Raw genomic sequence first — 144179 nt, 5'->3', positions numbered from 1 at the left:
CCAATCCTAGAGCTACCGTATGTTAGAAAAAGTCAACATTTAGTATCCATCATATACAGTGGCTCCAAAAATAGACATTCGATTTAGTGGTGATAATATAGTGTAAGCTGAAAGATGTTAAAGGACTACTTAGTACAGTAATATCATCAAGTCTTTGTAAAAGCCAGATCTGCTTTAACAGTGATTGATTATCATACGCTGCCTGCTTCCCATCCCATAATTCCCTGAGGCTCCAAAGACCGGGGAGATGGCAGAAACTGAACCACTTATCTTTGTCTTTTAAGTCAAGTCACATTGAACACAGTATTATTTCATTCAAATGACTAGAACAGAAACATCTATGTCTATGATTCATTTTAATTGGATTATTTGATAATAAAAATAAGGATTCTTTCAAATTAAATTAAAACTTGTATTACAGTCTTTAAAAAACACATCGACACTGTAACATATGTAGAAAATAATCATACATTTAGTAAATATATATATTGAAGACAGGACATACTTACACATATTTCATTTTGTCAATTTAATTTCCTTTTGGAATGGCCAAATGACATAATGTAATCCAGTCTTTTTGTCTATGCCAAATTAAAACATTAATAAATATTCTATTGTTGTATCACTTTACACTTGTATTGTGCCATCTGGCTAATGTCAAAAATAATATTTAGACAGAATGATAAAAGTATGTCTTCTCCCACATATATTGTCTCTTAATGCAGTTCTGTGAGAACAATAGAAAACTATGAAGAGAAACATAAATCTTTTAAAACCCGTAATTACAGAAACATGACGAATTTTTAAAACCTGTAGGAACCAATGTACCACAGGAGTGCTGATTAAATTCTAATTTTATATTATTTCTCATCTGCTGGATATGAATCAAAATATTCTTGCATTTTCACATATTTAACCCCATAACTCTCAGAGTTTTTTCATTTTTGTGTTTTCATTTTTTGCTCCCCTTCTTCCCAGAGCCATAACTTTATTTTTTCTGTCTATATAGCCATGTGAAGGCTTGTTTTTTGAGGGACGAGTTGTTCTTTTGAACAACACCATTGATTTTACCATGTTGTGTCGTGTACTAGACAATGGGTAAAAAATTCCAAGTGCGGTGAAATTGCAAAAAAAGCGCAATCCCACTTGTTTTTTGTTTGGCTTTTTTTGCTAGGTTCACTAAATGCTAAAACTGACTTGCCATTATAATTCTCCAGGTCATTATGAGTTCATAGACACCAAACATTTCTAGGTTCTTTTTTATCTAACTGGTGAAAAAAATTCCAAACTTTGCTTAAAATTTTTTTAAAAATTGCTCCATTTTCCGATACCCATAACGTCTCCATTTTTCGTGATCTCGGGTTGGGCGAGGGTTTATTTTTTGAATGCTGGCCTGCCATTTTTACTGTTACCATGTTGGAGCAGATGTGATCTTTTGATCGCCTGTTATTGCATTTTAATGCCATGGCGACCAAAAAAACTTAATTCTGGCACAAAAATTTAAGCAGTTCTTTATGGTTTGATGGCTTGTGACAATCCATCATCCTCTTCATTACATTCCAGAGGTTTTCAATGGGGTTCAGGTCTGGAGAATGGGCTGCCCATGACAGGGTTTTGATATGGTGGTCTCTTAGTTTTTGCCAGAGCTGTATATACAGTTGTGCTCAAAAGTTTACATACCCCAGCAGAATTTTTGCTTTCTTAGCCTTTTTTCTCAGAGAATATGAAGAACTCAAAAACTTTTTCTCCACTTTTATTGTCAAACTACTGTGTTTTCTCTTTTTAAATCATAATTCAAACCCAAATATCAAAATGACCCTGATCAAAAGTTCACACACCCTGGTGATTTTGACTTGATAACATGCACAGAAGTTCACACAAAAGGGTTTGAATGGCTACTAAAGGTAACATCCTCACCTGTGACCTGATTGCTTGTAATTAGTGTGTGTGCATAAAAGCTGACTGAGTTTCTGGGATCCAGACAAACTCTTGCATCTTTCATCCAGCCACTGATGTTTCTAGATTGTGAGTCATGGGGAAAGCAAAAGAATTGTCAAAGGATATATGGCAAAAGGTAGTTAAACTGTATAAAATAGGAAAGGGATACAATAAGATATCTAAGGAATTGATAATGCCAGTCAGCAGCGTTCAAACTGTGATTAACAAATGGAAAATCAGGGGCTCCGAAAAAACAAAAGCATGGTCAGGTAGACCAACAAAAATTTCATGCACAACTTCCGGGAAAATTGTTCGGGATATAAGAAAAACTCATAAATAGCATCAGCTGAAATACTGGACTCTATGAAAACTAGTGATGTGGCTGTTTCAAGATGCACAATAAGGAGGCACTTGAAGAAAAATGGGATGCATGGTTGAGTCGCCAGAAGAAAGTCATTTCTGCACAAATGCCACAAAGTATCTTGTCTACAATACGCAAAACTGCACAGAGACAAGCCTCAAAACTTCTGGAACAAGGTAATCTGGAGTGATGAGAACAAAATTGAACTTTTTGGCCACAACCATGAATGTTACATTTGGATAGAGGTCAACAAGGCCTATGATGAAAGGAATACCATTCCTACTGTAAAGCATGGAGGTGGATCGCTGATGTTTTGGGGATGTGTGAACTACAAAGAAACAGGAACCATGGTCAAAGTTGAGGGAAAGATGAATGCAGCACGTTATCAGCAAATACTGGAGGCAAATTTGCATTCATCAGCCCAGAAGCTGCGCATGGGACGTGCTTGGACATTCCAACATGACAATGATCCAAAACACAAGGCCAAGTCGACCTGTCATTGGCTACAGCATAACAAAGTGAAGGTTCTGGAGTGGTAATCTCAGTCTCTTGACCTCAATATCATTGTTCCACTCTGGGGAGATCTCAAGCGCACAGTTCATGCTAGGCAGCCCAGGAATTTACAGGAGCTGGAGGCTTTTTGCCAAGAAGAGTGGATGTTTTGGGTTGTTATTATGATTTAAAAACAGATAACACAGTAGTTTAAAGATAAATGGCTTCACCCAACCACTAACCATGAGTGGAGAAAAAGATTTGGTGTTATCATTCATATTCTCTGAAAAAAGGCCAAGAAAGCAAAAATTCTGTTGGGGTATGTAAACTTTTTCAGCACAACTGTATATATATATATGTTTGTATATGTGTAACAACCCTGCTGGCATCGCTGCATGGCCTCCCATCCCTCACACACCAACTTACTCACTGCTCCAGGCCATGCTGTGATTTCTGTCTGCTGCCACCTCCATGCTCTGTGCCGCTTGTCTCCTATCTGCTCTGTGCATGTTTCCTGGCTGTGTGCATAGGGGGGTGGTGTCAGAACTCTCTGGTTCTTATGGAGTCAGGGTGCAACTGTCTAATGCATCCCTGACCAATTACCAAGAGCCCTCTAGTATTTTGGGCAGCTCCACCCAGTGGAAACTTGCCTGTGCAATGTGTTTACTCAGTTAGTGTCTTGCTACTGAGCTGCCAGGTTTTGCTCTATGCTCCTCCTTCTCTGGAGGATTTACTCCTTGTTTTGCTTGGTACTTGTCTATCTGCCCTCCAGGAGGCAGAATATCCTGGTCTCTGTGTCTGTTCTTGCCTTGCTTTGTACCTGTGTATACTCTGGTCCCTGTGTCCTTGGCCCTGTCTGAACTTTGTCCTACCTTTGTCTGTCTCCTTGTCTTTGGCTTCCTTCCCTGCTGTGTCTTTCCTTGTGTCCTCCCTGTTTGCTTGTGCTCTGTACTCTTGCAGTTCTGCTGCTGCAGAACCTCTTGCTGCTCTGCTACTCTTCTCAGTCTTGCGGCTCTGCTCGTGCTCCTCTCTCTTGTGACTCTGCCTGCTCTGTACTCTTCAGGCTCTGCCTGTGCTCCGTACTCTTGCAGTTCTGCTGCTGCAGAACCTCTTGCTGCTCTGCTATTTTTCTCCGCAGCCTTGAGGTTCTCCTCCTGTGTGAACAGGTCCAAATCTGTTCCTTCATACTCCACTCCTTCCTGCCTGTATCCATACCTGCACCTCCTGTGTGAACAGGTCCAAACCTGTTCCTTCATATTCCACTCCTTCCTGCCTGTATACGTACCTGCATCTCCTGTGTGAACAGGTCCAATCCTGTTCCTTCATACTCCACTCCTTCCTGCCTGTATCCGATCCTGCACCTCCTGCGTGAACAGGTCCAAACCTTTTCCGTCATACTCCACTCCTTCCTGTCAGTACCCGTACCTGCACCTCCTGTGTGAACAGGTCCAAACCTGTTCCTTCCTGCCTGTACCAGTACCTGCACCTGCTGTGTGAACAGGTCTCTACCTGTTCCTTCATATACAACTCCTGCCTGCCCTGTGTCTCAGCCATGTTAGCCTTCCCTATGTCTCAGCCATGCCAGCCTGCTGTGTCTCAGCCATGCCGGCCTGCCCTGTGTCTCAGTCACGCCAGCCTGCCCTGTGTCTCAGCCGTGCCAGCCTGCCCTGTGTCTTGGCTGTGCCAGCTTTCCCTGTGTCTCAGCTGTGCCAGCCTGCCCTGTGTCTCGGCCATGCCAGCCTGCCCTGTGTCTCAGCCGTGCCTGCCTGCCCGGGTACCAGCCATGCCTGCAGTGCCCACCTGTCAGTCGCACGTGACCAAGTGTCCTGTTCCCCAGTGGGATCAGCAACCACAGCCAGACACCACCCTGGAGTGGCATCCGGCAGCTGCCTGCCGCACAAGCCTGACCTCACCATCAGAGGCTCCAGTGAAAACCAAGGCAGCTGTCATAGTCACGCCCCTTCCAGGGTAGTCTGGTTTGTGGCACAGTGGGGCCACAACCCCCTGGCTCACGCCCACCAGTCAGGGCTTGAGCGTGACAATATGTTTCCATATTTTAGCTGCTTACCAAAACATTCAACATACAGTGATATAATTGTCTGGGGTTATCTTTTAAAGTGAGATCTAAATGATTGCCTCTTCCTGACCTAAATATGAGCCAGGTGCATGCTTAGAAGATGCACATTGGATACAAAATGCATGGTCTTCTCCCAGTGAAGTTGGCACAGAACTGAACTTTATTCTTAAAACAAAGAATCTTGTAACAGACAGGAAAAGGGCGTCACACAATCTTCTGAACAGCCAGTGTCAGTCTATGATAGGTCGATGCCAACGCCACACCATATATGGTCTTCACTTTCACATTCCAAAGATTCCTTCCAGGGTGTTGCTCCAGGATGCAGATGCCATTTTGCCACACCACCTTTGAACTGATTATATAAGGTTTAATAAATGATTTCATTAGCCATTCTTTCCTTCACAGTCCCCGCTAAATCAATTATTAACTTGATGTCACAATGTGTTATGACCCAACAGGCGGTCGGTTAGCGCACGGGATTTAAAATGGGGAAAGGAAGGCCTTACTGATAGGGAAATGGGGGATGGTCACCACCTGAACTTAACCTGATGGGACTTTAGTAATCTTGGGAGAACCTGTTTTCCTATTTATCGGGATGGAATAACAGTGGCTAACGTGGATGAGTGAATGAGTGAACCCCTGGAACACGTGTGCCAACAATGAAGAGGATGATATGGAAGTTTATGAGAACAATGGAACTATCCTTTTACCCCATTGGCGATGGATGTCACAACCCGCCGTGGAGTCTTTTTTCTTTTATATTGGGTTTACTGAACTTTTTGGTTCTTTCCACCCATTATTTGTCTTTTTTTTACACTTCATGACGTTATTTGGGACAATATAAATATTTCTAAATTTTTTTTTATAATATTCCCTCATTACAGAGTTTCACTATGTTCACTTGATTTATGTAGCCTGGCCTATGGGATAGGGCTAATTGTGATTCCAGGATCATCCTTCTCTATTTGGTGATGTTTTGTATTTACTAAGATTCCACTATACCCTTCATGTGGCATTTATCAATCCAATAGTGATTGGTTTAACATAGGGCTCTCCCTTAAGGTTCCCCAGTGTGACGTCAGGTCCTTACCTTCCCCCCTTTTCACTTACCCCTCCTTTTTTTTGTCAGTGAGGTTGGTAGGTCTATTATCGGTTTATCTGCCCTCCTTTTCCCCCATTATCAGATATCTATAATGTTATGATGTTTAAATGTGTTTATCCTATTGCACACGGTTACTACATTGTTCACTTCTTCAGTAGTGGATCTGACCATTGTGGTCAGCATAGCTCACTTTGATAGTACTTCGTTTTTTTTGCATCTTTGCACTTGTTTCTGAAGCAGTATTTCTGTTAGGCGTCAGCTTCCTGCAGCTGCACAGCAGGAATCCAGAGCCATGCAGCCAGCGGTCTCCCATTCCCCTCCGACCTCTCAGGGACCTGCACAGCAATCTCGGCAATCCAGACACCCTGCTCAGACCAGTTCTCTGGGTCTGGTTGTTGTTGCCACCTCTGGACCAGCAATAGTAGCGCAGCCTGCTCTGCAGCAAGCCACTCCAGAGGCTAAGTCCTCTCGCCGTGCTACTGGGCATGCTCACGAGACGATCTCCCAGTGGAGATCGGGAGTCACATGCTCAGGTCCTTCTCCTGATCTAATTGGTCCATCTCAGAGATCTGGAAGGTCCCGGAAGCGCACGGCTATAAAACGCCAGCATGGCCACTCGGCCATGCGCTAGTATAGACACTAGATGCTGTGTGTATGATGATGGATGTATGGACTTGAGAATGACTCCTTATGATTCCCCTCCCTCTGATATTACGCATGTGGACAGGGAACTAGTGTTAGAGTCAGCGCCAGTCAGTGGCACATTACAAGCCATAGTCTCCATCTTCACAGCGCTAGCGTCCGATGGTGCGCCTGTCCGGGCATTGTCGTATTGCGGCTAGTTTAGTCGCCGCGCTGCAGTCAGCAGCAGTTGGGGCGTTTGCGGTAGCGACGCCGCACGCACGGTAGGTCAAGACGGACTTTGACCCAGAGTCTAGGGCCTAGTCCTGTGACTGATTACCGTGTGTGCACACCGCCGAGTCCTGTGAGGTCAACAGGCTCAGTATTCACGTTTATGTTCCAAGCGTCTCTGTGGAGATAACAGTGTACCCTCTGTGGACACCGGGTGACGTTCAACCCGTGTGCGATATACCACCATATTGTGCGTCTGCCATTATCTAGCAGCGGTGTAACACCTACTGCACGGTGGACCCCGGGCGGCGAACGCACTTATTATTATTTATTTATTAGTGCATTCCGCCGTCCCTAACAATTACACTTTATTAAAGACTAGTCTGCACCATATTGTTGCACTTTTATTATTCTTTTCTGGGTTTCAATAATTCTCTATGTGTATGTTTCTTATAAATCATGGTTATAAGCCATGGTTAATATTACTGTGCCACATACCTTCTTTCACATTCAGTAATTAAATATGTGGGGTCTCAATATAGGAGGGGATTCCCCATACACTCTGCGTACATTTTTCACTCTTATTAGCAGGGTTCTCTTATCTGCACATCATGCACTTTGCACAATCACGTTCTCTAGTCAGTCTCCAAGGCTGCATGTTCACGGTGCTGGCTGATACCTCCTCCCCGTCCTGACACGTCGGATGGAGGCGCGGCTAAGCGGCACATGACATTGCCCTGCGTTGACCCAGGTTGCCATGGAAATGCATCTAAGTGTTCTGCTGATGCCGCTTCTCTTCCCTGACGTACCAGGTGGAGGCATGGCTATGCGGCACGTGACATTCTCTGCGGTGACGTCACATGCCGGGTCTCGCTATGTGTGTGCCATGACTCACCACTGCTACCAATAATATTTGGGGCTATATAAGGTTGAAAGGTTGACACAGCCAGATTAAACAAACCCCCTTGGAAGAAGCTCATGCAAAACGTGCATCGGTGATCTGCGCTGCCCTAATCAGGTCATATGCTACTTTTCTACTTATTTCATTGCGTAGTTATGGTCATTTCCTTTTTGTCTATGAATGGTACTTCAGTGCTCACTCTATAGGGACTGGCATTATTTCATTACTGTTATATGCACATTTTGCATTTTACCTACCAAATCTACTTGTGGTCAGTACTGCTGCACGAAACTAGGCACCCATCAGGCTTCTACTTGTTTCTGTATCCTTGGTTTGTCTGTGAGGAGCATGATTTTATGCACTATTGCACTTTATATTATTGCTCACTTTTGCACTTTGTATTACTGCATACTGTTGAACTCTGTAATACTGTCTGTTTCATATACTTATGGGCACATGCTTATAAGCAATTGCTCCTTAAAAGCAGGTGGAGTAAGGTTATGAACCTTTCAACTAGGACTGTGTCCAGATACTAGTAGATGGTTTATCTTTCCTGATGTTACTTTTCAAAGAATAGTAGGCACTGTTTCTACTCCATAAGTTTCTACATTTTTGTTTCATTTGGCATATGGGCTGGTAAGGCAGCTTTTGGATATGTATCTCCTTTTAATGACTTTTTAAATCACATTTGTGTTATAATAAAGTTAATCTGTTTTATGGCATATAGCTTCTGGTGTCTCTTTTGATGTTAGTTCTACATTCAGCAGAAATTGTGACAAATTTTTGTGCCATTTTTACCCATTTTCCACTGTGAAAATGTAAAATCTAGGGCTAAAACTAAATTTTGATGGTAAAACTAAATTTTGATGGTAAAAATGTAATTAGTTTTTTTTTCAATTCCCAATATTATAAAATTCTGTTACCCACCTGTGGTGTCAATATGATCACTTCACCCTTAGATGAATTCAAGTGTAGTTTGTAAAATGGTTACTTATGGGGGTTTCTGCTCTCATGACACCTCAGGGGCTGAGCCAATGTGACATGGCACCCTCAAATCAGTCCAGCAAAATCTGAACACCAATATGGCGCTTCATCCCTTCTGAGCTTTGCACTGTGCCTCAAAAGTAGTTTTCGACCACATATGGGGTATTGGCGTACTCACTAGAAATTGCACAACAAAATTTTGGGTTCCATTTTTTTCCTTTTACCCTTGTGAAAATAAAATATTTGGGACTAAAAGCATTTTTTTGTGGGAAAAATGTGATTTTTTTTTGTTTCCACAGCTCTACATTATAAACTTCTGTGAAGCACCTACGGTTTCAAGGTGTTCAGCACCCATCTAGATACATTTCCGGAGGGGTCTAGTTTCCAAAATAGTGTCACTTTTGGGAGGTTTCTACTATTTAGGCATATTGAGCTCTTCAAATGCGTCCGCTAATTATTCCAGCAAATTTTGCTTTCAAAAAGTCAAATGGCGCTCCTTCCTTTCCAAGCCCTGGTGTGTGCCCAAACAATAGTTTTCCTCCACATATTGAGTATCGGTGTAATCAGGAGAAATTGCACAACAAATTGTAAGGTGCAATTTCTCTTGTCACCCTTGTGAAAATGCAAAATTTGGGGCTAAAAAACATTTTTGTGGGGAAAATTTGATCTATTTAATTTTCACGGCTCAATGTTTTAAACTTCTATGAATCAGAAGAAATTCCACAACACATTTTTGGTTCCTTTTTTTCTGTTACGCTTGTGAGAATAAAAATAATTGTATAATTGTATAATTGTCTCCAAAACTCTTAATAGGCTGCATGGAATTTTCCCTGTTTAATTTATCATGAATTAAGCAGGTAAAAGTCCAAAGCTGATTCTAGATGTGGCATTTGCATTTAGAAGCTGGTGTTGTGAGACCACAACATGTGGTCAAAGGAGCTCTCAATGGAAGTGAAACAGTTCATCAAAAGGCTGAAAAAAAGAATAAATGGTACGTTCTGAAAAAAAAACAAACAAAAAAACCCAGTGCATTGGTGAGCTTGGGAACGCAAAAAGTCCTGGGAGATAACAGTAGCGGATGGTCACAGAATCTTTTCATGGTGAAGAAAAACCCTTCACAACATCCATCCAAGTGAGGAGCACTCTCAAGGTAGTAGGTGTTATAATATCTAAGTTTGCCATAATGAGGAAACCCAGCATATAATAATAATAATAATAATAATAATAATAATAATAATCTTTATGGATTTGGAAATGGGTAATTTGGAGAGATGAGATGAAAGTCAGTAGCCTAGGCTCTGATGGGTGAAAATGGATCTGGAAGAAACAAATGAAAAAAGGGCTAACAGATCAAGAAATTGAAGGAACTGTCAAGTTTGGTGGAGGAAGCCTGATGATATGGTTGTTTCACAGCCAAAGGCGTTACATACTTGACCAGGATTGATAGTGGTCACAATGCTGAGCTACATGTGTGTATCCTACAAGATGATTTACTTTGTACACTTGAGTATTATGGATATGAAATGGATGACATAGTGTTCCAGCAGGACATTGACCCAAAGTATACTTTGAGATTAGAAAAAAAAATGGTTCAATAACAATAAAGTAGAGGTGCTGGATTGGCCCCCACAGTCCGCAGACCTCCACCCAATCGAAAACATGTGGGTAGAGTTGAACAAAAAGTTGTATATATACCCAAGTGAGTCGACCAGTGTGCACCATCTTTGGGAACGTGTAGAAGAGACCTGAGATCAGGTTTTGGTCTAGACTTGCTTGAATCTTATCGAGAGCATGCCCAGAAGGATTCAGGCAATGTTGAAAGTCAAAGGTGGATTTACAAAATACTAACAAAATAATAAAATATAAATGTAGATTTTTAGGAGCAAAACAGCAACAATGCAGTGACAATGACAAGAATCTGCATAACTAATGGTATGCAAAATAGCTGCAAGTCACAAAATAGAAATCCTAATGGCCTCCTCTATCTCTACTACAAGAGAAAGGTGACCAAGAAAAGCACAAGATTCCTCACAAATATCAATAAAAATCAATATTTTATTACATATCTATAATAATAAATGCCCTAACCAGCTTCCGGTTGTAACAACTTCCGTCCAGTTGTAACCGGTGACGTCACCACACACACACACACGCACGTTAACCCTCAACACACCACACCGCCTCAACACACACTCCTCTCACCTTTCACCTCCACTCATGTCCACTCACTCTTTCACTCCACATACGTTCCTTTCTCTCACTCCGTTTCTCATACTCACACCGTCATCGTCGCTGCCCCGACATCTTCCTCCGCCGCCGCGATCCAGGATCCAGACGTTCTCCAGGCCGCCGACATGTTCTTGCGGGACGCCATCTTGGATGTCGTGAAATCCCGCGAGATTCAAGATGGCGTCGCCGCAACAATATGTCGCTGGCGTGGACGACATCGGGATTCAAAAAGATGGCGTCGGCGAAATCTCGCGAGATTACGCCGACGCCATTTTGGATCCCGATGTCGCCCATGTCAGCGACATGTTGTTGCGGCGACGCCATCTTGAATATCGCGGGACTTCACGACATCCAAGATGGCGTCCCGCAAGAATATGTCGCTGGCGTGGGCGACATCGGGATCCAAAATGGCGTCGGCGTAATCTCGCGAGATTTCGCCGACGCCATCTTTTTGGATCCCGATGTCGTCCACGCCAGCGACATGTTGTTGCGGCGACGCTATCTTGAATATCGCGGGATTTCACGAAATCCAAGATGGCGTCCCGCAAGAACATATCGGCGGCCTGGAGAACGTCTGGATCCTGGATCGCGGCGGCGGAGGAAGATGTCGGGGCAGTGACGATGACGGTGTGAGTATGAGAAACGGAGTGAGAGAAAGGAACGTATGTGGAGTGAAAGAGTGAGTGGACATGAGTGGAGGTGAAAGGTGAGAGGAGTGTGTGTTGAGGCGGTGTGGTGTGTTGAGGGTTAACATGGCAAGAGGTGTTAACGACGTCCGCCGACGCCATCTTGCATTCGTGAAATTGCGTCATTTACCTCACGCCGACTTGCTGTGCGGACGCTTGGCATTGCCTGTACCACCATAACTACTGCTGCCTTGGTCCTATGCCTGTTTACTGCCAGTGTCTAATTACAGGGCCAATTTGCCTCTACCGCCATAACTACTGCTGCCTTGCTCCTCTGCCGGTGTCTAATTACAGGGCCAATTTGCCTCTACCGCCATAACTACTGCTGCCTTTGTCCTCTGCCAGTGTCTAATTACAGGGCCAATTTGCCTCTACCACCATAACTACTGCTGCCTTGCTCCTCTGCCGGTGTCTAATTACAGGGCTAATTTGCCTCTACTTCCATAACTACTGCTGCCTTGCTCCTCTGCCGGTGTCTAATTACAGGGCTAATTTGCCTCTACCGCCATAACTACTGCTGCCTTGCTCCTCTGCCGGTGTCTAATTTCAGGGCTAATTTGCCTCTTCCACCATAACTACTGCTGCATTGCTCCTCTGCCGGTGTCTAATTACAGGGCCAATTTGCCTATACTGCCATAACTACTGCTGCCTTGCTCCTCTGCCGGTGTCTAATTACAGGATCAATTTGCCTCTACCGCCATAACTACTGCTGCATTGCTCCTCTGCCGGTGTCTAATTACAGGATCAATTTGCCTCTACCGCCATAACTACTGCTGCATTGCTCCTCTGCTGGTGTCTAATTACAGGGCCAATTTGCCAATACCGCCATAACTACTGCTGCCTTGCTCCTCTGCCGGTGTCTAATTACAGGGCCAATTTGCCTCTACCGCCATAAGTACTGCTGCCTCGCTCCTCTGACTGTTCACTGCCTGTGTCTAATTACAGGCCCAATTTGCCTCTACCGCCATAACTACTGCTGCCTTGCTCCTCTGCCGGTGTCTAATTACAGGGCCAATTTGCCTCTACCGCCATAACTACTGCTGCCTTGCTCCTCTGCCGGTGTCTAACTACAGGGCCAATTTGCCACTACCACTTCATAACTACTGCTGGGCAATTACAGGGTCAATTAGTATCTGTTTACTCTACAATACTCCAGGACGCCTTCTTCACTGCCAGATAACTGCCAAATAGACTCCTTTACCTGTGCCAACATGAGTCATAACAAAAAGTATGCCAATGCCAGTGAAAGGAAAGCAGCTTTAGCACTACGACAAAAACAACGCCGTGCTAATGAGACTCCTGAGGAAAAACACCATCGCCTTGAGAAGATTAAGGCTTATAAACGCCGTCGCCTCACACACGAATCCCCTAACTCTAAATCCATAAGATTGGCTGAAGAAGCCTCTGCACGCCGTCACCGCCGACAACAGACGGCCTCTTCCTCATCATTATTATTAGTCTCACAACAGGATGCTTCCACATCAGCATGTGGAACAATTTACTGCTACACTTCATCCCATATGCCGTTCACTGACATAACTAATCAGCAATCTGTTTCTGCCCTATCAATACCACCATTCAATACCGATGCACAGTATGCCAATGCCAGTGAAAGGAAAGCAGCTTTAGCACTACGACAAAAACAACGCCGTGCTAATGAGACTCCTGAGGAAAAACAGCATCGACTTGACAAGATTAAGGCTTATAAACGCTGTCGTCTCACACACGAATCCCCTAACTCTAAATCTATTACATTGGCTGAAGAAGCCTCTACACGCCATCACCGCCAACAACAGACAGCTTCTTCCTCATCATCTATAATAATAAATGCCCTAACCAGCTTCCGGTTGTAACAACTTCCATCCAGTTGTAACCGGTGACGTCACCACACACACACACGCACGTTAACCCTCAACACACCACACCGCCTCAACACACACTCCTCTCACCTTTCACCTCCACTCACGTCCACTCACTCTTTCACTCCACATACGTTCCTTTCTCTCACTCAGTTTCTCATACTCACACCGTCATCGTCGCTGCCCCGACATCTTCCTCCGCCGCCGCGATCCTGGATCCAGACGTTCTCCAGGCCGCCGACATGTTCTTGCGGCGACGCCATCTTGGATTTCGTGAAATCCCGCGAGATTCAAGATGGCGTCGCCGCAAGAACATGTCGCCGGCGAGGACGACGTCGGGATCCAAAATGGCGTCGGCGAAAACTCGCGAGATTTCGCCGACGCCATTTTGGATCCCGACGTCGTCCACGCCGGCGACTTGTTCTTCCGGCGACGCTATCTTGACTATCGCGGGATTTCACGATACTCAAGATGGCGTCGCCGCAAGAACATGTCGCCGGCGTGGACAACGTCTGGATCCAGGATGGCGCCGGCGGAAGAAGATGTCGGGGATCGTGGAGCAGCGGCGATGACGGCGTGAGTATGAGAGACGGAGTGAGAGAAGGGGTCGTATGTGGAGTGAAAGAGTGAGTGGAGATGGTGAAAGGTGAGAGGAGTGTGTGTTGAGGAGTGTGTGTGTTGAGGGTTAACATGGCAAGAGGTGTGATGCTATCGCATCCTCCCGATGCGATAGCATCGGGCCATAATCTAGTACAATATAATCAAACAATAATTTAAAAAAAAGAGTGCCTCTAATGTGAGGAATTTCTATGCCTAAGGACATCATTAAACACAATTATATATTTCAGGATAGCAAAACTATAATTAACAACTGAAAGTCAAAAGTTCACAACATTGTGACCCTTTTACTTGTCACTGTTTAAAAAGAAAAGCCCTTAAGAAATGTATAAACATTTGGGAGCAATGGATAATTACCCTGGGCGTTGCTTAAGAAACTTGTCTTATTATACCTGTAATGCTTTCAATAATAATAAAAAAACATTGAAAAGAAAAGAAATACTGTTCTAGACTGCTTTTTTGTTGCTGTGTAATAAATAATAAATATATAAAGAATATGGCAAAATGTAAACCATATACTTGAATAGCTAGCAAATGACTACACTACCAACATGCATGTGGACACCCTCGAGAAATAAACAATCATTGCTTTAATACAAAGAACAAACAGGAAAGGTATTATGATTTTTTTAATACTTAATAACTTTATTCTTTCATAAGCTTTTTACAAGTTTCTCTTTGTTTACAGCCATTGACATGTCACAGAGGTTAACACATGAGGAGCGGATAGAAATTGTTGATATCTGGTGAACGCAGTACCCGGGTCATTGCAGCAGATTTCAATGCAAGACACCCTATGCAAGAAAACTGTCACCATTCCCATTTTATTTAGATGTATCCATATAAATGGCCCACCCAAAAAAAGTTTGCCTCATCACTGAACATAATGTTCTGTGTAAACTGAGGGTCCTGTTCCAATTTTTGTTTTGCCCATTCTACAAATTCAGCTGACTGAGGTGCAATCTTTCTAGCTGCGATACTCTTCCCTGTTAGGCCATTTTTGTGCAGTGCAATGATGACTGCATGTGTTTCTTTAGAGATAACCATGGTTAACAGAAGAGAAACAATGATGTCAAGCACCAGCCTCCTTTTAAAGTGTCCAGTAGTGTCATTCTTACTTAATCATGACAGATTGATCTCCAGCCCTGTCCTCATCAACACCCACACCTGTGTTAACGGAGCAATCACTGAAACGATGTTAGCTGGTCCTTTTAAGGCAGGGCTGCAATGATGTTGAAATGCGTTTTGGGGGATAAAGTTCATTTTCTAGGCAAATATTGACTTTGCAAGTAATTGCTGTTAAGCTGATCACTCTTTATAACATTCTGGAGTATATGCAAATTGCCATTAGAAAAAATGAAGCAGTAGACTTTGTAAAAATTAATATTTGTGTCATTCTCAAAACTTTTGGCCATGACTGTATATGGTTACACCTAAATAAAATGGGAATGGTTGGTGACCCAGATCAGCGAACAATCTATCGCATCATCAAGAACTTCAAGGAGAGAGGTTCCCTTGTTGCCAAAAAAGCTCCAGGGCGCCCAAGAAAGACCAGCAAGCGCCAGGACCGTCTCTTAAAAGTGTTTCAGCTGCGGGATTGGGCTACTAGCAGTGCAGAGCTTGCTCAGGAATGGCAGCAGGCAGGTGTGAGTGCATCTGCACGCACTGTGAGGCGGAGACTCTTGGAGCAAGGCCTGGTCTCAAGGAGGGCAGCAAAGAAGCCACTTCTCTCCAGGAAAAACATCATGGACAGACTGATATTCTGCAAGAGGTACAGGGAGTGGACTGCTGAGGACTGGGGTAAAGTCATTTTCTCTGATGAATCCCCTTTTTGATTGTTTGGGACATCTGGAAAACGGCTTATTCGGAGAAGACCAGGTGAGCGCTACCACCAGTCTTGTCTCATGCCAACTGTCAAGCATCCTGAAACAATTCATGTGAGGGGTTGCTTCTCATCCAAGGGAATGGGCTCTCTCTCAGTCTTGCCTAAAAACACAGCCAAGAATAAAGAATGGTACCAGAATGTCCTCCAAGAGCAACTTCTCCCAACCGTCCAAGAGCAGTTTGGCGATCAACAATGCATTTTTCAACATGATGGAGCACCTTGCCATAAAGCAAAGGTGATAACTAAATGGCTCAGGGAACAAAACAGAGATTTTGGGACCATGGCCTGGAAACTCCCCAGATCTTAATCCCATTGAGAACTTGTGGTCAATCATCAAGAGACGGGTGGACAAACAAAAACCTTCAAATTCAGACAAAATAAAAGCATTGATTTTGCAAGAGTGGACTGCTATCAGTCAGGATTTGATCCAGAAGTTGATTAAGAGCATGCCAGGGAGAATTGCTGAGGTCCTGAAGAAGAAGGGTCAACACTGCAAATATTGACTTGCTGCATTAACTCATTCTAACTGTCAATATAACCTTTTGCTACTCATAATATGATTGCAATTATATTTCTGGACGTGATAAAAACATCTGACAAACACACATAAAAACCAGAGGCCAGCAGATCATGTGAAAATATAATATTTGTGTCATTCTCAAAACTTTTGGCCATGACTGTATATGGCCCACCCTCTACAAATATACATACACAGACAAAATTGTTGGTACCCGTCTGTTACAGTAAGAAAAACCCACAATGGTCACTGAAATAACTTGAAGCTGACAAAAGTAATTTTCAATTTAAATTTATGGAATATCGTCTCATGAAGTTTAGACATTGCTTTTGAATTGTGGCTCAACAGAAACATTAAAAAAAGAAAACTAATGAAAATGGCCTGGACAAAAATAATAATACCTTAACTTAATATTTTGCTGCACAACTTTTCGAGGCAATTACCGTATTCAGTGGATTATAAGACGCACCCCAAATTTTGGCTGTCGAAAGTAGGAAAAAAACATTTTTAAATAAATTTGGGGGTATGCCTTATAATCCATTTTAATGATATCTTACCTGGAGGGCGGTGACAGTGGAGTGGTGTCACATGGAGAGGAGATATCTGTGCATGTGCTGCCTCCGGCTGGATTTTTCCTGAAGCCTACCACAAGGATACGTATGGGAGAGGAAACCTCTGCTCACAGCACTGACATCTTTTGAGAGGATGGGGCTCGCAGTGTCGCCCCACTCCTCCTGCCACTGCCAACCTCCAGAATCAGCGACCCTCGCTCCTTTGATTCTGTTCCACTGCCACCACCCCCCTAAATGAGATAACTTCGATAAGAGGCCCCCACTTTTTCCTCCAAAATTTTGGGGATGGAAGTGCATCTTATAATTCAAAAAATACGGTACTGCGAATAAACAATTTACGTAACTCTCAATGAGACTTGCGCACATGTCCACAGGTATTTAAGCCCCACTCCTTGTGAGCAAACTATTCTAATTTCTCAGATTTGTAGGGAGCCTTCTCCAGGCTTCTTGTTTCAGCTCATTCCACAGATGTTCAATTGGATTTAGATCAACGCGGCTGTGACGTCCGCCTGCGGGTCTGGGCTGCAGCCAGGCAACACCCCGAGAAACACTGATACCCTTTACCCCTATACAGGGATCTGGATTTATAGCAGAGCCCAGGAGGCGCTGTCTGAATAGGAGCAGTGACCAGAGCAGGACGGTCGCCAGAAAGGTGTTCCAATACAGGACACAAACGTGGAGATATGCGAGTCTAAACCAGTCGGGCAGCAATGGTACAGAAACGGTAGACAGAAGCAGAGTCAGATTCAGGCCGAGAGTCATAAACCAGGAGAGTAGCAGAGGTACAGAATCGTTAGGCAGAAGCAGAGTCAGATTCAGGCCGAAAGTCATTAACCTGGAGAGTAGCAGAGGTACAGAATCGTTAGGCAGAAGGAGAGTCAGAAGTCCAGGCCAAAGTCAGTCAGTCAGAAAGTAATTCACACATTAACACACAGGGGAACCAAGAATATATCCGGCGGCTTGCAAGAGCAGTCCCAAGGTATTTCAGGGATCAGGTCACCCCTCATAGGTTCCTGGACTGATGATGTCATCAGTACCGCCCCCAGGACCAGGCCAGATGGAGATGCAGTAACCTCTTGATGACTGACAGAGGGGAGGAGCCTGCATCCACCAGATGCCTGCGCAGGTGCCCTTACTCTGTCAGCACCATAACTCCCGGGTGAGCCATGGCGCCTCCTAGTGACCGCGACAGGAGCTGCAGACCCAGAATTTAACGGCGACATGACAGACCGGCGCCTCCTAGAGACTAAAGCCGGGACAGTAGGCTCTGAGCCTGACGTGACAGAACCACGGCCCTGTCCAGTGGCCGAGGCAGGAACAGCCGTCCCTGAGTCTGACGATAAAGTGGCGGTCCGGCGCCTCCTAGTGGCCGCGACCGGAACAGCAGGCCCTAAGTCTGGCGGAAACGTGACAGCGGCTCATAGGAGACCACTTCAGAACAGTCAAATGCTTTTGTCAATTTGCTTTTATTTGTATGCTTCATTTTTATGTCTGTGAATATAGAGCTGATGTGACTTGCCAAAAAAGCTCCAGATTTGTCTTATCTGTCCACAAGCCATTCTCCCAGAAGCTTTGAGGTTTTGGCAAATTCCAGTCTTTCTTTTTCATGACTTGCTTTCAACAGTAGTTTCCTCCTAGGTCATATTGGTTTCCTCCTCGGCTGTCTTCCATGAAGGCTATTTTGGCCAAAAAAGTGACAGATGTTATCATCTGAAACCAATGTACTTTGACCTTGCAGATCACCTTGAATCTCCTTGGTACTTTTTCTGGACTTTTAGGTTACTATTGGCATTATCTACTGTATCTCTTCAATTTGTCAGCAAATTTCCTATTTGGTCATGTCCAGGGAAGTTGTCTACAGTCATAGACCTTAAATTTCTGAATAATATGTGCAACTGTAGTAACAACATCATGCTGCTTGGCTATGGTATTAAAGCCTTTACCTTAATCATGTTTGTCTATAATTTTCTTTTTAATCTGATGAGACAACTCCTTAGCTTTGTTTTGTTCATGTTCAGTGTGCTACACAAAGTGATACCAAACAGCACAGTCACTACTTTTAACCTTTAAAAAGGCAGACTGACTGATTAGACATTTGTAAACACCTGCGATGCTAACAGGACAACAGCTTAATATCAAATGTCCCTCTGGTCAAATTATTTTCAACTTTCAAGGGGAGCCATCATTTGGGTCCAGGCTGTTTTCAATATTCTCTTGCCATTTCATTTTACCATTAAACCACAGTTTAAAAGCAATGTCTGATCTTCAGTAAGTTTAAATTGAAAATTACTTTTGTTAGTTTCAAGTTTTTTTTGTAATCCACAATGGTCACTAAAATAACTTATATATATTAGCCTATGTATATTAGCATTCAGGATGCAGGTTGATTTAGAAGTTTTGACCATTGCAGATTTTAGCTTTCAGCATAATCTTAAGCACTTGGACATTGTGGGAGAATGAAAGGTTTTCTTTTTGACATATAGCCTCCATTATCTTTATAATCAAAACATGGAGGAGACGGAAATGAATTGAAACCTGAGCGGTCGTGCAATACCATATTAACAAACTCCAACAATTAACCCAACTTTAGTCTGCTCAAGACATTCAAACTACAGTACAAAACTCCAAATTCTCCAACATTACTACTACATTACTTGTCACAGAGACAAGATATCAGAACAATTCCAAACATTTAATTCAATAATTGCCATGAACTTTTAAATTAGTGGTAAAACAAAGTGTTTCTTAAGAATTTGTATAGAAAACCTCTGTTGAGAATAGCAATGTGTTCTTCTGTTATATTCTAAAATGCATATAATTGGAGGGCTATCTAGCTACGTATAGGGCTCCGGCAATTTCCTGCACTTACTGTGCATCTGTCAGTCTAGCTTTCTAAACTCTACTTTCAGGGTTATGTGATAATTTGAGAATAATACTATGATCCATTTGTGAAAAATATTTTAAAGCCAGATCTATAGATGAAATATACAATAATTGTAGTTGAGAAAGGATTGAGATAAAAAAAGAATGTACCTTATTTTTCAGATTATAAGGTGCATTCCCCCCCCCCAAATTTAGGGGGAAAATGGGGGGTGCGTCTTATAATTCGAATATATCTTACCGGCCGTGGTGGAGCAGGGTCCCAGGGTCGTTGCTGGAGGAGATGTTTGGGGGTGCGACACTGTGGGTGTTCAGTGGTGCAGGGGCTCTGCCAACATTTTATGAAAGTCCAGGACTCCTGTACTTCCATGGGTTACATTGCGGTGGGCTCCAGGAAAATGTCTGCAGGGACAGCGCATGTACAGATAGAGATCTTGGCACCAAGATCATGGGAGATGAGATCTCAGCGCCAAGATCTCCATCTGCGCATGCGCCGCTCTGGGCGGCCATTTTCCACCACAAAGTAAACCATGGAAGTACGGGGGCTCTGGGGTTTCACAAAATGTTGGCGGAGCCCCTGCACCACTGAACATCCGCAGCATCGCACATTCATACACTCTTTTCTCCCAGTCTGGGATCCGCAGCATCACCCCAATCCTGCCTCCTCCAGCAGTGATCCTGGGACCCAGCTTCACCACAGCCACCACCTCCGGTAAGCAATAAGATGCATGGATTGAAAGAAGTACCATCATTTTATTAAAAAAAGTTTTTTCCTATTTTTAATAGCGGGCACATGTGATCGCCCAGGCGATGCAGGAAGTCAGTGGCTGTGGCTAACTGGGTGCCTGCTACTAAAGAAGATGAGTATTCACTGCTCCACACCCACATTATCCCTTTTACCTTCCAATGTTGGCTTCAAGCGGGAGGGACTATGGTGTGGGGAGCAGTGAATATTCATTTTATTTTAACAGGGTGTACAGGTCCAAGCCACAGGTTCCTAATTCCTGTGACCCACACATCAGCCACAGGCACATACATCCGGACTATAAGATGCACCCCCTATTTTCCTCAAAAATTTGAGAGGAAAAAAGTGCGTCTTATAGTCTGAAACATACAGTAATTATAATTAATATGCTAATATTAAAGAGAATTAATTTCAGCCTATTGGTTCGGTCCTCCACAACAGTCACGGTCTCTAATGAGACTAGAAAAATTAATTGCCCACCCCTGCCTTAAAAGTAGCAATGGCCAAACGCGCATCCGGCTTGGAGGTGTCTGATCTCTGGCTTGGTATCATCAATTATTTACATCCTGCTGTTATGAAAAAGTAATATATCTACTTCATATTGGAAATTAAATCTATGCTTCTTGAATATGAAACTATACCTCTCTATCAGCACTCTGTATTTTATACTAATTTGTATATGAGCTACACATCATGGTTGAAGGATATCATCTTTATTCTCTATTACTATTAGCACATACGTTACCATAATTTCTTGCGGATGCCCGTGCTCTGGGGTGGAACTATAGGCAGAGTTTTATCTTGGTGGTCTTAGCCAGGGACACAAAGGAAAGACCTGCCCACAGGCCCGCTCTGAAGCACAAACATTTTCCTCATCATAGAGACAAACTGTGCTTTGGAGTGGACCTGTGGGCTAGTCTTTCCTTGGTTTCTCTGGCTTAGAGCAAGATGATAAGACTCTGCCTACAGTGCTGCCCCAAAGTATGAGAATCTCATTAACTGAAAACTAACATTGATTACACAAGAACCGCAAGATGGATTTTTTTACCCCAGGTATCATTTTAATCAGTATAACAGCGGCAACATGACAATTTCTGTAGTTTCCTGATCAAAATCCTTTTGTCAGGTTCAGTTTAATTAACGTTTATAATCATGATCATCTCAACATCTTGTTAGATACTGTAGATTTACCACTTTTTATCATGATTTTAATTTTAATTCTTTGGTTATATGAATTATTCTTGATTAATAAAGATTCTTAATATTACTTTTGTGGTTTGTGGTTATCATTATAGGATACCGGAGAGATCACACAGAATCCCACTGCTGCCATTACATGTGACAAACCTGCACTCTCCTCTCCTGCCCCTTGGGCTGGACCTAAATCCCTTCTCCTTGCCTCTAGCAGCTAATAACTCCTTAATCCTAGGGAGGCTGTTTTGACACCATCAAATCCAGCTGGGTCCCTGCTATGCATTGAGATCAAAAGTAGCTTTGCTACATGGCTCTTACTACTAGTCATTCTATGTTTCTCCTCACCCTGGGGTGCTAGAACGGATTGAAACCTTGGAAGTCGTTTGGCTTATTCCAGAGATCTTGAAAATATAACCGATGTGTGGCTAGTATGTACAAGTCCATATTCTTCTTATGATAGCTTAGCAGTCTGAACAAAGCAGTTACACAACATGGCCTCCATATTGCAAACAATAATTCTTGTCCTGAGCTTAGCTAGCTCAAGGTGTGAGATCTGTCACTCACAGCCTTTTGAGGCTTGACCACTTGCTGAGCTAGGTGCCAGCTTTCACCTTGCACAAAGGAAGGGGGCTTTATAATCCCATGCCAAATAGGATACAAATGATTGACATGAAATTATATCTCTAATATTCTTCACAGGTCCATGACCTTGGTTTGTCTATAAATAGGACTTATATATGCGATGTAGCGCCCGCATCTCTGCCTGCAGTCCTTCTTTCCCTGCAAAGACATCAGCATACTCACCACCAAGGCTCCCGTCCTATCACTTCCGGGTCTGCTGTTGCCCGGGATGCACGCACTCCTAGCAGGTATCTAGGCTCTGTGCTTACAGCGTGCACATGCACCCTTCCTCTTTCTTAAAGTGTCCCCAGTCAATTGCTGGAGGTATCTTTCTCTTTAAACCGCCTCCTCCAATATGGAAGTGCCTGTGCAATGTTGTGAGTTTGTTACTAACATGCTTGTCAGTTCTCAGGTCCCTGTACTTGTATCTGAGTCTGCTGCACCTGCCAGTGCTCACCTAAGTGGCAGCAGAGCCAGCTGCACCCACCAGTGCTAACCTCAACGGCAGCAGAGCCAGCTGCACCCACCAGTGCTCATGCCAACGGCAGCAGAGCCAGCTGCACCCGTCATTGCTCATCTCAATGGCAGCAGAGCCAGCTGCATCCGTCAATGCTCATCTCAATGGCAGCAGAGCCAGTTGCACCCGCCAGTGCTCACATCAATGGCAGCATAGCCAGTTGCACCCGCCATTGCTCACCTCAATGGCAACATCGCCAGCTGCACCTGTCAGTGCTCAGCTCAACAGCAGCAGACCCAGCTGCACCCACCAGTGCTCATCTCAATGGCAGCAGAGCCAGTTGCACCCACCAGTGCTCACATCAATGGCAGCATAGCCAGTTGCACCCGCCATTGCTCACCTCAATGGCAACAGCGCCAGCTGCACCTGTCAGTGCTCAGCTCAACGGCAGCAGACCCAGCTGTACCCGCCAGTGCTCACTCCAAAGGCAGCAGAGCCATCTGCACCTGGCAGTCCTCTTGCAGTCCTCTCAATGGCAGCAGAGCCAGCTGCACCTGCCAGTGCTCATCTCTCTGTCAGACTGTCCTGTTTGCACCAGCTGCATCCGTCAGTGCTCATCTCAATGGCAGCAGAGCCAGTTGCACCCGCCAGTGCTCACATCAATGGCAGCATAGCCAGTTGCACCCGCCATTGCTCACCTCAATGGCAGCAGCGCCAGCTGCACCTGTCAGTGCTCAGCTCAATGGCAGCAGACCCAGCTGCACCCGCCAGTGCTCACCTCAATGGCAGCAGAGCCAGCTGTACCTGCCATTGCTCACCTCAATGGCAGCAGAGCCAGCATCACCCGCCAGTGCTCACTCCAAAGGCAGCAGAGCCAGCTGCACCTGGCAGTCCTCTCCTCAATGGCAGCAGAGCCAGCTGTACCTGCCAGTGCTCTTCTCTGTCAGACTGTCCTGTTTGCACCTGCGGTTCCTGTCATCTTCTCTATCTGCCTGCATCTGTTGGACATTGCCCCGGTCCATTCCAGGTATCCGTTCCTAGGGGTTAGCTGCCATCTACCCAATGTCAGTCCTGGAGTAGCACCTGTTCACCTCCCTTGTCTCTCCACAGACTGTGGTGTTAGCTGCTGCGTGTCCGTGGTTGGATTATGTGAGGCTCCTAGTCACACCCCTCCAGGCCTTCCTTGGGCTTTTGCACAGAGGTTCCACCACCCAGCCTTTTACATGCATTAATTAAGATATTTATAGTCAAGACCCTCTCAACATATTCTTAGATACTGTAGATGAAATTTACCACTTTTTATCATGATTTTAATTTTAATTCTTTGATTATTTGAATTATTATTGTTTAATAAAAATTCTTGATATTACTTTTGCAATTTGTGGTCATCATTATAGGTTTATGTATTTTATATTTATGACTGCAATTCAAAAAAAACAACCTTTATAGTGTGGTTTAATTGGTTGTTGCAAAAATGTTTTTAGGGTTATATGGGTATAATATATTAGGGATCTCTTAATCGGAGTGTCCAAGAGGTAGGACACCCACCTATCCTGTGAGTAGTTGATGACTCGTTTTCACGAGCAACCAATTAAATAATTGTATAAAGTGTAAGGTAAAATCAAAGAAAATGACAATGTTTCTTTAACATTAGCCCTGTAAAATTATACAAAGACACTTTTGGCCTTTTTTTTTTATCAAAATGGATAAAAGAAAAATTGTTTTTCATGCCCATAGACACCACTTGGAATACAGCTTTCATTTCTTAAACTGTGCTGTTAAAATTAAAGCTTAACTGAGATTGGTTTCTACAGACAACAAAAACAGTTTTTCTTTTAGTTGTGATAAATCTGACCAAATATAATTTGATTTTATTTGGAGTCACTAGTGTCTTCCTCTATCTGAGTTCTCTTGGTACAAGATGGCTCAAGCAGCTCTAGCCTAAGGCTGAGTTCACACGTGGCGTTTTTTTCGCGTTTCCGCGGCGGTTTTAACCGCGCGATTTTGCCGCGAAAACGCGAAAAATAAGCATCCCATGCATTCCTATGGGATTCCGCAATGCTGTGCTAATGCTGCGGTTTTTACCGTGGCGGAATCGCTTCACGGTAAAATACGCAGCATGCTCATTATTTTGCGGAATCGCGGTGATCCCGCACCCATAGGAATGCATTGTTCCGCTTACTTCCCGCATGTGGCTGTGCACAACATGCGGAAAGTAAGCAGAACATTTGCGGATGGTACCCACGGTCCGGAGGAGAGGAGACTGTCCTCCGGGCTTTGGGTACCATATCCCTGTAAAAAATAGAATTAAAAATAAAAAATATTGTTATTCTCACCTTCCGACATCCCGCGCAGCCTTCCCGCCTCTCTCCACGCTCCCGGTCCCAGTAAGCCTTTGCGAAAATGCCCGCGATGGCGTCCGATCTCGCGGGATCGCGAAGTCTCGCGGTCATTCGCGCGACGTCATCGCGAATGACCGCGAGACGTCGCGATCCCGCGAGAACTGACGTCATCGCGGGCATTTTCGCAAAGGATTACTGGGAACGGATGCGCGGGACGTCGGAGGGTAAGAATAACAGTATTTTTTTTTTTTTTTTACATTCTATCTTTTACTACTGATGCTGCATAGGCGGCCTCAGTAGTAAAAAGTTGGTCACACTGGTCAAACACTATGTTTGACGAGTGTGACCAACCTGTCAATCAGTTCTCCAAGCGATGCTACAGATCGCTTGGAAAACGCTAGCATTCTGCAAGCTAAATACGCTTGCAAAATGCTAGTTTTTCCGCGGGAAAATCGCGGGAATTTAAAATGCGATTTTCCCGCGGACTGGAATTCCGGAATTCTCGCGGTAATTTCCGCGAGAGTTCCGGTACGTGTGCACTTAGCCTGAAGGCCCCATTACATTTGGCGATGCACCAGCGATCCCGACCACGATAGGATCGCTGGTGCATCACTAAATGGTCGCTAGTGAGCTGCCAAAAAGGCAGATCTCACTAGTGATGCAGCAGTGGTCGGCGGTCGTACTCACCTGTCAGACGCGGTGAGGGTGACGTCTTCTGCCTGCGTCCATGGCTCGCTCGTCGGCGCCAGCAGGAAGCCGACGACGAGAAATGGACCAGGCCGATCTCGCGCGATTAGCGATAGCCAGCGGGGGAGCCGGGCAGAGGTGAGTATCACATGTAGCGATATCGCTAGTGATATCGCTGCTGCGTCACAAAATCGGTGACGCTTTAGCAATATCGCTATGTGTAAAGGGCCCTTAAGGATATGACATACCACACTCCGTAGCCAGGCTCAAGAAGAAGAAGGCAGATTAGGACTGACTACATTAAAGCCTCCATATTCATGATTGTTTGGAGAAATGGTTTAAAGGGATTGGTTTAAAGAGAATTTTTAATGATGACAGACTTCTTCTATACCCTAGATGCTGTTCAAGTGAATTCTATATGTGATTCCATTGGTTGATTGTCATAGTAAACCTTTTTATAATGGTCCCTTGTTGCTTTGGGAGGACAGAGCTATTCTTATGATGTTATCTGTATACCCACCATACATAGATTCTGATTCAACTTCAACTTTCTTTAAATCCAACTGACCCACTCCCTCCCACACCCTTATTTATATTGTCTTTTTGCTCTCTGAAAAGCAATATCACCCATGCGATCAATGTTGTTAATCATATGCAAATGAGGCTGAAGTTCAGTTCTGTTCTCAGCCTAGGACCACCTTCTTTTTCTTAACTAATTACTGGCACCCTTTTGTCTAGACCTCACACTATTACGTGCCCCTTTTTTTACTAAAATAAGAGTAAAGGGCCTGTCACACTAAGCGAGATCGCTATCGATATTGCTAAAGCATCACCGATTTTGTGGCGCAGCAGCGATATTGCTAGCGATATCGCTATGTGTGATACTTACCTCCGACCGGCTCCCCCACTGGTTATCGCTGATCGTGCGAGAACGTCCTGGGCCATTTCTCGTCGGCCGCTTCCTGCTGGGCTTCCTGCTGGCGCCAACGAGTGACGCGTGGACACGGGCGGAGGACGTCATCATCGCAGCGTCTGACAGGTAAGTAACGACCGCCAACCGCTGCTATGTCGCTGGTGAGATCTGCCTGTTTGGCAGCTCACTAGCGACCATTTAGCGATGCAACAGCGATCCTGACCAGGTCGTATCATTGTCGGGATCGCTGGTGCATCGCTAAATGTGACGGTACCTTAATGGTAACCAAAGCCAAATCACATTACCCTGTTATCTGCTACTGCATCAAACACCGCAGATAACACATTGATACTAGAGATGAGCAGATAGTTTCAAGTGGAAATGAATTCTCCTTGAATTTTACAAAAATCCACATTGGTCAAAATGTATATTATGTGTCATTTACTTCTGCACTGACCTTCAAAAGTTTAACAAAGCATATTATATATTTTTACATAAAAAATTGTTATAACGTCAACGTTCAACTGTTCGACCCCTCTGCTACTCACCGTCACCTGTCTGGATCAATCTGGTTCTCACCACATCTTCTGATTACCCCCCGACGTGTGCAATGATATTTCGGCCTCCTGAACTGTGCTGGACTTGCGGGTAACATGGCACCCAGGAGGGTTCAGCACATGCATGTGAAAGATCATGGCAAGCAAAGTGACATCATGACACACACGTAAAAAAGTGGTAGAAGGGGACATTCACGTGCAGGTGCAATAAAGTCACAAAATAAGCTGCAAACTTGCTGATTCATTGTTGTTGTTTCCCCAATTTTTGGGAGTAATTTTCTCTTTATTAGTTGCTATATTTTTATGCCTTATTCTCTGTAAATTTTGCACCAATTTTTTAATTAATTTTTCTTTTTAAGTCTTTTTTTTTATATTACCACAACACCTCTGCTTATCCAGATTCATGAAAAAATGCAACTACTTCCAAATGCAGCACTTTCTGGCTCATCTCCCTGTATAAAGTTTGTGGTAGAGTTTATATTTTGAAACAGTTGAAGATTTAAGGCCCCTTTACATTTAGCGATGCACCAGCGATCCCGACCACGATACGACCCGGTCAGGATCGCTGGTGCATGGCTAAATGGTCGCTAGTGAGCTGTCACACAGGCAGATCTCACAGCGATGTAGCGACGCAGCAGCGGTCATTACTTACCTTTCAGACGCGGCGATCCTGACGTCCTCCTGCCCGCGTCCTCGGGAAGCCCAGCAGGAAGCGCCCGATGAGAAATGGAACTGGACGATCTCGCGCGATCAGCGACAGACAGCGGGGGAGCCGGTCGGAGGTAAGTATCACACATAGCGATATCGCTAGCAATATCGCTGCTACGTCACAAAATCGGTGACACTTTAGCGATATCGCTATGTGTAAAGGCCCCTTTAGATGCGGTATTTTAAAGAATTGCAACTTTTTTGCGCTAAAAAGTTGTAAAAAAAAGCATTTCTGACTTTGCTGTAAATTTATGAATCACGTACCCAATTATGATGAATTTGGATAAAAAAAACAACAGCAAATACAAAAAAGAAAAGTTGCTTAAAAAAAAAAATCGCAAATGTGTAATTGGGCCCAAAATCTTATTTTCTGCATTTATTGTATCTTTTTTGCACGTGTTTATTCACCTACCTGTTTGCTGGTGAATATTCACATACCTCGCAATTTACAGTCTATGGATAGGACGTGTTATTGCCGTTATTTCTACTATATAAAATAATTTGTAATTTTGTCACATTTTTTTTACCCTTTTTATTTATTTCCTTTAACAGCATGATTTTGATGCATTATTTCAGGAGCTTTGAAAATAAAAACCTTTATGATACTTTTTGTAAAACCACTTCATAAAACAGGTCAAAAGCTTTGAAATTACTGTAGCATCACTTCAGCTGCACTGAGATCTGGACACTGGAACACAATTATTTGATGGAAGTGGCCTCAGATTTGTACTAGATATAATAAGCTGGTATATTATCCCTTAGTATCACAAATGTGGCTTTGTATTGTTTGAAAGCAAGGTTTTGTAGAAAACAGTGATACCTTAGCAAATTATATTAATAGTCAACAGGTTTAGAGTCTGCAATTCTCTCGAAAGTTGAAGGCTAGGTGACAGTCATATTATTCCGGTACGAGTCCTAGATAGCTTTTGAAAAATTAGCTAATTTCATAGTAATTTCAAGTACATGTCCATGTAGAAATGGGATATTATCAAGACAATACTCTGTGTACTGACATGAAATGATACATTTGTTTTATTACCTTGGATGTAGCAGAAGCATGGCCTTGTCCTTCATGTTCGTGTGGATGAACAGAGTGGGAGTAACAGAGACTGAGATAGGAAGAAATGTGAAAGTTTTATTGATTACTATGTGTGTATATTTAGTTGTCAAAGAGTTATTTCCAAAAACATAATATGGTCTCACTTTTTGGTTCATACAGAATTAATATTGTGTGCCAATGCATCTTATTTATAAATCTGCACTATTTTTCATCTATCATTTCTCGCCAACACCTGAATGACGCACCTTCCAGGTCTCTCTTCACCCTTGTTGCTAATCGATTCATCCTCCAATAGTTATAAAGCTGTCGGTAGAGCAAACACTAATGCTCCTAAAGATCCTGTGTATCAAACTACTCCATGGCATCCTCAGTAGGCATGTACACATGTGTGGTCAAACACTCTTATGTGCGCCAAAAAAAATGAACAAAGTTGGGACATGTATCCCGTATTATGTTCTGAGGTCTCTCTAAAATAAGTTAAGATGAAGAAAAACAATAATGCTCACCTCATTACTGACATCATTGGACGACCCTGCTGCTTGATGTCTCGTGTTAGGTCATTGGCTCCTCTTCTTACTGCTGCTAGGCGCTGACACCGAGATCGTCTTCACGTTCGACTGGGAGACTAACAACTCATCGTTCACCTTTCCAGTTATCCTTGCTGCTCGCTGTCCCCGTCCATTCCTTGGTGCCTCTTTTTTCTAGCCCTGGGTGCTGAAACCTTGTGTCCCTTCACACTAGGCTGGGACTTCTGTAGTACTATAGTTTGTGTAATTGTGGTTTTTAATGACACTATTCACTTTATCATATAATATAGTGAAAATGGAAAAAATTACAAGTCAGGTGAAATGGTGAAAGAACTGCAATTCCGCCATTGTTTTTTTTTTTTGCCTCATTCAATGTGTGGTAAAATTGATCTTTCAACATGAATCTCCTAATCAGTATAATTATATCAATACTAAACGTGCCTAGTTATTTTTATTATATTAGTGGCTTTAAAAAGTACTAAACTTTATAAAAATTGGTTCTATCACAATTTTCCAATACCCATAGCTTTTATCCCTTTAATGGAACTGTGTGAGTGTTTGCTTTCTGTGTGCCAAGCCGTGATTTTTATTGGTACCACCTTGCATTTTTGGAGGAAGGAGCGATGACCGAAAATTGATTGCTTATATTTATCCTCAGTTGAATAATTTTAGATATTGACAGATTAGTATTTTATAGCTGTGGCGATACAGAATATGCTATTGTTGTATAACAAAGTTTAACCCCTTCCTGACATTTGACGTAGTATACCGTCCATGAGCCCTGAGCCTTAATGCCCATGGATGGTATAGTACCTAATAGAGATCAGCTGCGCTCACGGGGGGAGTGCAGCTGATCGTGGCCGGGTGTTAGCTGATTATCATTGCTGACACTGGGCACTATGTGCTAGGAGTGGTCAGGGACCGCTCCCGGAACATTAACCCCCGGCAAACTGTGATCAAACATGACTGCAGTGTTCGGGTGGCATAGGGAAGCACCTCGTGGGGAGAGGGCTCCCTGCGTGCTTCTCTGAGACCCTCAGAACAACGAGATGTGATTGTATTGTTCCGAGGGCCTCCTTCCTGCAGGCCCCCGGATCCAAGATAGCCACAGGGTCTTTCCGGGTCCTGCAAGGAGGAGGTTTCTCGGCACTGAGAAACCTCCTACACTGCCCGTCAGATCGTTGATCTGACACAGTACAGTGCAAAGTGTCAGATCAGCGATCTGACTTTTTATAGTAATGTCCCACCCTGGAACAAAGTAATAATGTTAAAAAAAAATTCCTAAATAAAGAAAAAAAATCCCCAATAAATTCATTTCTTTATGTAAATAAAAAAAACCAAAACAATAAAAGTACACATATTTACTATCGCCGCGTCCATAATGACCCACTCTATAAAACTGCTGTCCCACTAATTAACCCCTTTAGTGAACCCCTTAAAAAAACAAACAATGCAAAAAACAATGCTATATCATCATACCGCTGAACAGAAAGTGCAATAACACGCGATCAAAAAGATGGATATAAATAATCATGGTACCGCTGAAAACGTCATCTTGTCACACAAACAAATGAACAAAAACCAGCATTTCATGAATTTCTTTTGGGGGGGGCATTTACACCTTTCCACGTGTGGTAAAACTGATAAAGCGGTTTTATTCTTCTGGTCAGTACGATTACAGCGATACCTCATTTATATAATTTTTTATGTTTTGGCGCTTTATTACAATAAAAACAATTTTATATAAAAAATAATTATTTTTGCATCGCTTTATTCTGTGAGCTATAACTTTTTTATTCTTTTGCTGATGACACTGTATGGCAGCTCGTTTTTTGCGGGACAAGATGATGTTTTCAGCGGTACCATGTTTATTTACATACGTCTTTTTGATCACGTGTTATTGCACTGTTTGTTTGGCGGTATGACGACAAAGCATTGTTTTTTGCCTTGTTTTTTTTTAAGGGGTTAACTAAAGGGGTTAACTAGTGGGACAGTTTGATAGGCGGGTCGTTACGGATGAGGGGATACTAAATATGTGTATTTTCATTGTTTTTTTTATTTTATTTACAAAAAAGAATTTATTAGGGAATTGTTTTTCATTTATTTAGGATTTTTTATAAATTATTTTTACACATAATTTTTTTCTATTTTTTCACTTTGCAGTGCACTGTGTCAGATCGGTGATCTGACAGGCACTGCACAGCCTTTCTCAGTGCCTGCTCTCAGCAGGCACTGACAAAGCCGCCTCCCTGCAGGACCCCGAAGGCTCCCGTGGCCATATTGGATCTGGGGGCCTGCAGGGAGGAGACCGTCGGAGCAGAGCGAGCTGCTACAAAGGTCCAGGGAAGCACGCAGGTAGCCCCCTCCCTGCGCGATTCTTCCCTTCCTTTTGGAAGTGCATTTAGCAGCAGGGTGGTGTGCTGGTAAAAGGAAAAAAAAAATCTTTTAAATCTTCTGCGTGAGCGAGTGTGAACGATCTGAGTGTGACCTGAGCGTAAGTGCGAACTGTGGTAAGTGTGTGACTTGTGATTCAGTGACTTTGGATTCAGGGAGTTTCCAAGGGAGGTATTACAGAATTGCAGCTATATTTTATTAATACTTTTTATTTATTTTTGCTTATCTTTTTGTCTGGTGCAATCCCCATTAGGATGTGCTCCACTATTGCCAATGCCATCCAGTGCACGTCTTGTCGCATGTATGAAATCCTTGAACAGCCGGTCGAGGGTGCATACTGCTGTGCGAGATGTGAGCACGTTATGCATTTGGAAGCCCAGATACTGGATCTAAATGTGCAGCTGGCAACATTGAGATCCATAAACAATATGGAAAGGAGTCTTCTGCTCACTGAGCAGACGCTCAATGAGATAGATGAGGGGGGGATGCTAGGTTGGAGCTGCAGGACAATGAAGCAGCTAGCTGGGTGACAGTTAGAAGGCGGAGTAGAGGGAAGAGCACCAGGGAGGCTAGTCCTGATCTGGCACACCCCAATAAGTTTGCTAAGTTGGCAGATGATGGGAGTGTTAGTGCAGGAGTAGTACTGCTGCAGCAAGGCATGTCCTCTGAAAGCCAGAGGAGTGTCTGCTCCAGTAAGGGGGGAAATAGGAGAGCAGGGCAGGCCAGACAGGTTCTGGTAGTGGGAGACTCAATTATTAGGGGAACATATAGGGCAATCTGTCACAAAGACAGGGATCGTCGAATGGTGTGCTGCCTACCTGGCGCTCTAGTCCGACACATTGCTGATCGGGTTGACAGATTACTGGGAGGGGCTGGTGAGGATCCAGCGATCATGGTGCACATTGGCACAAATAACAAAGTTAGAGATAGGTGGAAGGTCCTTAAAGATGATTTCAGGGAATTAGGCTGTAAGTGAAAAGCAAGGACCTCCAAGGTGGTGTTTTCGGAAATACTTCCTGTACTACGTGCCATGCTAGAGAGGCAACGGGAGATTAGGGAGGTTAATAAGTGGCTCCGGAATTGGTGTAGGAAGGAGGGGTTTGGGTTCCTGCAGAACTGGGCCGACTTCTCAGTTGGCTACAGGTTCTACGCTAGGGATGGGCTGCACCTCAATGGGGAGGGTGCAGCTGTGCTGGGGGAGAAAATGGCTAGAAGGTTGGAGGAGTGTTTAAACTAGGGTTGGGGGGGAGGGTATTCCTTTTATAGGAGGGGAAGACAGTGCAGATAGAGACCTGGGCACAAATAATGAAATTGGGGGTTGGGGTGGCATGGGGGGGTGGGGTTAGAACAGTTAACAATTTAAGAAAGAATAGAGGTACAGAGAGATACATAAAGTGCATGTATACTAATGCCAGAAGCCTCGACAACAAAATGGAGGAATTGGAGTTAATGTTGTTGGAGCATAATTATGACATGGTGGGGATATCTGAGACATGGCTGGACGAGAGCCATGACTGGGCGGTTAATTTACAGGGCTATAGTCTGTTCAGAAATGACCGAACAAATAAGCGAGGGGGAGGCGTGTGTTTATATGTAAAATCATCCTTAAAACCCATCCTTCGTGATAATATATATGAATCTAATGAAAATGTAGAGTCCCTGTGGGTAGAGATAAGGGGAGGGGGGGAAAATAATAAATTACTGATAGGGGTTTGTTATAAGTCTCCAAAAATAATGGAAGCAACAGAGAATATCCTCATAAAGCAAATAGATGAAGTTGCGACTCAAGGAGAAGTCATTATTATGGGGGACTTCAACTACCCTGAAATTCATTGGGGAACTGAAACCTGCAGTTCCAGCAAAGGTAATAGGTTTTTGACAACTATGAGAGACAATTACCTTTCACAACTGGTTCAGGACCCAACAAGAGGGGGGGCACTGCTAGACCTAATATTAACCAACAGGCCAGACCGCATATCAAATGTAAGGGTTGAGGGTCACTTGGGTAATAGTGATCACAAATTAATAAGTTTTCATGTATCCTTTAATAAGATGTGTAGTAGAGGACACTAAACTTCAGGAAGGCGAATTTCCAATGGATGAGAGATGATCTTGGTGCAATTAACTGGGACAATATCCTGAGACATAAAAATACACAAAGAAAATGGAAGATGTCTATTAGCATCCTGAGTACGACCTGTGCACAATATATACTGTATGGGAATAAACATGCTAGAAATAGGAGGAGACCACTATGGTTAAATAGAGCTGTAAGGTGAGCAACAAGTGAAAAAATAAAGCATTTAGAGAATTAAAGCAAGTAGGTAGTAGTGAGGCATTAAATAAATACAGAAAATTACATAAATTCTGTAAAAAGCAAATCAAGACAGCAAAGATTGAGACAGAGACTCATTGCCAGAGAAAGTAAAAATAATTCCAAAATATTCTGTAACTACATAAATAGTAAGAAGCTAAAAAATGATAGTGTTGGCCCCCTTAAAAATAGTCTGGGTGAAATGGTTGATGAGGATGAGGAAAAAGCCAATATGCTAAATGACTTTTTTTCAACAGTATTTACACAAGAAAATCCCATGACTGATAGCATGATCAGGGATAAAAATTCTCCATTAAATGTCACCTGCTTAACCCAGCAGGAAGTGCAGCGGCGTCTAAAAATCACTAAAATTGACAAATCCCCGGGCCCGGATGGGATACACCCCCGAGTACTGCAGAAATTAAGCACAGTTATAGATAGACCATTATTTTTAATCTTTAAAGATTCCATAATAACAGGGTCTGTACCACAGGACTGGCAAATGTAGTGCCAATATTCAAAAAGGGGACAAAAACTGAATTTGGAAATTATAGGCCAGTAAGTTTAGCCTCAACTGTGGGTAAAATCCTGGAGGGTTTTCTAAGAGATACTATACTGGAGTATCTGGAGAAGAATAACCTCATGACCCAATATCAACATGGGTTTACAAGGGACCGTTCCTGTCAGACTAATCTGATAAGCTTTTATGAAGAGGTAAGTTCAGGACTGGACCAAGGGAATGCAGTGGACGTGGTGTACATGGACTTTTCAAAAGCTTTTGATACGGTGCCACACAAAAGGTTGATACATAAAATGAGAACAATGGGGACAGGGGAAAATATGTGTAGGTGGGTTAAGAGCTGGCTCAGGGATAGGAAACAAAGGGTGGTTATTAATGGAGCACACTCGGACTGGGTCACGGTTAGCAGTGGGGTACCACAGGGGTCAGTTTTGGTCCCGCTTCTTTTTAACATATTTATTAATGACCTTGTAAGGGGCATAGAGAGTAGAATTTCAATATTTGCAGATGACACTAAACTCTGCAGGGTAATCAATACAGAGGAGGACAATTTTATATTACAGGAGGATTTATGTAAACTAGAAGCTTGGGCTGATAAATGGCAAATGAGCCTTAATGGGGATAACTATAAGGTCATGCACTTGGGTAGAACGAACAAGATGTATAATTATGTGCTTAATTGTAAAACACTGGGCAAAACTGTCACTGAAAAAGACCTGGGTGTATGGGTGGACGACAAACTCACATTTAGTGGCCAGTGTCAGGCAGATGCTATAAAGGCAAATAAAATAATAGGATGCATTAAAAGAGGCATATATGCTTATGAGAACATAATTGTACCTCTATATAAGTCACTAGTGCGAATACACTTAGAATACTGTGTAGTGTACAGTTCTGGTCTCCGGTGTATAAGAAAGACATAGCTGAACTGGAGCGGGTGCAGAGAAGAGCGACCAAGGTTATTAGGGAACTAGGGTCTGCAATACCAAGACAGGTTATTACACTTGGGGTTTAGTTTGGAAAATTGAAGGCTTAGGGGTGATCTTATTACAATGTATAAATATATGCGGGGACAATACAAAGACCTTTCTAATGATCTTTTTACTCTTAGACCTGTGACGGGGACAAGGAGGCATTCTCTACGTCTGGAGGAAAGAAGGTTTAAGCATACTCACAGACGCGGATTCTTTACTGTAAGAGCAGTGAGACTATGGAACTCTCTGCCATATGATGTTGTAATGAGTGATTCCCTACTAAAATTTAAGAAGGGACTGGATGAATTTCTTGAAAAGTATAATATTACAGGGTATATACACTAGTTTCCTTAATATTGCGTTGATCCAGGGAGCTAGTCTGATTGCCGTATGTGGAGTCGGGAAGGAGTTTTTTTCCCCAATGTGAAGCTTACTGTTTGCCACATGGGTTTTTTTTTGCCTTCCTCTGGATCAACATGTTAGGGCAAGTTAGGATAGGATATGGGTTGAACTAGATGGACTTAAAGTCTTCCTTCAACCTTAATAACTATGTTACTATGTTACAATGCCCCTGGTATACTGCGATAATGTTTGATCACAGTGTGCCAGGGGTTAATGTGCCGGGGGCGATCTGTGACTGCCCCACTGCCCCTGGCACATAGTGCCAGGTATCAGCTGTTATAATCAGCTGACACCCGGCAGCGATCACCACTGATCGCGTATGATGTACTATAAGGGTATGTGCACACACTGCGGATTCTGCTGCGGATCCGCAGCGGATTTGGCCCTGCGGATCCGCAGCAGTTTCTGCTGCGTTGTACAGTAACATTAAAATGAATGAAAAAAAAAAACGCTGTGCACATGCTGCGGATTTTTCCGCGCGGATTTGCTGCGGGTTACAATCTGCAGCATGTCAATTCTTTGTGCGGAATCCGCAGCAGTTTCACACCTTCAACATTGTAGAGGTGTGAAACCGCAGGCTAATCCGCACATAAACCGCAGGTCTTTCGACCTGCGGATTTACCTGCGGATTTTGCAAAATCCACACGGAAAAATCCGCAGATCAATCCGCAGCGTGTGCACATAGCCTTACGTCCATGGGACTTAAGACCCAGGTCACATGGACGGAATAGTACGTCCAATGTAATTAAGGGGTTAAACATTCAAAAAATTCCTGTGAAGCACCCGAAGGGTTTATAAACTTCTTGAATGTGGTTTTGAGCAACTTGAGCGGTGAAGTTTTTAGAATGGTGCCACTTTTGGGTATTTTCTATCATATAGACCCCTCAAAGTGACTTCAAATGTGATGTGGTCCCTATAAAAAAAAATGGTGTTGTAAAAATGAGAAATCGCTGGTCAACTTTTAACCCTTATGACTTCCTAACAAAAAGAAATTTGGTTCCAAAATTGTGCTGATGTAAAGTAAATATGTGTAAGATGTTACTTTTTAAGTATTTTGTGTGCCATATCTCTGTGATTTAAGGGCATGAAAATTCAAAGTTGGAAAATTGCAAAATTTTCAAAATTTTCGCCAAATTTCCATTTTTTTCACAAATAAACGAAGGTTATATCAAAGAAATTTTACCACTAACATGAAGTACAATATGTCATGAGAAAACATTGTCAAAATCACCGGGATCCATGGAAGTGTTTCAGAGTTATTACCTCATAAAGGGACAGTGGTCAGAATTGTAAAAATTGGTTCAGTCATTAACGTGCTAACCACCCTTGGGGGTTAAGGTGCTAAGGTGTGAATTTTTATTCTTTTATTTATCTTTTTACACTTCATTTTTTAGTGCACCAAGAACTTGTCCGGTTGTACTATATGTTCCAATACTTCAGTGCTGCACAATACTTCTTCAGCCCTTCACACAAGAATCAAGGCTACCATAGCTCCCACGACAATGCATCATCATACTGAGATGGTTGAGGGGCAATGCATACAGAAATGGAAGCCCCAGAAATTGACAGAGGCATCTAAATGATCGCTGCTGTTAGAAATGAGTGCTGGTCAGATGCATAGCTAGGGTTTCAGCTTGGGGGGGAGCAGAAATCTCAGTGGACCCCTAATCAGGTAATCCTGACTACCCCTACGGTGACGCACCCTAAGGCCGGGGTCACACTAACCGACGCAAAATACGGTCCGTATTTTACATGCGTAATACGGATGAATGACCCCTAAATAGTGCTCCGTATGTTATCCGTAAGCAAGGTGTGGTCACGTATTTTGAGCATGTCAGTATCCGTATGTAATCCGTATGTAATCCGTATGGCATCCGTATGGTGAGATTTTCTCGCAGGCTTGCAAAATGGACATTTAACGGTTTTGAGGCCTGCAAACTATTTAAATCATTAGCCTGCACCCTATTTATTTGCTCAGGAACAGGTGGCTGCCTCCATTCTGTCCATTTGAGACCTTGCCTTGACTAGGTGTGTTGGTGTTGTATGTGCAACATGGCAGACAGTCTGAGTTTCAACACAACTGAGCAGGTTCTCTTCAACTGGCTTTTGTCACGCCGCTTTGGTCAACCATACCCAGTGATAGTGGATCCGCGGAGGAGGAGACGCATGTGGGTCCATCCACTTTTGAGGCAACGACTCCAAGAGGTCATTTTCACCGCCTCTATTGTTCTCTGCGGGAGCATCCAGAAAAATTTTACCAATACTGTCACATAAGCCTTGCAACATTTGATCTACTCTTGGAGACAGTGCACCCTTGGATAACCTTTTAGGACACAAGGATGCGCAAAGCTATATCTGCAGAGGAGCGACTTCTACTCACATTACGGTATGTACTACACAACCACATTCTCTATGTTCATGATGTGTTGCCCAAAGTATGTATTTTTTTGCTTTTTGGACTAAGTTTAATGCCCTCATCTTATTCGAGATATATTTAAACTTACAGACCAGAATGTTATGTGTAATATGTACTAAATATCACGTAGTCATTGTGCGACCAAATATATATGTGTTAGTAGATCTGAATCACTAACAAGTTTGGTATGTATGTACCTGGTCTTTTGTTAATTTGTGCATTCTAAAATGTTCCATTTCTGTTGTTCTTCAGCTTCCTGTCCACTGGCCTGTCTTATGCCACCCTCCACCATGAGTTTCTCATTGGAAGATCTACCATTTCTGGCATAGTCAGGTCGACATGTAGTGAAATATGGTCAAGACTACATCAACTCGTCATGCCCGAGCCCAGGATGGAAAACTGGTTGAGGATATCAAGGGACTTTGAGGAGGAATGCCAGTTTCCTAATTGTATTGGGGCCCTTGATGGCAAACATATCCGGGTGCGTAAGCCGCCGAACTTTGGCTCCCAATTCTTCAATTATAAACAATACTTTTCTGTTGTATTGTTGGCTCTGGCCGACCCTCAATACAAGTTTATAATTGTTGACATTGGGACCTATGGAAGGACGGGAGACTCTAGAGTCTTCAATACTTCCATTATGGGTCGGCGGCTACGCACCAACCTGTTGGATCTACCACCACGCCAGCTACCAGGCTCCACTCAAGAATCAGTCCCATATGTCCTTGTGGCAGATGAGGCGTTTCAGTTAGCGCGCAATGTCATGAGGCCATATCCCCGGCGCAACCTGGACCACGGGCGCAGAATTTTTAACTTGCGCCTATCAGGTGCTCGGTGACTGGTGGAGTGTTCCTTTGGCATTCTTTGTGCCAAATGGCGGGAACTCCAGTCTGCCAATCAGCTGAGTGAACAAAATGTTAATGAAGTTGTTAAAGCCTGTGTGGTTCTTCATAACTTCACCAGGATACATGATTGTTCCTTCTCTGTTTAAATCACCTGAGGGGGAAACTTCTTGGCAAGAGCATGTTGTGTCTATGTTATAATTTTTTGGCTTAAGTCTGTCTAAATATATATATTGAAACCCCTTATGATTCTATGATTCTATGACTGTTTAATTGCATTGGTAAGCGTATGTTAGTATGCTGACACCTTTTTTTTTATAATTGAGACAGAGACGTAAAATGTAGTAGACAAATGTTTACTTTTGCCTTTTTTTTTTTTTTAGAAAAACATATTATTGCCGTATGATAAATGTGGCAATGGGCCAAATTGGCCTTTGTGCAGATGTGAAAATTGGGTACAAATAACATTTTATGACAAACAAAACAACCACAAAACCATTAGGCAATACCAAAATGGCAACATTATAAATTTTGGTAGGTTGGGGGAGGAGAAGGCGGAAGACCAGCCTGTGTTTGCTGCTGGCTACTTTGCCCAACTTGGCAATCGCCCTGTGTGGGGGCATACTGTTGCCCATGATGTGGGTAGTGTACTGCCTCCTGTGATTGTGGCTGGTACTGGCCAGAGTGATACTGGAGAGGGGCCTCTTGTTGGGGCTAGTAGGCCCGTGTCTCATACCCACCAAAATAGCCATGTCGTCCCCAACCAGGTTGGGACCAGCCTCCAACACTGGGTGGGAACAAGTGACCATATTGGTGAGGTTGGCTAGAGCCAGACATATGTGGCTGCTGTTGGAAAGGTTGGGTAGGGGGAGGAAGGGGGATATGTGTAGGCCCACGTATTTGAGGATCCTCAGAGCCTGCTTGAGCAATCGTGTGTGTGGGGTGTCTAAGGCGCATCAGATTCCTGGGTGAAAGCTGCCACCTCTCCAGATATTCAAATAACTCATATGGGGTATTGGGGTGTGTGCTTGCATCAAGCAGGATCTGAAAACATCCTCGAATACCTAGCCTCACCTCACGGGAAAGGGCACGAAGATAAAGGGCCAGGCTGCGTGAGTATGCCTCCTCGCCGTCATCATTATTGAATCTAGCCAGATAGTTCAGTACCCCTGTGTCAACATTGGTACGGGTATCTGGGGCAGGGATATGGCGCCTTTTTCTTCCTCGCCGGGATGGTCCAGCAGGCTGTGGGGAGCCCCGGATCTGGGCAGTTGGGCTGCTGCTGGTGTTGCCCTGCTCCTCCTGTATGGCTGATGGTACAGCAGCAGACGGTCCTGCTTGTGGATGTGGTCCTGGTGATGGGGTTTGTGGTGCAGGCACTGGGTTTTCCTGAGAGGAATCTTCACTCATGCTTCTTGGAGGGGGAGAAGATGGGCCAGCCACCTCTTCCCCTACAGACCCAGGATCTATGATGGGCTCGGTATCTGAGCCAGTTTCTCTCTCCGTAAGGTTGGACTGAGTTCTGTTATGAAATAGAACAGAGCCAAAAATAAATACATTTTTTTGGCCCTGTAAAGTATCTGGTAATGTGGTGCGAGGTATCTACTTACAGTCTCAGATCCAGAATAGAAGCGAGTAAGGAGAGGCAATCACAATAAATATATTTTCGCTTTGTGTGGCCCGCATCACCACTCATGGCCCGCTGCTGACGTTCTTGCCTGTATTGGTCGCGGATGCTGAGTCAGCGTCTCATCACATCTTCCACTGCAATATGACAGGAAATATTCTCAATTTCACATACTTGCTAGGTCAAATTTGCTACCAGTAGCCTAGGGTGTGCTTTCTACCCAGGGTGGCATATATAATTGGGGCATCCAGGCCAGATACACAGGGTCACAAAAGTTCAGGTATCAAGTAACTACACTTAATAACTTGGTTGGCTAGGAGGATGAGGAGCTTGTGGCCTGGGCCAAACTATGTCAGTGTAAAACCATGGGTCACATAAAAATCTACCCGCCGCATGAGGCAAAAAGTGCAAGCACAGAAAGGGGGGGGGGCCTGATTCTAAATGCCTTTTTTGATGTAAGGTAATTTTAAACACTTTTTGGGTTGTACTTACTCATTTGCTGCTGCTCCTCACGTGGCTGATCACCAAAATCGTGGAACATCTGGCAACATATGCGCCTCCATGACGCTTCCTTTCTTGCACAGTTGGCATAATGGGCATGACGTTGGTCCCAGATTTCCGGTCGCTCCTGCACTAGTACAATCAGCATCTCCACATTGAGGAAATATGGCGCCATAATGCTGCAGGACTCCGTGGAGGCGTACTTCCTGGATGTGTGGAGCAATTTTTGAGCTAATTAGCACGCCTAAGCTTCCTGATGATGGATTGGCCCATTTCCTGTCACCTGCCAAAAGACCTGCATATTTCTCGCAAGTCACACGTGTGGTCCGTGTGTAATCCGTATTTTTTGCGCACCCATAGACTTTCATTGGCGTACTACGGGCGTAGTACGCTGACAATCGCAGCATGCTGCGATTGGCACGGACGGTACAATACGGACGAGAAATATACGGCTGTTGGGAGCTACCGCATTGAGAATCATTTGTCCATGTGTAATGCGTGCTTTTAAAGCCTCTCACTCGTCCGTATTCCTCTGTAGTGTGACCCCGGCCTAATAGTAAGTGTAGGGGAACATTAGCAGATGACTGTGCTCTGATTGAAAGTAAATCAATATACAAAAATGAACACCGATATTACTATATGGCGACCATATAGAGGTAGATACAAGTCCTGCAGACCATGTAAAAGATCACAATGCAGTTATAGATAGTGAGTGACTTACAGCTGACATTCCTTCTTATGGAACCGTTCACTTTTCCCATCTTTTCCATCTGGCCCAGAATGACATGACAACTTCTTCAGCCAGGACTCTGTCTGCAGAGATTACAACAACACATCTGACTTTGCATATTTCCTGCACCGTCCAGGCCTATGTCAACCTGTGCAAACTACTCATCCTGCTGATACCGCAATACACAGCTGCTGCCATATGTGTCCTACTGTGTGGCACAATGACGGCTCCTCTTATCTCCCCATATTACTGCATTACTGAGCCCCTTACATAGTAATAATGCCACCACTGAGCCCCTTACATAGTAATAATGCCTCCTTTGTGCTCTCTAAATAGTAAAATTCCCCCCTAAAAATATTAATGCCCTGTGCTAGTGCCCTCCACATTTTGTCCCTAAAAAGTAATAATACCCCATATGCAACTTTTACGCTCACAATACTCTGAGTGCCCCTATAACAATAATGCTTAAGTCCCCACTTAACATTTAATAATGTCCCCGGAGCCTCCCCAATACAATAACAACGTAAGTGTATGAAAAACAGAGGTGAGAACGAGGCTAGAGTGAGGATCTCATAGACTTACATTGATTAGAGACCTCTGCGCTGCTCCATGAAACACTGGAGCAGCGGACAGGGCACAAACTTCAGGAGATGGAGCTGAGCGGAGGTGAAAACAGATGAAAACGCCGGAAGGTGAGTATCAGACAGTCAGTAGAGGTCTTGGATTTTAAGGCGCCACTCCAGCCGTAAAATAAAAAAAAATGCTGGAGTGGTGCTTTAAAGGAAATCTGTCACCTTCCGGGACGTATATGACCTATTAATGTGATAGAAATGTTACACTAGTCCTATCTGTCTGCCTTATATTAATGGCCTTGTTGCTAATAAATCTTACATTCTTTACGTTAATGATTTCTCCCAGGCTCCAGGGCGTGCAGTGCTGTAAGAAATCCCTGCCTCCTGTCTTCATTATAATACTACCTCCCTCCCATGTATGTCAGTTATGGCCCCAGAATCCTGCGCCTGCGCCCTGCGAGTCACCATGATCTGAACCTCTTCCTCTCTTCTATGGGCACTGCATCGTAGGATTTTCTGCACAGGCGAGTCACTGTGACCTCCAGTGTGCGTGCTGACAATGTGCTCTCCCCACTTCCTCCCTGCACAGTCATCCTCCCACTTCTTCCCTGCACAGTCATCATTAGGAACCATGTGTACATGTTGATGACTATGCAGGGAGGAAGTGGGGAGAGCAGCTTATCGGCGCCCACCCTGGAGGTTACTGGAGCGGAAGTCACCAGCGCTTGTGCAGAAGATCCCTGAAAGTAGTGCCCATATTAATAGGTCATATATGTCCCGGGGGGTGGAGGCTGGGGGTTAGGAGAGATTCCCTTTAAATGTGATGCAGCTCATGGTTACTGAATGGGGGCTTGTTATACTAATACTTGTATAAGACCCAGCTGGTAAATATCAAAAGCCCCCTAACTCCCCATCTTCAACCCACCAGACAGCAACTATTACATGTAATGGAGTGCATATAATCTACTGGAGTGCATATAATCTACTAACAAATCAGCATAATAATCAGCCCCCCAGGGCTCTGTTGCTTCTCACCCTGATCCACCTCAGCCCTCACAATACCCCCATCCTCTCACATTCACTCCCCAGTGCCCTGTCGCCCCTCACCCATCTCAGCCCTCAGAATACCCCCATCTTCACACATTCAGCCCCCAGTGCCCTGTCCCTCCTCCTCCACTTCAGCCTGCACAATACCCCCATACTCTCACATTCACCCCCCAGCGACCATGACATGCCTACATTTAATCAATCTACATTTACATTCCATCCCCACTTACCAGGTTACTTTGCAGGCAGTGAGGCAGGACCAGGAAGTGTCTGGGTGAACTGCAGGGTGGGCACTAGCTCCCAGTGTGCCTCAGCCAATCCCAGCATGCACCAAACTGCAACCGGAAGATGCTCCTCAGGTCAGTAAAGTAAAGCCAGCACTTTTCACTGCAGGGGTCAGGAGGGAAACTCTGCAACTGGCCACTGTGCTAGGTGGTGTGCAGAATCTCCATTAGCCAGGGGAGCAGGCATTTTCCTGCTCTCCTCCTGTGCAGTGTTCTGTATTATCAAAAAAGTGACAGTCACTCTCGGTGGGCCCCTTCATGTGATGATCCCAGGGTGATGGCCCCCTCTGCCCCCCAGGAGCTAAGCTACTGGTGCTGGTAGTTGCCTGTCTGGAGTGGATTCATCTCCTGTTCCCTTTCTATAAGTCCACACCTACTCCATGCCAGAAATAGATGTCATGTAGCTGGAAGGGACTAAACTATTTATCTGTTATTGCCACCGAATGAACTTTATATTAAGCTATAATAGCCTTTAGCCCACAGAGCTGCTACGACCATGGGCCAAATTATGTGAAAAACATTGTTATTATTTTAATTGATTCTTAATGACAACCTCAATTTATATTAATGAGTAGAGAACATTGAAAGCATACTTACAGCTGAAATGATATTAAAAGAAATGCTTGAAATATATTACAATACACTCGGTGGAATATATTTAGATTACTTATCGTGGAGCACAGCTTTACTTATTCGACTTTACACAAGTGTTTGGAGAATTAATCATCCTGTTTATCCTATTTGTTCATGTGCAGTGAATTCACAATCCCAGTATAGTTATATTTATTAGAGAAATAAACGCTTACACTCTTATTATAGGTGATTATAGGTTTTCTGAAAACCTCGTCCAGACATCCCTGACCATTGCGTGATTCAACAAACGTTTTGGCTATGAATTTGAAGTATAATGGTTAATAAGTAAGATAACTTGCTATCTAGAATACATATGCAAAAACTATGTATAGATATAAATAGAAAAAGAAGAAAAGAAAATCCTCACCGTGCAATGAGTCATGCGGCTGCTCTCATTAGGTATGCGTGGATACAAAAACCGTTGACCACCAGTAAAAGATGCATAAAGAGAAAATGATGCTTTTTATCTTATACAAAAACTGTGAGGCTCAGCTGTATAAGTAAGGAAGGTTTTTAGGCTATGTTGATATGATGTGTTTTTGTTGCTTCTTTTCTGCAGACAAAACGCAGGTTTTGCTGCATTTTTTGCTGTGTTTTTGCTGTATTACAGGGCAGTATTCTGTATATTAATCAATAATGTCAATCTTGACTATCAATAACCAATATCCAGCTAATACCTCACCTGTTTTGTACTCTGATGCCTTTGCTATGTACTATACGAATGCCGACTAACTGAGAAGAAACCATGTATCAATAAAGGATATTTATTAGGCCGGAGTCGCACTATAGATAAATACGGACGAGTGCTATGTGAGAAAAAAATCGCATAGAACTCGGACCAATGTTAATCTATGGGGCAGCTCCCATCATCCTCTTTTTTCTTGCTCGTATTATACGTACAAGAGAAATTGCAGCATGCTGCGATTTGCACCGTATTACGCCTGAGACTCGCCAATGCAAGTCTATGGGTGCGAGAAAAAAACGGATTACACACGGACCATGCGTGTGACTTGCGAGAAATACGCACTGGTGTCCTTTAGAAAAGCCGGAAATTCAGTGCGCTATACTGTAAAATCACACTGACAGGTTACAATAGAATAGATAGAATACATATATACACATAGTATAGGTATATATATATATATATATATATGTCATTGACACACATATATATATCTATTTATATTTCATAGAGATATAGATAACAGAATAGGTGATAATTCAATTGTCGGCATCTGTAAAATCATTACAGAACCCAACAGAATATGAGACATGGTTTACATACAGTACAGTAAACCATTGCATATCTGTTACATTAATATATGTCCCTCACTAATAATGTTAGTAGTGTGTGTGTAAAATTTTGGAGCTGCACGTGTTAAATTAAAGGATTAATTCACAGGAAAAACTGACGTGGGCTCCCGCGCAATTTTCTCCACCAGACAGGGAAAGCCAGTGACTGAGGGCAGATATTATTAGCCTAGAGAGGGAGTTAAAAGGGTTAAAAGTTGACCAATGATTTCTCATTATTCCAACAAATTCTACAAAACCATTTTTAGGGACCACATCATATTTGAAGTGATTTAGGGGGCCTATATGACAGAAAGTACTCAAAAGTGACACCATTCTAAAATATGCACCCCTCAAAGTATTCAAAACCATATTCATTAAGTTTATTAACCCTTCAATTGCTTTATGAGAACTGAAGCAGTGTGGAAAGAAAAACTGAACATTTAACTTTTTTCACAAAAACTTTACTTTAGACCCAAACATTTTTATTTTCACAAGGGTGACAAGAGAAAATGGCCCCCCAAATTTGTTGTGCAATTTCTTCTGAGTATACCATATATGGGAGAAATCTACCTTTTGACTTTTTGAGCACAAAATTGGCTGGAATTGAGAGCAGACACCATGTAAAGTTTAGTGGGTTGCACTCAACACTAGCCGTCATGTCATGATTTTTCTTTATTTTTGAAAAAGCCCAATTCTAACTCTAACCCTAACACCAACCTTAACCCCAATCCCAGCCCTAACTGCATAAAATGGAAATAATTAATATTTTTGTTAATTGATCAGTGTATAACAGCGATCACGTGACAGGGGACCATAAAAACCAGCCATGATCATTCTCTCCAGGGTCTCAGCTATCCCTGGAGATTTTCCAACACTGGGGGCGCTATACCCTTATTTCTCAGCTCTGTTAAATGTGGCGCTGAGGAATAAGTACCCTTTACTGCCACAGTTAAAATCGGTATCTGTTGTCGTTAAGGGGTTAAATTAATGATATGTGCTAAAGTAAACAAAGCATGACCAATTCAATATTCTACCAATGGGAGAAAGTAAAAATTGCCTGACCAATGTGTGAAATTGAACAATACATGACCAACTCAATGGACAACAAATGTGTGAAACCTACAAAATGCTCTGCCAATATCTTAGGTAAACTGTTTCCAACCAATTCAACCCCCCCACTATTTTCACATTTGAAATAGTGTATTTTTTCATGAACTCATGAACTTTTTTGTTCAGAGTAGTCACTATTTTTTCAGACATCAAATTTTTTTTGCAGTAAATAATTTGATCAAATTGACCTTTTTTTTCAAAAAATGTTTTATGTTTTCACATATGTGTTGCAATGGTGGCCTAACACCTTGCATTGTTCATGCTTGTATTGTTGAAGCAAAGCTGAACTTTGGGGTCCTGAAAAACACAGCAAAAAAGCAGCAAACAAACCAGGAAAACCTGCTTTTTGTTCGCAGCTTTTTTACTACCAAGAGATCAGGCTTTGACTGCAGAAAACAAGCAGCAAAAAAGATGAACATAGCCTTAAACGTAAAACTATGCAAACTGCGCTAGCTCCCCCTTATTTAGGATTTGTCACCAGAATTCACAATGCAAATTGTCAAATAGATAAATTAGGCGTGATTCAACCAGAATTGATGAGGCTGGTTTATTTATGTATGTAATGTATGCCAAAATGGTTTTACTATCTGTCACGGAGTCAAAGACCAGTGTGACACGACCCAACGGTTGGTCAGTCACCAAACGGCACAACATCACAACGCCGATTGAATAGGGGAGAGGAAGGCTCTGACCATAGGGAATCAGGGACGATCACCTCCTGAGCACCACCCTGAGCCTGTCCCTGTTCTCACCTAACACCCTATGCAGGTCCTTCCCTCTGCCGACGTCAGGATATCTTGTCCCTATTTGGCACCTAGATCTACCCTGGCTAGTGCACTGGCCGGCAAGGAGCTCTAACCTCATCTCTGCAGATAAAACACACAGGGGGAGTGACAGACACCAAAGGGACAAGGTAACAAAAACACAACACTTAGCTTACATGCATCGCTGCAAAGCTCCACATCGCAGATATCAACAGCAACAGGACTCTTAACACCAAGCGTGGCAGGCACCAGAGAGCTGCTTCTGCTAGGCTGATCTCCAGAAAGGACCTGTATCACCAACAGTCAGCTGGTGCATCAGGTGACCTTTTAAAGGATGTTGGAGTGGTCACCAGCAACATCAGCTGACCCAGTAGCACTGTAGTAACACCAGCTCACCAGCGGTGAAAAACTGCATTTAACCTCCGCTGGACTAAAAAGAAAAAAGTTTTAATGTGAGAAGCCAGATCTGCCACAGATCCAAAATGAATCGTGACAGTACCCCACTTTCAATGAGGGGCCTCTGGACCCTCAACACTAAACTTCACCAGAAAACAACCTACGGTGAGGACACCTCGATCCACCAGAGTTCACCTCTGCAGTCACCTGACCCTCTGGTTTATGGCAAACGCGGACTGATAGAAGTGACAACGTTTTCGCCGGAGGCGCCACAAATCTCCAGAGTGCAGACCTGGGGAATGAGTTGTGCACCTGCATTGCTGGGGGTAAATCCAGCTGGAAAGTCCCTGGTCCAAGAATTGTCGACACCAGATACAGCCCGATCACCCGAGAACTCTAGGCCACAGTAGTACTCTTCTACTGGATGTGTGGATATTCATCCACACACAGGTCTGGCTGGACCTGAACGTTTATTGCCATGCATACATTTGCTACTAGATGGTGTACTCTTTGAGGAACCAACAACAGAGGTATCCTCCTGTGTCACCACACTTACACCCCCACTATGCACAGAGGGAACCACCACCCTCCCTGGACCCCTCCTCTTAAGAGGACTCTGACACTCAGGGTTAGCATGTGGTGAGGGTTGAGTCTTGCCCCTACTCCCTGGCAGCACCTCTGCTGCCTCCACCAGAGAAGAAGGGGTAGGTTGTAGAAAAATGGCAGAGAGGAGCCCCAGGCAGCAGTGCTCACATGACTGATCCCAGCTGACTACTTCCCTGGACCACCAATCTATGACCAGATTATGTCTTTTCTACCAAGGGAGGCCTAAAACGTTGGGTGTTGGCATTCCCTCCAAGATATAGCACAATAGGGACTCTTTATGATGAGTCCCTATATGCAGGTGTATATCATCTACGACTCTGGTCGCGCCCCCTGGCTGAGTTGGATATAGTCAATGACCTGGACACTTAGGGGTTTTGCTAGCATGCTACACCTCAGGCCTAAACAAAGTGAGCATCCACCAGATTAACATCTGCTCCACTGTCCACAAGCAGCGGTATACTCTCAGTTACCCCACCAACCACCACTTCAGCAGACAAGGTACACTGAGGGGAAAAAATGGAGGAAATATACACTCCCTGGTCTCCTCCCTCCACACGACCAGGGGAAAGCGACTTCTTAGATGGTACTACTTTGGAGCGAGCTGGGCAGACCCTGATAAAATGACCAGTCTACCTACAGAAAAAACATGCCCCCACACCATGGCAAACCGCAGGCAACCCTGTTTGGAAACTACTCCTCCCACCTGCATGGTTTCGTCTGCCTGCTCAGGTGTGTCCTCCTCCCTAGCAAGGACTACAGGGGGCACATTTGGTGTATGCCTCTCCCTCAAGCATCTATCCAACCGGATGGCAAGGGACATGGAGGCCTCCAATGACCTGGGGGTGGCGTACTGCACAAGAGTATCCTGCAACCTTGGGGACAGACCCTAAATAAAATGGCTCCTAAGGGCAGAGTCATTCCACTGGGTGTCAGTGGCCCACCTCCTGAACTCTGAGCAGTACTCCTCAGCCGACCAGCCCCCCTGCTTGATTTTATGGAGTCGGGATTCCGCCATAGAGACGCCATCAGGATCTAAATACACCAGTGCCAGAGCCATGAAAAACTCATCCACCGACAGTAGAGATGGTGAATCGGTCTGCAGGGAGAAGGCCCAGGATTGGGGATCACCCTTAAGAATGGATACAATGATTCCCACCTGTTGTTCCTCACTCCCTGATGAACGAGGGCGGAGCCTGAAGTATAACTTGCAGGCTTCCTGAAAAAAAAAAAAATTTCTCTCCCTCCAGAAAACCTATCAGGGAGAGATATCTTGGGTTCTAGTTGAGCCTGCCTCTGAGCCGAGGCCCAGAACCCCATCATCTGCTGCAAATGCTGCACTACCTCACTACGCAGCACCTTGAGCTCATTGGTGAGAGTCTGGAGCAGTTGGGCAAAGGCCTGCATCTGAGCCAAGGCTCACCAGAAGAAAAAAAAAGTGCAGTTGGTGATAATGTCATGGAGTGACAGACCAGTGTGACATGACCAAACGGTTGGTCGGTCACCAAATGGCACAGCAACACAACGCTGATAGAATAGAGGAGAGGAAGACCCTGACAATAGGGAATCAGGGACGGTCACCTCCTGAGCTTCACCCTGAGCCTGTCCCTGTTCTCACCTAACACCCTATGCAGGTCCTTCCCCCTGCCGACGTCAGGATACCTTGTCCCTATTTGTCACCTAGATCTGCCCTGGCTAGTGCACTGGCCGGCAAGGAGCTCTAGCATCACCTCTGCAGATAAAACACAAAGGGGGAAGTGATAGACACGAAAGGGACAAGGTAACCAACAGTCAGCTGGTGCATCAGGTGACCTTTTAAAGGATGTGGGAGTGGTCACCAGCAACATCAACTGACCCAGTAGCACAGCAGCAACTCCAGCTCGCGGTGAAAACCTGCATTTAACCCTCGCTGGCCTGAAAGGAAAAAAGTTTTAATGTGAGAAGCCAGATCTGCCAAAGGTCCAAAAATGGTTCGTGCCACTATCCTTTTTAAACCTAGCTAGAGATTGAAAGAGTTTATTAATTCAAGTATATTAATGAGATAAACTCAGTTTTTGGCCACTTAGTTTGATTGACATCTCCTCAGTACCCCTAAATTTAATTCTGCATATTAACATCTTCTGCTTGTCAATCACCCTGGGTGGCCAAGATTGATTTTATGAATACACTCTTACATACTCTTGCTGGACTCATATTCTAAAAATAATTTTGGCATGTTTTTTCAAAGCAAGTACATCAGCTACATGGGGTCTAATATCTATTTAATAATATATGCTGTTTACATTGTAAAACCTGGTGAAACATCTGTAGCATTAGCACTGTGCAGGTGAACACTATGTGCATACAGTGGGGAAAAAAGTAGTCAGCCACCAATTGGGCAAATTCTCCCACTTAAAAAGATGAGAGAGGTCTGTAATTGACATCATAGGTAGACGATAACTATGAGGGTCAAAATGAGAAATCAAATCCAGAAAATCACCTTGTCTGATTTGGCAAGATTTATTTTTCAAATTATGGTGGACAATTTGAAAACATAAAAGCATGCAAGATTTCTGGCTTTCACAGACCTGTAACTTCTTTAAGAGGCTGCTCTGTCCTCCACTCATTACCTGTAGTAATGGCACCTGTTTGAACTTGCTATCAGTTTAAAAGACACCTGTCCACAAGCTCAGTCACATTCCAATAATAAGAAAATGGAAGACATACAAGACCACTGATAATCTCCCTCAATCTGGGGCTCCATGCAAGATCTCACCCCGTGGGGTCAAAATGATCACAAGAACAGTGAGCAAAACTCCCAGAACCACACGGGGGGGACCTAGTGAATGACCTGCATAGAGCTGGGTGCACCGTAACAAAGGCTACCATCAGTAACACACTACGCCGCCAGGGACTCAGATCCTACATTGCCAGACGTGTCCCCCTGCTTAAGCCAGTACATGCCCGGGCCCATGTGAAGTTTGCTAGAGAGCATTTGGATAATTCAGAACAGTATTGGGAGAATGTCATATGGTCTGATGAAACCAAAGTAGAACTGTTTGGTAGAAATAAAATTTGTCGTGTTTGGAGGAGACAGAATGCTGAGTTGCATCCAAAGAACACCATACCTACTGTGAATCATAGCGGGGGCAACATCATGCTTTGGGGCTGTTCCTCTGCAAAGGGACTAGGATAACTGATCTGTTTACATGAAAGAATGAATGGGGCCCTGTATCATGAGATTTTGAGTGCAAACCTCCTTCCATCAGCAAGGGCATTGAAGATGAAGCATGGATGGGTCTTTCAGCATGATAATGATCCCAAGTACACCACCAGGGCAGTGAAGGAGTGGTTTTGTATGAAGTATATGGAGGTCCTGGAGTGGCCTAGCCAGTCTCCAGATCTCAACCCCATAGAAAACCTTTGGCGTGACTGGAAAATCCATGTTGCACAGTGACAGGCTTAAACATCACTGCTCTGGGAGGAGATCTGCATGGAGGAATGGGCCAACATAACACTAATGGTGTGTGCCAACCTTGTGAAGACTTACAGAAAACGTTTGACCTCTGTCATTGCCAAAGGATATATAACAAAATACTGAGATGAACTTTTGTTAATGACCAAATACTTATTTTCCACAATAATTTGAAAAATAAATCTTGCTAAATCAGACAAAGTGATTTTCTGGATTTGTTTTCTATTTTTGACTCTCATAGTTGTGGTCTACCTATGATGTCAATTTCAGGCCTCTCTCATCTTTTTAAGTGAGAGAACTTGCACAAATGGTGGCTGACTAAATGTTTTTTCCCCACAATATGCTTAGGATTTGCAATAAAAAAGTCTGCACTACCTGCCAGATGCACACCAGGTTGCAGTATCCCCAGTTGTTCATATATAGACCGGGTACAGTCCCCTAGACCACATGCAACCTGCCAAGGGGTTTGCTGGGGCCCGAGGAGCTGTCCAGGAGATGCTTTCTTCTTCCTATATTCAAATGTATTCACGTCTTTCAGATGCAAATACATTTGAACAATGTGGTGTCAGGACAGAAGCAGAGTAGAGCACCGCTTGTCAATGTGATAAGGTCAACACGCTGTTGATGTCACCATGATGCTGCTGGCGCAGAGAATCAGAGTTGTGCGGGCAATGGTATGTGATCCAGGAGGAGCTGAAGATTTTAAAAGCTTTATCATTGTGGATGTTGGGGGCAATTGTGAAAGGGGGAACAATTTTGATAGAGGAAGTGTGAGGGAATGGGTCTACTTTATTCAGAGAGGCAGTGTGTGTGTGTTTGTGGGGGGATATTTTGCAGGCAGGCAGTGTGTGTTTGTTGAGGAATATTCTGAAGAAGGACAGAAAGGGTGGGGGTATTTTGCAGGGGAGCAGTCTATGTGTGGGGGTTATATTTTGTAAAGGGCAATGTATGTGTGTGGTGAGATATTTTGCAAAGGGGCAGTGTTTGCGTGTGTGGTGGGATATTTTGCAGAGGAGCAGTGGGTGGGTGATACTCTGCAGAAGGGCAGTGTATGTGTGATGGGGATATTTTTCAGGGGGCACTATGTGTGAGGAAAGATTTTGCAAAAGGGCAGTGTGGGGGGGATGTTATGGAGTGGGGCATTGAAAGGGGGATATTTTGTTCAGATAGTACAGCAAATATTTAATCAGGGGGACAGTATGGGAGATTTATATGTCATCTATTATATACCTGGATGTAAATTGTTGCATGGATGGCTTTAAGTATATGAAGGCGATACAAAGGAAACATGAGTTCTTTTGGATTTCTTGGGAAATCTTAGCCAGGGCGACCAATAATTGTAATTCTCCACAGTAGAGGCGAGGTAAAGATTTGCAGACACACAGCTATGACAGTTCTGGGCTGAAGTTGATCACACGGGTTTTATTCAAGCTGCTTTTCACCACACAGAATCACTTCCCTTCATTCACTGTTCCATCAACATATTTGAAAATCTCTTTACAGATATCATCTCTTCACATATAATTTCTCTTCACACAGCGTGTCTTAACCTAAGCAGGACAATATCTTGCAAAAGCAGTGAGGTGGGGGTAAGGGGATGGGTCCGGTGCTGTAGCTCTCTCACTTCTTTCTTGTGGTAATAAAGATTCTGCTGGCTGTCCTGACTGCTTCTTTCATTTCAGCAATCACTTGTGTGGAAGAACTGGTCTATACAGTTTGTATGATTTGAGTCTGTCAGGAGAGTTTCTAACACAACTTACTCTTGGATCTCCCGAACACAAATACAACTTTCCCAGTGTTCCCTGGGGCTGAGCTAACCACTCCCTGTCTGCTATAACCAATTTAATCTCTATAGTTGCTGGATGATTCTAAATCAACAGTGCAGCTTCTATCTGTCACACTCTTCCCTTTGAATTTAATGTCATCCCTGACATTTATTTTCTTTCTTATTGTTCTAATCAACCCTAGGAATTATTCTCCCTTAACTGTAAAATTAGAAGAAACTTATAAAGATAGTTTAGGATTAGATTACTAATCTATACAGTATTACATGCGTTATGTCACTTTTTTTGTATATAACAGTAGAAAAAAGTTTGAACATTTTGCTTGTTTCTTCACATTTCTTGCTATATAAGCCTCAAAAAACTTGTTCAAAATTTATCAGTATTATATTGCTCACATATAGACTATTCTGTAATCTGGAGTCCATTTCATTGGTATATAAACCTCAAAAATGTGCTCAAATTGTATCAATATTATATTGCTCACCCATAGGGTATTACATCTTCTTGAGTACATTTTTTTTGCCATAATACCCTCAAAAAACTTGTTAAGAAATTTATCGGTATTATATTGCTCACCCATAGACTATTCCATGGTCTGGAGTCTATTTCATTGTTATAAAAACTTTAAAAAACCTGTTAAAAAATATATGGGTATTACAGTTGTGGCCAAAAGTATTGACACCCCAGCAATTCTGTCAGATAATACTCAGTTTCTTCCTGAAAATGATTGCAAACACAAATTCTTTGGTATTATTATCTTCATTTAATTTGTCTTAAATGAAATACACAAAAAGAATTGTCCTAAAGCCAAATTGGATATAATTCCACACCAAACATAAAAAAGAGGGTGGACAAAAGTATTGGCACTGTTCGAAAAATCATGTGATGCTTCTCTAATTTGTGTAATTAACAGCACCTGTAACTTACCTGTGGCACCTAACAGGTGTTGACAATAACTAAATCACACTTGCAGCCAGTTGACATGGATTAAAGTTGACTCAACCTCTGTCCTGTGTCCTTGTGTGTACCACATTGAGCATGGAGAAAAGAAAAAAGACCAAAGAACTGTCTGAGGACTTGAGAAACCAAATTGTGAGGAAGCATGAGCAATCTCAAGGCTACAAGTCCATCTCCAAAGACCTGAATGTTCCTGTGTCTACCGTGCGCAGTGTCATCAAGAAGTTTAAAGCCCATGGCACTGTGGCTAACCTCCCTAGATGTGGACAGAAAAGAAAAATTGACAAGAGATTTCAATGCAAGATTGTGCGGATGTTGGATAAAGAACCTCGACTAAGATCCAAACAAGTTCAAGCTGCCCTGCAGTCCAATGGTACAACAGTGTCAACCCGTACTATCCGTCGGCGTCTGAATGAAAAGGGACTGTATGGTAGGAGACCCAGGAAGACCCCACTTCTTACCCCGAGACATAAAAAAGCCAGGCTGGAGTTTGCCAAAACTTACCTGAAAAAGCCTAAAACGTTTTGGAAGAATGTTCTCTGGTCAGATGAGACAAAAGTAGAGCTTTTTGGGCAAAGGCATCAACATAGAGTTTACAGGAGAAAAAAAGAGGCATTCAAAGAAAAGAACACGGTCCCTACAGTCAAACATGGTGGATGTTCCCTGATGTTTTGGGGTTGCTTTGCTGCCTCTGGCACTGGACTGCTTGACCGTGTGCATGGCATTATGAAGTCTGAAGACTACCAACAAATTTTGCAGCATAATGTAGTGCCCAGTGTGAGAAAGCTGGATCTCCCTCAGAGGTCATGGGTCTTCCAGCAGAACAATGACCCAAAACACACTTCCAAAAGCACTAGAAAATGGTTTGAGAGAAAGCACTGGAGACTTCTAAGGTGGCCAGCAATGAGTCCAGATCTGAATCCCATAGAACACCTGTGGAGAGATCTAAAAATGGCAGTTTGGAGAAGGCACCCTTCAAATATCAGGGACCTGGAACAGTTTGCCAAAGAAGAATGGTATAAAATTCCAGCAGAGCATTGTAAGAAACTCATTGATGGTTACCAGAAGCGGTTGGTCGCAGTTATTTTGGCTAAAGGTTGTGCAACCAAGTATTAGGCTGAGGGTGCCAATACTTTTGTCTGGCCCATTTTTGGAGTTTTGTGTGAAATGATCAATGTTTTGCTTTTTGCTTCATTCTCTTTTGTGTTTTTTCATTTAAGACAAATTAACTGAAGATAATAATAACAAAGAATTTGTGTTTGCAATCATTTTCAGGAAGAAACTGGGTATTATCTGACAGAATTGCAGGGTATCAATACTTTTGGCCACAACTGTATATTGTTCATCAATAGGGTATTACATCTTCTTAGTTACAGTTCATTGCTATATAAGCCTCAAAAAACTTGTTCAAAATGTATTGTTATTATAATGCTCGCCCATAGGGTATTATATCTACTTGGGTACATTTAGTTTTGATATAAGCCTCAAAATATTAATTAAAATTTATCAGTATTATATTGCTTATCCATAGGGTATGACATATTCTTAGGTACATTTCGTTGCTATACAAAACCTCAAAAAATTTGTTAAAAAATGTATTGGTATTATATTGCTCATCATACGGTATTACATCTTCTTGGGTAAAATTCTTTGATGTAAAAGCCTCAAAAACTTGTTAAAATTTGACCGGTATAATATATTGCTCATCCATATACTTTTACATATTCCTGAGTAGATTTCATTGTTATTTAAGCCTCAAAAACATTTTCAAAATGTTATCGGTATTATATTGCTCACCAACAGACAATTCTATTGTCTGGAGAACATTTCATTGGTATATAAAGCGGGAACGGAAAGTATTCAATTTTTCACTTTTTGTTTCATTGAAGCCATTTGGTAAATTCAAAAAAGTTCATTTTTTTCCTCATTAATGTACACTCTGCACCCCATTTTGACTGGAAAAAAACAGAAATGTAGAATTTTTTGCAAATTTATTAAAAAAGAAAAACTGAAATCTCACATGGTCATAAGTATTAAGACCCTTTGCTCAGTATTGAGTAGAAGCACCCTTTTGAGCTAGTACAGCCATGAGTAGTGTTGAGCGATACCTTCCGATATCGTGAAATATTGGATCGGATTGGATCGGACGGATACCCAAAAAGTATCAGATATCGCCGATTCCGATATCGGAAACCAATGCAAGTCAATGGGACAGAAATATTGGAATTAAAATAAACCCTTTCTTTCCTTGTAGGTTAATCTACATGAAGAAAAACAACTAATAATAATGTAGAATGTATTGGGGGAGGTGGAGGAGACATTAAAGGCATAGAGGTTTAGCCCAATCAAATGGAATAGCAGGAATTATTATTTTTTTTTTAAGACGTTCGGAGTTACAAAGCTATTGACTATGTTAACCTTTTTTATATTTTGTCAGATATGGATGTTTCACTGCTTCCATGCTCTTCACCTTCTTTTTTACTTCTCCCACACTTTCTCCTTCATGATCCTCAGCAGCATCTGTTTCATCAACTTCTTCTTTACCTTATTCATCTTCTTCTTCTTCACCTTCTTCCTATTATTCTTTTTTTTTACATTCTTCAGATTCTTCTTATTCAACTATTATTCTTCTTCATTTTCTACTTCTTCATCTTCTTCCTATTCTTCTTCATCATCATATTCTTATTTGTAACAGGCATTCCTGTAGTTGTTATATTTAAAAGTTTGAAGATTACACCAGCCATTCTGCCTGTCACAAAAGATTTACAACAGGATTTGTCCGCGTTCAGTTTGGCCTGCAGCAGCAGGCATTTTCCAGGGGCACCACAAGGAGGAACGGACTCACCCCCATACACTGCTTAGTCTTCTTCTGCTTATAATTTAGATAATATCTTTTGCTCTGATTTTTAGTCTAATGCTTAATGTTCTTCTGCTTTTTGTTCTTCTGCTTCTTGGTCTTCTGTCTCTTGTTGTTCTGTATCTTGGTGGTTGTCTTCATGTTCTTTGTCCTCTTGGTCATCTTCTTCAGGGTCATCTTTTTGGTCTTCTTTGGGGTTGTCTTCAGGGTCGTCGTCAGGGAGATCCAGAGTGATTACCAAAAACCATTTCAAAAAGTTTGAACTTGGAAATGTAGCAGAAGGTGCAAGAAGGGTGAGGAACTGCCGAGAACCAGCTGATGGTACTGGAACCAAGATGGGTAGCAGAAGGAACAAGAGCCAATGGAACTACCGAGGACCATCTGACATTACTGGAACCCGGTTACTAAGCAGGAGGTACCTGTGCTAGAAAGCACTACCAAGGACCAGCAGACGTTGCTGGAACTCAGATACCGAGATGGAGGCACCTAAGCCAAAGGCACTGCCGAGAACCAGCTGACGGTGCTGGAACCCGGATGGGTAGCAGAAGGAACAAGAGCCAATGGCACTACCGAGGACCAGCTGACGTTACTGGAACCTGGTTACTAAGCAGGAGGTACCTGTGCTAGAAAACACTACCAAGGACCAGCAGACGTTGCTGGAACTCAGATACCGAGATGGAGGCACCTAAGCCAAAGGCACTGCCGAGAACCAGCTGACGGTGCTGGAACCCAGATGGGTAGCAGAAGGTACCCATGAAAAACAAAGTTGGAAGGCCGTGAGCCGGCCGCAGTTACCAAAACCCACAGTCCTACAGGGAGTGCTTGTCCTATTGGCACTTCGGAACCAGCCTTTATTGCCAGATCCCGCAGCCCACAAAGGAAGCACCTAAACTGCAGGCACCATAGAGTCGGCTAACACGACCGCAACACGACAGGACAAAGTTTTGGAGGCAAAGTGACGTTGAAACTACCCGGAAACAGCTGGCGTGCTGGAACCAGGCTGGGCAGGAGGGAGTACCCATGCCAAAGACACTGCCAGGAACCAGCTAGCGGTGCTGGAACCCAGGGTAAATACTACAAACAGAGTGGAGACAGAGGCCTAATTGGAGCAAGTTTAAAATCTGTAGCTGTGTGAGTGTGGACAGAGCAGGAGAAATTGCCAGACACACAGCTGGGGATCAGCTGGCATTACTGAACCCCAATAACACTGAAGCATATGTTGACTGTGCAGACTGCACTTCTGAGCAGCAACTGGCGGTGTTGGAGCCCAGGGTTAATGCTACAAACATAGTGGAGCCAGAGGCCTAATTGGATCAAGATTAATATCTGTTGTAGACTACAACTGATTTTAAACTTGCTCCAATTAGGCCTCTGGCTCCACTCTGTTTCTAGTATTTACTCTGAGCTCCAACACCGCCATTTGCTGCTCAGAAGTGCCATCTGCACAGTCAACACTTGCTCCTGTGTTATTGGGGTTCAGTAACGTCAGCTGATCCCCTGCTGTGTGTCCGGCAATTTTACCTGCTCTGTCCACATTCTAGTGGGAATGTGGACAGAGCAGGAGAAATTGCCGGACACACAGCAGGGGATCAGCTGACGTTACTGAATGCCAGTAACACAGGAGCAAGTGTCGATTGTGTAGATGGCACTTCTGAGCAGCAACTGGCGGTGTTGGAGCCCAGGCTAAATACTAGAGACAGAGTGGAGTCAGAGGCCTAATTGGAGCAAGTTTAAAATCAGTAGTAGTGTGAATGTGGACAGAGCAGGAGACATTGCCAGACACACAGCAGGGGAGCAGCTGACGTTACTGAACCCCACTAACACAGGAGCTAGTGTTTTTCTCTGTACAGATGGCACTTCTGAGCAACAACTGGTGGTGTTGGAGCCCAGGGTCAATCATGGAGTAGGCTGAGGCCAACTTGGAGCAAGTTTAAAATCTGATGTAGTTTGAATGTGGAGGGAGCAGGAGATATTGCCAGACACACAACAGGGGAGCAGCTGGCGTTACTGAACCCCACTAACACAGGAGCTAGTGTTTTTTTCTGTGCAGACCGCACTTCTGAGCAGCAACTGGTCGTGTTGGAGCCCAGGGATTACAGTTCAGGTGGTAGAAACATGAACACAACAGGAGACCTGGATACTGTTGCCAACCAATTATTTAATCTGGAAGAGGACTGGCAAATTCCTGCGAGATCCAGGCCTTGTTGATTTTCAGAAAAGTAAGCAGGTCAATAGAGTTGAGCGAAACGGGTCGAAAAATTTCAAAAGTCGCCGACTTTTGGCAAAGTCGGGTTTCATGAAACGAAACCCGACCCTAGGATGAGGTCGGCCACGAGGTCGGCGACTTACTCGCCAAAGTCGCTTTTCAAAAGTTTGTTTTGCACTCTTTTTCAGCCAATCAGGATCCACGGACACTGTGGGCAATGTGATGACATAGGCAGGGGTCACCACCATCTTTCAGAAGGGCATGCAAGTGATTGGCTTGCTTTGGTGGGCGTCACAGGGGTTATAAAAGGGCGTGCACGCCGACCGCCATCTTACTTCTGCCGATCTCAGCATAGGGAGAGGTTGCTGATTCTGTAGGGAGAGCGTTAGGCAGGGAAGAAGAAAAAAAAACTGCTTCTGCTGCTAGTGATTTTGCCTGTACAACACACCAGTCACTGTGTGTGCAGTGCAAGGGGAGGCTATATTGTGGTGGATCAGCGGTGTTGGTTGTTAGGCTGCCTTCTAAGGCTTCCTGACAGCTGCATTGCTGTTTACCCACTGCTCTGCAAACTGCTTTTTTAAAAGCAATCCCAATTTTTTTTTTGTCCTGCTGAGGTACTGAGCGTACATTTTTTCACACCATACAGCGGTGTACGCTCACACAGTACCGTGTAACGGCTGTTATCACAGCCACAGTGAAGCTATCTGTGTGTCACTGTGGAAGGATAAGTGGAGGACTTGTTCCGTTCTTACAGACCTACACTCTAGGGAGATTCCTATTCTGCCCAATTCTACATACACCTTGTAGTTTGTGATACACTAGCCAATTTCTGCCTGTGACATAGCGCTCTGATATTCAGTGGGCCTCACACAATCAAAAAGTGTCCAGTGTCCACTAGTGTGTGCAGAAATTCAAAATCTCCCTTATCCTATAGTCACTTTTTTCACACCTGTGACATCGAGCCTGTGACATAGCGCTCTGATATTCAGTGGGCCTCACACAATCCAAACATGTCCAGTGTCCACTAGTGTGTGCAGAAATTCAAAATCTCCCTTATCCTGTAGTCACTTTTTTCACACCTGTGCCATCGAGCCTGTGACATAGCGCTCTGATATTCAGTGGGCCTCACACAATCCAAAAGTGTCCAGTGTCCACTAGTGTGTGCAGAAATTCAAAATCTCCCTTATCCTGTAGTCACTTTTTTCACACCTGTGCCATCGAGCCTGTGACATAGCGCTCTGATATTCAGTGGGCCTCACACAATCCAAAAGTGTCCAGTGTCCACTAGTGTGTGCAGAAATTCAAAATCTCCCTTATCCTGTAGTCACTTTTTTCACACCTGTGCCATCGAGCCTGTGACATAGCGCTCTGATATTCAGTGGGCCTCACACAATCCAAAAGTGTCCAGTGTCCACTAGTGTGTGCAGAAATTCAAAATCTCCCTTATCCTGTAGTCACTTTTTTCACACCTGTACCATCGAGCCTGTGACATAGCGCTCTGATATTCAGTGGGCCTCACACAATCCAAACGTGTCCAGTGTCCACTAGTGTGTGCAGAAATTCAAAATCTCCCTTATCCTGTAGTCACTTTTTTCACACCTGTGCCATCGAGCCTGTGACATAGCGCTCTGATATTCAGTGGGCCTCACACAATCCAAAAGTGTCCAGTGTCCACTAGTGTGTGCAGAAATTCAAAATCTCCCTTATCCTGTAGTCACTTTTTTCACACCTGTGCCATCGAGCCTGTGACATAGCGCTCTGATATTCAGTGGGCCTCACACAATCCAAACGTGTCCAGTGTCCACTAGTGTGTGCAGAAATTCAAAATCTCCCTTATCCTGTAGTCACTTTTTTCACACCTGTGCCATCGAGCCTGTGACATAGCGCTCTGATATTCAGTGGGCCTCACACAATCCAAAAGTGTCCAGTGTCCACTAGTGTGTGCAGAAATTCAAAATCTCCCTTATCCTGTAGTCACTTTTTTCACACCTGTGCCATCGAGCCTGTGACATAGCGCTCTGATATTCAGTGGGCCTCACACAATCCAAAAGTGTCCAGTGTCCACTAGTGTGTGCAGAAATTCAAAATCTCCCTTATCCTGTAGTCACTTTTTTCACACCTGTGCCATCGAGCCTGTGACATAGCGCTCTGATATTCAGTGGGCCTCACACAATCCAAACGTGTCCAGTGTCCACTAGTGTGTGCAGAAATTCAAAATCTCCCTTATCCTGTAGTCACTTTTTTCACACCTGTGCCATCGAGCCTGTGACATAGCGCTCTGATATTCAGTGGGCCTCACACAATCCAAAAGTGTCCAGTGTCCACTAGTGTGTGCAGAAATTCAAAATCTCCCTTATCCTGTAGTCACTTTTTTCACACCTGTGTCATCGAGCCTGTGACATAGCGCTCTGATATTCAGTGGGCCTCACACAATCCAAAAGTGTCCAGTGTCCACTAGTGTGTGCAGAAATTCAAAATCTCCCTTATCCTGTAGTCACTTTTTTCACACCTGTGCCATCGAGCCTGTGACATAGCGCTCTGATATTCAGTGGGCCTCACACAATCCAAAAGTGTCCAGTGTCCACTAGTGTGTGCAGAAATTCAAAATCTCCCTTATCCTGTAGTCACTTTTTTCACACCTGTGCCATCGAGCCTGTGACATAGCGCTCTGATATTCAGTGGGCCTCACACAATCCAAAAGTGTCCAGTGTCCACTAGTGTGTGCAGAAATTCAAAATCTCCCTTATCCTGTAGTCACTTTTTTCACACCTGTGCCATCGAGCCTGTGACATAGCGCTCTGATATTCAGTGGGCCTCACACAATCCAAAAGTGTCCAGTGTCCACTAGTGTGTGCAGAAATTCAAAATCTCCCTTATCCTGTAGTCACTTTTTTCACACCTGTGCCATCGAGCCTGTGACATAGCGCTGTGATATTCAGTGGGCCTCACACAATCCAAAAGTGTCCAGTGTCCACTAGTGTGTACAGAAATTCAAAATCTCCCTTATCCTGTAGTCACTTTTTTCACACCTGTGCCATCGAGCCTGTGACATAGCGCTCTGATATTCAGTGGGTCTCACACAATCCAAAAGTGTGTCCAGTGTCCACTAGTGTGTGCAGAAATTCAAAATCTCCCTTATCCTGTAGTGACTTTTTTCACACCTGTGCCATCGAGCCTGTGAAATAGCGCTGTGATATTCAGTGGGCCTCACACAATCCAAAAGTGTACAGTGTCCACAAGTGTCTGCAGAAATTCAAAATCTCCCCTGTCCTATAGACACCTTGTACCTTGTTTTACATTACTATGTAGATTGTTGGATTTTGTCTACATTTCTACCAAAAATGAGGAAGGCTGATGGAAGAGGCCGTGGAATTGGGCGGGGGTTGGCAGCTGGTAATGATGGTGTTGGTGGTGGATCTGATGGTAGTGACAAAAGCAAAATAGGACCGAATGCAGGAGGTGTTGAGCCTACGTCATCGTCTGGCTCCACAAGGCCTCGAAGGCTTAGTTTTCTAGGAGTTGGCAAACCGCTTTTAAAGCCAGAGATTCAGGAAAAAGTTTTGTCTTACATTGCTGACTCAGCCTCCAGCTCTATCGCCTCCTCTTCTGAAGTTGTAAAAAATAAAAGCACTGAGTCGTCATTGGAGGCTCATGTTCATGAACCACACCTTTCCTTGTGTCCTTCACCCCAACCAAGATTGAAGGATGACGCAGGCCATACTACTGATTACTCCATGGAGCTGTTTTCACATACCATGCCTGGATTATCAAGTGAAATGGTGAATTACCCAGGCCAAGATGAATCTGACATGGAGTGCACTGATGCACAGCCGCTGATAGATGATTCTGCTGGTACATTCACTCAGAGCACTACATTGTCCTCGCAGTGTACAGAGCCAGATACTGACCCTGATGAGACTCAGGTTCCCCTTCCCGCACACTATACCACCATACACGGTGACACAGAGGAAGGTGCCCATGACATTGAAGAGGAGGTGATGGATGACCCAGTTGTTGACCCAGATTGGCATCCATTGGGGGAAGAGGGTGCTTCTTCCAATAGCTCAGATGAGGAGCATCCACAGCAGACATCGACATCGCAACAGCTGTTATCTGGCAGGCCCGGAGCACTCCAAAGACAGGTTCCAAAAATCAAAAGAGTTGCTGGACAGCTTGTCCAGAGGGTCAAAAGAACACAGCGTGCTAGGCCACAAAATGTCTGCCAAAGTAGGAAGAGTGCAGTGTGGCACTTTTTTGAACAAAATCCTCATGATCAGGCCAAGGTTATCTGTAAGAAGTGCGCAAAGACCTTTAGCCAAGGGAAAAATCTGAAAAATTTGAATACCAGTTGCATGCTTAGACATTTAACCAGCATGCACTTGCAAGCGTGGACACAACACCAAACCTCAAGTGCCACATGTGCAACTGATCACAAAGAAGGTAGTCCGCAACGCTACATTGTTTCCCCCACTGTAAGCCCACCGGTTAGCACAGCAGCAAATGTTGAGGTGTCGTTGCAAGGCCACAGCAGTCAGGGAATCCCACTGTTATATCAACGAAATACTGAACCTAGGCCATCAGAAAGAACCCCAACTCCATCACCATCATCAACCCTCTCTCAGTCCGCCCTTTCCACCGCTACTTCCACCATATGCAGCTCTCAAGTCCAGCTCACCCTCCTAGACACTATGAGTAGGTCAAGAAAGTACTCAGTCTCTCATCCGCGTACACTGGGTTTGAACGCCCACATTGCCAAACTAATCTCGTTTGAGATGATGCCCTATCGGTTGGTGGAAAGCGCAGCTTTCCGCGAACTCATGGCCTATGCAGTACCACGCTATGACCTACCCAGTCGCCACTTCTTCTCTCGCAAAGTCATCCCAGCCCTCCACCATCATGTAAAAGACCGCATTGTCCATGCACTCAAGCAGTCAGTGAGTGGAAAGGTGCACCTCACAACTGATGCATGGTCCAGTCGGCATGGCCAGGGCCGTTACGTGTCCATCACTGCGCACTGGGTTAATGTGGTGGATGCAGGGTCCACAGGGGACAGCGGTGGTGGGACAGTGCTGCCTAGCCCACGGTATAGGAAACAGTTGGCTGTAGGCGTTTGACCCTCATCTTCCTCCTCCTCCTCCAGAAGCGAAAGCTCGTCCACAGAGCGCAGTCGTACGAGCACTCCATCTGCAGCTGCCACTGTTGCACACGAGGTGTCCCCCTATCGAGCAGCTAGTGGAAAGCGTCAGCAGGCTGTGTTGCAGATGATGTGTTTGGGCGACAGACACACCGCCGAGGTGCTGGCCGAGTACTTGAAGCGACAAACTGAGTCATGGCTGGGCAGTGTACATCTTGAGGCAGGCAAGGTAGTTAGTGATAACGGCCGTAATTTTGTGGCAGCCATAGCCCTTTCAAAACTCAGCCACATACCTTGCTTGGCTCACACCTTGAACCTGGTGGTGCAGAGCTTCCTCAAAAATTATCCGTTGTTAACAGCCCTGCTCCAGAAGGTGCGAAGACTGTGCGCGCAGATCCGCCGGTCGCCAGTACACTCCGTTCGTATGCAGAAGCTGCAGCGATTGCTCCACCTTCCCAACCACCGCCTCATTATCGACATTGCAACAAGGTGGAACTCCACCCTGGACATGGTGGAGCGGCTGTGCGAGCAGAGGCAGGCCATAATGCATTTGTGGGAGGATACACGGCCAGGCACTTTGAGAGCAGACATGGAGTTGACAGGTGTGCAGTGGTCGAAGCTGAAAGACCTCTGTAAAGTCCTTCAGTGTTTTGAGGAATGCACACGGCTGGTAAGCGCAGACGACGCCATCCTAAGCATGAGCATCCCACTTATGCGTCTGCTCATGCAAACTTTGACGCACCTTAAGGAGCAGGCGTCTGCAGCCAATGTTGATGAGGAGGAAGAGGAGGAGGGAATCCTTGATGACATTCAGCCATTGTCTGCTCAGGGACCTCTCCTGGATGAGGTGGAGGAAGAAGAGGAGGAGGAGGATGATGATGGGGATGATTACTTAGGGGAGGAGGATGCATCTCGTGGGGCAAGTGAAAATGTTGGCGTGTCAAGGTCTGGTACAGGGTTTGTGCGTGACTGGAGGGATGTGGATTTGCCAGAAAGTGCTCCTCCACCCAGCACTCGCAGTGCATCATTGACACCGGGAACATTGGCCCACATGTCAGATTATGCCTTGCAGATCCTAAAAAGGGACCCCCGCATTGCCAAAATGATGAACGATGACTACTACTGGTTGGCCAGCATCCTGGATCCACGCTATAAAGGCAAATTACAAAACATCATGCCACAGGAGAACCTTGACCTAATATTGGCTAATAAACAAGCAACTCTGGTAAATCGGTTGCTTGAGGCATTCCCAGCACACAGCAGCGGTGATGGTTCTCACACGAGCCGTACGGGCCGGGGGCAGCTTGGCAGAGGTGTTCATGGTGCACACAGCAGAAGTGGCGTTGGAGACAGGGGTTTCATGACAATGTTGTGGACTGATTTTTCAAGTACCGCTCACACAACTGGTAATACAGCATCGATGGAAAGTGACAGGAGACAGCAGTTGTCAACTATGGTTACAAACTACTTTTCCTCCCATATCGATGTTCTCCCACACAGGTCATTCCCCTTTGTCTATTGGGCCGCTAAACTGGACACCTGGCCTGAATTGGCACAATATGCCTTACAGGAGCTCGCTTGCCCAGCTGCAAGTGTGCTATCGGAAAGAGTCTTCAGTGCAGCTGGATCAATCCTGACAGAAAAAAGGACCAGTCTGTCAACCCAAAATGTGGATGATTTAACCTTCATTAAAATGAACCATGCATGGGTTTCCAAGGATTTTGTCCCACCTTCCCCTGATGACACATAGGGTGACAGAAAAATGGCTTGCTTTGGTCCACCTATTCCTGGGACTTGACCTATTTCGCCTTTTGCATCAGGTGAATGTCCAACATCAACATATGCCACTTTCTAAAACTCCCTAACTGTGCTGCCTCCCCCCCATGGCCGGGGTCACCACCTAGCGCACGACACCGTGCGAGTGCCGTTGCCCTGGACAGGTGGGTAGGCCGACTCTTGGGCGCGGGCACTGGCACAGGGTCCCTCATAGTGCAATCAAGTGTCTCTGACGGTGGTGGTGCACACCCGCCGTCAGACACACCGCCGTACTATGAGGGGCCCAGTGCCAGTACCGACGTCCACGAGTGGGCCCCCCTTGCTTGGGCAGGGCCCCAGCATTTGCGATCTTTACCTCTCCCTGCTCCTTCGCTGTGTAGTCTGGGCCGTCAAATCCATACTGTGCCTGACACCGTCTGAGCCTGCCTCCTGATGTATAGACATATATTTTGAATGTGTACGCTATCCATACATGTTATCCGGGGATACGGTACCCTTTCTCACCTTTGTGCAATCACGTGCAATCCATACTGGGCCTAACACCGTCTGAGCCTGCCTCCTGATGTATAGACATATACTGTATTTTGAATGTGTACGCTATCCATACATGTTATTCGGGGAAATGGTACCCTTTCTCACCTTTGTGCAATCACGTGCAATCCATACTGGGCCTAACACCGTCTGAGCCTGCCTCCTGATGTATAGACATATATTTTGAATGTGTACGCTATCCATACATGTTATCCGGGGACACGGTACCCTTTCTCACCTTTGTGCAATCACGTGCAAGCCATACTGGGCCTAACACCGTCTGAGCCTGCCTCCTGATGTATAGACATATATTTTGAATGTGTACGCTATCCATACATGTTATTCGGGGATACGGTACCCTTTCTCACCTTTGTGCAATCACGTGCAAGCCATACTGGGCCTAACACCGTCTGAGCCTGCCTCCTGATGTATAGACATATATTTTGAATGTGTACGCTATCCATACATGTTATCCTGGGATACGGTACCCTTTCTCACCTTTGTGCAATCACGTGCAATCCATACTGGGCCTAACACCGTCTGAGCCTGCCTCCTGATGTATAGACATATATTTTGAATGTGTACCCTATCCATACATGTTATCCGGGGATACGGTACCCTTTCTCACCTTTGTGCAATCACGTGTAATCCATACTGGGCGTGAGAACGGCTGGCGAGCTGTTAAGCAAGCTACAGCACCTGTGGTTTGCACACGTAAGTTTTTCATTTTTTCAGGAATGACGGTTAGGCCTAATTCCGGAACTGCGGTTGACCTGCACTTACTGGGAAATCATTGTTCGCGGGTAATAATTGTAATCAGTGATCCCCATCACTAACGTTGTTCAGCGGGTTATCTGCACCTGTAAGCGACAAACGCTGGCCTTTTCAGTGTAGCGCACAAGCAGCCACGGACATGTAAGGGCATGACACACCAGTTATTGGCCAATCTCATGTGCCAGAGCCTCACGTGTCCCTCTAGTAAGCCGGACTCGGACCGCGGGGCATGACGGAGTCTCGTTCGTTAATGGAATTAAGCTTGCAATGTGTGCATCTGTTCTGTAGCTGGCATGGTTGAGGTTTCCCAGATGGAGTCGAATTTAACCGTAGGCTCCACTCCTGGTGGTGCCCTTCTGGACATTCCTTTAAGGTTCAGCTTTGCAACCATACTGCCCACGTAAAACAAACACTTTGCCTTCATGAACGCTGTTTGGAGGGTCATGACTCGTGGGAATAATGCCGCCCAATCAGTTAACCTGCTAGAGAGATCCTTCGTTGCTCCCAAGCATGACATCACACTCCCTAGGAGGAAGGTAATGCCACTGTGGCGACCGTTCTCCTGGGGGCGACACAAGTGCACTGATGCCCAGCCACTGCTCGATGAATCTGCTGGTACATTGACCCAGACCACTACATTCCCCTCGCATGCTACACGTCCTGAATCTGACCCTGATGAAACTCAGGTTACCCTTCCCATATACAGTTCCATCTTACACGGTGACAAAGAGGAAGCTGCAGATGAAAGTGCAGGTTCGGCCCACCCGCCATCAGACACACCACCGTACTATCAGGGGCCCTGTGCCAGTGCCGTCGCCAACGAGTGGGCCCCCCCTGCTTGCTCAGGATCACAGCACTTGCAAGGTTGAAATACTGTGCAGTGAGATGGAAGATGGGGACGACGAGGAGTCCAGACTAGTACAGGGATTCCCTAGCGAGGAGACTTATTTGATTGTTTTCAATGTTGGGACAGCAATTTTTGGGGACCACTATACTCTGGAGAATGATAGATGGGGCCCACCATACACTGGAACATTCCAAAGGTGGACATCACACACTGGAGCAGCATTTACAGGGCCCATTATACACTAGAGCATTAGAAATGGGGCCCATGATGTTTGGAGTATTATTTGGGCCCATAAGACAGTGGAGCTTCATCCATGGGGACCAACATATACTGTAGCATTATGTGGAGCTCATCATATACTGTTTCAAACATTATATGGGACCAATGATTCTGTATGGAGAAATAGATGGGCCTCGTCATGAGATGTAAAAAGTGAAGTATTTTTCATTGTACTATACCGCTATTTCTCTGCCGTATCGGAGCATGATGAGTTGTGGTATGTGTTAAAGGGGCGCTTTTTCGCCCAGGGCACATGAAAACCTGGAGCCAGCCCTACCCCCCCACAACTTTAGCCAAATAACCCCCATTTTTCAGTGCGTAACTTGTATTATGAAGTTAAGGTTGACAAGCTTAAGTAAGAAGAATTGATGCTTTTGGCATTCAAATGAGCACTGTAGGTGTGTTTCCTGTCCTCCTCTCACTGCCGACTTTTATTCCCCATTGACTTACATTGGGTTTCGTGTTTCGGGACGACCCCGACTTTTCCCTATAATCGGCCGATCTTGCTCGACCCGACTTTTGGAAAAGTCGGGTTTCACGAAACGAAACTCGACCCTAAAAAAACAAAAGTCGCTCAACTCTACAGGTCAATGTTATCGGAGGATAGTCGCATGCGACGGTCTGTTAGTACACCACCTGCAGCACTAAAGACGGGTTCCGATAATACGCTAGCAGCAGGGCAAGCCAGCACCTCCAATGCATACTGGCTAAGCTCTGGCCAGGTATCTAGCTTAGAGACCCAAAACTTGAAGGGGGAAGAGCCGTCTGGGAGTACATTGAGAGGGCAAGACATGTAGTCTGTCACCATTTGTCGGAAACGTTGCCTCCTGCTGACTGGAGCCGTCTGTGATGGTGTAGACATTTGTGGCGGGCACATAAAACTTTGCCACATTTTAGCCATACTGGTCTTGCCTTGTGCTGAGGCGCTGCTTCTGCTCCCTCTTTGTGCAGAGCTTCCTCCACTGCCTCAACGCACAGAGCTGCTTTGTAAAGCACTAGCAGAACTGCTTTCGGGTGGAATGGAGAACATGACGGAATGCACCAGTGTGTCTTGGTACTCCCTCATTTTACGCTCCCGGTTCAACGGTGTTATGAGGCTTTGTTAGTTGTCCCGGTAACGAGGATCTAGGAGGGTGTGCACCCAATAATCAGCCGTGTTGAGAATGTGGGCGATGCGGCGTTCGTTTCTCAGGCACTGCAGCATGAAATCAGCCATGTGCTGCAGACTCCCAACTGGCCAAGAAACGCTGTCCCCTGCCTGAGGCATCATCTCTGCCTGCTCTGCATCACCCCACCCTCGCTCTACATACTGACTACTAGAGCATTGTGTACCTCCCTCCTCTGGACAGATGTCTTCCTCCTCCATTGACTCCTCCTCATCCTCCTCCTCACAAAGTGTCCCCTGCCTAGGCCTTTGTGAGGAACCACGTTGCACAGACTGTCCAGAAGCAGATGGCATTTGTGACTCCTCATCCTCCACCTCTTCCAAAACCTCCTCCCTTAGTGCTTGCAGTGTTTTTTGAAGCAGGCAGATAAGGGGGACATTCATGCTGACTAGTGCATCATCTGCACTCGCCATCCGCGTGGAATCATCGAAGGCACACAAAACGTGGCAGATGTCCTTCATAGAGGCCCACTCAGTGGTGGTGAAGTGTGACCGGCACGCAGTGCAACTTGTTTGCGCCTGATGCAGCTGGTACTCCATTACTGCTGCCTGCTGCTCACACAACCTTTCCAACATATGTAACGTTGAATTCCACCTGGTGGGTATGTCACATATGATGCGATGTTCCGGAAGGCGGAATCGTCCCTACAGAGCGGCAATGTGCGATCTTGCCATGCTGGAACGCCGCAAGTGAGCGCACTCTATGCGGACCTTGTGCAGCAGTGCATCAAGATCCGGATAGTCCCTCAGAAAGCTCTGCACGACCAAGTTCAGCACATGTGCCAGACATGGGATGTGAGTGAGGTTGCCTAGGCCCAGAGCTGCCACCAGATTTCGGCTATTGTTACACACTACCAAGCCTGGCTGGATATTCGCTGGCACAAACCACACGTCGCTCTCCTGCTTGATGGCATTCCAGAGCTCCTGCGCTGTGTGGCTTCGATTCCCCAAAGAAATTAATTTCAGTACGGCCTGTTGACGTTTGGCCACGGCTGTGCTCGTATCGGTCGTAACAGGTAAGCGTTCACGGGTCCATGTGGAGGTAGACCATGACGGCTCCTGCAGTGCTGATTCTGAGGAACTAGAGTATAAGGAGGAGTCAATGTGTACAGACTGGATTCCTGCAATCCTTGGAGTTGGCAGAACACGTTCAGCACCACTCTCCAGATCTGTACCCGGCTCCACAACATTGACCCAATGGGCAGTGAGGGAAAGGTATCGTCCCTGTCCATGGTTACTGTTCAACGCATCAGTGGTCAGGTGGACCTTGCTACTGACGGCGTTTAGTAGCGCATGTTTAATTTTTCCCTCCACATGCTTTTGCAGGGCAGGGACGGCTTGCCTGCTGAAATAAAAGCGGCTAGGCACGTTGTATTGTAGGACTGCCAATGCCATGAAGTTACGGAAGGTGTCAGTCTCCACCAGCCTGAATGAGAGCATTTCAAGGGCCAGTAGTTTTGCAATGCCAGCATTCAGAGCCTGTGCTCGGGGATGGTTTGCCGAGTATGGCCGCCTTTTCTCCCATGCCTGTGCTACCGATGGCTGTAGAGTGGCCTGGGAGTGTGAGGATGACAGGGAACGTGGTGCTGTGGGTGGAATGTCACTGGGTCTCTGGACAACAGTGCCAGAGGTTCTTCCATGGCGATCCTGTGAGGAAGCCGAACCAGCTGTGTGTGAGCTGGAGGAAGAGGCCCCAACACGAGCTGAAGAGGTGGTAGGTGGTGCTGTAGGTTGGCCTACGTCTTCAGTGTGTCTTTGTAACTCCACCACATGCTTGGTCCACACATGTTTCCACTTATATTTGGTATTGAGGTTGCTGACAGTTTTCCCTCTTTTGACTTACTGATTACACAGCTTCCATTTGACAAAGCAAATGTCATCTGCAACTGTGTCAAAAAAGGACCATGCACTGCAAGTCCTGGGAATGCCCGTTTTGGGTTTTGGAATCGGAATGCTCCTAATGGGTGCCGAAGTGGAGGCTACAGGCAACCAAGTCTGCCTCCTCCCTCTCCCTCTTGTTTTGGCCATTCGGGGAATCTCTTCCTCAGAGCTGCTTCCACCACCTTCCTGTTCATCACGCCATGATGGGTAAAGGACCTCATCATCTACACTCCCCTCTTCAAACACCTGCTTCTCCTGGGTAGTCTCGCCCGCACAGTACGCACGAGAAAGTGGCACCTGAGTCTCATCATCTGATGCGTACTGAGGTGTGCTGACCATAGGCACTGGCCCACCCGCCTCTTCAGATGCAGAGGGACAAAGCAGGTGCGCATCACTGCATACTGTGACGGACTCAGCTCCTGCTGAGCCCATCTTTTGAGTGGACCCTCTGGGTCGCGGCACCCACCCAAGGCTAAGTGCAAGGCTAGGTACGTGTGTAGGGGACACGCCAGGGTTCAAGGCTAGGTGCAAGGCAAAGTGCGCGTGTAGGGGACACGCCAGGGTTCACAAAACGAGACAGGGTGCGTGTGTAGAGACACGCCAAGGCACAAGACAGAGTGCGTGTGTAGAGACACGCCAAAGCACAAGGTCACGAGGCAGAGTCCTGTGCGTGCAGAGAGGCACGCCAGGGTCAGGCGAGGCAGAGTCCTGCGCGTGCAGAGAGGCACGCTAGGGTGAGGCGAGGCAGAGTCCTGCGTGTGCAGAGAGGCACACCAGGGTCAGGGTTCCAGGACAGGGTTAGGGCCTGTGCGTGCAAGAGGGCACGACAGGGGACATGGCAAGGCCGGCGCGTACTTTTACAGAAGCACGGGGATGTATGCCATGGGCAGGCGAGGGCCTGCGCATGCTTTAGAGAGCACGCAGGGCACAGTGCCGAAACAGCGTGAAGTGCAAGGGAGCACAGAGGGCACGGCTGGGGCACTGGCTAGCTGATCGGGCTGCGGCACTGACAGACGGGCAAGACTCCAGCGAACCCGGCTGAGGCATGGCAGGCGACACAGCTGTCACTGACCGACGAGCACGGCTGAGGCACAAGCAGGCGGGCACGGTTAGGGCGGGCACGGCTGAGGCACAAACAGGAGGCTAGGAAGGCCAGGCGCATGCAAAGAGCATACGAAGCAGCAAGGGAAGACAAGACAAGAAACCAGGCAGAGCTTAGACAGAGTACAGAACCAGGGACGGAAGCATAGGCAGAAACACGGAATCAGGTCAGAGCAAGAACAGAGCTAGCACCGGAGCATAGGCCGAAGCCCAGAGCCGGGCCAAGGGAGAACCTTGGGACTAGCCTAGAAACATGCAAGAGAGCATAACAGGAAAGAGTCTAGCAGCGGAGCGTAGGCCGAAGCCCAGAGCCGGGCCAAGGCAGAGCCTTGGGACTAGACATGGAAAAGAGCACAAAAGGAAAGAAAGGAGGGATGGTGCGTGTGCCAGGGAGCACTACAGAGCACCATAGGAGAAAGCGAGGCAGAGCGAGCAAAGACTGAGACCATAGGGAGGAACAAGGCAGAGCAAGGCAAGGTACGAAACAAGGCATAGCGAAAACAGGCAAGGCAGAGAAACAGAAGGACTACAAGTCCAAACAGGACAAAGACGAACATGGCTGTGACGTATGCTGTGATAACAAATAGGTTACGTCCGAGAGTGGACCCTCTGGATCGCGGCACTGGAGCTCCCAGGGGTGAGCACGCCAGGTGGTGCCGCCCCCTATACAGGGGTCGTTAGATGCATACGCTAGGAAGACAGATACCGCGACTGCTAGAACCAAGAGGGGCGGCTCGAAGGACTGAGTGGAGGGTGCCGGACTGAGAACTGGAGTATAGGACTGGGCACTGGAGTACAGGACGGAGACACGGAGTACAGGACGGAGACACGGAGTACAGGATGGAGACACGGAGTACAGGACGGAGACACGGAGTACAGGACTGGGCAGTGGAGTGTAGGACTGGGCACTGGGCACTGGAGCACAGGACGGAGGCACGGAGTACAGGAGGGAGACACGGAGTACAGGACTGGGCAGTGGAGTGTAGGACTGGGTACTGGAGCGTAGGACTGGGCACTGGAGCACAGGACGGAGGCACGGAGTACAGGAGGGAGACCCAGAGTACAGGACTGGGCAGTGGGGTAAAGGACTGGGCACAGGAGTACAGGACTGAGACACGGAGTACCGGACTGGGCAGTGGAGTACAGGACTGGGCACAGGAGTACAAGGAGTGAGAAGGGGAGAAACCCCTAAACACCCAGGCCAGGATACCGTAAGGGAAATCCACACGATAATCAGGCGTCTCCACCATGTTGGAGATGCCTGATATACCCTGTTGCAGTCGGCTGATTGGGCGCTCAGACCGCTGGGCGGGCGCTGCAGGGTTAAAGGATCTGCAGAGCGCGCGCCCGCGGCCTAAGGCGCCCGCAGGAAGCAGGCACACGCCGGACGGAGGAGAAGGAAGAGGAGGCGGGCACAGAGCAGTGCGGCGAGTGCGGGTAAGTAAAGGCGGCGGCGGGCCCCGCTGTTGCTGGGACGGCGGCGGCTACCACCGCTGACATGACAATGGCACAACGGACAAACATAAGACAAGGCACGGGACAAGAGATGGAGTACGAGCACGGAGCGTGTGCAGAGATGCACGACAGAGCAGAGTGCAAGGGCACAGAATAGAGGGAGCGCCCCACAGACCAAGCAGCCATGCAGGGACACCACACAATACTCAGGCCCTGAGCATAGGAAGGGCCGGTCTAATATAGGGCATAGCACCTCCTCTTCCGGGTCAGGACCAGGGGAGAACTTCCTAGTTCAGATGCTCCAGGATCACAGAGTGCAGTCACATGACCAGGGTTTCAGACATGACGAGATGATCACAGAACCAGACAGTGCAGGATCTTAGGAAACGTCACATGATCAAGGTTTCAGACATGACGAGATGATTGCAGAACCAGACAGTGCAGGATCCTAGGAAAGACACATGATCAGGGATTCTAGACATGACGAGAAGATCACAGAAGGCAAAGCAGAAACGCAGGCATCTTGCAGCTCAGCAGACATGAGGTGAGTGTGCACACTGCTCTAGGGAACAAGCAGGATAACAGACAAGAGATGCGCGTGCACACCGCTCCAGGGTCATGAGGCAAACCAGACATGGCGGACATAACAGACATGGCGAGCATGACAGTACCCCCCTCCTTAAGCCCTCTCTTACCGGGGCTGGAAAGAAGAAAAAAAATTCTTCGGCAGAATCCAGAGTTAGTACAAACCACGCCAACAACATTGATCCAACATCTGAAACGGACACCTGTATCGGTCAAGACACAGGAGCCGCGGATGAGACACGGGGATCCAGTGGGGAGGACTGCGAGTAGACAAGCAAGTCTTCTTACTCTGGCTACCATCATTTCCAAACAAGTTCAGAGGTCAAGGGCCAGGTCTGATTTACATCAGAAGAGTGGCCGGGGTACCGCCATTTTCAAGCGAGTTCAAGAGACAGGGCAGATTCTTCATCAGACTGGTGGCCGAGGTACTAGCAGAGTTCATGGCCTGAGTATTCTGTGATGGACTCAGCTCCTGCTAGTGGTCCCTCTGGGTCGCTGCACCCACCCATCGACTGCGAGCTGACCTAGTGAGAACCCACCCCCTGTACAGGGAGTGTCAGGGGCAAGACCAAGGGGGTGAGCCACCACGACTGCTGGGACCAGACGGCCGGCTCAGGGGACACTATTGAGTGTCTGGCAACAGGACGAGCAAGAAGCAAGACAAGACAAGACGTAGGTGCAAGGTATCTTCATTAGGATAACTTCAGAATCACATTCAGTGTAAAAACGTGAGAACAAGCAAAACGTGCAAAGTGCGTGCATGGGCACGCCCAGGTCCATAGCATGGTACGTGCCAGGTAGCACGCCTAGGTACAGGTAAAGGCACAATGGCATCGGACTCCGGACCGCTGGCAACGATCAACATGATCAAGGCATCAGACTGCGGACATCAGCTCCGGACATCTGTCCAGCTTGCGATCTCTGGCAGCGATCGGCAGGTTCCGGGCATCGGGCAGGCAAACCAGGGTTCAGGCAAGGAGGCACGTCAGATATCCAGGCATGGTGCGTGTTAGGGAACACGCCAAGGTCCAAAGCTAAGTGCAAGGCTAGGTACGTGTGTAGGGGACACGCCAGGGTTCAAGGCTAGGTGCAAGGCAAGGTGCGCGTGTAGGGGACACGCCAGGGTTCACAAAACGAGACAGGGTGCGTGTGTAGAGACATGCCAAGGCACAAGACAGAGTGCGTGTGTAGAGACACGCCAAAGCACAAGGTACAAGACAGTGTGCGTGTGTAGAGACACGCCAAGGCACAAGGTCACAAGGCAGAGTCCTGCACGTGCAAAGAGGCACGCCAGGGTCAGGCGAGGCAGAGTCCTGCGTGTGCAGAGAGGCACGCCAGGGTCAGGCGAGGCAGAGTCCTGCACGTGCAGAGAGGCACGCCAGGGTCAGGCGAGGCAGAGTCCTGCACGTGCAGAGAGGCACGCCAGGGTCAGGGTTCCAGGACAGGGTTAGGACCTGTGCGTGCAAGAGGGCACGACAGGGGACATGGCAAGGCCTGCGCGTACTTTTACAGAAGCACGGGGAGGTATGCCATGGGCAGGGGAGGGCCTGCGCATGCTTTAGAGAGCACGCAGAGCACAGTGCAGAAACAGCGTGAAGTGCAAGGGAGCACAGAGGGCACGGCTGGGGCACTGGCTAGCTGATCGGGCTGCGGCACAGACAGACGGGCAAGACTCCAGCGAACCCGGCTGAGGCATGGCAGGCGACACAGCTGTCACTGACCGACGAGCATGGCTGAGACACAAGCAGGCGGGCACGGCTAGGGCGGGCACGGCTGAGGCACAAACAGGAGGCTAGGAAGGCCAGGCGCATGCAAAGAGCATACGAAGCAGCAAGGGAAGACAAGACAAGAAACCAGGCAGAGCTTAGACAGAGTACAGAACCAGGGACGGAAGCATAGGCAGAAACACGGAATCAGGTCAGAGCAAGAACAGAGCTAGCAGCGGAGCATAGGCCGAAGCCCAGAGCCGGGCCAAGGGAGAACCTTGGGACTAGCCTAGAAACATGCAAGAGAGCATAACAGGAAAGAGTCTAGCAGCGGAGCGTAGGCCGAAACCCAGAGCCGGGCCAAGGCAGAGCCTTGGGACTAGACATGGAAAAGAGCACAAAAGGAAAGAAAGGAGGGATGGTGCGTGTGCCAGGGAGCATTACAGAGCACCATAGGAGAGAGCGAGGCAGAGCAAGCAAAGACTGAGACCATAGGGAGGAACAAGGCAGAGGAAGGCAAGGTACGAAACAAGGCATAGCGAAAACAGGCAAGGCAGAGAAACAGAAGGACTACAAGTCCAAGCAGGACAAAGACGAACATGGCACAACGGACAAACATAAGACAAGGCACGGGACAAGAGATGGAGTACGAGCACGGAGCGTGTGCAGAGATGCACGACAGAGCAGAGTGCAAGGGCACAGAATAGAGGGAGTGCCCCACAGACCAAGCAGCCATGCAGGGACACCACACAATACTCAGGCCCTGAGCATAGGAAGGGCCGGTCTAATATAGAGCATAGCACCTCCTCTTCCGGGTCAGGACCAGGGGAGAACTTTCTAGTTCAGATGCTCCAGGATCACAGAATGCAGTCACATGATTAGGGTTTCAGACATGACGAGATGATTGCAGAACCAGACAGTGCAGGATCCTAGGAAAGACATGATCAGGGATTCTAGACATGACGAGAAGATCACAGAAGGCAAAGCAGAAACGCAGGCATCTTGCAGCTCAGCAGACATGAGGTGAGTGTGCACACTGCTCTAGGGAACAAGCAGGATAACAGACATGAGATGCGCGTGCACACCGCTCCAGGGTCATGAGGCAAACCAGACATGGCGGACATAACAGACATGGCGAGCATGACACGTACTCCCTCTTCTTCACATTCTAGAATGCTGCTTGACTGGCCCCCTGTTTCCAAGCCAAGAGATTCAGAGTACAGAAGTAGAGAAGGCTCCTGTCCAGGGCTCTCTGACTGCCTGGACAATTTGGCAGGTGGTGAAGAAACAGATGGTTGCTCTTCAGTGCTCTGGCCCTGAGAGAATGTGGAAGTCATTGAAGTCGATGCGCTAGTTGCCATCCTTCCGACAACGGCTTCAATTTGTTCGTCCTGCCGCAGTGGGGTACGGCGAGGTCCTACAAAGCTGCGCATAAAGGACTGTTCCCTGGTAAAACTGGGGGATGCTGAGTCACTGGTGCTCGCAGCAGGCACAGAATCCCCACGTCCACTCCCTGCTGAAACTCCATGCCCACGACCACGTGCCTTACTCCCTGCCTTCTTCATCTTGGTAGACTGATAAAGATAGGCAGAAAAGTACAAAGGGGGGGCTTAGTGTGCTTATACCTTAACAGCTGCTAACAGGTATAAGAAACACTAATTTTATAAAGTGTGTGGACTACACTTTAATGTGAGCTAATGTGGCCTACACAACTGTCAAGTGGAGTGTTTGGTGAACTTTATTTACGTGTTTTTTTTAAAAAAAACAAAAAGGATGTGACCAAAGATGTGAAAGCGATAGTATCACAAACTTTTGGGAGCTATTACAATGCAGGAAGGTAACCAACAATGCAATAGATGAGGCTCCAAAAAATAGGCTAGTACTAATCTGGCTGGGGCTGCAGGGCACAAGCCAGAAAAAAGGCTCCTCTATCTACTCCTATATAGTGTTTGCAACCAACCAATGTAGATGGATACGGATGGATGCACACTAATAGGAGAAATTCAGGAAAAATAATCAGCACTACAGCAAAAAAGAACAATGTATGAGGCAGTGACGCACGCTGAGCGGACTACAACCAAAGGTGGCTGCAGAACACACTACAGCGTGAGCTGCACTCAGACAAAGAGACCTCACAGACAGCTGTGAACAGTGCAGAGAACTGTGCACTAGCACTGAAAGGCTCCGCTGTCTACTCCTATATAGTGTTTGCAACCAATGTAGATGGATATAGATGGATGCACACTAATAGGAGAATTAATGAAAAATGAGCAGCAATAAAACAATAATAAATATGTATGAGGCAGTGACGCACGCTGAGCGGCCTACAACCAGAGGTGGCTGCAGGACACACTACAGCGTGAGCGTGCACTCACACAGACCTTGCAGACAGCTGTGAACAGCACTGCAAGGCAAAAGAAAGCTTCTCACAGGGGTTGCTAAACTAGCCTGAGTAAAGCACAATCTAGCAAATCGATATTTCTAACTGTCCCTCAGAGTCACAAGAGCAGCATCCTGTCCCTAACTGAATTCACAGCCGGGTGAACCCAAAATGGCGGCGGCTTTTATAGTGCATCATGACATCATTTCAGCAGCCAATCACAGCCATGCCATTAGTTAACATGCCTACATGCCTAACAGGATGTGCCCACACTTCTTAGGATTCCCCATTGGCTGAATCAAATCAAACTGGCTCATAGCATTATGGGAACTTCCGATTCCGGTATTCGATATGCAAAAAGTATTGGAACTCAATATCGGAATTCTGATACCGCGAATATCGGCCGATACCCGATATTTGCGGTATCGGAATGCTCAACACTAGCCATGAGTCTTCTTGGGAATGATGCAATGAGTTTTTCACACCTGGATTTGGGGATCCTATGCTATTCTTCCTTGAATATCCTCTCCAGTTCTGTCACACACAGACACAGACACCCGCAGACACACACACACACACACACATATTCTCAGCTCACACATACTCTCCACCCACTCACATATTTTCTGCCCACACACTCTTCCTCCTTCTGACATCATTTCCTTTTCTGCAGAGTTTTTGGCACGCCACTCCGCAGCAAATCTGCAAACCTTTTTACACCTGCAGTTTTACTGTGGATTTGACTGACTGGAAGTCAATGGGTGCAGAAATGCTGCATATCCGCAAAAAGAATTGACATGCTGCAGAAAATAAAATGCTGCAAATAAGGACAGAATTTTCTGCAGCACGTGGACAACAATTCAAGAATGCCACTGATTAACATTGCTTTAATAATCTATTGCGGATATATAGCATTTCTGAGTGGAAAAACACTGTGGAAATGCAGCAAATCCGCAACGTGTGCACATAGCCTTATATTGACAGGTGTGTGACTTTACAAATCAAGTCCTATCAGTTTAATTAAACACAGCTGGACTCCAATGAGGGAGTACAGTAGAACCCTGTGTGCACACATTGCAGATTGGGTGCGTTTTTGTCACTTTTTTGCTGTGGATTTGTGACAAAATCCGATGACAGCAAAGTGAATGAGAAACCTAAAGTTTCATGCACACATTAAGTATTTTTGACTTGCAGATTTGGTGCTGAAAATAACAATACGCAGCAAAATTTCAAAAGTTGTCTGGTTCAGAAATCAAATTAGCCATTTAAACCAACAATGAAAAAGACCTGGGTGTATGGGTGGACGACAAGCTCACATTTAGTGGCCAGTGTCAGGCAGCTTCTACAAAGACAAATAAAATAATGGGATGCATTAAAAGAGGCATAGATGCTCATGAGGAGAACATAATTTTACCTCTATATAAGTCACTAGTGCGACCACACTTAGAATACTGCGTACAGTTCTGGTCTCCGGTGTATAAGAAAGACATAGCTGAACTAAAGCAGGTGCAGAGAAGAGCGACCAAGGTTACTAAAGAACTGGGGAGTCTGCAATACCAAGACAGGTTATTACTACACTTGTGGTTATTTAGTTTGGAAAAAACAAAGGCTATGGGGTGATCTTATTACAATGTATAAATATATGAGGGGACAGTACGAAGACCTTTCTAATGACCTTTTTACTCATAGGCCTGAGACAGGGACAAGGGGGCATCCTCTACGTCTGGAAGTGTAGGAGGGTGGACTGACCTATGGACCTGTCTGATGCAGAAGGAACATGTAAAATATCTTGTGTACACTGTTTGCTGAGAATTCGTATACATGCCTAAGGAAACAGCTAGAATTACTAAGAGACGGTGTAGTACCGGGTTTTGGCCACAAGATGGAGACATAGGGTAGTGAGAAAAGGACTTAACACCAGCTTTAGGCTAGGGAGAGTCATGGTGGGCGGAGTTATGGGACTGAGAAGGGTATTTCCAGAGTAAGGAGATAAAAAGGGAGAGATTCCCAGGGGCAGGGCAGACACCCAAGAGGAGACAGAAGAGAGAAGAGCTCAGGAGAAGACCAAGGGAGGAAGACCTTAGGAAAGACAGAGGAGAAAGACAGATACTCGGAGATGGGGGTGGCCCTGACAGGACAGCTGCTGACTAAAGGAGGCCTGGGGTACCGGATGGATGGACGCTGAAGGAGCAGTAAGTGTCGCAGTGGGTAGACTCGGCCGGGGAAAGCGCTGTGGCCGTGGGCCTAACCGCAGCCACAGTGAAAAAACCCGGAGGGTCTTCGCTAACAGGAGTAGGAGGAGGTGACAGGTACCCGGGTCTAGGAGCAGAAGCTGTCGTGTTTGCTGTGGATGTCAAGAGGACACCCAGTAAAGTTGGACCTGGTTGAACGAGTTTCTGCGACTGTCATCAGTCCGTCTCGCAACCGAAAGGGATCACCCCCCAGTCGGCACATATACTACAGAGGAAAGAAGGTTTAATCATAATCACAGACGCAAATTCTTTACTGTGAGAGCAGTGAGACTATGGAACTCTCTGCTGTATGATGTAATGAGTGATTCCCTACTAAAATTTAAGAAGGGACTGGATGCTTTTCTTGAAAAGTATAATATTACAGGTTATATACACTAGTTTCCTTAATATTGCGTTGATCCAGGGAGCTAGTCTGATTGCCGTATGTGGAGTCGGGAAGGAACTTTTTTCCCCAATGTGAAGCTTACTGTTTGCCACATGGGTTTTTTTTTGCCTTCCTCTGGATCAACATGTTAGGGCAAGTTAGGATAGGATATGGGTTGAACTTGATGGACTTAAAGTCTCCCTTCAACCTTAATAACTATGTTACTATGTTACAGTGCTGTGCAAATTAATTGGGACAAAGCATTTTTTTAAGTAAAATCGTAAGTTGGTTACCAGTCAGTGATTCAAACCGGTTTTAACTGTTTTGAACAGCTGTGAGGGCCTGTTCAAAGCAGTTAAAACTGGTTTGAATCACTGACTGGTAACAACTTACGATTTTACTTAAAAAAATGCTTTGTCCCAATTAATTTGCACAGCACTGTATTTCTTAATGATTTTCATGCGCTGAATTCAAATATGACAAGGAGACAAGGAAAACTGTTATTTGGCTTTAGTTTCCTTGAAATCGAAGAGTTTGTGTTTTACTGTTACATAAATTAATAAATAATTATAACATATAGTTATTACTTTGACAAATATAGAACTGCACATGTATTGTCAAACAAATTTTATAAGATGTATTCAGAGGAAACTCAAGTGTATTTAAATCTACTATATAATTAATTCACATGTCTAAGCACTTTGAACAATTTTAACTATTAATATACGTTATTCCACAGTACAAAATATGTTCTTAGTCACTGGATACTCGGCTCCTTTTTACTTGTAACTTGTATTCAAGCATTGGATCATCTCTGGTGAGTGTCCAAAAGTATGAAGAAAGAACAAAAGCGCGCCAGCTCCTATAAAATCGTAGATTTTTATGCTTCCATTAAAAGCAATAGACAAATGGCATGCTCATGTGAGGCAGCTCAGGGAACAAGGGACGCGTTTCGATCAATAAGATCTTTATCACAACCTCTCTGCAGATGGCAACAATGAGCTATTTAAGCTATTGAATGACCAATAGGTGAATTCATTTACATCACATGACAATCTCAAAGGTCCTATTCAGCAAAAATACATACAATAATAAAAAACAACGAAACAAAAAGAATAAACTATGTTTCATAATGGAACATCAATTCGTTTCTTTTGTTTAATCCATTTGGAAACCTAGAATTTAAATTAAAACTCCAAAAAGCCTCCTGCGTTAGAAGGCGTTGTCTAGCGTCACCCCCACGCAAGGCAGCAGTAATTTTTTCTATTCCAGAAACACAGAAGGTATGTGTGCTGCGGTTATGATAAAAAATAAAGTGTTTTGCCGTAGCTGACACATTGCGATTAGAAACTACACTGTTTATGCCCTGTGTGGTGTAATCATGCTATTCATGTGGTTTGGGTGTGCGTGCTCACTTATGTTTCTTCATGTATGGATGTATGTTGGCATGTACTCCTGTATTGTGCTTGTCTTTATATCAGGATCCATGTGTGAGCAACTGCCTTTTGCTCTAGCCTTCTGTTTACATAGGTACACTCAGATGGCTTTTTCCATCATGCCGATTGTTGTACACTTTGCACATGCACGTCACGTAGGAGCCCTTTCTACTTCTATTCATGGTGTTGCATTCCAGGGCGCGCGATGTGCGTTCCACTGGACGCATGCTCTGTCTATATGGTGATGCAGAGACGTCTGCTCACCACACTACCGACTTGACGCCCACTTCCGCCCCTCTCTGCTGTCTTCCTGGTTTAGCTCCGCCCACATCGCGGTCTCTGCCCCCTCACACCAGCGTGTCCTGTATGTGATTATTTGAGGTATTTATTAACTGGTTGGTCACGCTATAAGCACTTCCCCTGACGAAGTCGTACCTGCTACGGCGATACGCATGGGGCCACCCTTTCGGGCCCCCAGTTTGGGTCCTGCCAGTCGCTATCTTGCACGGATGATCCTTGTCTGGTAACCCTCCCCCTTTGCCTCATGCTCTTGTAGGGCAGGTGACCTGATGGATGAACTTATTAGCAAGAAGAAAGGAGGGTTTGCACAGTTTAGGCAGATAGCAGTTTTGACAGTGGGGAAACAGCTAGGAAAGTGTAGATGACGTGCAGTACCTTGGGTTGACCACTAGATGGCAGGAGGGAGTGTAAGTTCAGGACTTAACAGCAGCTTAGGGCTTTAGAAACTGTTGGTCTTGGGGATGAAGTAACAGGGAATCGGGAAAGTTATAAATTTGACAGGAGGGTTCCAGAAAGTTCCAGTCCCCGGGAGGTGCTCAAGAGACCAGAAGTCTGTGACAGTTTGTGTCCTGTGAGGAGAGCCAAACCAGGGGACTGAGGAGAGAGGAAGTCAGGGGATGGCCCTGATGTGAAGTACCGCAGTACAGATGAGGCCCCGGGGAAAAGCATACCATATTGAAGACGATAACTGACCAGTAAAAGTGCTGATGGTGTACGGGCCTAAAGCGGCCACAGTGACTGCGCTGACAGGATCGTCACTAAGGGAAAAAGGGACGGTACGTGTGTTTACGTCCCTGGTGAAAAAAGTATGGTGTGTGTAGCGAGGCCTGGAAACAAGACCGTGAAGGTATTATGGTGTACTGCTGAGGCCGTCAGTCAGACGGTGAGGAATAAACTTGGAACTGTTGTACCCAAAACCTGCCTCCATCTTTTGTCTGTGACGTCTTTGTGCGGTATACAGAGGGACCACCCCCCAGCCCGGCCCACGACTATACACTCTCGTTATAATTTGCTTATTGGGACTGCTGCTCCAGGGTTATATTTAACCCAATACTCTTTGGATCGTGGCTGTTCCTTTTCTACTTATATATTTCATGTGTATTGGCTGGATTATTATTATTATATAATTTTTCTGGTGGCTGCTTTTCGTTACATATACCATATTATTATTATTATTATTATTTATTGTTATAGCGCCATTTATTCCATGGCGCTTTACATGTAAGTAGGAGTATACATAAAAACAAGTACAATAATCTTAAACAATACAAGTCATAACTGGTACAGCAGGAGAGAGGACCCTGCCCGCGAGGGCTCACAATCTTCAAGGGATGGGTGATAATACAGTAGGCGAGGGTAGAGCTGGTCGTGCAGCGGTTTGGTCGATCGGTGGTTACTGCAGGTTGTAGGCTTGTCGGAAGAGGTGGGTCTTCAGGCTCTTTTTGAAGGTTTTGATGGTAGGTGAGAGTCTGATATGTTGTGGTAGAGAGTTCCAGAGTAGGGGTGATGCGCGAGAGAAATCTTGTATGCGATTGTAGGAGAGGAGATAAGAGGGGAGTAGAGAAGGAGATCTTGTGAGGATCGGAGGTTGCGTGCGGGAAAGTACCGGGAGACGAGGTCACAGATGTATGGAGGAGACAGGTTGTGGATGGCTTTGTATGTCATGGTTAGGGTTTTGTAATGGAGTCTCTGGGCAATTGGGAGCCAGTGAAGGGATTGACAGAGGGGAGAAGCTGGGGAATAGCGGGGGGACAGGTGGATTAGTCAGGCAGCAGAGTTTAGAATAGATTGGAGGGGTGCGAGAGTGTTTGAGGGGAGGCCACAGAGCATGAGGTTGCAGTAGTCAAGGCGAGAGATGATGAGGGCATGGACTAGGGTTTTTGCAGATTCTTGGGTGAGGAATGAACGGATTCGTGAAATATTTTTGAGTTGAAGTCGGCAGGAAGTGGAAAGGGCTTGGATATGTGGTTAGAAGGAGAGATCAGCGTCAAGGATTACTCCGAGGCAGCGAGCTTGTGGGACTGGGGAGAGTGGTCAGTCATTTACTGTAATTGATAGGTTCGTAGGGGGGGTCACGTGAGATGGGGGAAAGATGATGAATTCTGTTTTGTCCATGTTGAGTTTCAGAAATCTAGCGGAGAAGAAGGATGAAATTGTGGACAGACATTGAGGGATTCTGTTTAGTAGGGAGGTGATATCTGGTCCAGAGATGTAGATCTGTGTGTCATCAGCGTAAAGATGATACTGAAAGCCATGAGATTCAATGAGCTGTCCCAGGCCAAAGGTGTAAATAGAGAACAGCAGGGGCCCAAGGACTGAACCTTGTGGGACTCCGACAGATAGGGGGCGAGGTGAGGAGGTGGTGTGTGAGTGGGAGACGCTGAATGTCCGGTCTGTTAGGTATGATGAGATTCAGGATAGGGCCAAGTCTGTGATGCCGAGGGATGAGAGGGTCTGTAATAATAGGGAATGGTCCACTGTGTCAAAGGCAGCCGACAGGTCCAGGAGGAGGAGGACAGAATAGTGTCGCTTGCTCTTGGCGGTTAAGAGGTCATTGGTGACCTTAGTAAGGGCAGTTTCAGTGGAGTGGTGTGACCGGAAGCCAGATTGTAAGCGGTCGAAGAGGGAGCAAGAAGAGAGATGGGAGGACAGTTCAAGGTAGACGTGTTGTTCCAGTAGCTTGGAGGCGTAGGGGAGAAGTGATATAGGGCGATAGCTAGATACAGAGGATGGGTCAAGAGAGGGCTTTTTGAGGATAGGTGTGAAGGAGGCATGTTTAAAGCTTGAGGGGAAAACACCAGTTGTTAGTGATAGGTTGAAGAGATGGGTTAGGGTTGGGATGAAGACTGTGGTGAGGTTTGGTATGAAGTGGGATGGGATTGGGTCGAGTGCACAGGTGGTGAGATGTGATCTTGAGAGTAGAGTGGAGAGTCGATCTTCTGTAATGGTGGAGAAGTTGGTTTTGAAGGTGGAGGGCTGGGAAGTCAGGAGGAAGGGCTCTGGGGGTTGTTGACCAAAACTGTCCCTGATGTTATCAATTTTCTGCTTGAAAAATGAGGCAAAGTCTTCAGCTGAGATGAGTGGGGAGGGAGGAGGTGCTGGGGGGCGGAGGAGAGAATTGAAGGTGTTGAATAACTGTTTAGGGTTGTGAGACAGGGAGGATATGAGAGATGAGAAGTAGGTTTGTTTAGCTGTGGCGAGTGTGGTCTTGAAAGTAGTGAGGGACTGTTTGAATGCGATGAAGTGCTCGTTGGAGTGGGATCTTTTCCATCTGCGCTCAGCAGCCCTGGAAGCTCGCCTCAGCTCTTTGGTCAGGCTGGTGTGCCAGGGCTGTCTGTTGATTTTGCGAGTTTTGGTATGTGTAAGTGGGGCAGCAGATTCCAAAGCTACAGCTATTGTGGTGTTATATAGAGCAGCAGCGTCATCTGCATTGTGTAAGGAACTTATATCTGTGAGAGGGAGGAGGGATTCAGAGAATGAGTGTAGGTCAAGGTGTTTAAGATTCCTGCGAGGGTGTGAAAGTTTGTGGGGTGGGGATTGTAGACATGGAGTGAAGAGGGAAGAGAATGTGAGCAGGTTGTGGTCAGAGAGAGGAAGAGGTGAGTTAGAGAGGTTAGATAGGGAGCAGAGGCGGGTGAAGATGAGGTCCAGTGTGTGGCCATCTTTATGGGTGGATGTAGAAGACCATTGAGTGAGGCCGAAGGAGGAAGTGAGAGATAGAAGTTTAGTGGCAGCTGAGAGGGAAGTGTCAATGGGGATGTTGAAGTCGCCCATGATGATAGTAGGGATGTCCGCGGAAAGGAAATGAAGTAACCAGGTGGTGAAGTGGTCAAAGAAGGTGGTGGCTGGCCCTGGGGGGCGGTAGATGACAGCCAGTTGGAGGTTGGAGGGGGAGTAGATGCGCACAGAGTGCACCTCAAAGGAAGGGAGGGTAACAGAGGGTGGCAGTGGGATTGGGGTGAAGGAGCAGGTATCTGACAGGAGAAAACCAACTCCTCCGCCATGTTTGCTGCTGGGGCGGGGGGTGTGAGAAAGGTGGAAGCCGCCATACGAAAGTGCAGCAGGAGAGGCTGTGTCAGAAGGGGTGAGCCAGGTTTCGGTGATGGCGAGGAAGGAAAGTTTGGTAGTGACAAAAAGATCATGGATGTAGGAAAGCTTGTTGCAGACAGAGCGAGCGTTCCACAGAGCTCCTGTTAGTGGGACTGGGGAAGCGGGGGCTGGGTGAATGGGTATAAGGTTGGAGAGGTTACGGAAGGTTGTGATAGAGCGTGGATGGGAGGTAGAAATGACTGTGGGAATGTGGTGAGGAGGACCAGGATTTGGAAAGATATCACCAGCAGTGAGAAGGAGCAGAGAAAGTGTTAGCAGGTGGGAGCAGGAGAGGGCATGAGGGGGCTGTCTGTGTTTGGAGACAGAGGATTGTATGTTAAGGAACAGTTTTGAGGCGGAGGTGAGGTGGATGGGGAGGATTGAAGAAGAGATGAACAGTTCCTTACTAGGAGTAGGGATTAGGGGAATTAGCAGAAAGTGAAGGATTATTGGGGTGAAAATGAAAACAAACAGAAACATTGTTTACAGTGACTGTACAGTTACCTTCAGTTCCCTTCTGGTTCAATTCTGGTTTTAATTCTTAAATTAATCTTCACACTTCTAGAACACACTTATAGGAAATCACACTGCAGACTGAAGTCTTTATGCAGACTTGTGCTCTGCAATATATGTACAACTAAGTGCAGTCAGGTGTGAAGCAGAGAGGAGTGGTCTCTGCTCATCTTGGCCAGACAATTAAGAGTGGACCAGATGTATATGATCAAGCCAGAGTAAACAAGGTCATAAATAACACTGGGGTAAGCTGGGGTTAGCTGAAAGGCATACCATGTGAATGCTAGGTGCAGAGGCAAGTCTATGTGCAAAGCTGGGTGATGCACTGTGTGCCCTTCGTAGACAGACAGCAGGAGAGCAGGAGAGCTGGGTGGATGGACATACCATGTGAATGCTAGGTGCAGAGGCAAGTCTATGTGCAAAGCTGGGTGATGCACTGTGTGCCCTTCGTAGACAGAGAGCAGGAGAGCTGGGTGGATGGACATACCATGTGAATGCTAGGTGCAGAGGCAAGTCTATGTGCAAAGCTGGGTGATGCACTGTGTGCCCTTCGTAGACAGACAGCAGGAGAGCAGGAGAGCTGGGTGGATGGACATACCTGTCGGAATAGAATAGAGTATATATTGCTTATATCCATCCGTTTCCACTCCTGAGCAACCTGGCAGTTTTCTGGTATTTAGGACTCGGCATACAGACTTGTCCTGTCCTTACCTCATAGTGTTATCTGTCTATATCCTTTAGCATATGTTGCTTTTTATTTTATAACATCAGCAGCCAGCACCATTTTTGACTTATTATCCTGCTGGATTAATTGCAGGTGCTTTATTTCTATTTGGTGTCACTGTCTATTATATTGCATTTTTTATTGGGTTTCCAGTACTATGTTTTTCATTATGTTATATATGTGTGCTACTCATCCGTGCATTGGCAGGTACCCGTGTCTGGGTCCGTGTTTTTAATTATGTTTTATCATGCACGTTTCAGTATGTGGGCCAATAAAGCTTTTTCCTACAATTTTGCATAATAATTGGTGTAGTGTGCATGTTTATGGTAGTGCTTTCTCTCCTCTTTTTCAGTTCTTTATGAGACCCAACTTGATATGCAATGGAGGCAACAGAATTTTCTGTGGTTCGACAAGTGCTGGATGAAGAACATTTTTAGTCCCTGGCAGCAGTGCCTTTCTGAGGGGCTAGTCTCTTTTCGTGCAGTGTTCTTGTCTTGCTCGACTGTCCCATTTACATAGGAAACAACAGTACTTTGTGAATTGTTCTGAATGAGCTACTGGGCTTATTGCAGATCTTTGGGTGCTGTATAGTCCGCTTCTTTTTCTTAGAAATTCCTTTCCCAATTGGAGGCACCATGCAGAAGTAACAATTGGTAGTATGGTCAGTTGGCTCTCTCCATGCCATTGGCCCTGCAAAAGGCATTGATAGACAATCAATGCCTTTTGCAGGGCCAATGGTATGGAGAGAGCCAACTTTCCCATTCAACCACTGCGTGATGTGTGATGAACATTGATTACAACATGTACGTGGAGCCCAACTGTTGTCCTGATCTCCTATTTTGCAGCCAAAATACAGGTTGTAGGCTTTCTTAACCATATGAGTAGTGTTGAGCTTTCCGATACCGCAAGTATTGGGTATCGGCCGATATTAGCTGTATCGGAATTCCGATACTGACTTCCGACACTTTTTTCATATCGGATACCGGAATCGGAAGTTCCCATAATGCTATCAGCCCGCTTGCTTTGATTCAGCCAATGGGAATCCTCAGAAGTGTGGGCACATCCTGTTAGGCATGTAGGCATGTTAACTATTGGCCTGGCTATGATTGGCTGCTGAAATGATGTCATGATGCACTATAAAAGCCACTGCCGCCGCCATTTCTGGTCACTCTGCTGTGAATTCAGTTAGGGACAGGCTGCTGTTGAAGACTGTGAGGGACAGTTAGAAATAGCGATTCTCAAAACAATATTGTGCTTTACCCAGGCTACATAAACCACCACTGTAGCTTGCTTTTCCCTAGCAGCAGTGTTCACAGCTGTCTGCAAGGGCTGTGTGAGTGCAGCTCAAGCTGTGGAGTGGGTCCTGCAGCCACGTTCTGGTTGTTGGCCGCCCAGTGTGCCTAACTGCTGCCTCATACATATTTTTCTTTTTGAGCTGCTTATTTTTAAAAATTCTATCTAGTGTGCTTCCATCCGTATCCATATACGTTGGTTGCAAACACTAGTAGTAGACAGCGGAGCCTTTCTGCAGCCTTTCAGTGTTAGTGCCCACTTAGCTGCACTGTTCACGGCTGTCTGAGAGGTCTCTGACTGTGTGTGAGTGCAGCTCACGCTGAGTAGTGTGTCCTGCAGCTACGTCTGGTTGTAGGCTGCTCAGCGTGCGTCACTGCCTCACACATATATTTCTTTAATTGCAGCTCATTTTTTCTTCTCCTATTCGTGTGCATCCATCCATATCCATCTACATTGGTTGGTTGCAAACACTATATAGGAGTAGATAGAGGAGCCTTTTTTCTGGCTTGTGCCCTTCAGCTGCAGCCAGATTAGTATTACCCAATTTTTTTGGAGCCTCATCTTTTGCATTGTAGGTTACCTGCCTGCATTGTAATAGCTCCAGAAAGTTGGTGATACTCTGACTTTCAAATCTTTGGTCACATCCTTTTAGTTTCCCCCCCCCCCCAAAAAAAAACAACAAAGTTCACCAAACACTACATTTGAAAGTTGTGTAGGCCACATTAGCTCCCATTAAAGTGTAGTCGACACACACACTTCATAAAATTAGTGTTTCTTATACCTGTAACCAGCTGTTCAGGAATAAGCACACTAAGGCCCCCCTTTGTACTTTTCTGCCTATCTTTCTCAGTCTAGCAAGATGAAGAAGGCAGGGAGTAAGGCACGTGGCCGTGGGCGTGTAGTTTCAGCAGGGAGAGGACGTGGGGATTCTGCAGGGAGAGGACGTGGGGATTCTGCAGGGAGAGGAGGTGGGGATTCTGTGCCTGCTGTTGGCACCAGTGAGTCAGCATCCCCCAGTTTTAGCATGCAACAGTCTTTTATGTGCAGCTTTGTAGGACCTCACCGTACCCCACTGCTGCGGGAGGAACAAATTGAAGCCGTTGTCGGATGGATGGCAGCTAACGCATCGACTTCAATTACTTCCACATCCTCTCAGGGCCAGAGCACTGAAGAGCAACCATCTGTCTCTTCACCACCTGCCAAAGTGTCCAGACAGTCAGACAGCCCTGGACAGGAGCCATCACAGTCTCTCCTTCTGTTCTCGGAATCTGTTGGTTTGGAAACAGGGGGCCAGCCAAGCAGCATTCCAGAATGTGAAGAAGAGGGAGTATGCAGTGATGCGCAACTTCCTTGTCCCTCTGAATCTGAAGAGGCGGGTGGGCCAGTGCCTGTGGTCAGCACACCTCAGTACGCATCAGATGATGACGAGACTCAGTTACCACTTTCTGTTGCGTACGATGCTGGCGAGACAACCAAGGAGAAGCAGATGTCTGAAGAGGGGAGTGTAGATGATGAGGTCCTTGACCCATCATGGCGTGAGGAACAGGAAGGTGGTGGGAGCAGCTCTGAGGAAGAGATTCCCCGAACGGCCAAAACCGGAGGGAGAGGGAGGGGGCAGACTTGGTTGCCTGTAGCCTCCACTTCGGCACCCGTTAGGAGCATTCCACTTTCAAAAGGCAAAAAGGGCGCTCCCAAGACTTGCAGTGCATGGTCCTTTTTTGACACAGTTGCAGATGACATTTGCTTTGTCAAATGCAAGCTTTGTCATCAGAGAGTCAAAAGAGGGAAAAATGTCAGCAACCTCAATACCACTAATATGTGGAAACATGTGCGGACCAAGCACGAGCTGGAGTTACACAGACACACTGAAGACGTAGGCCAACGTACAGCACCACTTACCACCTCTTCAGCTCGTGTTGGGGCCTCTTCCTCCAGCTCACACACAGCTGGTCCAGCTTCCTCACAGGATCACCAAGGAAGAACCTCTGGCACTGTTGTCCGGAGACCCTGTGACATTCCACCCACAGCACCACGTTCTAAGTCATCCTCACACTCCCAGGCCACTCGGCAGCCATCGGTAGCACAGGCATAGGAGAAAAGGCGGCCATACTCGGCAAAGCATCCCCGAGCACAGGCTCTGAAGGCTGGCATTGCCAAACTACTGGCCCTTGAAATGCTGTCATTCAGGCTGGTGGAGACTGACACCTTCCGGGACTTCATGGCATTGGCAGTCCCACAATACACTGTGCCCAGCCGCTTTTATTTCAGCAGGCGAGCCGTCCCTGCCCTGCAGAAACATGTGGAGGCAAACATAAAACATGCGCTACTAAACGCCGTCAGTAGCAAGGTCCACCTGACCACCGATGCGTGGACCAGTAACCATGGACAGGGACGATACCTTTCCCTCACTGCCCATTGGGTCAATGTTGTGGAGCGGGGTACAGATCTGGAGAGTGGCGCTCTACGTGTTCTGCCAACTCCACGGATTGCAGGAATCCAGTCTGTACACATTGACTCCTCCTCCTACTCCAGTTCCTCTGAAACAGTGCAGCAGGAGCCTGTTACGACCGATATGAGCACAGCCGTGGCCAAACGTCAACAGGCCGTACTGAAATTAATTTCATTGGGGAATCGAAGCCACACAGCGCAGGAGCTCTGGAATGCCATCAAGCAGGAGAGCGACGTGTGGTTTCTGCCAGCGAATCTCCAGCCGGGCTTGGTAGTGTGTGACAATGGCCGAAATCTGGTGGCAGCTCTTGGCCTTGGCAACCTCACTCACATCCCATGTCTGGCACATGTGCTCAACTTGGTCGTGCAGAGTTTTCTGAGGGACTATCCGGATCTTGATGCACTGCTGCACAAGGTCCGCATAGAGTGCGCTCACTTGCGTCGTTCCAGCACGGCAAGATCGCGCCTTGATGCTCTGCAGCGCCGATTACGCCTTCCGGAACATGGCATAATATGTGACCAACCAACCAGGTGGAATTCAACGTTACATATGTTGGAGCGGTTGTGTGAGCAGCAGACAGCAGTCATGGAGTACCAGCTGCATCAGGCGCAAACAAGTCGCAATGTGCGCCGGTCACACTTCAGCACCACTGAGTGGGCCTCTATGAAGGACATCTGCTTCGTTTTGCGTGCCTTCGATGATTCCACGCGGATGGCGAGTGCCGATGATGCACTAGTCAGCATGACTGTCCCCCTTATCTGCATGCTTCAAAAAACACTGCAAGCACTAAGGGATGAGGTTTTGGAAGAGGTGGAGGATGAGGAGTCCCAAATGCCATCTGCTTCTGGACAGTCTGCGCTACGTGCTTCCTCACAATGGCCTAGGCAGGGGACACTTTGTGAGGAGGATGAGGAGGAGTCCATGGAGGAGGAAGACATCTCTCCACAGGAGGGAGGTACACAAAGCTCTAGTCAGTATGTACAGCAAGGGTGGGGTGATGCAGAGCAGGCAGAGATCACGCCTCAAGCAGGGGACAGCGGTTCTTTGGCAGTTGGGAGTCTGCAGCACATGGTTGACTTCATGCTGCAGTGCCTGAGAAACGACCGCCGCATCGCCCACATTCTCTACACGGCTGATTATTGCGTGTACACCCTCCTAGATCCTCGCTACCGGGACAACTTGCAAACCCTCATACCAACGTTGAACCGGGAGCGTAAACTGTGGGAGTACCAAGACACACTGGTGCAGTCCATCATGTTTTCCATTCCACCCGACAGCAGTGGTGCTAGTGCTTTACAAAGCACCTCTGTGCGTCGAGCCAGTGGAGGAAACTCGGCACAAAGAGGGAGCAGAGGCAGCGCCTCAGCACAAGGCAAGACCACTATGGCCCAAATGTGGCAAAGTTTTGTGTGTCCGCCACAATTGTCTACACCATCACTGACGGCTCCAGTCAGCAGGAGGCAACGTTTCCGTCAGATGGTGACAGACTACATGTCTTGCCCTGTGAGTGTACTCCCAGATGGCTCTTCCCCCTTCAAGTTTTGGGTCTCTAAGCTGGATACATGGCCAGAGCTTAGCCAGTATGCATTGGAGGTGCTGGCTTGCCCTGCTGCCAGTGTATTATCGGAACGCGTCTTTAGTGCCGCAGGTGGTGTACTAACAGACCGTCACACGCGACTTTCTTCCGATAACATCGACCGGCTTACTTTTCTGAAAATGAACAAGGCCTGGATCTCCCCAGAATTTGCCAGTCCTCTTCCCGACTAAATAATTATTGGCAACTGTATCCGGGTCTCCTGTTGTGTTCATGTTTCTACCACCTGAACTATAATCCCTGGGCTTCAACACAGCCAGTTGTCACTCAGATGTGTCGTCTGCACAGAGAAAAACACTAGCTCCTGTGTTAGTGGGGTTCAGTAACGCCAGCTGCTCCCCTGCTGTGTGGATGGCAAAGTCTCCTGCTCCATCCACTTTCAAACTACTACTGATGTTTAACCCTGCTCCACTTAGGCCTCTGGCTCCACTGTCTCTAGTATTTACCCTGGCCTCCAACCCTGCCAGTGACAGCTCTTAAGTGGCGTCTGCATAATCCACACTTGTTCCAGTGTTACTTGGCCTCAGTCACGTCAGTTGATCCCCTGATGTGTGTCCGGCAAGGTCTCCTGCTCTGTCCACATTCCCATAACTAGTAGTGTGAATGAGGACAGAGCAGGAGACTTTGCCGGACATCAGGGGATCAACTGACGGGACTGAGCCCAAGTAACACAGGAACAAGTGTGGATTGTGCTGACGCCACTTCAGAGCTGTCAGTGGCGGGGTTGGAGGCCAGGGGAAATACTAGAGACAGTGGAGCCGGAGGCCATAGTGGAGCACGGTTACAATCAGTTGTAGTCTACTACCTCTATAAAACGTGCTGCAAGTTGGCCTCAGCCAGCTCCATGCCTCATCCTGGGCTCCAACAACATCAGTTGGTGTTCAGAAGTGCTGTCTTCACAGAGAAAAACACACTTGCTCCTGTGTCTGTGGGGTTCAGTAACGCCAGCTGTTCCCCTGCTGTGCGGATGGCAAAGTCTCCTGCTGCCTCCAACATCACACTACATGTTATTTTCCACTTGCTCCAAGTAGGCCTCAGCCTGCTCGGAGTATTGATCCTGGGCTTCAACACAGCCAGTTGTAGCTTGGAAGTGCCGTCCACACAGATAGAAACACTCGCTCCTGTGTCTGTGGGGTTCAGTAACGCCAGCTGTTCCCCTGCTGTGCGGATGGCAAAGTCTCCTGCTGCCTACAACATCACACTACTACTGACTTTTAACCGTGGTCCACTTAGGCCTCTGGCTGTACTGTCTCTAGTATTTCCCCTGGCCTCCAACCCCGCCAGTCGCTGCTCTGATGTGCCATCTGCACAATCCACACTTGTTCCTGTGTTACTGGGGCTCAGTCACGTCAGTTGATCCCCTGATGTGTGTCCGGCAATGTCTCCTGCTCTGTCCCCATTCCCATTAATAGTTGTGGGAATGTGGACAGAGCAGGACACCTTGCCGGACACACATCAGGGGATCAACTGACGTGACTGAGCCCCAGTAACTCAGTTACAAGTGTGGATTGTGCAGACAACTCTGCAGAGCAGCAACTGCCGTGGTTGGAGGCCAGGGGAAATACTAGAGACAGTAGAGCCAGAGGCCAAAGTGGAGCACAGTTAAAATCAGTAGTTGTGTACAACCAATATAAAACTCGCTCCAAGTTGGCCTCAGCCTGTTGCATGATTGACCCCTGGGCTTCAACATCGCATGTTGCTGCTCAGAAGTGTGTTTGCCACGGGTACTCCCTCCTGCCCAGCTGGGTTCCAGCACCGTCAGCTGTTTCTCGGCAGAGCCTTTGGCCTAGGTGCCTCCTTCTTGGTATCCGAGTTCCAGCAACGTCTGCTGGTCCTTGGTAGTGCTTTTAAGCACAGGTACCTCTTGCTTAGAAACCGTGTTCCAGCACCGTAAGCTGGTCCACGGTTGTGCCATTGGCTCTTGTTCCTTTTGCTGCCCCTCCGGGTTCCAGCACCGTCAACTGGTTCTCGGTAGTTCCATTGACTCTTGTAGCTAATGCTACCCATCCGGGTTCCAGCACCGTCAGCTGGGTCTCGGCAGTGCCTTTGGCTGAGGTGCCTCCTTGTCGGTATCCGAGTTCAAGCAACGTCTGCTGGTCCTTGGTAGTGCTTTTTAGCACAGGTACGTCCTGCTTAGAAACCGTGTTCCAGCACCGTCAGCTTGTCCACGGTTGTGCCGTTGGCTCTTGTTCCTTTTGCTGCCTCTCCGGGTTCCAGCACCGTCAGCTGGTTCTCGGCAGTGTCTTTAGCACGGGTACTCCCTCCTGCCCAGCCTGGTTACAGCAAGCCTGCTGTTTCCGGGTAGTGTCAACGTCACTTTGCCACCAATACGTTGTCCTGTCGTGTTGCGGTCGGGTTAGCCGAGTCTATGGTGCCTGCAGTTTCAGTGCTTTCTATGTGGACTGCGGGTTCGGGTAACAAAGGCTGGTTCCATAGTGCCAATAGGAAAAGCACCCCCTGTAGGACTGTGGGTTTCGGTAACTGCGGCCTGCTCGCGGACCCACCACTTTGTTAATCATGGGTACCTTCTGCTACCCATCCGGGTTCCAGCAACGTCAGCTGGTTCCCGGCAGAGCCTTTGGCCTAGGTGCCTCCTTGTCGGTATCCGAGTTCCACCAGCGTCTGCTGGTCCTTGGTAGTGCTTTGGAGCACAGGTACCTCCTGCTTAGTAACCGTGTTCCAGCACCGTCAGCTGGTCCACGGTTGTGCCATTGGCTCTTGTTCCTTCTGCTGCCCCTCCGGGTTCCTGCACCGTCAGCTGGTTCTCAGTAGTTCCATTGACTCTTGTAGCTAATGCTACCCATCCGGGTTCCAGCACCGTCAGCTGGTTCTCGGTAGTTCCATTGACTCTTGTAGCTAATGCTACCCATCCGGGTTCCAGCACCGTCAGCTGGTTCTCGGAAGTGTCTTTGGCATGGGCACTCCCTCCTGCCCAGCTTGGTTCCAGCACACCTGCTGTTTCCGGGTAGTGTCAACGTCACTTTGCCACCAATACGTTGTCCTTTCGTGTTGCGGTCGGGTTAGCTGAGTCTATGGTGCCTGCAGTTTCGGTGCTTCCTATGTGGGCTGCGGGTTCTGGTAATAAAGGCTGGTTCCGTAGTGCCAATAGGACAAGCAACAAGCACCCCCTGTAGGACTGTGGGTTTCGGTAACTGCGGCCGGCTCACGGCTTTGCAACTTTGTTTTTTTCCTGGGTGCCTTCTGCTACCCATCCGGGTTCCAGCACCGTCAGCTGCTTCTCGCCAGAGCCTTTGGCCTAGGTGCCTCCTTCTTGATATCCGAGTTCCAGCAACGTCTCCTGGTCCTTGGTAGTGCTTTGTAGCACAGGTACCTCCTGCTTAGAAACCGTGTTACAGCACCGTCAGCTGGTCCACGGTTCTCCCATTGGCTCTTGTTCCTTCTGCTGCCCCACCGGGTTCCTGCACCGTCAGCTGGTCCTCGCTAGTGTCATTTGCTCTTGCAGCTTCTGCTACCCATCCGGGTTCCAGCACCGTCAGCTGGTTCTCGGCAGTGCCTTTGGCCTAGGTGCCTCCTTCTTGGTATCCGAGTTCCAGCAACGTCTGCTGGTCCTTGGTAGTGCTTTCGAGCACAGGTACCTCCTGCTTAGTAACCATGTTCCAGCAACGTCAGCTGGTCCAAGGTTGTACCATTGGCTTTTGTTCATTCTGCTGCCCCTCCGGGTTCCAGTACCGTCAGCTGGTTCTCATATCCTCAGCCTTCTTGTACCTTCTGCTACTTTTCCAAGTTCAAGCTTGTGGAAATGGTTTTTGATTCTCACTCTGGATCTCCCTGACAATGACCCTGAAGACGACGACCCTGAAGACCACACAGAAGAATACCTAAAATATGACCCTGAAGAAGATGACCAAGAGGACAAAGAACAGGAAGACAACCACCAAGATGCAGAACAACAAGAGACAGAAGACCAAGAAGCATAAAAACCAAAAGCTTAAGAACATGAAGCATAAGACTAAAAATCAGAGCAAATGATATTATCTAATTTATAAGCAGAAGAAGACTAAGCAGTGTATGGGGGTGAGTCCGTTCTTCCTCGTGGTGCCCCTGGAAAAGGCCTGCTGCTGCAGGCCAAACTGAACGCGGACAAATCCTGTTGTAAATCTTTTGTGACAGGCTGAACGGAAGGTGTAATCTTCAAACTTTTATAGATAACAACTACAGGAATGCCTGACACAAATAAGAATATGATGAAGAATAGGAAGAAGATGAAGAAGTAGAATATGAAGAAGAATAAAAGAAGAAGAATAAAAGAAGAAGAATAAAAGAAGAATAAAAGAAGAAGATGAAGAAGAAGAAGAAGAAGATACTGCTGCTGCTGAAGATGATGAAGGAGAAAGTGTGGGAGAAGTAAAAAAGAAGGTGAAGAGCATGGAAGTAGTGAAACATACATATCTTACAAAAAATTAAAGACTTTAACATAGTCAATATCTTTGTAACTACGAACGTCTTTAAAAAAAACAAACAAATCCTGCTATTCCATTTGTTTGGGCTAAAGCTCTATGGCTTTAATGTCTCCTACACCTCCCACAATACATTCTACATTATTATTAGTTGTTTTTCTCCATGTAGAATTAACCAACAGGGAAAGAAAGGGTTTTTTTAATTCCGATATTTCTGTTCCATTGACTTGAATGGGACTTCCGGGATCGGAATCGGCGATACCCGATACTTTTTTTAGATCGGCCGATCCATTCCGATACGATATTTTTCAGTATCGGGTGGTATCGCTCAACACTACATATGAGTCAAGTTTCGCTTTTGTGACTCAAAAGTCACCTCACCACTAGTGTTGAGCGATACCACCCGATACTGAAAAATATCGTATCGGAATGGATTGGCCGATCTAAAAAAAGTATCGGGTATCGCCGATTCCGATCCCGGAAGTCCCATTCAAGTCAATGGAACAGAAATATCGGAATTGAAAAACCCCTCTCTTGCCTTGTACAGCCAGTTCAGGAGGGGGAAGAGTGTGGGCGGTGGGTGGGCAGACACTGTGCGTGTCTGTGTGTGCGGGCGGGGTCTGTACGGGCCTCTCGGTGGTCTGTACGGGCCTCTCGGGGGGCCTGTGCCGACCTGTCGGGGGCCTGTGCGGCTGTCGGTGGTCTGTATGGGCCTCTCAGGGGCCTGTGCCGGCCTGCCGGGGGCCTGTGTTGACTGCCGGTGGTCTGTATGGGCCTCTCGGGGGCCTGTGCCGGCCTGCCGGGGGCCTGTGCCGGCTGCCGGTGGTCTGTACGGGCCTCTCGGGGGCCTGTGCCGGTTGTCGGTGGTCTGTACGGGCCTGCCGGGGGTCTTGTGTGTGTGCAGGTATGTATGTATGTTGTATGAATGTTGTATATATGTAGTATGTACACTCACTGGCCACTTTATTAGGTACACCTGTCCAACTGTGTGTTAAGACTTAATTTCTAATCAGCCAATCACATGGCGGCAACTCAGTGCATTTAGGCATGTAGACATGGTCAAGACAATCTCCTGCAGTTCAAACCGAGCATCAGTATGGGGAAGAAAGGTGATTTGAGTGCCTTTGAACGTGGCATGATTGTTGGTGCCAGAAGGGCTGGTCTGAGAATTTCAGAAACTGCTGATCTACTGGGATTTTCACGCACAACCATCTCTAGGGTTTACAGAGAATGGTCCGAAAAAGAAAAAAAATCCAGTGAGCGGCAGTTCTGTGGCCGGAAATGCCATGTTGATGCCAGAGGTCAGAGGAGAATGGGCAGACTGGTTCGAGCTGATAGAAAGGCAACAGTGACTCAAATTGCCACCCGTTACAACCAAGGTAGGCAGAAGAGCATCTCTGAACGCACAGTGCGTCGAACTTTGAGGCAGATGGGCTACAGCAGCAGAAGACCACACTGGGTACCACTCCTCTCAGCTAAGAACAGGAAACTGAGGCTACAATTTGCACAAGCTCATCGAAATTGGACAGTAGAAGATTGGAAAAACGTTGCCTGGTCTGATGAGTCTCGATTTCTGCTGCGACATTCGGATGGTAGGGTCAGAATTTGGCGTAAACAACATGAAAGCATGGATCCATCCTGCCTTGTATCAACGGTTCAGGCTGGTGGTGGTGGTGTCATGGTGTGTGGAATTTTTTCTGGGCACTCTTTGGGCCCCTTGGTACCAATTGAGCATCGTTGCAACACCACAGCCTACCTGAGTATTGTTGCTGACCATGTCCATCCCTTTATGACCACAATGTACCCAACATCTGATGGCTACTTTCAGCAGGATAATGCGCCATGTCATAAAGCTCGAATCATCTCAGATTGGTTTCTTGAACATGACAATGAGTTTACTGTACTCAAATGGCCTCCTCAGTCACCAGATCTCAATCCAATAGAGCATCTTTGGGATGTGGTGGAACGGGAGATTCGCATCAGGGATGTGCAGCCGACAAATCTGCGCCAACTGTGTGATGCCATCATGTCAATATGGTCCAAAATCTCTGAGGAATGCTTCCAGCACCTTGTTGAATCTCTGCCACGAAGAATTGAGGCAGTTCTGAAGGCAAAAGGGGGTCCAACCCCTTACTAGCATGGTGTACCTAATAAAGTGGCCAGTGAGTGTATGTAGCATGTATGTAGTATGTATATATGTAGTATGTATGTTGTATGCATGTAGTATATATGTATGTTGTATGAATGTAGTATATATGTAGTATGTATATATGTAGTATGTATGTAGTATGTATATATGTAGTAGTATGTATGTAGTATGTATATATGTAGTATGTATGTAGTATGTTTTGTTTTTTTTTACATTCAACACATTAGCCGGATGATGGGACTACTACTGTCCCATCATTGGCTAATGTGTCAATCACTGTCAGTGTAGCAGGCACCGCCCGATGGGACCGGCAGGCCCGTACAGACGCCCGGCAGCCGGCACAGGCACCCGGCAGGCCCGCACAGACCACCGGCAGCCGGCACAGGCACCCGGCAGGCCCGTACAGACCACCGGCAGCTGGCACAGGCCCCCGAGAGGTCCATACAGACCACCGGCAGTCAGCACAGACCGCGCATCATGATGCGCACAGACCGCGCATCATGATGACATCATTTCAGCAGCCAATCACAGCCATGCCAATAGTTAACATGCCTAACAGGATGTGCCCACACTTCTGAGGATTCCCATTGGCTGAATCAAATCGAGCAGGCTGATAGCTTTATGGGAACTTCTGATTCCGGTATCCGATACGAAAAAAGTATCGGGAGTCAGTATTGGAATTCCGATACAGCTAATATCGGCCGATACCCGATACTTGCGGTATCGGAAAGCTCAACACTACTCACCACAGATATAGCAGAAATTATCTGCTTTTTTAATGCAATTCCGAGGCATCACTGAATAGCTGAACGATTACATCAGTCGACCGCTGAAATTGCTGAGTGACTGATAGAGGGAGAACATGTGCCATTTATAGAGTTGTGTGATGCAAGTTTAATTAGGATTGCATCATCTTTCTTTCTTTGGTATCTATCATTGGTCATTTAGAGATGATGAAATACTGATGACTCAATTCATTAGTCATTTGGAGATGATGCAATATTAAGGAAGCAATGCATTAGTCAGTTGGATGGTGCAAAACTGATGACGCAAGGCTGATGATGTATTCCTTGCCTAGCGTTGTTTTAAAGGCTGTGAGAAATATTGATGCACCCCTGTATCATAAAAACTAGAGCCAATTTCAAAATTTAAGCATCATTTTCACCACCCCAAAATTAGTTAGGGTGAACTGTTTTCATGTCTGAACCAATTTTGCTGTTGACTAGTATAATCTGCAGCATGTCAAATATCTGTGCGTTTTTGCCCTACATTTTCTACCATTGACGTTACTCAAATCAACTAAATACATGTGGCAAAAAAGCACAAATAAGAGACAAAAACATACCAAAAATGCTCATTTTTGCAACTGCATTTTTCATGCCAAGAGATGTAGAAATGGTGCAGAAATTACACTCAATGTGTGCATATACCCTTATCGGTACGTTGCTCACCCATAGTCTATTTTGTGGTCTGGAATACTTTTCGTTGGCATATAACCTTCAAAAAACTTGTTAAAATGTTTTGTTATTATATTGCTCACCCTTAGACTATTCTATGGTCTGGAATACATTTCCTTGGTATATAACACTCAAAAATGCACAGCCTTTATGAATCTAGGGGTATCAATACATGATAGTTTGAGTAGAATGTGCATGAGGCCCTTCTTTATGTCTAATACGGGGTGTATCTGAGTCCCTAATTTTTGGCATTTGTTGCTTCCTTCATTAAAATGTAACTGAAATTTCCTATTTTTTTTAATGAAAAATCAATTTTGATTTACTTAAGTTAAATTTTTTAAAAATCCTTTTTAAATTTGACATGATATACAAGTCTTTATACCGGTAAAATGGATGACTAATTTAATCCAGATAAATATTTGAACACTATTTTGGATTGTTATATACCACTGAAAAGTACCCTAGAATTCGTAATTACTCTACTCTATGAGTAATTGAATTTGAATATATTTTTGAACTTTTTTTGGAGAATTAGATATCACATAAATATACTCCGGATCAAGGAATAGAGTATGGCTGAGAAATTTAACCTGGCAAAAAAAATTTTATGCTTTTTTTGACTGTTATATATCATATAAATGTGCCCCAGACCACAGCATATTTTATGAGTGCAAAATTTAGTTCAGCAAAGTTTTTAACACTCTTTGAGAGTTTTATATATCACAGAAATGTGCTCTAGTCTAGACCACGGAATAGTGTACAGATGAGAAGTTTAACACATAACATTTTTTGACTTTTTTGATGGGTTAGATATTAAATAAATTTAACTCAGACCATGCAATAGTGTATGAGTGAGAAATTTAACCCAGACAAATTTTTTAATGCATTTTTTTTTAGTTTTACATACCACCATAATGTATCCATAACCTCGTTAAGCTGTGTGGATGACTAACTGAATCCAAAAATAAATTTGGAACACAGAAATTTTGAAAGTGTAGTTTATGTATTTCTACACTCATAAAGGCTTTGTAGAAAGTGCAAAGCTAGGAAAAAATTATGAGGAGAGTCGTCCATAGACTCTTGAAAGACAACTTGCAGGCCTAATTTAAATATTTTTAAAGCATAGTTTCTGTACTCCTACACTCATAAAGAATTTGCACAAAGTGCAAAGGCAGTAAAAAATTATAATGAGGGTAATACAGTAATCCTCTTTTGGTGTCCACTTCTTCTTTTCCCTCCTTGAGAGGCTAGGGGGACTGCCCAATGGGCATTAAATTACCTGGCTTCTGGTAGTGCCGGAGCCCCCGACATATAGAAACAGCCCTGTGTCACTTGCACTGTTGAATGCTTCCTTATGGGAGGTGGAGAACCACAAGGACAGTGCACTATCTCAGTTTTTGTAGTAGCCCTGTCTCGAGCCGACTGAAGGAACCTTTCCCAGGCCTGTTCATTCCTCAAGAAGGGTTCACACCAACTACATACCAGGGATGTTGCCTCTCCATTTTGCAGACTGTGACCATGGTTCCAGCCATCAGCTCTTGCAGCCTTTGAGTCAGATGTTCCCCCTCTACTGCCTTATGGTTGAACGAGATGTAATAACAAGTTCCAAACTTTTCAATGGTCCTTGTCTGGTGACAGTTATAAGTAACGACCACCCCCGTTACTTTGCAGCTAGAAGAGCCCTATAACATTTCTCCAGACCTGGTCCCGGCTCGTCTCCTTGTTTCTTCTGACCTGTCTATGCAGCAACAGGGATGCGAACATAATATACGAGCATGTCCAAGATACTTGAATAACACCTGCTCACACTGGTGGTGGTTAGGCTCTTAGTGGTCAGGCCCTTGCTGATCTTGACATGGCACAGGTGACAAATAACTATTTTTTGTCTCAGAATTCTCTTTAAAAAATGTTCCATAATGGGGAACAATTAAGTCTGACAGAAATTAGAGTGTCAGTACTCTATGAAACAGTTGCCCGCCTTCTCATTCTGTACATCCCATTGCCTATTTCCACCTGTTTCAGTTCTGTCAATCCTTCCCCCTCAGTGTTGCATGCCTTTCTCTACATGCCAGATTCCCAGATTGGACCAGTGACTTCGTCATCCACCACCTTGTCTTCCACCGCTGCACCCTGGTGTTCCTGACTTGGTGACTTAGCAACAACCTAATTTATCAGAAACTGTGTCTCATCATCATTGTGGAGTCACGAGGGTCAACAGGTGCTCTCCTCCTCTGGCCTGGATTCTTAAGAAAAAGAGCATGGACCAGGTATCATTGTTTTGCAGGACAAGTTACATGCAATTATACAATTGGCAACTAACATATCAGCAAAGATTGATTGCTAATGACCCTGGGTCCCTGTCCTCCAAATATAGCAGACAATAACCTGTAAGAGTTGATATAAGAGGTAAACAGGAGCAATTCAACAATTCACAAACTTTAATTCAAGAGTCAATGTCCAGACAATATGAACAATAGTTTATGTATCTTGATCCATTGAAGAAAACATATCAATTCAAGAGTCAACATTCAGATTCATCTGAACGATAGTCTATGTTTCTTGACCTACTGCAAATATATGTCTGGCATAATTAAAATGAAATGCTGTGTCATCATAATCATCTTCCTCCTTAGACAAAATTTGCCATTACACACCATCATTTTCTTGTGGCCATGGATACTCTAAGTTTTGTGCATTTTGGAAGAGGGCGGCGCCCATGAAGGATCCGGGAGGGACACCGGGACTCAGTAAGTACCGGGGGAGGGGGGATTGGAAGGCGGGGGAGCGGAGGGCAGGGGAGAGGGATCAAATACTAATTGCAGCGGCAGATCGCCGCCGTCAGTCGGTGGCGGGGGTCAGATCGCGGTCTCCAGTCATTGCCGATGATATTGCTGCATCGGCAATGGCTGGATTGTAATATTTCACCAAATTTCTTTGGTGAAATATTACAGTTGTTCTGATTGGCTGTTTCATTTTCAACAGCCAATCAGAGCGGTCATAGCCATGGGGGGCAAAGCCACCCCTCCTGGGGTGAAGTACAGGTCCTCCAGTACCTACGAGTTGGGTGACCTTTCAGTGACTCCGGTCACCTGACCCGCAGGAGCGCGATTTCCACCATGACGCCTACGTAGGCATCACAGGTTGTAATGGCACGACTTTTCATGACGCCTACGTAGGCGTCATAGGTCGGCAAGGGGTTAAACTGTGCAAACACACACCTGGACATGTACTCTTACTCCAGTAACAACTGATGATGTCACATGGCCAGCCAATCACAGTAATGCCACTACCAAGATGACTACAGCATTACAGTGGCACACTGTTTATTGGCTGTGTAACTGGAGTTAAGCATGCAGGCCTGGGATTTGAATTTGCAATTGAACACAGGCTAATGCTCAACGCGTAACGAGCACATCCGAGCACCCAGATACTCGAGTGATATCTGAGTATCACCTAGCACGTTTGCTCATCTCTCATGACGAATTGAATCTAGAAAAACGTTTTAACTTTTTTTTGCAGTTTTATATATCAGCATAATGTAACACTAACCACATTAAACTCTATGGATGACTAAATAAATCTAGAAAAAAATGTTGAACTGTTTTTCAAAGTTTTATAAAGCACCGTAATGTAGTACTAAGCAGTGAGTTAAAGTCTGTAGATGACTAATTGAATCCAAATTTTTTTTTAATATTTTTGTAGAGCTTTATATACCACCATAATGTAGCTCTAACCAAGTAACCATGTTAAACTGTATGGATAACTAATTGAATCCATCATTTTCTTTTTAATTTTTTTTTGGAGAAATATATACCATCATTATGTATCTGTCACGTGCACCGTCCTGTGTGACACGGCCCGCAGGCCGGTAACTGAAACAACAGGACGCGGCACGTGGAAATGTCCTGTATGACACAGCAAGCAGGCCGGTAACTAATACAACAAGACACAGGGAAAAGGGAAACAGTAAACAATGGTGGGCCCTGCAGTAGGGAACGGGGGACGTGGAGACCTCCTGCACTCCCCTGAGTCAGTGTCCCTTACACTCCTAATGTTCCCTATGCCGGTTTCGCACCGGGCGACACTCAGGAACCTGTCGCCCTGGCACACCCTACACCTATCCTTTGCTAGGGAGCTGGGTGGTGCAGGCACTTGCCCCACCGCTGTACTAGCACCAACAAGAGGAAAAGTGACAAACAGAGAAACACTTGGCTTTGCTCTGATGCACTTGCTCCTGGCAACACCCGAGTGCATCTTCCTCCAACCGTGTCCAAGACCTGGGTGCAGCTTTACAGCAACAGCATCCAGCACCCGAGTGCCGCCTTGGAGCAACAGAGTCCAGCACCTGAGTGCAGCTGTCCAGCAACTGAGTGCAGCACCTGAGTGCAGCTTCCAGCAACAGAGTCCAGCAACTGAGTGCAGCACTACACCATAGCTGCCACTCCACCAAGCTTTGCAAGAACCTTTTTTGGAGCTTTATATACCACCTTAATGTAATATTAAGCATGTTAAACTGTATGGATGTCTAACTGAATCTAGAATTTTTTCTAAGCTCATTGAACTCTGTAGATGACTAATTGAATCCAGAAAAAAAAAAATTTGGGAAGGAGTTTTTTATACCACTATAATGTAGCACTAAGCAAATTAAACTCTATGGATGACTAATTCAACCCAGAAAAAAATTGTGAACTTTTTTTTGAGTTTTATGTACCACCATAATGTAACACTAACCACGTTAAACTTTTTGGATGACTAATTAAATCCAGAGAATGTTTTTGAACTTTTTTTTTTAGCTTTCAATACCACCGTAATGTAATACTAAGCACGTTAAACTGTATGGATGACAATGTATATTCAATTTTTTCACCCCCCAAAAAAGAATGTGGTCACATGCCGCAGCTATATATTTAGCACAGGACTGCAAAAGCCCTAAGCACTGCCTAGAGGCTGTATTCTGCCACTCTCACTGCTCCTGCAACCCTCCCTAGGTTAAATGCAGAATCTATCTGATACAAACAGAAAAGCACAGAATTAACCCTTATAAGTACTTTTAGTATGATTATTCAGCTTCAGCACCAGTATGACCATTTGAGGATGCCTATCTTTTTATAACCTCTGATGAGGTACTGCGGCCAGCTTATTACAATAATGCCACTACCAAGATGGCTGCAGCATTACAGTGACTGGCAGGCAATCCCTGCATGCTTATTTACTGTGTAAAATGTCCCAAGCATGTGGGGAAGAGATTTGAGCTACAAATCTGAACTCCAGCTAGTGCTCGTCAAGTGCCGAGTATATCCGGGCACCCAGAAACTCGAGTGATATCCGAGTATCACTGAGCATGTTTGCTTTTTCCCTGTTGTACAGTAGTACATTTGTAAAAAATAATAAAATAACTCCCCCTCGCATGAATTGCATCACAGAATATTTCACATATCTCAATATATACTCTAAATTGGAGTTCAGAGGTGATCATGAGCTTTTTTACAATGTATTAATCATTCAATGTACTATATTTATATTAATCTTCCTACTTGTGAGATTACTGTAGCAGAGGAAAGTGTTAGAATGACACAATTTAAAGCAACTACATATTTGTATTAGTCTTCAGTTTAACCCCTTAATGTCCATTGACGTGCACAGTTCGTCATGGGCGGTTGTAACTTACCGCACCAGAACGGTCTTTGCATGTCATGGCTTTGAACTGCCACTGCGTATAAACACGCAGTGATAGTTCAGTGCTGACAGCTGTCTATGACAGCTGTCAGGCACGGCAAGGGGTGCAGGGACACTTGCATTTGGTCCCTGCACCCCAAGCGCTGTGAATGGTCAGTCAATCTGACCGACCAAACAAAGCAGCGATTGGGCAGGAGAGGCTGAAATTTCAGCCTCTCCTGCCCGATCAGTACAGTAGCTCATCGCTGCAGAGGCTGGGCTTCCTGCACTGACAGCCAGGAGCAGCGCCCCCACCACCCCTGGCTGTTAACCCCCTGAGTACTGCGATCGAGCATGATTGCAGCGTTCAGGGGGGAGGCAGAGGGTAGGGGGCTCCCTCTGCCTCAGGTCAGCATTCCCGCGATGTAATCGTGGGGCCCGACCTGTGCCATGATGACCTGGAGGTGTCATGACAACCTCCGGGTCATTCACCTATGGAAAGCTGCTGAAACCATGCTCACAGCATGGTCTCAGCAGCTTTCTCCATAGGTATAATACATTACAATAGGATTGTAATGTATTATAACTAGTGTTGAGCATTCCGATACCGCAAGTATCGGGTATCGGCCGATACTTGCTGTATCGGAATTCCGATACCGACATCCGATATTTTTTCAATATCGGGCATGGGCATCGGAATCGGAAGTTCAAAGTTGATTGACAGCCGAAATGACGTCATCATGATGCGCGGTGTGTGCGCATCATGATGCGCCGTCATTTCGGGCCTTCCGGGGGTCTCTGCCGGCCTGCCGGGGGGCTGTGTGGACTGCCCGGGGTCTGTACCGGCCTGCCGGTGGTCTGTGCACCCTGTGGGGGTCTGTACCGGCCTGCCGGGGGGCTGTGCCGGCCTGCTGGGGGGCTGTGCTGATGTCCGGGGGTCTGTGCAGGCATCGTGCGATGGGACTACAAGTCCCATCGGGCGATGCCTGCTACCATGACAGTGATTGACACATTAGCCAATGATGGGACAGTAGTAGTCCCATGATCCGGCTAATGTGTTAAATGTTTAAAAAAAAAAAATATATATATATACTACATACATACTACATACATACTACATGCATGCTACATACATACTACATGCTACATACATACCACATATATACTACATGCATGCTACATACATACTACATGCTACATACATACTACATATATACTACATGCATGCTACATACATACTACATGCTACATACATACTACATATATACTACATGCATGCTACATACATACTACATGCTACATACATACTACATACATACTACATACATACTACATACATACTACATGCATGCTACATACATACTACATACATACTACATACATACTACATGCTACATACATACCACATATATACTACATACATACTACATGCATGCTACATACATACTACATGCTACATACATACCACATATATACTACATACATACTACATGCATGCTACATGCTACATACATACCACATACATACTACATACATACTACATACATACTACATGCATGCTACATACATACTACATGCTACATACATACCACATATATACTACATGCATGCTACATACATGCTACATGCTACATACATACCACATATATACTACATGCATGCTACATACATACTACATGCATGCTACATACATACTACATGCTACATACATACCACATATATACTACATGCATGCTACATACATGCTACATGCTACATACATACCACATATATACTACATGCATGCTACATACATACTACATGCTACATACATACCACATATATACTACATACATACTACATGCATGCTACATACAATACATACATAGACATACAGTACATATAACATAGAGTAACATACTTACCAATACTTGTCACATTGTTCCCCGAAGCCATTGTCGTCTACGGAATAAATATTAACATAACAAACCACAAAAATACTCACCCATGATCCGAAGCAGTCCACGAGTGTGTCCCACGACGATCTTGGGTAGAGAACTGCAGCATCAGCTGATGCTGCCGCTCTCTACGGGTTGCAGGAATCCAATGACGGAAGGTAGGTATCCTTCCGCACTGTATTCCTCCGCCACTTAAAAAAAAAAGTCCCTAGTCTCACTTTATGCCATTGCTGCGTGGGAAATTCCCACAGACCCCTGAAGCCTGCACAGACCACCGGCAGGCCGGCACAGCCCCCCGGCAGGCCGGCACAGCCCCCCGGAGCCTGCACAGACCACCGGCAGGCCGGCACAGCCCCCCGGCAGGCCGGCACAGCCCACCGGAGCCTGCACAGACCACCGGCAGGCCGTCACAGCCCCCCGGCAGGCCGGCACAGACCACCGGAGCCTGCACAGACCCCCTGGCAGGCCGGCACAGCCCCCCGAAAGGCCCGTACAGACCCCAGAGAGGCTGTACAAGGCAAAAATAGGGTTTTTCTTATTCCGATACCGGAAGTCCCATAGACTTGAATGGGACTTCCGGTATCGGAATCGGCGATACCGATACTTTTTTTTAAGATCGGCCGATCCATTCCGATCCGATACTTTGAAGTATCGGACGGTATCGCTCAACTCTAATTATAACTAAAGTGAAAGTCCCTTAAAGGGACAAGGTAAAAAAAAACATTTTTTTTAAAAAATGTAAAAAAATATTAAAAAATAAAAAAATCCCCTAAAATTCACATTTTTATGTAAAAAATAAAATAAACAGAAAAATACACGTGTTTCATATCGCCGCGTCCGTAAAATTCCCATCTCCCTAGTTAACCCCTTCAGCGACCGCCATAAATAAAAACACAAAAAAGTAGCAAATTATACTTTTTCCAAGCGGTATCATACCGCTTGGAAAAAGTGCAATAACGCGATAAAAAAGATGGCTATAAACAAACATGGTACCGCTGAACGTTATCTTGTTTTGCAAAAAGCAAGCTGCCATACAGCTCCATCAGTGTAAAAATAAAAAAGTTATAGCTCGCAGAATAAAGTGATGCAACAATAATTATTTTTTCTATAAAAGTTTTTATTGTGTAAAAAACCCCAAAACATAAAAAAAAGATATAAAAGAGGTATTGCTGTAATCATAGTGACCCGAAGAATAAAGCTGCCATACTAATTTTACCACACGCGGAAAGATGAAAAAAAAAACAAAAAAAACAATTCCTGAATTGCTAGTTTTTGTTCATTCTGCCTCAACAAAAATCGGAATAGAAAACGATCAAAAAACGTTGTGTGCCCGAAAATGGTACCAATAAAAACGTAAGCTCGTCCCGCAAAAAAAAAAACAAGCCCACACTTGACTCTGTCGGCCAGAATATGGAAAAATTGTAGCTCTCAAAGTACGGCGAAGCAAAAATTTCTTACAAAAATTTCTTCCAAAAAAAGCGTCTTTTAGTGTGTGACAGCAGCTAAACATGAAAAAGGATCTAAATCTGGTATCGCTGTAAACTCACCGACCGAAGCATAAAGTCGCCTAATCACTAATACTGCACGAGGAATGGCGTAAAAAATAAAACCAATTCTTCACCTTTTGTGGATTTGTGCATTCTGCCTCCCAAGGATCGCAGTAAGGCGATCACAGTGGTTTACCCCCACATATGGGGTATCAGCGTACTCAGGAAAAATTGCACAACAACTTTTGGGGTCCTATTTCTCCTGTTACCCTTGTGAAAATAAAAATTTGTGGGCAAAAAGATCATTTTTGTAGAAAAAAATATGATTTTTTTATTTTCACAGCTCTATGGTATAAACGTCTGTGAAGCACTTGGGGTTTCAAAGAGCTCACCACACATCTAGATAAGCTCCTTGGGGGGTCTAGTTTCCAAAATGTGGTCACTTGTGGGGGGTTTCCACTGTTTAGGCACATCAGAGGCTCTGCAAATGCAACATGACGCCCGTAGACCATTCCATCAAAGTCTGCATTCCAAAACGGCGCTCCTTCCCTTCTGAGCTCTGCCATGCGCCCTAACAGTGGTTCCACCCCACATATGGGGTATCAGCGTACTCACAATACCTTTTGGGGTCCTGTTACCCTTGGGAAAATAAAAATTGGGGGGTTTAAAGATAATTTTTGTGGAACAAATGTTTTTTTAATTTTACGGCTCTACATTATCTTCTGTGAAGCCCTTGAGGGTTCAAAGTGCTCACCATACATTTAGATGAGCTGCTTTGGGGGGCTCTAATATCCAAAATGGGGACACTTATGTGAGGTTTCCACTGTTTAGGTACATCAGGAGCTCTCCAAATGCGACACGGCTTCCGCTCTCAATTCCAGCCAATTTGACATTCAAAATCTCAAATAATGCTCCTCTTCTGAGCATGCCGTGCGCCTAAAGATTGGTCTTCCTCCACACATGGGGTATCAGTGTACTCAGGAGAAATTGCACAACAAATATTGTGGTTTATTTTCTCTTTAAACCCTTCACAAAATAAAAAAATTGCGTCCAAAGATAAATTTTGGGGGAAAAAGTTAAATGTTCATTTTTTCCTTCCACATTGCTTCAATTCTTGTGAAGTACCTAAAGGGTTAATAAACTAATAAACTTCTTGAATGTGGTTTTGAACACCTTGAGGGGTGCAGTTTTTAGAATGGTGTCACTTTGGGGTATTTTCTGTCATATTAACCCCTCAAAGTGACTTCAAATGTGAGGTGGTTCTTTAAAAACTGGTTTTGTAAATTTTGTTGTAAAAAATGAGAAATCGCTGGTCAACTTTTAACCTTATAATGTCCTAACAAAAAAAAATTTTGGTTCCAAAATTCTGCTGCTGTAAAGTAGACATGTGGGAAATGTTATTTATTAACTATTTTTTGTGACAGATCTCTCTGATTTAAGGGCATAAAAATTAAAAGTTTGAAAAATGTAAAATTTTAAATTTTTTTGCCATATTTCCGCTTTTTTCATAAATAAATGCAAGTCATATCGAAGAAATTTTATCACTGTCATGAAGTACAATATGTCTCGAAAAAACATTCTAAGGCTGGTTTCACATTAGCGCTTTTTAAGCGCACGCACGGCCGGGGTTAGCCCACGGCCTGCGCACGATCTGCGCACCCTATGCTAAAGACAGGGTGCGCCGATCGCAGGCGCCGCTGTGCGCTAGGAGGCGGTGCTACAAGCAAGGGGCGGGCACGCCGGGCAGAGAGCCGGCTCGGGGGCGGAGCTACCCCCGGCCGTGCGTACGCTTAAAAAGCGCTAATGTGAAACCAGCCTAAGAATCAGCGGGATCCGTTGAAGCGTTCCAGAGTTATAAACACATAAATTGACAGTGGTCTGATTTCAAAACTAAGGCCTGGTCTTTAACCTACAAAATGACTTGGTCGTTAAGGGGTTAAAGGGAACTGGTCATCTGATTCATACTGCCCAAATTGAGTGCTGTATGAATCAGACGATGCTTACACAAATGCAGCCATATACACTTTAAGGGTTTGATCACACGGTCGAATAATACGGTCATGTGCTATCTGATATTTTATTGGATAGCACTTGGACTAATGTCATACTATACTATGCACATCAGTGATTATTTTCACATGCCAATTCGACATGAGAAAACAATCACGTGGAAATTTGGAATTTTTAGGTTTCTAAGATCATTGATTCTCATGTAGTTCGTCGATCGCTTCAGTATCTGGTACATTGGAAAGGAGATGGTACTGAAGAATGAGTGTGGGTACTAGCATCTGATATCTATGCAGCCAGGATGATCTGGTCTTTTCACGTGGGACACCCTGATAAACCCAGTTCTGAAGTTCCGGAGACCCTCGTAGAAGGGGGGTACAGTTGCAGGTTTACCGTGACAGAGAGGAGCCTGAAGACTACAGCGTCTGAATTCACCTACTCCTGCACTGATTAGAAGCACTTCACCTTCATAATTTTAGCAGTGCAGGGGTTAATCTGCTCAGTTGAGTGCTCCTGGAAGCTTTCCTACTTACGGTTCTCTCAGCTGTAGACTGTTAGCCACTCCCATCTCCTATATAATCTGGGCCCTAGCTGGCACTCATTGTCAGACCAGCTTTTGCTGCATGACTGGAGGTTGTTGGTTATTATTGGAGAAAGCGCTTGGTGGATTTATCTGTGACTGTTGCTAGGTTTTGAATGTGTAATAATTCCCTTTCTTCTCCAACTTTGGTTTAACCCCATCCTCCACTCCCTGGTGCATTCCTCTGTTGTATGTGTGAATATATTTGTATGTATCGTATTTTTCGATACTCCTGTTCATATTACCTTGGTAATCTGGTTGTTGTATTACGGTGCACTACTACTCCACTCATCCCTGGGTGGGGGAGGGTGCAGACTGAGGGCGGATTCAAGAGTTAAGATATGTGGCCTCGGCATCTTTTCCATCAGAAGTAATCTGGGAACAGGGCAGGTTAGGGCACCCCTAGCGTTAGGGACAGAGAAGGAGTGCCTGGTCCTGGGACACCCGACAACAGAATTGTGACACTAGGGTGTCGAAACAGGAAGCAAAATGGGGGTAAGAACAGAAGAATTGTTCTGCAAAGAAACATGGATAGGGAAATTCCTTAAAATAACAGAATAAAAATAAATAAATAATAATCTTGAATCAGGGGGTGGAGGTTCAAGTGGATGAGTGCATTACGTGTATAATTTACTGTGTTTATAAATAAAAAATAAATGAAAAAAATAACATGAGGTCACCCCTCTTTTTAATAACCAGCTAAGGGAACGCAGATAACTGTGAGCTGGTCTTATTATGCTGGGAATTGGCCAATATCCATAGACCTTTCCAGCCTATCAAAATCAGTCCCAAGCTGTCTGTTTTGTCTTAGTTGGTTATTAAAAATAGGAGAGACCACACTGTCACAAGGGTGTCACATCTGCCTGGAAGCCCTGGAGTTATATGGTCACGTCGGGTAATGAATCGTAGGTCTTCTTTAGAGATGGTTTGATTTGTGTCCCAAATTGAATGGATTTAGTTTCCTCTGGTGCTGAAGAGGTTAACAACACTTTCTATGCTGGTGAAAAAGCATGTAGGTCCATTTCAGCTGCTTGTGATCTTGTTATTACCTTTTCCTATACAAACAGTTTTGACCTTCTTGTCCTTGCCTGTGAAAGATTTGTCTTCCTGTGCATTAAAGCTAAATGTTTGTGTTAGGCGTCGGGTTCCTGCAGCGGCTCAACAGGAATCCAGGGCATTGGAGTGGGCCACGCCACTGTGGGAGCGTGGTGACCCTGAGGTTCGGACCGCTGCTCAGTTCCTCACTTCCCTAAAGCAGGTCTTTTTGCGGCCACGGGTCACTCACGACACCTCCAGCTACTAGCGTTAACACAGGGATCCCTCTCGGTCAACCAGTACGCCATCCTGGAATGGCCTGATAAAACCCTCATCCCTGTGTTCTGGAGAGGTTTGACGGATCATGTTAAGGATGCTCTATCTACCAGGGAGGTTCCCGTAAGTCTGGAAGAGCTGATTGCCATTTCCACCCGCATCGATCTCCGTTTTTCAGAGCGCGGGCTGGAGCGTGCCCAATCCAGATGGAAGGTTAGCTTGGCTCCCAACCTCTTTGAACCTCTAGAACCTCCCGAGCTGGAGAGTTTACCTCCAGAGCCCATGGAGGTGTCCCACACCGGTCTCAAGATGCGTCCGGCACAAAGCTCCACACGCTGTTACCAGTGTCGACAGTCTGGTCACCTGGCTAACAGGTGTCCACAGCGGCCGAAAAAACAAATGCGTCCACTGGTAATTGGTGGGGGTCTATTCGCTATGGAGACCTTCTCCCCCAAACCAGTGCTCCAAGGGATGCTAGATAGCAGTGATTCCTCCTGGGAGGTACAGGTCTCGTTGGATTCTGGGGCAGAAGGGAACTTTATGTTCTCGTCCTTTGCCCAACAGCACGCTATTCCGTTGGTACCACATCCTCACCCAGTGTCCATCAGGGTGGTCAACGGGTCAACCTTATCATCCCAGATTACCCACCAAACAGCACCCCTTAGGCTCTCAATTCCACCATCTCACCAGGAGATGCTGTCCCTGCTCATTATGCCAGAGGGCATCGATCAGGTGCTCCTCGGGGTTCCCTGGCTCCGTTGCCATTCCCCTCATATAGAGTGGTCCTCGGGGAGAATACTGGGATGGAGCAAAGACTGTGTGGGAAGGTGCATGGGGGGCAGCGTCCAAGTAGCCTCTGTGGAGGTGTCTGTGTATTTTTCCACATCCCCTACTGGGAAACTGAAGACTGTGGCTCCGGTCACCCTCGAGTCAGTTCTGCCAGGCAAGACCTTTGTCCCGCCTCACCTGCGGTCCAAGGTTCTCACGTCCAGGGTGGATGGTCACTTTGGCTACAAGCGGACCACAAAACTCCTGGCAAGGGTTTATTGGTGGCCGCACAGGGCGGGGGACACTAAAAAATACATTCAGGCATGCGCCTCTTATGCTCGGAGCAGCTCCTCTAAACAGAGGCCGGTTGGGTTACGGTATCCCTTGCCGGTGGCAAACCGGGCAATGGAGGTTCGCGACAGTTTGGGTCCGACCTCGCATGCCACTCAAGTCTCTAAAGAGAGAATGAAGATGCCCGCCGACACACATCGGCGCCCCGCTCCAACTTTTGCCCCTGGCGACTTAGCTATCTCTGACGCCTTCCACGTGTCCCTTCTCAAACTTGTTCACATGTCCCGATTTTCTGAGTCATCTGCCGGGACATCAGACTTGTCTTTGGACGAGTCTGAGGCCTATACCTCTATGGGACACAAGGTAGTACGTGGCAAAACATTTTTTTGGGAGGATTGGAAGGCTCAGGGGGGAGGGTGTCCTAGGAGGGGGGTAATGTTAGGCGTTGGTTTCCTGCAGCAGCTCAACAGGAATCCAGAGCCTCACTGTTATGATTGGGTCACCGAGGAGGAAAGCAAGACCAAGCTTAGCCACAGAAAACCAGAGAGGTTGGTAACTAAGCGGATTGCAGACCCCTGATCCTATCCACACAACTAGCAGTAGCTGTGGAGTGTACCTATGATGATCCTAGATGCCTCGACACAGCCAGAGAACTAAATAAGCCTAAAGCAAGAAAGGGGAAATCTAAACTGCCCCAGAGCAGACCCCAAAGGAATAGATAGCCCCCAAACATATATTGTCAGTGAGACAAGATGAAAACACAAACGCAGATTGGAAAATAGAGACTCAAGATGAGACTCAACTTCATTATTCAGGTCTCTGCAGGTTTAACAACTGTAAGACAGGAGAGTGATAATGTGCTTGCTGTATTGATTGTAATAAGTGAAGGTGTTTAGATTGTATGCCAAAAGAACTTATTAAACTGCTTAGTCTGCATAATGACAAAAGCACTTATCCAGCCATCCCAATATACATCTAGGAGAATATTTGATTTGTAAAGAGAGGCAAATTTTTTGCTACTGCAATATGTATTTACTAATGTGGTCCTGCATCCACTCCAGCATCTGACAAGCAAAGTTTGCATTATTCTCATATACATGAATGAACACTTAGTTTTCTGAAAGTCCAGATAGCACTTTGCATACACTATATATTTGATTTGAACAGGACAGAAACTGACAGCTTGGGGCCCCTGTGCAAGAAATGTGTCTGGGCCTCCTTACTTTTATAGCGACAAAGCTACAGATATATACAGGTGCTTCTCACAAAATTAGAATATAATCAAAAAGTTAATTTATTTCAGTTCTTCAATACAAAAAGTGAAACTCAAATATTATATAGAGTCATTGCAAATAGAGTGATCTATTTCAAATGTTTATTTCTGTTAATGTTGATGATTATGGCTTACAGCCAATGAAAACCCAAAAGTCATTATCTCAGTGAATTAGAATAATTAACAAAAAACACTTACAAAGGCTTCCTAAGCATTTAAAATGTTCCTAAGTCTGTTTCAGTAGGCTACACAATAATGGGGAAGACTGTTGTCTGGATAGATGTCCAGAAGTAATCATTGACACACTCCACAAGGAGGGTAAGCCACAAAAGGTCATTGATAAAGAAGCTGGCTGTTCACAGAGTGCTGTACACAAGCATATTAATAGAAAGTTGAGTGGAAGGAAAAAGTGTGGTAGAAAAAGGTGCACAAGCAACCGGGATAACTGCAGCCTTGAAAGGATTGTTTAGAAAAGGCCATTCAAAAATTTGGGGGTGATTCACAAGAAGTTGACTGCTGCTGGAGCCATTGCTTCAAGAGCCACACAGACGTATCCAGGACTTGGGAAACAAGTGTCACATTCTTTGTGTCCAGTCACTCATGACCAATAGACAATGCCAGAAGCGTCTTACCTGGGCCAAGGAGAAAAAGAACTGGACTGTTGCTCAGTGGCCAAGGTGTTGTTTTCAGATGAAAGTAAATTTTGCATTTCAATTGGAAATCAAGGTCTTGAGTCTTGAGGAAAAGTGGAGAGGCGCACAATCCAAGCTGCTTGAGGTCTAGTGTGAAGTTTTCACAATCAGTGATGGTTTACGGGACCATGTCATCTGCTGTGTACAGTAAGTCCACTGTGTTTTATGATGACCAAAGTTAGCACAGCCGCCTACGAGGAAATTTTAGAGCACTTCATGCTTCCCTCTGCCTACAAGATTTTTGGAGATGAAAATTTCATTCTCCAGCAGGACTTGGGACCTGTCCACACTGACAAAAGTACCAATACCTGGTTTAGAAACAACAGTATCACTGTACTTGATTGGCCAGCAAACTCACCTGACCTTAACCCCATTGAGAATCTATGGGGTATTGTCAAGAGGAAGATGAAAGACACCAGACCCAACAATGAAGACGAGTTGAAGGCTGCTATCAAAGCAACCTGGGCTTCCATATCACCTCAGCAGTGCCACAGGCTGATCGCCTCCATGCTATGCTGCATTGATACAGTAATTGATGAATAAGGAGCCCAACCAAGTATTGAGTGCATTTACTGAACATACATTTCAGTAGGCCAACATTTTGAATTTTAAAATAATTTTTCAAGCTGATTTTATAAAGTATTTTAATTTACTGAGATAATGACTTTTGGGTTTTCATTGGCTGTAAGACAAATTCATCAACATTAGCAGTAGAGTTGAGCGACTTTTGCTTTTTTAGGGTCGAGTTTCGTTTCATGAAACCCGACTTTTCCAAAAGTTGGGTCGAGCAAAATCGGCCGACTATAGGGAAAAGTCGGGGGTCCCACCGAAACACAAAACCCAATGTAAGTCAATGGGGAATTAAAGTCGGCAGTGAGAGGACAGGAAACACACCTACAGTGCCCATTTGAATGCCAAAAGCATCAATTCTTCTTACTTAAGCTTGTCAACCTTAATTAACTTCATAATACTAGTTACGCACTGAAAAATGGGGATTATTTGGCTAAAGTTGTGGGGGGGTAGGGCTGACTCCTGGTTTTCATGTGCACTGGGCCAAAGAGCGCCCCTTTAACACATACCACAACTCATGATGCTCCGATACGACAGAGTAATAGCGGTATAGTACAATGAAAAATACTTCACTTTTTACATCTCATGACGAGGCCCATCTATTTCTCCATACAGAATCATTGGTCCCATATAATGTTTGAAACAGTATATGATGAGCTCCACATAATGCTACAGTATATGTTGGTCCCCATGGATGAAGCTCCACTGTCTTATGGGCCCAAATAATGCTCCAAACATAATGGGCCCCATTTCTAATGCTCTAGTGTATAATGGGCCCTGTAAATGCTGCTCCAGTGTCTGATGTCCACCTTTGGAATGTTCCAGTGCATGGTGGGCCCCATCAATCATTGTCTGCTTTGACTTGCAGCTTAGTAAATCCACCCGCGATAGTGTGAGGCTGTCAGCTCTATGTGAGAGCTAACACCCTGCAGCAATGCACACAATTGGTACTAGCATAGATTGTGGGCTTTTAACCCCTGTAATGTTGCTGTCCATAGTGACAGTTACATTGCGAGGCATCGCTGAGGGAGGGAGCTCCCTCTGTGCTCCAATCACCACAATGTGATGCAATCGTGTTATGCCGATGGTCTCCATGGTGACCCCAGGCCAAAAGATGGCAGTGGGGTCACCCAGGGATGATCAGAGCACGAGCTGACACACCTCCTCCCTGCATGTCAGACGCTGATCTAATACTCTACAGTGTAAAAGTATTGCAGAGTATTAGATCAGCGATCTGTCAGTTTGAAGTTGATGTCCCAATCTGGGACATTGCAAAACAGTAAAAAAAAGTTAATCAAAATGTAAAAAATATTTAGAAAAAAGTCACAAAATAAAGAACCGAAAAAAAATATTAATCCAATAAATACATTTATTTATGTTAAAGAAATAAAGAAAAAGAAGTACTCATATTTGGTATCACCACATCTAGAACGATCCGACCTATAAAACTTTCTCACTAGTTAACACTAGAGATGAGCGAATATGCTCAGAAAACGATCGCCAAACATAAATTCAGCATGAATATGGTACATTCGGATTCGTGAAAGGTAACACAAGCATTTTTCTTAAAATCAGAAAAAGTCGGTAACATGCGGTAAAAGAATAAAAGCCGGCAATTCAGTAAAATCACAGTGTGACAGGTTAGAATCGAATAGATAGAATAGATATATACACATAGAATACATAGATATATAGATGTCAGTGACACATACAGTACATATATATGTACTGTATATGCATTATGTTACATAGATAGATAGAAGAAAAGCAGGCAATTCAGCAGCTGCGTGGTGTAAAGTCACTGCAGGAGACGACAGGATAGAAGAGGTGGATTACATATAGTAAATACACAAAGAACAAGTGGATATACAGGCTAGTAATATCAGCTCACAACTGTATACTTAGCCATTACTGGCTATTAAAATGGGGAACCCTAAAAAAATCGTGTAGGGCCCCCTATAATTAATCATGGACAAGGGCTGTGCAGACAGCTGCGAGCAGATATTAATAACCTAGGAAGGGGCCATGGATACTGCCGCCCCCAAGTTAAAAACGTCAGCTTTCAGCTGCCCTTGAAAAGGGACATATCTAGGATGCTCGGATTCTGGCACTTAACCACACTCTTCCCACTTGCCCTGTAGTGGTGGCAAGTGAGGTGATAGTTGGGGGGTTTGTATTGTCAGGTGACCTCAAGCCTCAAGGTTAGTAATGGAGAGGTGTCAATAAGATGCCCCCATTACTAACCTCATAATCACATTTTATGAAAACACAGACATCCAGAAAAAAGTAATTTAATTGAAAGAAAGACACAGACTTCTTTAATAATCTTAATTAATCCGTACTTACGACCTCGTCTATTCCCCAGATGCCCTCGTCATCTGCAAAAGAGGTAAAAAAAAAACCCCAACAATATTCCTCACTTTTTCGCAGAGATGCTTTTAATCCTTTTGTCCCACAATGAGTCTAGCTCTGCTACATCTAGATGGCAGGCTGCATGGTTGCATAATGTTACCATGCAACCTGTCATCCAGTAGACATTGAGTGCTATGTGCTTAGTGTCTGACTGTGAACTGCTATTCCCTCTCTGAGGACACCATGAGCGTGAAAATATTCTCCTGCTCGTGGTGCTCTCAGGGAGGTCATTTTATTAAATAAATACATGTACAGTAAGCTTCGCACACTGCAGTAATTGTATTTGTCACAGACTTCTGTATATCTACCTATTCTATTTGTATTTACTGTATGTAACCCATATCTTCTATCCTGTCTGCTCCTGCAGAGATTTTACAGTGCACTGCAGATGAATTGCCAGCTTTTCTTCTATCTATGTAATATATATATATATATATATATATATATATACACTCACTGGCCACTTTATTAGGTACACCTGTCCAACTGTGTGTTAAGACTTAATTTCTAATCAGCCAATCACATGGCGGCAACTCAGTGCATTTAGGCATGTAGACATGGTCAAGACAATCTCCTGCAGTTCAAACCGAGCATCAGTATGGGGAAGAAAGGTGATTTGAGTGCCTTTGAACGTGGCATGATTGTTGGTGCCAGAAGGGCTGGTCTGAGAATTTCAGAAACTGCTGATCTACTGGGATTTTCACGCACAACCATCTCTAGGGTTTACAGAGAATGGTCCGAAAAAGAAAAAAAATCCAGTGAGCGGCAGTTCTGTGGCCGGAAATGCCATGTTGATGCCAGAGGTCAGAGGAGAATGGGCAGACTGGTTCGAGCTGATAGAAAGGCAACAGTGACTCAAATTGCCACCCGTTACAACCAAGGTAGGCAGAAGAGCATCTCTGAACGCACAGTGCGTCGAACTTTGAGGCAGATGGGCTACAGCAGCAGAAGACCACACTGGGTACCACTCCTCTCAGCTAAGAACAGGAAACTGAGGCTACAATTTGCACAAGCTCATCGAAATTGGACAGTAGAAGATTGGAAAAACGTTGCCTGGTCTGATGAGTCTCGATTTCTGCTGCGACATTCGGATGGTAGGGTCAGAATTTGGCGTAAACAACATGAAAGCATGGATCCATCCTGCCTTGTATCAACGGTTCAGGCTGGTGGTGGTGGTGTCATGGTGTGTGGAATTTTTTCTGGGCACTCTTTGGGCCCCTTGGTACCAATTGAGCATCGTTGCAACGCCACAGCCTACCTGAGTATTGTTGCTGACCATGTCCATCCCTTTATGACCACAATGTACCCAACATCTGATGGCTACTTTCAGCAGGATAATGCGCCATGTCATAAAGCTCGAATCATCTCAGATTGGTTTCTTGAACATGACAATGAGTTTACTGTACTCAAATGGCCTCCTCAGTCACCAGATCTCAATCCAATAGAGCATCTTTGGGATGTGGTGGAACGGGAGATTCGCATCAGGGATGTGCAGCCGACAAATCTGCGCCAACTGTGTGATGCCATCATGTCAATATGGTCCAAAATCTCTGAGGAATGCTTCCAGCACCTTGTTGAATCTCTGCCACGAAGAATTGAGGCAGTTCTGAAGGCAAAAGGGGGTCCAACCCCTTGCTAGCATGGTGTACCTAATAAAGTGGCCAGTGAGTGTATATATATACAGTATATATGTGTGTGTGTCACTGACATCTATATATCTATGTATTTTATGTGTATATATCTATTCTATTCTAACCTGTAAGTGGGATTTTACTGTACGTCGCACATGAATTGCCGGCTTTTCTTCTATCTATCTATGTAATATATATACATATATATGTGTGTGTGTCACTGACATCTATATATCTATGTATTCTATGTGTATATATCTATTCTATCTATTCTATTCTAACCTGTAAGTGTGATTTTACTGTACGTCGCACATGAATTGCCGGCTTTTCAAAGGACATCGGTGAGTAAAAATGAGACAGCACTTTCATGGTCAGAGTTCTGTGTGATTTTTTTCTCGCACCCATAGGCTTACATTGGTGAGTCTCGGCCAAGTCTTGTTAAAAATCGCAGCATGCTACAATTTTACATGCATGCCAAATACGGCTGAGAAAATAAACGCTGATGTGAACTGCCCCATAGATTAACACTGAGCCGAGTGCTATGTGATGCTTCCTTGCAGAGCACTCACTCATATTCTATGGTAGTGTGATGCTGGCCTTTTGACAACCAGCCATGCTAAAGCTCACAGCTGGGAGCTGGTATTCTCAGGCTGGTAAGGGGCCATGGATATTGGCCACCAACCTAAAAATAGCAGCCCACAGCCTCCCAGAAAAGGCATATCTATTACTCAGGGTTTTTTTTCATTATTTATTTACAGCGCAGGAAACGCCGGCTTTTGTGCCGTGTATGTTCGACTATGTTCAGCTATATTCGTCAATTAAATCGACAATTAAATTGGACAATATTGCAAATTCAGTGATCGTGAGCCAAACTGAATATTGAAATATTCGCTCATATCTGGTTAATATCTTATTAAAAAAATTAAAAAAGCAAGGCAAAAAAAGAAAGCTTTATTATCATACCACTGAACAAAAAGTGGAATAAAACACAATCAAAAATACCAATCTAAATAAAAATTGTATCTTTGAAAACATCATATTGTCCCGCAAAAAACAAGCCACTATAATGCTGTCAGCAGAAAAATAAAAAAATTATAGCTCTCAGAATAAAGTGATGCAAAAATAATTTTTACTATAAAATGTTTTTTATTGTGTAAAAGCACCAAAACATAATGAAAGATATTAATGCGGTATTGCTGTTATTGTACTGATCCAAAAAATAAAGCTACCTTATCAATTTTACGACACATGGAATGGCATAAAAAATCTTAAAAAATCATTCCTAACTTGCTGGTTTTTGTTCATTATGTCTCACAAAAATCAGAATAGAAATGTGAGAACCCTGTCAGCACCAGTGACTTGCCACATCTAAACAGGGAGACTCACCCACCACTACGAGGGAGTCTGAGGTCTGGCGCTGCAAGAGGGTTCAGGCAGACTGAACCTGAAATCTGCGGTGAGCTGGGACGCTGAGGTAGTTGGAGTCAGAAGGACCTACACGTCACAGGAGAGGGTGGGGTTACCGCGGAGCACCGCTTGGAGACCGCAGACCTAGGGGTAAGTGGCGGTGACTTCAGAGGTCGGACAAACAGGGGGTCATACACGGTGTTGTGAGTTCATTTTCCCCTTCACCATTGAGGTCTGATGAACTCCCTCTTCTGGTGAAGGAAGGTAGTGAGGCTGATTACAAAGCACCTGAGCAGAATGATGATGACTGGGTGACTGGAATTGCTGACTGGATATAAGGCAGCCGACACCCTTCTGCCTTGCGGGTGATTTCTCTGAGGGATTCTAGGAGACCAGTCTGATTCCTGCTCCTCAAAAGCTAAGTTTTCTGCTCTGTTTTTTGCATTTGTGTTTTGGTTTTGTTTTGCCTTGTTTTTCTGTATTTCTGCCTTCCCCTGCAGGGTGAGCTGAATTCCTTTTTGCTCTGTCTTCAGAAAATACCTGAGTACTGATATAGTCTTTTTGAAGCCTAGCGTCTTCAGGGCTTTTTTCCCTATCAGTCTGTTGGCTCTTGTTTTTGAGAGAGTTTTGGCGGATTGCAGACAGCAGCTTTTCTATTCTGTCCTATTTAGTTAGCTTGGGCCCCATCATTTGCTCAGCCTATCTTTCTATCTGTGTGAGTGTTTTTTCATCTTGCTTCACCGTCATTATATGTTGGGGGCTGCCTATTGCTTTGGGGTCTGCTCTGGGGCAGTTTAGATTTCCCTTTCTGTCTTTAGGCTATGTAGTTCTCTGGCTGTGATCAAGGGGTCTATGGCACCGTAGGAACCCCCCATGGCTACTGCTAGTTGTTGTTGTTAGGTTCAGGGGTCTGCAATCCAGTAGCCGCCAACTTCTCTGGTTTTCTGGACTTAGCTAGTATTTCTGTTTTTGTCTCCTACGGTGACTCATTCATAACACACGGAGAGGGCAGTGCGGTACAGAAGGGTTAGGCAGAGGGAAGTCAGGACGTAGCCAGGGGTCATACACAGAGATGGCAGCGCAATACAGACGGGGCAAGCAGAGATTTTTCAGGATGTAGCCAAGGGGTCATGCACAGAAAAGACAGCGCAGGCAGAACTCGAAACGGGGACAGAACCAGATCAGAACCAGACAGCAGTAAAGTAGCACAAGCACAAGGCACAGGCACAACAGGGTCACACACACTCAGCCAAGGGTCAAAGTATAAGTGACAAGGAATGACCCCACAATGAGGCTATAAAAAGCCTCCCAGAATCCCAGAGTGAGGCCATTTGAATATCCCAGGAGCAAGAGCTGGGCACAGTGTATTGTGCTCTACAATGAAATATTTGCAAATTTCATCACCCTACAACACCACTGTGTGCTAATTTCAAATTGTGGGGCCATTTTCTCCTATGCTTAATCGTGAAAATGAAACATTTTCAAGGCGCATAGATGTAGAACATCTATGATATAAAAATGCCCACTACACTATTAGATGTATTTCTTGAGGGGTGTAGTTTTCAAAATTGACTTATTTGGGGGGGTTTCTTTTGTTCTGGGACCTCTGGGGCTCTGCAACTACAAAGGGCATCTTCAATCTATTACAGCATAATCTGCGTTCCAAAACCAAATGGCACTCCTTCTCTTCCAAGCGTTGTGTTGTGTGCCCAAACAGTGGTATCTGACTACATACAGTAAAGGATATTGCCACATTCAGTAGAAATTGCATAACAATTTGTGGGTGGAGAAGTTTTTAAATTGGTGTCGCTTACATCAATTCAAAACTCAATGTGACCGTAAAAAACAGGTGTTGAAAATTTCCTTGAAAAAATGAAAATTTGTTGCTAAACTTTTAAGTGCTCTAAAATTTTAACAAGATTAAAGATTATTATTGTCTGTACAAATCCCCTCTGAAATGTAAAGTGCTGCGGAATATGTCGGCGCTATAGAAATAAAATTTATTATTATTATTATTATTATAAGAATGTTAAAAAAAATATAAATTATGCTATGGTAAAGTATGCCTATGGTAAATGTTATTTGTTAACTCTTTTCATGTAGTGTGACTATCTGTTTTTTGGGTATAAAGAAATTTTGAAAATTGCTATTTTTTTTGTTTTCATTAAAAATTTCCAAATTTACTAATATAATAAACTATAATGTGTCATGAATAAATACTCTCTGACTCAAAATATATTAAGTGACACATTTCAAGATTGAAAAATGGGGATTGGTCAGAAAGATCAAAATTAAATTGGTCGCTAAGGCCGGTTTCACACTAGCGCATTTTCAGCGCGCGCACGGCCGGGGGTAGCTCCGCCCCCGATCCGGCTCTCTGCCCGGCGTGCCCGCCCCTTCCTTGTAGCGCCGCCTCCTAGCGGACAGCGGCGCCTGCGATCGGCGCACCCTATCTTTAGCATAGGGTGCGCCGATCGTGCGCAGGCCGTGCGCTAGTTGCGCTTTGACCTGCGCTGCGCACTTTTGACGGTGCGCCGTGCGCGCCAAAATCCGAAAAGTTTGATTTTGGCGCGCACGGCGCACCGTCAAAAGTGCGCAGCGCAGGTCAAAGCGCAACTAGCGCACGGCCTGCGCACGATCGGCGCACCCTATGCTAAAGATAGGGTGCGCCGATCGCAGGCGCCGCTGTCCGCTAGGAGGCGGCGCTACAAGGAAGGGGCGGGCACGCCGGGCAGAGAGCCGGATCGGGGGCGGAGCTACCCCCGGCCGTGCGCGCGTTGAAAATGCGCTAGTGTGAAACCGGCCTAAGGGATTAGAATTCCCCCAAAATTTCTGAAATAACACTGCAGCACTTTGAACAGAAGTATTGTGTCAAGAATAATGCTGCAGGCTTTGAGCTTGAAAGTTTAATCATCAATATTAACACTGGAACAATATTAAGTGGCCTTTTAAATTACAAATGTTTTGAAATATTTCAATCGGGAATTTACAAATATCTGGTCTCGGTTGTGCACTAACGTACAGTAGATCTAGTTCATTGTATGCAACCTAATGTTCCCATGTCAATTACATTCCTGTTTTATTGACATCATTTTGTATTATGTCGGTTACCAAGCAATAATAAATATATACAATTTGGGATAACAGAAGCTGTGCATGTGTTTTTCTTTGTATGTGGTAGGTAGTGTGAACATTTATTAATGCTAAGGTAGCATTAAGTGTCTTCACAAACCTGTGTAAAGACCTTAAGAATCCTGGATTTGTATTAATCCTTTGCGAAGTGCTTGATGCTTTATTGTCAACACATACCATATGCCAACTTCAGCAATTCCATCAAAGCTGCTATATCTGTGCCAAATCACGAACATTTCCTAACATCACCAAGAAATAAACAAGGAATATCACTTCTTCAAGAATCTGTCAGGGAGTGAATTTTGACCAGCACGGTCTACTGTATTTTAAGTGATATTCATTATGGAAATATGGAAATGATATTATATAAATTGCATCATCTAACAATGCTACAGAATTATAAGGATATACTTGAAATTAGTCCAAATACCACATATATTCTGGCACTTCAAAATATCAGAAACAAACATTTTCGGGCCAATATACCATGACGGCACCAAAAATCATGAAGAGATCCAGTATGAGAATAAAATATCAAATTTTATTGAAAAAACATTAAAAATATTATAAAATTACAAAAATGCCCAGCATGAGGCACTCAAAACATTCATGCCATTTGTTATTATAGTCACACAGACAAATGTGAATCCTAGCACATAAGTAATTATAAATAATTTCCAACAAGAGTATAATATCTGTATAAATGCAGAGAATATTCACACCACAGTATTAAAAAATATATTGAATATAAATCAGGCCCGATATATGTAACTTAATTAAATAACATCAGTGTCAAAATAACTGAATATATAGTGACTGAAAAAAAATACTGTGTGGAAATAATCTGTGACAACACTACAGGCAACTGACTCTGAATGTAATAGAGACCCACATTAAATTGCACATGAGTGAAGGTAAACCAGTCTGATATATGCTGCAGGTAAAAGTAAATGACCTCAATGTCAGCATGATTAAATAATATCACGGCTGAGAAAGTACTAGAGGATAGCTGCATAAATCCACAAAGGTTCAAAATAAAGGTAAAAAAGGGTAATACCTATGAAAACGCTGATGCCAGGTCTCTGGTGAATGTGAATGACGCAACCTCCTTCACCCCAACACGTGTTTCACACTAGCTTCTTCCGGGCACGCACATGGCCTCCCCATCCCATCCTGGATATGCCCCCCTGTGCTGCTGGCAAGCACTTGATAAAATAACAAACAGTTAACTCACCTTCTGATGATGGCTCCGTGCTCCCAGCTCACCCATGGCTCTTCCTGTGTCTGTGCTGACATCCAGGAGCTACTCATACAGGAATTTCATTGTAGCTGCAGGACCTTCCATCACATGACCGCAGTGCTACACACTGGGAGTCATGTGACCGCAGGTCCTATTGGCACAGACACAGGAAGAGCCAAGGGAGAGCTGGGAGCACGGAGACATCTCAGAAGGTCACTATAGTGACAGGGCAGTAGGGGGAGAGAGCAGGCACATGCAATATGCGCTGCTCCCCTGTCCACCAACTCGGAGTGGCTTCAGCATTATTTTTTGCCTTTTTTTTCAATGGTGTTCACTAAAGGGCTTAACTAGTGGGACAGTTTTATAGGTTGGGTCATTGCGGATGCGGCAATACCAAATATTTGCACTTTTATTGTTTAGATTTTTTTTTCATTCAAATATTTATTTACTGATAAAATATATATTGATTTTTTTAATTATTTTTTTTTTAAATATTTTTACAATTATTTTAAATTTTTTTTTTTTTTACTTTTTCCTAACTTTTTTACTTTGTCCCACTATGGGACAATCATTTTTTTGCAGGCTGATCGCTTCTATAGCATGCAGATGAAGCAGCATCTCCATGCCATAGAAGTTGTCAGTGCTGCGCTGACAGGGACACTTGCTGATCATGCACTGCACATGATCAACAAGTTTCCTAGCTCTGGTGACCTGGATGATGACATCCGGTCCGGTCACCACGGCAACAATCTCTAATCCAAAGGCAGAGGGGCTGTCAGCCCTGTTCCGGCTTCCGGAATGCTGCGATCATGTTTGATCGCAGTATTTCGGGGGTTAAAGCGACGAGAGTGGGCTGTGACCAATCCTGACACCTAGTGACGGGTGTCAGCTGTCAGAATCAGCTGACACCCGGCAGCGATCAGCCATGCATATCCCATGAGCGCGGCCGATCGAGATGACGTAATATTCCATCCATGGACAAATTGGCCCAAGTCACATGGACGGAATATTATGTCTGCTGTCAGAAAGGGGTTAAGTTATTATAATGCTTAGCTGGTTTATGTTTTTGGTTTATTGAATTTTAGACCATTGTGCTACTTTTTAAATTTTATTTTGTCCTTTGGACAGTGGCATCAGTGGCATCTGCAGCCTACATCTGGTAACTGCACAGTCTGTACATTTCTCCTTTGTTTTTTGTTTTTCTTTTTTCAATATAGTCTTAGCCCATATAAATGTCTTGGAAGATTTGGCATTTATCTGACTTTTGAAGTTCATGACTGATGTAATTATTTTCTGTAGAAGAATCCTGGAATTCTTTTCCCTACACCTTACCACATTAAAATGTAATAGGCCTATGGCCACTAATCAGAATCCTTTCTTGAGCCGATACATTTATTAATGCTTGACACAATGTTTCTCAAGACATCAAAAGATGCATTGTGGAATTATTTTACTTTCATGGATCCTGTCTCCAGAGAGTGCACAATGGATGTATCTTGTGAATATAGTTGTTAATCTTCCCCTCTATAATGAAAAGACTAATCTGTAACTAAACTTCAGTATTGTGTGTGCATAGTAATCCATTCATTTGAACTGTTAAATATAGTGACTGATTTCAACAAAAGGCAAATAATCCCTTACATACACACTGTGCAGAAAGTCTCATCTATCATCCGGCTCAATTAAGAAGAAAGCTATTTGCTAACAGCCCTAAGTGCAAATAGCTGGTTGTAGGTTTATTTAAGGTTAAATTATCATTGGAGGTGGGGATTCTAGGAAATTACTGCTTGCTGAGCAATGCATGGTCTTCAATCCAATGACTCATATTTTGCTTCTATTGTTGCTTTTTCTGAATTTAGATGGTTGCTGTTGTCACTGCACAGTAAATACCTTGAGCAGCAACTCTTTTATATAAATACTAGTGTTGAGCTTTCCGATATCGGGTATCGGCCGATATTTGCCATATCGGAATTCCGATACCGAGTACCGATACTTTTTTCGTATCGGATACCGGAATCGAAAGTCCAAAATGCAATGAGCCACTTTTGTGGCTCTGATTGGCTGCCGAAATGACGTCATCATGATGCGCTGTCTGTGCGCATCATGATGCGCCGTCAGTTCGGGCCTTCGGGGGGGCTGTGCCGACTGTCCGGGGGTCTGTACCGGCCTGCCGGTGGTCTGTGCAGGCTCCGGTGGTCTGTGCCGGCCTGCCGGGGGGCTGTGCCGGCCTGCCGGTGGTCTGTGCAGGCTCCGGTGGTCTGTGCCGGCCTGCTGGTGGTCTGTGCAGGCTCCGGGGGTCTGTGCCGGCCTGCCGGTGGTCTGTGCAGGCTCCGGTGGTCTGTGCCGGCCTGCCGGGGGGCTGTGCCGGCCTGCCGGTGGTCTGTGCAGGCTCCGGTGGTCTGTGCCGGCCTGCCGGGGGGCTGTGCCGGCCTGCCGGTGGTCTGTGCAGGCTCCGGGGGTCTGTGCAGGCAGCGTCTGATGGGACTACAAGTCCCATCGGGCGATGCCTGCTACCATGACAGTGATTGACACATTAGCCAAAGATGGGACAGTAGTAGTCCCATCATCCGGCTAATGTGTTGAATGTAAAAAAAAAAAAAAAAAAATTACATGCTACATACATGCTACATACATACAACATGCATACTACATATATACTACATGTAACATACATGCTACATACATGCTACATACATACTACATACATAATACATATATACTACATGCATGCAACATACATACAACATATATACTACATGCATGCAACATGCATACTACATATATACTATATATACTACATGTAACATACATACTACATATATACTACATGCTACATACATGCAACATACACACTACATGCTACATACATGCAACATACTACATGCATACTACATACATACTACATACATACACTACATGCATGCAACATACATACTACATATATACCACATGCATGCAACATGCATACTACATATATACTGCATATATACTACATGCATGCAACATACATATATACTACATACAATACATACATACAGACATACAGTACATATAACATAGAGTACATACTCACCGTCACTTGTCACTTTGATCCCCGAAGCCATTGTCGCCTGAGGAATAAGTATATTGGTGTTTTTTTATTTTGATATTTATTCCTCAGGCGACAATGGCTTCGGGGATCAAAGTGACAAGTGACAGTGAGTATGTACTCTATGTTATATGTACTGTATGTCTATATGTATGTATTGTATGTAGTATATATGTATGTTGCATGCATGTAGTATATATGCAGTATATACGTAGTATGCATGTTGCATGCATGCGGTATATATTCAGTATGTATGTAGCATGTACGTAGCATGTATGTAGTATGCATGTTGCATGTAGTATATATGTAGTATGTATGTTACATGTAGTATATATAGTATATATGTAGTATGCATGTTGCATGCATGTAGTATATATGTTGTATGTATGTTGCATGCATGTAGTATATATGTATTATGTATGTAGTATGTATGTAGCATGTATGTAGCATGTATGTAGTATGCATGTTGCATGTAGTATATATGTAGTATGTATGTTACATGTAGTATATATAGTATATATGTAGTATGCATGTTGCATGCATGTAGTATATATGTTGTATGTATGTTGCATGCATGTAGTATATATGTATTATGCATGCAGTATGTATGTAGCATGTATGTAGCATGTATGTAGTATGCATGTTGCATGTAGTATATATGTAGTATGTATGTTACATGTAGTATATATAGTATATATGTAGTATGCATGTTGCATGCATGTAGTATATATGTTGTATGTATGTTGCATGCATGTAGTATATACAGTATGTATTATGTATGTATTATGTATGTAGCATGTATGTAGTATGCATGTTGCATGTAGTATATATGTAGTATGTATGTTACATGTAGTATATATAGTATATGTAGTATGCATGTTGCATGCATGTAGTATATATGTTGTATGTTGCATGCATGTAGTATATATGTATTATGTATGTAGTATGTAGCATGTATGTAGTATGTAGCATGCATGTAGTATGTAGCATGTATGTAGTATGTATGTTACATGTAGTGTATATGTAGTATGCATGTTGTATGTATGTAGCATGTATGTAGCATGTATGTAGCATGTAAATTTTTTTTTTTTTTTTTTACATTCAACACATTAGCCGGATGATGGGACTACTACTGTCCCATCATTGGCTAATGTGTCAATCACTGTCATGGTAGCAGGCATCGCCCGATGGGACTTGTAGTTCCATCGGACGATGCCTGCACAGACCCCCGGAGCCTGCACAGACCACCGGCAGGCCGGCACAGCCCCCCGGCTGGCCGGCACAGACCACCGGAGCCTGCACAGACCACCGGCAGGCCGGCACAGCCCCCCGGCAGGCCGGCACAGACCACCGGAGCCTGCACAGACCACCGGCAGGCCGGCACAGCCCCCCGGCAGGCCGGCACAGACCACCGGAGCCTGCACAGACCCCCCGGCAGGCCGGCACAGCCCCCCGGCAGGCCGGCACAGACCACCGGAGCCTGCACAGACCCCCCGGCAGGCCGGCACAGCCCCCCGAAAGGCCCGTACAGACCCCAGAGAGGCTGTACAAGGCAAAAATAGGGTTTTTCTTATTCCGATACCGGAAGTCCCATAGACTTGAATGGGACTTCCGGTATCGGAATCGGCGATACCCGATATTTTTTTTAGATCGGCCGATACCATCCGATCCGATACTTTTAAGTATCGGACGGTATCGCTCAACACTAATAAATACTAGATGGTGGCCCGACTCTAACGCATCGGGTATTCTAGAATATGGCCAGCGGGAGACAAAAATAATTTAAAAAAGGTTATTCTCACCTTCCGACGACCCTCGATCTCCTCTCCACGCTCCCGGAATCTTCCGGTCCCAGTAATGCTTAGCGCGAAGGACCGGAATTGATGTCAATCTCGCGAGAGCGCGACGTCATCAGCGGTCTTTCGCGCAAAGCATTACTGGGACCGGAAGATGCCGGGCGCGTGGTGAGAGGAGGGAAAGAGTCCAGGGGCCATCGGACGGTGAGTATATCACTATTTTTTAATTTAATTCTATTTTTTACAGATTTATGGTACCCAGGGCCTGGAGGAGAGTCTCCTCTCCTCTGGACCCTGGTTACCATCTGCACATTGAGCGCTGCGCCAGTCATCTCCCTGCTGCAACACCGTTGACCTCCATGCGGCAGGAGATGACCCGCAGCAACCGTCCCTGGTGGGGGTCCCTGGCCGCCTCTGTAAGAAGCAGTGCGAAACACGCGTCAGGGTAGAAGGGACATCAAGGGACACCCAACAGCTGACATTCACAGGTATTTAGCTTTTTAACGCTAACCCTACCTACGATTAGCACCGTCTAGGAGGAAAACTATAAGATGTGATTGTTACACTTGGTCATTTGATATATATATGTCTGCTATAGACAATAATATTCATTACATTACCTAGAATCATAGAATCATAGAATCGTAGAGTTGGAAGGGACCTCCTGGGCCATCTGGTCCAACCCCCTGCTCAAAGCAGGATTCGCTAAATCATCCCAGTCAGATGTCTGTCCAGCCTCTGTTTGAAGACTTCCATTGAAGGAGAACTCACCACTTCTCGTGGCAGCCTGTTCCACTCATTGATCACTCTAACTGTCAAAAAGTTTTTTCTAATATCTAATCTGTGTGTCCTCCCATTCAGTTTCATCCTATTGCTTCTAGTCTTTCCTTGTGCAAATGAGAATAAAGTTGATCCTTCTACAATGTGACAGCCCTTGAGATATTTGTAGACAGCTATTAAGTCTCCTCTCCTAATTGGTTGTGTTCCTAGTTTCCCCTATTATTATTATTATCATGCTTTGGCATATTATATGGATGTGCTAAAATCAATCAGATTCAGGTCTGAGGAATGGGCGGGCAAGTCCATAGCTTCAATGCCTTCATCTTGCAGGAACTGCTGACACACTCCAGCCACATGAGGTCTGGCATTGTCCTGCATTAGGAGGAACCCAGGGCCAATCGCACCAGCATATGGTCTCACAAGGGGTCTGAGGATCTCATCTTGGTACCTAATGGCAATCGGGCTACCTCTGGTGAGCACATGGAGGGCTGTGCGGCTCTCCAAAGAAATGCCACCCCACACCATTACTGACCCACTGCCAAACCGGTCATGCTGAAGGATGTTGCAGGCAGCAGATCGCTCTCCACAGAGTCTCCAGACTCACGTCTGTTACATGTGTCTTCATAGCAGATCACCGTGACAATTTCTGAGCCTATGTTTTTAGCAGGGGAGGGGTTACTATCCATGGCCCCTTCTTTATCTATCTGTCTGCATAGCCATTGCTGGCTATTAATTATAGGGGGACCCCATGCCATTTTTTTCCATTAAATAATCTTTTATTAATTTCATTAATTAATTAATTAATTAAATACATACAGAATTTTGCACACACACTATATATATGTATTCTATGTGTGTATATATCTATTCTTTTCTAACCTGTCAGTGTGATTTTACTGTACACAGCATATGACTTACCCTCTTTATATATATACTATGTACTATATATATAGTACAGACCAAAAGTTTGGACACACCTTCTCATTTAAAGAGTTTTCTTTATTTTCATGACTATGAAAATTGTAGATTCACTCAGAAGGCATCAAAACTATGAATTAATACGTGGAATTATATAATTAACAAAAAAGTGTGAAACAACTGAAAATATGTCTTATATTCTAGGTTCTTCAAAGTAACCACCTTTTGCTTTGATTACTGCTTTGCACACTCCTGGCATTCTCTTGATGAGCTTCAAGAGGTAGTCACTTCACAGGTGTGCCCTGTCAGCTTTAACAAGTGGGATTTCTTGCCTTATAAATGGGGTTGGGACCATTAGTTGTGTTGTGCAGAAGTCTGGTGGATACACAGGTGATAGTCCTACTGAATAGACTGTTAGCTGCTTTTTTCTTGCCATAATACAAATTCTAACAGTCTATTCAGTAGGACTATCAGCTGTGTATCCACCAGACTTCTGCACAACACAACTAATGGTCCTGCCCCCGTAAGAAGCAGGTGGCGAAATGCACGTCGGGGTGAGGGGACGCTGGACTACACCCACACAATTTAGAGGTAAATATACAGTTTTATCTGGTTTTGAGTATATCGGCATTTTTAGGATTTCTGGCCTTTACATTGTGTCCGTGTTATTTCACACGGCTTTCCAGCACATGTGCCATTAGCTCTTTATGTGGACTCTGATAGATCCATGAGGGAGGGATACTTTGGATACTTCTGATTATGTTTGGATATTGCATTTCTGACAAGTATAGACATATATTATTGCATCATATGAGAATTGTCATGCATGGTTATGTGATTGTTTCATACAGAATTCAGTTTTGTTGATTTTTACATATTGTTTCTCCTACTTATGAATTTTTGAGTGTTTACGGCGTCCCCTATAACGACATTATGCTTTTGTGATTTTTTAGAATTTTTTTGAATAAAATGAATTTTTAATATTATTGGGATCTTTTCTTTGTTCCATGATATATTTATGGGATTTGTGTTATATTATTGAGTGAAGTGCCCTCTTTATTATATTTTGGGACATTGTTGTGACCCCCATAGAATATAATACATCCCCCATAGAATAAAATACTGATCCCATAGAATATAATACAGCCCCCCCATAGAATATAATACAGCCTCCCCCATAGAATATAATACAGCTTCCCCCATAGAATATAATACAGCCCAACTCCCAGGCCCCATAGAATATAATACAGCCTCCCCCATAGAATATAATCCATAGAATATAATACAGCCCCCATAGAATATAATACAGCCTCCCACATAGAATATAATACAGCTTCCCCCATGGAATATAATGCAGCCTCCCCCTTAGAATATATTCTATAGAATATAATACAGCCCCCCATAGAATATAATGTAGCCACCCCCAGTCCCCATAGAATGTAATGTTGCTACGCCCCCACCAAACCCCATAGAATATAATGTAGCCACCCCCCACCAGTCCCCATAGAATATAAAGAAGCCACCCCCACCAGTCCCCATAGAATATAATGTATCCACCCCCAGTCCCCTAGAATAGTGTAACCACCCCCCACCAGTCCCTATAGAATATAATGTAGCCCCCCACCAGTCCCCATAGAATATAATGTAGCCCCCACCAGTCCCAATAGAATATAATATAGCCACCTCACCACCAGTCCCCATAGAATATAATGTACCCCCATAGAATATAATACAGCCCCCCATAGAATATAACACAGCCCCCCATAGAATATATTACCGCTCCCTCATAGAATATAATACAGCTCCCATAGAATATGATATAGCCCCCTATAGAATATAATACAGCGACCCCCATAGAATATAATATATCCCCCATAGAATAAAATACAGCCCCCCATAGACTATAATACAGCCTCCCCATAGAATATAATATAGCCCCCATATAATATAATTCAGCCCCCCATAGAATATAATACAGCCTCCCCATAGAATATAATACAGCCTCTCCCATAGAATATAATACAGCCCCCCATATAATATAATACAGCCCCCCATAGAATATAATACAGCCTCCCCATAGAATATAATACAGTCTTGCCAAATAGAATTTAATACAGCCCACCTCCCAGTCCCCATAGAATATAATACAGCCTCCCCCATAGAATATAATACAGTCCCCCCATAGAATATAATACAGCCTCCCACATAGAATATAATACAACCCCCATAGAATATAATACAACCCCCTATAGAATATAATACAGTCTTGCCCATAGAATATAATACAGCCCACCTCCCAGTCCCCATAGAATATAATACAGCCTCCCCCATAGAATATACTACAGCCCCCCCATAGAATATAATACAGCCTCCCACATAGAATATAATACAGCCTCCCCCACAGAATATAATACAGCCTCTCCATAGAATGTAATACAGCCCCCCATAGAATATAATACAGCCCACCTCCCAGTCCCCATAGAATATAACGTATCCACCCCCCAGTCCCCATAGAATATAATGTATCCACCCCCAGTCCCCATGGAATATAATGTAGCCACTCCCCCACCAGTCCCCATAGAATATAATGTAGCCACCCCCCACCCCCCAGTCTCCATAGAATATAATGTAGCCACCCCAAACCAGTCCCGATAGAATATAATGTAGCTCCTCCCCTTGAGAATGGCCCCACAGTCCAGTACTCACTGACATATTAAAAAAAACACAACACAATCCTCACCACTTCTCGTGCCACTCGCTGCTCCCGGCTCTGTTCTCAGCAGCTGCACTGCCTGACACACAGCGGGTACGCGATGAAGTGATGTTATTGCGCACCCACAGTGTCAAAGGCAGAGGGGAATGATGGGAGAGGGAGCGCCATGTGATGATCTCTCCTCCATCATTGCATTGAACTGTACGGCGTATAGATGTTGTGGCGGCAGTGGCGCTGGCGGCAGCGGGTGAAGTCGTCGGTGGCAAGGGGAGTCGGCGCTGGCAGCAGACGGGCCCCACTGCAGCCACTGGCTGGGGGCCCCTGGGGGAGTGGGGGCCCTAGGCAGCTGCCTGATCTGCCTGCCGCTAACACCTGCTCTGGCTAATTGTATTACTGACACTATTTCTTTTAAATGGAGCAAGTTAAAAATGATTTTTAAGGCAATATACAATGTATACCGCAATAGAAGCACATTTTAGGAATTAGTTTGATTATTAAGTGCAATCACTGTAGTTTTATCTAAAATAGGTCATAGCAAAATAACCTCATTAGCTTTGTGCAAGAGAGCAAGGAGGGATTTGTATTAAGATAATGCACTAGTAATGATCTACTTAGAGCTCTCATTGCCTTTTTTAAAGCAGAGTCACTTAGGAGGTATCTGTACTATAAAAGGAAATTGGTTTAGGTGAAATATTTAGTAAACCAATTAGAGGTGCATAATTAATTTTCAGATATGTTTAATAGCTATGTGATTTTTAAGCCTGAAACATAATTGCAAAACGAAATCTCAGAGAATAACAATATCCAATTTCTGCTATCAGTGGTGAATTATAAAGCGATGAGCAACATCAGTGTGTGAGCTGCATATTTATTACCGTGCGTTTAAGTGGCACCTTTGTAAAGTAGCACTTTTAAATAATCAAGCGTGAAACACTATCTCTGGACATATTAGCAATTTTAGTCTTAATGACCTGTACAGTGATCAGCCTAATCATTAAAATAGTTTAGGCCCCCTCCGCATTCTGCAAAAACAGGTCTGACCTGTAAATTACCTTTTGCCCATAGCCCATCAAGGTGATATCTCTTCTCCAGGTAAGTGTGACACACCTAGCCGTCCACATGATGTAGAAGAAAGCTAGGCACTAATAATAGTTCATAGGGATCCGACTCAGCATGCTGATTAGTTTATGGCTGTATAGCACATATTAAGCAATGCACTGTGTGTTTTGGCTTCCTTTCATTCATGTCAACATTACCTTATAAGTTGTCTTTGATAGAATTCAACTTTTGTTTATCAATTTGTGACATAAAAGTTCTGTGGGATCAAATCAAACAGGCTAGCCATTGAGCCACAAGTCCCCGAAACATTGTTTAACATTAGTGCTTGCATCATTATTAGCTGGTACTAACCATTGAATACTGAGAACATCCTTCTGTTTTGTGGATGCAAGATCCTTTTTTTTACCTTAGTCAAAGACATCAAATTCAATAATTTCCTGATCACTTGATGCCTAGCTCATCCTACCCCTCGAAAAATACCAATGTCATCACATTATCCATTTGTCCATGGTAGGATATACACACCTGCATTGAATGCTCCATTAGGATTTTTCATCACAAATTCTATGTGAATACGTTTATGCCCAATGATGACAAAATTATTCTCGGAGTTATACCTTTATTGGCTAACCTGAAAGTAATATATGTTTGCAATCTTTCAGAGCACAGTCTCCTTCTTCAGGCAGGAGAAGGAGCCTCTAAAGAAGAAGCCTTAGCCTGAAGAAGGAGCCTCTGTGCTCTGAAAGCTTGCAAACATATATTACTTTCTGGTTGGCTAATAAAGGTTTCACTCTCAGAATACTTTTGTCATCATTGGGCAGAAAAGTATTCACATTGATTTCTCTGGCTAACATAGTACCACAATATAACTTGTTATTGTACATCACAAATTCTGTAATTTTTTTATTAGAAGAAATAGCCCAGCTTGACAGCAGCTCAATGGTCAATTTTATAGTAAACTAGTTGAAGAGCCCGGCGTTGCCTGGGCATAGTAACCAACTGTGGTTAGTTATAACAAATTATAATGATTATATTGCACATAAAAACCGTGCATCTAATCCTATCCTGTGTGATACTGACTGCTGAGCCGTATATCTAATACTATTCCGTGTGATACTGTGTGCTGAGCTGCGTATCTAATCCTATCCTGTGTGATACTGACTGCTGAGCTGTGTATCTAATCCTATCCTGTGTGATACTGACTGCTGAGTCGTGTATCTAATCCTATCCTGTGTGATACTGACTGCTGAGCTGTGTATCTAATCCTATCCTGTGTGATACTGGGCTCCCCCTGCAGTCTGTGTCAGAGGGTGGTCTGTGTTGGCACGGTAATAAATTGTGTTATTTCCAGCTTTACAGAAGGACGATAACACCATAGAAATGATAAGAATAATAGGCCTCAGTTACCACAACTGTCTACAAAGAAAACTGTTGCTGATAGCAACCAATCACAGCTCATTTTTCATCCTTTAAACAGCTCTGGGACAGCGTGGTGAGTTTTGAGTGGCGACTTTTGTGTTTTGACTTTTATGTGGCGAGGTTGGTGTATGTGTGGTGAAATGTGTGCTGAGGGGAGTATATGTGTTGTGAGGTAGCGCTGTCATTCAGATAGGGGATTCTCGCTAAGGCTAGTTTCACATTTGCGCTTTATAGCGCTGCGACGGCCTGCGCACGGCCGCCGCTAAGCCCCGCCCCCTCCCGGCTCCCTGCCCGCCCCATCCGGTCATCGCCTCCTACTAGCGCACATGGGCGCTTGCGATCTGGGCACCCTATCTTTAGCATCGGGTGCGCAGATCGTGCGCTGGCCGTGCGCTAGCAGGATTTTGGTGTGCGCTGCACACTTTTGAAGGTGCGCCCGTGTGCGCCGAACGCAGCATGTTGCATTTCGACGTGCACGGCGCACCTTCAAAAGTGCGCAGCGCACGGCAAAATCCTGCTAGCGCACGGCCAGCGCACGATCTGCGCACTCTATGCTAAAGATAGGGTGCGCAGATCGCAAGCGCCCATGTGCGCTAGTAGGAGGCGATGACCAGATGGGGCGGGCAGGGAGCCGGCAGGGGGCAGGGCTTAGCGGCGGCCGTGCGCGGGCCGTCGTAGCGCTATAAAGCGCAAATGTGAAACTAGCCTTAGCCGCCACAAAACCAGATCCAGCATGGGTTTTCATAAAGCAGTATAGTCCATGAGGTTTATTTATCATCATAAACCAAAGCAATATGCAACAGCATATAAACAGCAGAGCGTCCATTATAGCTTCACTCTGTAAACCCTGTGTTCACACAGGTTGTACAATGTCCAGCATACAGGCTCTCTTGGCCTCATTTATCTCACCCACGTCCGGGTCTCCTCATGGCTGCTTCAGCTTACTGCAGATGTTCATTTCCTCCCCTGGGAACTCTCAGACACGTGCAGCCATTCACCACAGCCACTTCACTGGCTGTTAGCCAGGAAGCTCCATCTCAGCGGGACCTTCCATACTGGACCAACCGGGTCCGAGCATTCACCCCATGTGACCTACCCTGGCCACATTATATGGTTCATAGCCACGCCCACCAGGTCACATGACTGACCTCATCACAGGTCCTTCAAGCACTTACACACTCTGTACAACAGTGTTCTTTAAACAAAGTCTCCATCTCAAAGCCACCCACTTTGAGATACATAATGGCCATTCAGTATTCTGCCATTCATCATTTCTCCTGGGACATCCACACAGCGCCCCCTAGCGGACACAGTGGTTACTACACCACAGTCTTGAAGCACTTGGTAGTGTGTGGCGCATTTTGTGTGTTGTGAGTTTCCCATGTCAGGGCCCCACCTTAGCAACTGTACGTTATATACTGCTTGGCGCCATCACTCTCATTCTTTAAGTCCCCCTTGTTCACATCTGGCAGCTGTCAATTTGCCTCCATCACTTTTCCTTTCACTTTTTCCCCATTATGTAGATAGGGGCAAAATTGTTTGGTGAATTGGAACGTGCGGTGTTAAAATTTCACCTCACAACATAGCCTATGACGCTCTCGGGGTCCAAACGTGTGTCTTTGCAAAATTTTGTGGCTGTAACTACGACGGTGCAGATGCCAATACATACATACACTTTTTCCCCATTATGTAGATAGGGGCAAAAATGTTTGGTGAATTGGAACGCGCGGAGTTAAAATTTTGCCTCACAACATAGCCTATGACGTTCTCGGGGTCCAGACGTGTGACTGTGCAAAATTTTGTTGCTGTAGCTACGACGGTGCAGATGCCAATACATACACTTTTTCCCCATTATGTAGATGGGGGCAAAATTGTTTGGTGAATTGGAATGTGTGGGGTTAAAATTTTGCTTCACAACATAGCCTATGGCGCTCTTGGGGTCCAGACGTGTGACTGTGTGGCGCCCCTGAGGCTTCAGTTGCCACAGAGGTACTGCACCTTCTCCTAAGGTGTGGTGCCCCACCATCCAGGTAGGCTGGGAACTCCTTTCCGCATTCCAACACCTGCACCCCACACACAGGATAGTTCAGCAGGGACCCATCCACGCTTTATGATGGAAAGGTCATAGGGTGCCTTTTGTGGTCCCTGGCTTCATAACACGAGAGGTGCTGGGAAGGCGGTGGAGATAGATATAAAAGAGTGGGAAGAGTGAGAGTTAGTGGTTAGTTGGTTAGAGGAGAGAGAAGAGAGAAGATGGGTGTCTGAGGGACGTGCTGCAGCAGGTCCCAGTGTTCTGGGCTGCTGGCACGAGAAAGACCAGAGAAAGAGACTGATAAGATTGATAACCTAACCTTCCATAAGAGAGATAGAACAGATAGGAACGAAGGAGAATAGAAGAACGGTGGGAAGCTGGTTGAAGAAAGATAGAGAACCTTTCCAGTCCAGAGAGTGCAAAGGCCGGGGCCCGGTCCCCGAGGTTGATTGGATCTTTATGTCCGGCAACTGACACCGGAGGAGTTGTGAGCCGCTAACGCCTTGCTCCCATCATAGACTTGGGACACAACAGCAACTGAATAGAGAGCCGGGATGCAGTGAGGAGTCCCCGAAGCAGGCTACAGCTGTCTGTCATACAAGTAAAGACTAGGAACATCTAGAGAGAGGCATTCCAGGGTAACTAAGTACTGGAGTGCTTCGCACCTAAAGGCGCATTGGAGGAGTTGTTCAGTAAGGTACATGTTGGTGGAGTGTGGAAGGGAGAATCCTATCCTGCCTGGAGGTTGGCTGGAGCCCTGACATGGAGAACACGGTACGGAGGCAGGCAGTTGAGTGAACTGCAAACAGTGAGTAAAGCTTTGGAACCGCATACTCAGGTGTCCTCCAGTTATTCCCGCACCACTACACCTGGGTACCAGCCTCC

This window comes from Dendrobates tinctorius, unplaced genomic scaffold (assembly GCF_039654945.1).
Source record: "Dendrobates tinctorius isolate UK_male_01 unplaced genomic scaffold, ASM3965494v1 ptg000011l, whole genome shotgun sequence".
Classification (NCBI taxonomy): domain Eukaryota; kingdom Metazoa; phylum Chordata; class Amphibia; order Anura; family Dendrobatidae; genus Dendrobates; species Dendrobates tinctorius.
Note: the sequence above shows the minus strand (reverse complement) of the source record.